At 36.3% G+C, this 112,609-nt stretch overlaps 3 protein-coding genes across 5 annotated transcripts; 2 read left to right on the forward strand and 1 right to left on the reverse strand.

The window, feature by feature from the left end:
• The first annotated feature begins 26,768 nt into the window (after positions 1-26,768).
• On the forward strand, positions 26,769-45,086 carry LOC150098603 (uncharacterized). Its single transcript, XM_090405549.1, has 3 exons — positions 26,769-26,860; positions 32,499-32,827; positions 43,894-45,086. Exons 2-3 carry the CDS (start codon positions 32,547-32,549, stop codon positions 44,993-44,995), a joined length of 1,383 nt encoding a protein of 460 aa, XP_090261675.1. The 5' UTR covers positions 26,769-26,860; positions 32,499-32,546; the 3' UTR covers positions 44,996-45,086.
• An 8,879-nt stretch (positions 45,087-53,965) lies between these two features.
• On the reverse strand, positions 53,966-73,870 carry LOC150098604 (BTB/POZ domain-containing protein 2-like). 3 transcript variants are annotated; one of them, XM_090405069.1, is made up of 6 exons: positions 73,833-73,870; positions 72,750-73,019; positions 67,545-67,775; positions 67,150-67,394; positions 56,575-56,819; positions 53,966-55,208 (listed from the first exon to the last, which is right to left on the reverse strand). In XM_090405069.1, exons 5-6 carry the CDS (start codon positions 56,811-56,813, stop codon positions 54,743-54,745), a joined length of 705 nt encoding a protein of 234 aa, XP_090261195.1. In that variant the 5' UTR covers positions 56,814-56,819; positions 67,150-67,394; positions 67,545-67,775; positions 72,750-73,019; positions 73,833-73,870; the 3' UTR covers positions 53,966-54,742. The 3 variants fall into 3 exon arrangements, with proteins under 3 accessions (XP_090261195.1, XP_090261196.1, XP_090261193.1); XM_090405070.1 differs by lacking the exons at positions 67,545-67,775; positions 72,750-73,019; positions 73,833-73,870 and having other exon boundaries at positions 67,150-67,524; XM_090405067.1 differs by lacking the exons at positions 67,150-67,394; positions 67,545-67,775; positions 72,750-73,019; positions 73,833-73,870 and adding an exon at positions 57,009-57,041.
• A 1,112-nt stretch (positions 73,871-74,982) lies between these two features.
• On the forward strand, positions 74,983-101,448 carry LOC150098605 (uncharacterized). Its single transcript, XM_090405592.1, has 3 exons — positions 74,983-75,116; positions 92,548-92,864; positions 100,299-101,448. Exons 2-3 carry the CDS (start codon positions 92,557-92,559, stop codon positions 101,371-101,373), a joined length of 1,383 nt encoding a protein of 460 aa, XP_090261718.1. The 5' UTR covers positions 74,983-75,116; positions 92,548-92,556; the 3' UTR covers positions 101,374-101,448.
• Positions 101,449-112,609: the final 11,161 nt, after the last annotated feature.

A 112,609-nucleotide genomic window follows, 5' to 3' on the forward strand; every position in this document is an offset into this window, starting at 1 on the left:
CGTGGTGAACAAACATGCTTTGAAACATTACTACTCTTCTCAAAACATAATTATTTCAAATAAACAACACCGACCAATTAACCTTTAATTGTAATACTAAAAACTTTTCATATTCTCCTGACTCTTCACGAATCTCCCATTCCTGTCATCGCTACCAAGTTTTTCACATCAGTTAATACCTTTCATACCTTTAATTGTCGATCTCAGTAGTAATGTAGCCACGCTGAACAAGATCAAGATCAAGATAAGATAAGGAATCGTGACGTGAATGGTTATGATTATGACGTCGTTGTGTGTGTGACATCATAGGTTTGGAATTTTTCTGGGGACCATCGGTGTGTGTGACGTCATGTTGTTTGCGTATGGAATTGTGGGCATGGTTGCCACTTCTGACAAGATCCAGATGAAGATAACATAAGGAATTGTGCAGTGATTGGTTGTTCAGATGATGACGTCATCATGTGTGTGACGTCATGAGTTTGGAATGTTTGCCATTTTTCTGTGGAACATCTGTGCGTGACGTTACGTTGTTTGTTTTGTTCGCGTATGTAATTATGGGTAATGGTTGGAGATAAGGATTCGTGTCGTGAATGGTGGAGCACTTTGAATAAGATCAAGATAAGATAAGGAATTGCGTCATGGATGTGTTATTAGATGAAGATAAGTGACGTATTCGTTAGTTGTAAATAAATGACGTAATTTGTTAGTTGTATATAAGTGACGTTATTGTTTTGAATGGAAAAGGAAGATATATTAGTGGATAAGGATTCTTGGGGGAAGTGACATCCGTCTCATAGGGGAATGTTGTTATGATTTGTAGATAAGTAAATGGTTTGCGTACGGCATTATGGGTAATGGTTAGTGATAAGATAGCGTTTGGAATGTTTGGAATTTTGCTCGGGGGGTACCCCCTTGTGTCAGCGACACGACGTGGTGACGTGATTCGCTTTTAGCATTGTAGGTGATGTTTTGAGATAAGGAGTTGTGATGTTATGTGTTTAGAAAAAGTGGAGAACATATGTCTCAGTGACTTCACGTGGTTTTTTGTTTTTGCCTATGGACTTGTAGGCAATGATTTAAGATATCTTGGAATTTCCAGGGTGACAAACATCCATCATTGTCGTCAAGTTTCGTGCTTGGTTGTCTATAGATGGCAGTAAGAATTTCCAACATAGTTTGAAGTATTTCATTCCTGTTAAAGGCTATGGGAATTCGTAGAGTAGAGTAGAGTTGAACTGGTGGCAGCGTTTTGAGCTTTTCAGAATAATTTAATTATGTGCTGGATTGTCCCCTCAAACACACACTTTTTTTTCTCTAACTCATGGGAATATTTTGATTTGTCTCAATTTAAGATCTTAAACTTCATTACTTTTCTAATTAACGTTATCATTTTTACAAAATGTTTGACTATTGGTATTTTTTACTTTACAGTCAAGAGAAAAGCTAAATGGCATTTAAAAGATAAATTTAAATAAATGGACAGTTAAATGGATTACAACACCTTTTGTATGTAGTCTAGAAATTCTAATAATTTAAATTACATAAAATCTTTCAAGAATGTCTCTTCTAAATGCAAATATTCCCAAAACTATATTCCAAAATATGTGAATTTTATATCCACAGCACAAGACACACTCACACATGATTTGAAAAAATATTTCTGTAAATAACCAGAAAATCTAGTTGACTGAATCCTTTAGATTTCTATCTGTTTGGTTCTGTTCATTAATTCCTTCGCACAGTTCTCATGCTCTGTTTTTCCCAAGCTATTTGTCCCCAATGATATCATAGTGTTGATCCTACTAGTGACTTCCGGAATTCTGGTAGATTTGTTATTGAGATTCATAATTTTTTTCTCTCTATTTTACTTTAAAAATCAGTTAACTACATTTTTCTAGCCAAAATAACTCAGCAATAAATAAATAAATAAATAACTGTGCATGAATTTTTTCCCTTGCAGTGCTTATATTTTCATTAGTCTTTCTTGAAAATGACCAGAAGTTAGTCATTAATTTCTGGTCTTAGTTTTCGGTCCTCTTTCAGTTCCTATGGTGACTAAGTGATTTTAGCATTTACGTGAGTTGAACAATGCTTTTTACAGTAGAGGCAACAATTTTCCATTAACTCAACATGTTTTTTCCTGACTAAGATCAGACAGTGACTGACAATTTCGCCTCTCTAGAAGAGTAAGGATGCAATTTTTTATATAATAAATAAAGAGAACTGTATTATGGTATAATGTTCTGAATTTATATATCAATTTTTAATCATAATAATCGAGTAAAGTTCATTGTGGAAAACACAACAACAGCACATTAAGTTCATTAAGTTACAAATGCATATTTTATAGTTTATATTAATCAAATATTAAATCACGAAATGTTAACAGTCGCACTTTAATCCCAAAGGACTGAACTTGCTTACTTATATAACTGAAATTTATATATTTTTCATTCTTTAGCATTATTAAGTTTAAGAAATGAAAATGAGACAAACAAGGTTTTTTTGCATTCCTAAATAAACAATAATTAAGACATTAAACGTAACGTGTCTGAAAGCAGGGTTATCATATTTCTTGAAAACAATATGCAACAATGTCAACCATCAAAAAAAAAAAAGAAAGTAAGAAATATTTACGATCATACTAAGCAAGAAATTCACCAGCTTTTCAAAGTTTCGAAAATTCATACCCATGTTGTCAAAATGAAAGTAAAGAAAGAAAGTTAGAAAGTAAAAAAAAATTGTAAAGAAAAATAAAAGGTTTACTTCAAATAACTATTTATGATTGCAGCAAGCAAGAAATTCATCAGCTTTTCAAAGTTTTGAAATTCCTACACATTCTTTTCATAATTTGGTATCATTTAAATGAAGAACGGATCTGGCTATTAAGTTCGTCAATGTTTTTTGATTTTTCTCTTCTTTAATATTTCCATGTTGATTCACTTGTTATCTGCATGCTACGATACCTTTTTTATTTTCTACAACAAGAGTTTAGTAACTTGATGAGTTAAAATATCAGTTGTCTCTCTGTAAATAACCAAATTCTACCAGTCATATTGTAAACATTTGGTACGGTTGCTTTTTTTCTAGTCTGGTGAAGGTATTTACAGATGTAGAAACAAAATTGTCACTTTTCAGTTCACATCTACTTTATTCACAAAAGTACAATTCTGTTATTTGCTTTGGTCTATGTTTTTGATTCCCCCAACACTAGAATGTATGGGTGGTAATTTTGCGAAATAAGTTTCGATCACACTCAAGTCAAATGATTTTATCTCCACACTATGATACCTTTTTTCTACAGCAATCTTTTAAAAGAGTTTTATTAACATGTTTGGTTAAAATATATATCTCTCTGTAAAATAATCAAAATTTAAGAGTCGTACTTTAAGTACGAATGATTTTTCTAGTTTGTTGGAGGTATCGACAGATATAATAACAAAACTGTCACAAATATTTAGTGGTGAAATATTTGCCACTAAAATTCGGGCTATTAATTTAATACCTGATTCCTTTTGCTTCTAAGAGCTGACATAGTTTCTTGAATTTGATGGCTTGCATGAACAAATAATGTTTTTAATACACAGAGTCGATTTTCAAAAAAAAAGTCTCTGGTTAGATTGTGGGATAAGGAAAAAAATGGTCTTACTTAAATTTGTATAACATATCAATGACATCCAAGAAATAGTGAGTAACGAACATTTTCTTTATTGAAATCTTTGGAAAATTATTAAGTGTAAACTAAATATTGTTAAATATTTTTAACTAATTACAAGTTTCAAATTTTTTCTTTGTAAATAATAATATTTCAGTAAAATAAAATGTGCATTTGTAAAACATAAATGAACAAAGATGTGTGTGTGTGCTGTTGTGTTTTTCACAGTGAAATTTTTACTCAGATATTCAGTTTAGAATTTGGTATTTAAATCCATAGCATTATAGCTTAATGCAATTGTTTAATTATTGTAAAACTAAATCGCTACTGCAAAATTAATGCAAAGAATGTGGGAGTAAGTGAGGAAACTTATAAGCTCTAATTAATTATTTTAGAAAATTGTCTAATGCTACCTGTTTGACATTGCTTTGAGTTATCTGTAAACATTTCGTTTACATACTTGAAAATCTGACCTGCTAGAATTTGGTGATTTTACAGAGAGACAGCAGATAATTTAACTCCAAAACATGACTTAATCTCTTAAAAAAGTTTGGTATAGAACAAGGTTTTTACTCTCCAGATAACACAAATACAAATTAACCTTTCCCCTCACAAAGTAAGATAAAAACACATCAAAAGTATATCGAGCAGCATGCGAAAACATGTCGTTCAGTCATCTTTATCAAAGGTTCATTTTTGAAGGAATGGATGGGATAAGGTAGGGTAATAGGTAAATAGTACTATAAGGAAAAACAAACGAGTCGAGTGACTTTGGACTTAAGGCAATTGTTCATGCACTGCAGCATGAACAATTGCCTTAAGTTTCTTTGTGAAAAGTTCTAATTGTTCAGAATTTTGTGACAGAGTTAACATAAAATATACGATCAGAGCTAATAATCAATGAAATAATAATAATAAACTATTTATTTGTGGTGCCAAATGAAGTAATTTAAGAAGAATGAAGGAAAACGAATATGAAAAATCTACAGTGGGTGAAAAATACGAATTTTCAGTTATCATTGGTATAATTGATGTTCAATTTCTTTGCAATAAGACTTGAAATTTATTTCCTAAAGAAATTTGTATATCTGATGAAATTATTGTAAGATATGCATTGACAAAATCATCTTGTATTTGGAATGAATTACCTGAAAGGATTAAAAAACAGAATTCTTGGTTAATAAAATATAACCATCAGCTGAAGTGGGAAATTTGTTCATTACCTCTGGACAAAGTAAGAAATTGGATACTAGAATCAACATGCAAATATCAAATATTGCTTGTCAAAGGAAGAGAAAAATCAAAAACATTAACGAGGTTAATAGGGAGGCCTGTTCTTGATTAAAATGAAATTGGATGCCCAAAACGTGAAAACATAACGTGTACTTTTAAATGCTTTTGGAAACATAGCGAACATTTCTGTGATGGAAAAATCTTGTCTAATAATGCTCAAAAATATATGTATTGGTTTCAAAAAAATAAAAATGTGAACCTTAACCTCCCTACCGGCTAGGACATCTATAGACGTCCAACTAAATCTGGATATGTTTCAGCCCACGTGTTTAAAGAACCTGGATAAGAAGTGCAATTTGACTGTTATGTCCATTAGAAGGTGTGATAAACCCTCATGCTGAAGAGAATGGTTAATCGGATTATATCCTGTTCGTAGCTGCCTCTCAGTTGCCTATAACAAGAAAAGGACTTTCTTGTTCCATGCTGGTTAACTGGATTTTGGTTATATATGATAGACTAAAAATAGAGAAATTATTTATATTTTTGTTTTCTCTTTTTATTGTACAATACAATTTTAATTTCTGGACAAAATAAAGATCTTGCATAATTTCTTCACTTAAATATTGCCTTACCTTGGAGAACGAATTTAATTTTTTATTTTTTTGCGCTAATTTTTTTCTAATCGCTTACTAGACAAGATTTTTCTTTGTTCTCGAAGAAATTAATTCACGATAATTATTTGAAATATTCATTTAAAAAAAGAAAAGAAAACCGGCTGCCGATGTTCCAGATTATATTATTTTTATTTTTGTACAAAACCATTGAAATCGAATAATACTTCACACATTTCCTTTAGGACACGCTTGACCAACTTTGCTTTATAGAGAATAACATGAAATTCTTTAATCATATTACTAAATTTTTTCTTCAAGTTTTATAGTAATCTGTACTTTCACTTTCTTGGTTTCCTTGTATAATTGGTCATTACAAAATGAAATAAACAGTTATGATTTAAATTTATATTTCCTGCATAATTCAGATATTTTTTCTACAATTTTTAAAGTAAGCGATACATTTGCTTATTTTATCATTCAAAATATGTATATCAAATGTGAAATTTCATTTCCATATTTTTACGATAGAATTGAATTTTATTTCGCCTCTGATAGTTTAACCCCCCCCCCCCCCGTTGCATTACTATCACACACCCGAAAACTGTTATGAAACATAGGTACAGTTTTTATTTAATTCGTTATTTTTCTCTAGTAATTGTTCACATAACTTTAATTTTTTGATACTGAAACTATGTGGTGATTATTATAAATTAGCAAATTATAAATCAGACAATATACATATTTCCTGATTATTATAAATCAGGAAATTATGTGATATTAGGATATAGGTGAAATTAATATTTAAAATCACTGTCATCCTTCAAATGCAATATCAGAATAAAGAAAGTGGAAAACCCGAAGTTTCGAAATACATTTCGAAAGCCTGCTCTCGAAATGTATTGGTCTACAGACTGGATTCTGAACACGCCAATGTTTCGTGATGTTATGACTGAAAAACAATTCAGTCTCATCATGAAGTATTTGCATTTTCAGAATAATGAGGAATACGATCAGGCAACACATTCTTGCCCAGTCCTCAACAAAATTTATGATTTTATGATGAAAATCCATCAGAAATGTAGATCACTCTACATTCCTGAGAGAGACTTGAGTATCGATGAAAGCCTTATGCCATTCAAAGGTAGACTGAAATGTAAGCAATATATTCCCCAAAAGAAAGCGAAGTATGGAGCGATATTATGTACATAATTTTTCCACATTTTTTATTCTGCCATAATTGCCTTCTACACTCGCCCGTAATGTCCTAAATTATATATATATATACCCCTTTTGAGTTATGTTAGCCAATGTATTAAATACAAGGGACACTCCTAAACAAAAACAGGCTAAAATAGCCGTTAATTATATTAATATTTATTATAATATATATAAATATTATAAATTATAATAATAATATTATTATTATTATAAGAGAGCCTGTGTAGCTCAGCAGAAGTGGCGTTTGCTGTCTACGCCGCTTGACCGCATGAAAGACTTGCGGTTCAAATCGATTCGCAGCCCAGAGGAAAATTTTTCTAATTCTTTTCACCACCAATTCCAGGGTTAGTCGATTTCTGGCACGGGAAAGCGGATTTTTCGTCTCGTAAACTCGAGAAAATTGGCCGTCAAAGCCCACACTATTCCTTGGACATTAAAAGTATTGTGTTATGGTTAGGTACCACGAGATGGCGGCACTTATTAGCCACCTTCTTCACTGTGTGACAATTAATTAGTGATAGCCTTGCCCTAGCTATCTCTGATTACCCCACTCAGTCTCCAAAAGTTATTATTATTATTATTATTATTATTATTATTATTATTATTCAGGCATCCATGAAGTCAAAATATTCATCGCTATTAGATGAGTAAGACACTATTCAACAGGGCAAAAATAATCTGTTCAAATGATCAAGCCCTAACCACTGAACTAAATCACATCTGTGACACTTTCTCAGCCAATGGCTACCCCCCCCCAAAGAATCCAAAAAATACTTAGCCCAGTTATCCACAACCCACCATCCCCTCCCCTTCACAAAAAAGATTACTCTAAATCCATCACCATTCCCTACATCCGAGGCACCTCGGAAAAAATCAACAAAATTTTAAAAAAACATGACTTGACCACCTGTTACAGACCACATAGAAAATTGGCATCCCTTATCCGCTCCACTAACGACCAACCACTTCCCCTAGACCTACCTGGTGTATACCAGGTCCCTTGCAGCTGTAAACTGTCCTACTTTGGCAGGACAGCAATTATCAGAATCTCAGAACACAAGGATTACATCCGATTTCACCAGTACAGCCACTCTGGGCTTGCAGACCACGCTCTGGATACTCGCCACAGAATAAGATGGAAGAAAGCCACAGTAATACACCGCAGCAAGTTCAAATATGAAAGACTATTCATGGAATCAGCCTCAGCCCTTAGGAACATGCCAAACCTCAACAAATTTGGATGCATGAGACTGCCCCAAATTTGGGAAATATTTATCAGAAGAACTTCAGCCCAAGGGCCAAGAACTACCAATATAGCCCGCCAGGGGGAACCATTAGGACTTTAGGAAAACGTTAGCTTCCTGGCTTCGGTTCTCATTTGCTGTTATGTAGTATTTGTGTGCACTTGTCTTTGTAATAAGTTCCCAAGAAGATGGCAACGTGGCGTTTGCCGAAATATCGGAAAGTATATATTAAAGTTTATTTAATTTATATTTCTAGTGTACGCTGTCAATTCCTTAATTATTAGTTATTACTAATAATTAAGTTAATTATCCCAAAGTGAACTTTTTTAATTCTAAAAAAGAGATCTATCATGGAATAATTGTAACATTAATAGTCATGTGTGTTGTACAAGAGAAGGGCGGCACTGCAGATTATTGCATGGGAAACAACTAGGAATTTTTTTCCTATAAAGTAGAATGATGTTTAGTTTCGTATCCCACAGATGGCACTTCTTTCATATAGGGTGTTTAGTTTTGTTTTCTTCCCCCTAGATGGCACCACTTCCTTGGGGTGAACAATAACAGTCATGTGTATATTGTACAAAACAACCGCGACAATGCAGATTATTGTGTGGGCTCTACCATGACTTTTTCCTATCAGGTAGAATGATGTTTAGTTTCTGCCCCCCCCCCCCCCCTCCCTAGATGGCACCTCTTGCTTATGGGGTGAAACAATAACAATCATGTGAAAACTAAGCATCATGATGATGTTTAGTTTTCTTTCCCCCCCCCCCCACTAGATTAGGTTCCCAAAGTGAACGGTACCACTCCATGGTGGGCGGTGGGTTTACCTAGGGGCGCTAAGAGGCCAGGGGGAAAGCAGGAGGCGCTGAATGTATGCTTGAAAATGTGTATGAAAATAGTGAGACTGCAGATTATTTTGTGGGAAACAACCACGGATTTTTTTTAACTATCAGGTAGAATGTTGTTTAGTTTTCTACCTCCTAGATGGCGCCTCTTCCTAATGGGGGTAAACAATAACAGTCGTGTGTATATTGTACAAGAGAAGGGCGAGAATGCAGATTACTGGCAGAGAAACAACCATGTAATTTTTTTAAACTATCAAGTAGAATGATGTTGAATTTTCTAGATGGCACCTCTTGCTTATGGGGTAAACAATAACAGTTATGTGTATATATTGTACGAGAGAAGGGGACACTGCAGATTATTGCGTGCGAAACAACTATGAATTTTTTCGCTATAAAGTAGAATGATGTTTAGTTTCGTATCCCACAGATGGTACTTCTTTCATATAGGGTGTTTAGTTTTGTTTTCTTCCCCCTAGATGGCAGCACTTCCTCGGGGTGAACAATAACAGTCATGTGTATATTGAACAAAACAACCGCGACAATGCAGATTATTGTGTAGGCTCTACCATGAATTTTTCCTATCAGGTAGAATGATGTTTAGTTTATGCCCCCCCCCCCTAGATGGCACCTCTTGCTTATGGGGTGAAACAATAACAATCATGTGTAGACAATAACAATCCTGTGAAATCTAAGCATGTTTAGTTCCCCCCCCCCTAGATTAGGTTCCCAAAGTGAACGGTACCACTCCATGGTGGGCGGTGGGTTTACCTAGGGGGCGCTAAGAAAGCAAGGAGCGCTGAATGTATGCTTGAAAATGTGCATAAAATAGTGAGACTGCAGATTATTTTGTGGGAAACAACCATGGATTTTTTTACCTATCAGGTAGAATGTTGTTTAGTTTTCTACCTCCTAGATGGCGCCTCTTCCTAATGGGGGTAAACAATAACAGTCGTGTGTATATTGTACAAGAGAAGGGCGAGAATGCAGATTACTGGCAGAGAAACAACCATGTAATTTTTTTAAACTATCAAGTAGAATGATGTTGAATTTTCAGCTTCTAGATGGCACCTCTTGCTTATGGGGTAAACAATAACAGTTATGTGTATATATTGTACGAGAGAAGGGGACACTGCAGATTATTGCATGCGAAACAACTATGAATTTTTTCGCTATAAAGTAGAATGATGTTTAGTTTCGTATCCAACAGATGGTACTTCTTTCATATAGGGTGTTTAGTTTTGTTTTCTTCCCCCTAGATGGCAGCACTTCCTCGGGGTGAACAATAACAGTCATGTGTATATTGAACAAAACAACCGCGACAATGCAGATTATTGTGTAGGCTCTACCATGAATTTTTCCTATCAGGTAGAATGATGTTTAGTTTATGCCCCCCCCCCCCCCGCTAGATGGCACCTCTTGCTTATGGGGTGAAACAATAACAATCATGTGTAGACAATAACAATCATGTGAAATCTAAGCATGTTTAGTTCCCCCCCCTAGATTAGGTTCCCAAAGTGAACGGTACCACTCCATGGTGGGCGGTGGGTTTACCTAGGGGGCGCTAAGAGGCCAGGGGGGAAAGCAAGGAGCGCTGAATGTATGCTTGAAAATGTGCATAAAATAGTGAGACTGCAGATTATTTTGTGGGAAACAACCATGGATTTTTTTACCTATCAGGTAGAATGTTGTTTAGTTTTCTACCTCCTAGATGGCGCCTCTTCCTAATGGGGGTAAACAATAACAGTTGTGTGTATATTGTACAAGAGAAGGGCTACACTGCAGATTATTGTTTGGGAAACATCCATGAATTTGTCTCCTATCAGGAAGAATGATGTTAAGTTTTCTTCCCCATATATGGCACTTCTTGCTTATGGGGATAATCAATAACAATCATGTGTATATTGTGCATGAGAAGGATGATAGACCTTCTCATGCACAATAAGAGTCATGTATATATTTGCAAGAGAAGGGCTACGCTGCAGATTATTGTGAAGGAAACAACCATGGATTTTTTTTATTTATCACGTTGGATGATGTTTAGTTTTCTCCCCCCCCCCTAGATTAGGCATTCCCAAAGTGAGCGGTACCACTCCATGGTGGACGGTGGGTTTACCTAGGGGCGCTAAGAGGCAGGGGGGAAGCAGGGGGCGCTGAATGTGTGCTTGAAAATGCTGAAATGTACAATAATTAATTGGTGCTGTTTGATTATTATTATTATGGTGTTCTGGCCATTTGAGCCATTCCAGCGCCTTTTGACTATGAACGTTTATCTCCCTGTAATCTCGAGCAGGAAGTATTGCCAAAGTGGTGGGTTTTAAAACGTTCAGGAGAAATACTCTTAAACATACCCCTGAAATTGTTATGGAAGCATACATGAGGAATTATTGTTTTTTCAGCCTTTAGAAGGGCCGCAAAATATATATCTTAAAGTCGATGCATTTTTTACCAATGAAGTTTTACAGTGGAAAACTTTCTTTGGACCAATGATGGGCAAGAATGTTGGCTTTGTAGCAAATGTTAAAGCTGCTGGCAATGAACATATCACTTTAATCACTGCATGACCATCGAGAGGCACATGTAGCCAAAGAAATATCACCAGTGTTAGATGTTGTGCTACGCGATGCTATCAGAATCATTAATTTCATCAAAACCCGTGCTCTTAAAGAATCGTATATTTTTCAAACCTTTGCGAAGACATGGACTCCGATTTCAAAAGCTTATTACTGCATGCAGAGGTAAAGTAGCTCTCAAGAGGGTGAAGTTTAAACACATTATTAAAATCGAAAGATGAAGTTGTTCTATTTTTGACTGAGCAGAACTCCGATTTTAATAATTTTTTTCATAATGACTTATGGCTTTCGAAACTATGGTATTTGTTGGATATTTTCGAAAACATCAATGATTTAAATATGTCGCTTTAAGGAAGAAAATGTAAAATATTTATGTTGAAAGATAAAATTGAAAGTTTTACTAAAATAGTTAACAAATGGAAGAACAGGATGAAGAATGGTTCTATAGAAATGTTAGCTACAGATGATTTTATAATTGAAAATAACCTTCCCAAAGATTTAATTGTAAGAGTTATAATTGATCATCTGAAGTGCCTGGAGACAGTTTCAGAAATACTTCCCTTCAAATTTGGATTCTAAAAAACCAAGTTGTGTTCATAAACCATAGACGTAGTGTAATAATGTGGTTTAATACACCGTTTTTGTTTCACAGTTTGTTCTGATATTTCTACCTGCTTTGGAAATATTTTAATCGCTGAACTTCTTTTGTATGCTTATGAGAAAGCCATTATGCTTAAAATGTTATTTACTATTTTTTTTTTGTTTCCAAACTATGTAACAAAAAAAGCTTTAGTGATTATATTTTAATTAACAACACCGCAAAGTCCATTCATTGGCCCTAAGAATAGTATTTTCCTAAAGTGTCCCTTGAAGTTATTATATTATTATTATTATTATTATTATTATTGAGATAGGCCTAGGGCTAAACTTATCTCGTACGGGTGTTGTTACATTTGTTACAAACAAAGAAACATTAATTAGTTAAGTGTAAAGAAATACACTAGTTAATACTCAGGATAGATATAATTAAGACTATTAATCAATGTGCTTCATTATTTGATCATATTACAAATTTGTTATTAGTTAAATATGATTAATAGGTTTGAATTACTACGATAAAGGGCCAAGAGGTTATTTTTTTCCGGCGGCGTAAATTAAGTTAAGGGGATAATAAATCCCTCATTATTTTAAGTACTGTTTTACTCTCCAGGTGTTGACTTACGCGTGGACTCGCCGATAGTTCTTCGGCATGAAACTCTTAGATTTCGATCTCCGAGTTTCGTATCCGGCTTTAAAATAATGAGGGATTTATTAACCCCTTAACTTAGGTTTGAATTACTTTTACAGTGATATAACTGCTTTAATAATTACGAAGTTATGATACCTATCAAATATTCAAGAAACGAAAAACATCATATCTTGGCTACATCATGAGAAACAGCAAATACCAACTTCTACAAACTATTTTGGTAGGAAGAATTGATGGCAAAGGAACTAGAGGAAGAAAAAGAATATCATGGTTTGACAACATCAAGACGTGGACAGGAAAGAGCAGTGCACAACTGCTCAGATTAGCACAAGAGCGCAGTTTGTTCGCCAAGATGGTCGCTGACCTTCGATAGAAGATAGCACAACAAGAAGAAGATGATACCTATCAGTGTTTTTTTTTTCTGAAAAAAAAGGTGCCGGTACTCCTCATGAAGATGTTACAGCAACTTCTACACTTTTAACATATCCTCCGATATACCCTCGTCGTCTCTAGATCGCTTCTTGCTTTTGGTATCAACTGCTGAATGACGACCTCTGAGCAGCCATGAGTCCACGTATTTGCTAGGGTTGAACTGAGTGAGAGGAGGTCCTACTATCCTGATAAACATTAGTGCAGAAGTTGTCCGTACCAGCAGAGATGACCTAGATGAAGTTACTATAAGATTTATCTGAGATAAACCCCTTTCACATTCACTGGAAGATATTGCAATCGTGCCCAATGTGTGCTTTAGAGGAAGTAGTATGTCCGGGACTTTATTTTGTTGAAGATATTCACGGAAACCATGAACTGCTTCTCTTTCATTTAAGCGAAAGTTGCGTGCTAACCTTTTAATATCAGATGCTTCCCAGGATTTTCTGGCCAATACTTGGAATCTAAAATCTTAGCACATTCAGGCAAATCAGCATCATCTTCTAGCAGAGCCTTTCCAACAGCTTCTTTCAGACTTTTATAGAACGCAGATAAACTTATTGAAGAACTGTGTCTCTCATTTTCGTGGAGCCCAATCCCTTTGAACTTCATGTTCTTCTGACTTTGAAGAGAAATACTGGAGTACGGAACAGGATTTTGAATTCTTTCTTCAAAAAGTTGAACTGTATTCTTTATCTTCCTGTCTGCTTTGTACAAGTCAATACTGGTAAATCTGGACTTAGTTCACTAAGTTCTTGGAGAGCAAGCATCACACACACACAAGACCCAAATTAAAAACAAACTCGCATGACGTTATTTTTCTTAAAAGGCCCTCATAAAGAAAGCGATCTGTTTCGCTTCTTCTGCTATCTTCTTTTGCCTGCAGAAAATGATTCAACTTCTCAAAATTGGCAGAATTTTGAGAAGTTGAAGTTCTAGAGTTACTGTACATTCGAGTAGTTCCCTAGCATTCTTAGGTGAAGCATGATAAGTCACATAAAGTTTGTCCGTGAAACTCTTAAACCGATTCACTCTTGCCACATTGTCACTAACAGACAATTCAAGCAATGCCAGAAAATAACACTACGAAGCTTCTCTTGCATTAGCCTCCTTACACCATTAAGCACACTAAACAACACGGCTGCACCATCACAAGTTACAGACAATAAATACTCATTTAAGTAATCTTCAGATAATCCTAAACACTCAAGATGACTAATTAAAGAGTTTAGAATTCCTCTAGCAGTTAAATGTGATAATTAGATCAAATCTAGGAAAAGGCTCACAGGAGCGAAAGTTCAGGAAGAACTACATGAACAATAACAATCAATGTTGTGTTACTCACAGTTGTCGAATCATCAATAAGTAACGATATTTTGTTCTTGGAGTTCATTATATTGTCTATTAATGTTTTTCTCATTTCATTTGCGATATGGCTCAATGTTTATGGCAATTTAACAATGTTTTCTTTTAACTATATTATCGTCTGTTTAGAACCTCGCAACCATATTGTAAAATTAGGAACAACGTGTAATGAAAATGCACATTCTGAAATGTTTATTCCATCTGCAGAATGAAGAATATATCCCATGTCTAGGCCATTAAGTTCTTGTAAATTTATTTCGTCTTCAAAGTTAAATGACTGATTTCTCCTCGCAACTTTGTAAGCGGTTCGAAACACTTTTCCTGTTACGTCTTCATTATGAGACAAAGTATTTAAGAAAACTTTCTCTAATATTTCGTTTTTTGCTTCAGATTTTACATTTAGCACGATTTCTGCTCTGCACTCTCCTTATGATCTAAATCTTTTTTCTTAATGGCATTAACTGTTGTTTGCGAGATTCTCCAAAATGACTGATTTAACCATTTGTCCACTCCGCTGAAATTTTCGTTCCCATGTGTTTATCAATGGCAAGACTTCCGACATCACGACACACTTTACAGCCCAACCTTTTATTCTTGACATACAGGCCACTCGTTTCTCTCGCAGAAGTAATTTTTCTGCAAAAGTATCCAACATTCGGGCCAATCATTATCAGAATCTGCTTCCTTTTGACCACGTGGATCTTCGGTCTTGGTTTCGTGATCCTCTTCACCAAGTGTAATTTCGTGCTAGTTTTCTGTAGATTCAACAATTTCTGCTTCTTCAGCCTTCCTTTTTTTACTCATTAGCATAAAGTAACTACTTATTTTACTCATTTTGAACAATGATTGCGCTGATTTAACTTAGATTAATTCAAAACTCACGTGAACACCTGCCTGTTGCAGAGTTTTTTTCCGGCACCTTTTTTTCTTAAGCTTTTAACAAATTACTATTTATTGAGAGCAAAATGTGTTATAAATATTCCGGTAGATGGTACTGTGTTCACGAATTGAATTTTCAGGTTTGATTACTCATAAGTTGGTATCCTGCTTTCCTGTTTCATAGGTTGATACGTAACCGGAGACAGGAAGTTGTATTCAATTCCGATTGCTTCCAATATCAGTGATAAACTGATATTAGAAGCAATCGGAAGTGAATACAACTTCTTGTTTGTGGTTGCCTACAAACCTATGAAACAAGAAAGCAGGATACCAACTTATGAGTTTGGTTCATTGGACTTGTAAAAAGGTAATACAGCAGATACACTAAAGAACCAACTGACATCTCTAAAGAACCAACTAGGAAGAAAATGAAAAAACTTCGTAAGTGTTGTACGATATGTAGGGCCATCGCCAGATTAGATCGCGCCCTGAGGCAAACAATTAAATATCGCCCTGGTGGTTATAAGATAAAAATATAAGAAAATCTCCAATTGTTTTTTTTTTTTTTTTACAAGAGAAACATTAACACAAAACGATTACATAATAATATTAATTAAATGCTTGTTCTAAGGGGATATCGCACAATAAAACTGTTTATAAGCTCAAATTATCAGTTATGTCCTTTTCTATCGATGTAGTTGCTAGACCAGCCAATCTTTCTTGGGTCATTGCTGTTCGCAAATAATTTTAAATCAGTTTAAGCTTAGAAAAAACTTCTTTCCGCACTTACTACGCTAACAGGAATTTTTAGCGTAGCGACGACGCCTAGTGCAATATGGCTGAACGAGCGCCCTTATTAAGCCGCGCTGTGAGGTTGGTTGCTTCTATGCTACTGTCGAAGATACCGGCGTTATAAATTACTTGAAATGTGGATTTTTCATGAATGGAAAATAAAGAGGATCATATTCCATTATGTGTCATTTGTGGTGAAACATTAAAAAATTAAAACATGAAACATGAAATTTAAATCACTATTTTGAATCCAAACATAATGAATACAACGACATACCTGTAGAAGTTTTTTAAATAAACTAAAAAATTGAAAAGAATCTCAAAAAATGATGTCGATCGTGTCATAAGGTGAAAATATAATGATTTTAGAAGCTTCATATCGTGTGTCGCTATTAATAGCAAAACGTGATGCAACGAAAACTGGTGGAAAACAACTGGTGGAACTTTGGTCAAGCCTGCTGCAAAAATAATAGCAAAAATTATGATCGGAGATAATGCAAAAAGGTCTTTTGATCGGATTTGCCTTACAAATAATACTGTTCATCGAAAAATCACTGAAACGGCTGAAAATATAAGACAAACATTGTTATCCGATATACGTAAGAGTCGTTATTATACGTTGCAGGTAGATGAATCCACTGACATTACACATTTCACAAATCGTCTAGTGTTCGTTAGGTTCGAAAAAAATCAAAACCTTCATGACGATCATTTATTTTGCCAACCTGTCGACACACTGCTGCATACACAGGGAGGCTTTGGTTACACATACGATGTCTACAGACCTAAGAAAAGTTCTGGATGAAGCTGCAAGAATCATGAATTATATTAAAGACCGTCCTCTAAATGCAAGGCTTTTCTCTCAATCTTGCAAAGAAATGGTAAGTAATCATACATAACTGCTTTTCCATACCAATGTTCGTTGACTTTTTCGAAGAAAAGTCCTTACTCGTTTATTTGAACTTCGAAATGCAAGTTTTTTCTACAAGAAAATTTTGAATTAAAAAAAAAACATTTGCATAATTGGAAATAGCTCAGTCAATTAGCATACCTGGTCAATTAGATATATTTACTGTATTAAATAGTCTTAATTTGTTTTTATAAGGGAAGGAAATTTCTATATTTCATGTCCAAGATCGTGAACGCCACATTGGCAAAGATGAAGTCATGGCAAAAGCAGGCTGGTGATGAAAAATTTGAAGCGTTTCCATCTCTTCATGAATTGCTCGCAAGTGCAAATAAACAAATTGATGAATTTGTGAAAATTCCTATCTTCAAGAATTTACAAAACTTACAAATGAATCTAGAAAAGTATTTCCCTGAATTGCACGTTAATATTGAGTGGATACGATACCCTTTCAATATCAACAAATCTATGCCAAAAGGTCTATCACCAATAGAAAAAGAACAACTTTTAAAACCAACTTCTGATGGTTTCCTAAAAAAATAATTACAACGAGAATATTATCATTATTTTGGCTGCAAATATAGAACGAATTTTCCTGAATTAACAGATAAAGCTCTAAGGTTCATTTTTCCATTTCCAAAGTTCATATCTGTGCGAAGTTGGATTTTCAGCCCTTGTAGATATTAAGACGAAGAAGAGGAATCGCATTATAGATGTTGAACCGCATCTGAGATTGAAATTAACAACTATAGAGCCAAATTTTGCTGAACTTTTATCCCAGCATAAGATACTTCACTCGTCTCATTGATGACGAATTATTTAAATTAAGTGAAAATTTATAGTATCTTTATAAAGTTTGTTCTGTTAAAAAAAAATCATATTTTTGTTTACATGTACATCTAAATTCAAATAAAATAGACATTTACAATGAAACATACTTTCTATTTTGTTTAATGTATTCATTAATATTTATTATTATTATTTTGATAATGGGGTACACTGGTAATAAAGAAAAATTAAGAAGGGGTACACGGATATCTGAAGTCTGAAGAAACATTATCGCTGGAACAAAGCAACGATTCAAGTCTGCGGCAAGATTCTAGTCATCTCTCTGCGAATTTTTAAAAGGCAAGAATAAAAACATTCTTCCCATCGTTGGATGAATTAAGACATGCAAGATGATTTTATGATTATCATTGAGTATACCCAGTTATTTTTGATGCGAACAGTGTTCATAGAAGTGGTAAACCTGATAATGGTTCTTCTTGCCCTAAATGAAATTCAAATCCATTTATCTAAACCGAGAATCGTCCACACCGACAGAGCTACACAGGCTCAATATTCACTTCTTTAAATTTTAATGCCCATTAATAAAATAAAGAATAGTATACGTGTATACAGACTTCATTATTTGCAAGCGAACAGATTTTAAATGATTTACATATTTGTAAATGAAAATTAAAATAGCGAAATCGAAAGCATAAAAACCAGATGTTAAATAAATTGATTTAGAACTTTGGCAAGGAGACTCTCTCTCTCTCTCTCTACACACACACACACACACACACACACACACACACACACACACACACACACACTAAACATGGTGTTTAGTGTGTGTGTGTGTGTGTGTGTGTGTGTGTGTGTTGGGCAATTGAAGATCACTCTGAGCCAAATAGGGGGAAAACAAAGCAATGGCAGGATTAGTGAAAAGCAGGTATGGGGTTTAAAGCAAGGGTGGCCACAAGGTGACTCGCGATGCCGCATGCGGTTCGCATCCAGATTATTTAATTCTTCAGCCAGATTATTTAATTTGCTAACATAAGATCCCGTTTCTAATTCCACTCCTGGTGAATTTGACAGTATTGTCTTCAGACAAATGAAGTGAATGACAGTTTTATTATCCAAGTCTCTCTCTCTCTCTCTCTCCTCTCTCTCTGTAAAAGTCACAGTTTGCTTTGTAAGTTCAGTATGATCTTACAAAGAGATCGGTTATTAGTTTTTCTTTCCCTTGAAGTGAAACGTTTATTATCTGTATGCTGGAAAACATCGGTAAAAATGTCATATCTAACAACCACTGAGTGTCTTTGACACGAGTGAAAGATTTCTCCTTCTCTCAAAGAAACTGTTTGATTGGATCGAACAACAAAAACAAAAAAAATTGTTTAATACATTGCTGAGAGCCACCTTACTAATGATACATCATTAGGACTCTCTTCACATTTCAACTCATGAAGAAAGCTTTTGAATTGTCGGTGTGTTTTAGCACTTGAACGAATAAAATTGACAATTGTTAGAACTACTTCCAATTACGTGTTCAAATTTAAAACACTTGGTAACTAGATGTTCCCTGTGAATAATGCAATGTAATGGTAGGAAATCAGGATATGATTCATCTTACTCAAGGGGTCCCATGAGTCCCTTAGGTTTACTCCACATAGCTGGAGCACCATCGGTTGCAACACTGATGTTTTTTTGTGAAGCTTTTGTAAGTGCAACATCGAGAGCTTCTTCGATGTCAGAACGACATGTGTATCTTTCAAGTCGTGAGATACAAAGCGGACAATGTAGCTACTTCTGGTTTGTCCTGAATATCTGTAGATTCATCCAAAGCCAGACTGAATGCAGCACAGTTTTTTAAGTTATGGTGTAAGTTATTTACAGTGTCTGTACTGGTAACGGAAATTCTCCTTTCATTTGTATGCCTGTAGACTGGCATCTGTTCAATCAGTTTTGAGTACTTTATTAACCGGTTCTAAAACTAAACTTATTTGTGCAATATTCTTCTTGACAAATTCTCCTTCCCTATATGGACGTTTTGCCTGTGCAATATTAAATGCTAAAATAAAACCAGTCTCGGTAATGACATCAGCCTCTTTAGTAAACATGGACGTCAATTTACTCTGACCATGCAGCTGTTCTTTCAAAGTTGAAAGATTAGTTCGCCTCAGATCAGCCAAGAGGAAATTCTTTACTAAAATTACTGTAATGCGTGTCGTAATGATGCTTGAGATTGCTGGCTTTGATTTGCACAAGTGTTATTTGGTATATGGCACACACAATGGTTTACTTTGTCTTTTCGCAAAAAAGAAACTCCTCTTCCCACTCTGGCCTAAAACGTCTGTGTTCCTCTTCATATTTGCGTTCTTATGCGACATTTCTAAGAGTACTTGAAAAAGAATTCAACGATAACATGCTCTGTCAATGGACTCAAGTAACAATATGTTGAAAGATACCAATAGGTGAGCGCTGGAAGTGTAACTAATGTGTTTAGGCAGGTAGAACTTCTGCATCCCCATCACCCACCACCTTCCACCTTGCCATACGCACACTCACTTACTCTCATACCATCGCATTGGTCAAAGGGTGCGACTCTTCTAAGTCTTACCGAAATAATTTTGTCTCCAAAGGGTCGCTTAGTTGACCACCCCTGGCTTAGAGACTTCATATCGTTATTATGAACGAAATAGCGACAGAGGAACGCAACGACGAATTAGTCAGGGTATACGCCGGCTTTTAGTAATGTCGGGGGACTGTGTGTGTAAGGAATCAGCTGTGTTGATTTCGGTACGGAATCAACTGCAGTACAGGTAATTACACGATAAAAGGATCGATAAAAAGCCATCACATTTCAGAAATGATTGACATTATATGCACGAACTGCTATGCAGTGCTCACAACGTAAAATCATGCTTAGCACCAAGTGATTCAGGAGTTCTTGAGGCAACCTATCCCACTCCTTCTTAGCAAGGATAAGAGATAAGACCTTCTTTGTTTTCTGAAGGGGAATTTCGAGCAGCAATGCGTCCCAAATGTGTTCTTATGGGGTTGATACCTAGGGAGCGTGCTGGTCACGCGATTCAATTAATATCCTTGGTCTCTAGAAGTATCCCCACTGCTCGTGTAGATGTTGTGTGGCATTGTCATCCATAAAAATGGATTCTTCGCCTAAAGCACCAAAGAAACAATCGAACATGACGCTGAAGAACTTCATTGCAATATCGTTCACCAGTCATAGTCCATTTTTTCAGCACTTGTAGCTCGGCGTCCATTAGGCCTAACGCCTCCCTACACCTTGATCCAAGCACCGATGTATCTATCCTTTAAAGAGCATTCTCGCGCTGAATAAGCAGTACCATTTTCAAGCCATATTAATACACATTCGGCCTACTTGTCGCAGACGTCTTCCCCAGTTTGTCCAGAAATCCGAGTTTCCATGCTTGAATGCCTGCCCTGCCACAGTGAGTCGATTAAGGTTTGGTTTTTATAACCAAAATTATGTCTCCCTGCTCTGTGGTAGAAGGAGGGAGGGAGGGCGACCTCATAGCAAACGTCAAGAACACATTCCATTGATTTGAAACTACCCAGAGTCCGGATACAAAGTTGTATGAGATTGCAAACCCTCTGGCAACATTAGTAATTGAGTAGCCTTCTTCAGACTTTCCAATAATTCTTCCCCAAGTGAAACATCTAGATGATGTCTTTGAGACATTACAAGATATCAACTTTTGCAACTTTATTCCTTCACGAAAAGATCTTTCTTCAAACACAATTTGCTTAGCACAACCTTCTGCCTTTATCCTGTAGCGTGCTACCACGTAACCCCTTTGCAAGCAATTCGAAAATTTTAATGTGTACCCGCTTTCTACTCGAAATCGCCAGTTATACAAATTACCAAAAGCTGATTCGTCAGAATTTACGGTTGTAATCTTCAGAAATGGTGTTCGTCCTTGGGTTTAGGACACCAATGTACTTTGTGTGTACATAAAGTATCATGTCTGCCTCTGACAGATATCAAAAATTGCTATACAGGGTGGTGAATCTGCAAGATTTAAGTTAACTAGTGGTGTACCACAAGGATCAGTCCTTGGTCCAGTGTTATTCAATCTGTTCATTAGTGATATTGGAAAGGATTTGACAGGCAATATACAGTTATTTGCTGATGACGCCAAGATAGGTGGGGTAATCAGGAATGCGGCTGATACGCAACATTTGCAGAAAATGATTTGAATAGGCTGGAATTGTGGGAAGAGAAATGGATATCAGTTTGATTAGATATCTAATGTTGTATTATATTGTTGAGATTATACTTGAATAAATTGATGAGGCTATTATCTTAGAATGTTAGTAGATAGGAAGTTGAAGTTCAGGGGCCATGTGGCAAAGATTGCAAATACAACTCAAAAGATAATTGACATGCTGAAACGAACGTTCACAAATAAAGATAAGTATGTCATTTTGCCTCTTACAAGGCCTTGATAAGACTCACTTAGACTGTTGTGCGCAGGTTTGGTTTCGCTTATGATTCTGATATATTGGAGAGAGAGAGAGAGAGAGAGTGCAAAGGAGAGTAAAATGATATCAGGATTGTGCAACACTAATTGTGAAGACAGATTGCGAATTTGTAGACTGCAGAAACTAGCAAACAGGAGAAAGAGGGGTGGATATCATGGAGACTAACGGACTTCTGAAAGGGCGATGATGGTTTCTCTTCTCTTTAAATTATCAACAGTATGCACTCTCTTCGCGAATATTCCACTTACGCATAAGAAAAAAATCTGCTCCTCACTTCCCTGGTAACCACACTATCCCCTCACTTTCTAAGAATATACGATTTCCATCCACTTCCATCGTGTTGCCCTTAGTAAATTACTTCACTAATAAAGTCCTTATTATATCTCCTCTTCCTCCTATTCAACGTTTCGTAACTTGTATTATCTTACTCATATGTCTGTGCGCTTTGTTTCAGTTTCTTCATCTTTGTGAATCTCCGGTGACTAGAACTAAAGTCACTTCAGGGTATTAGAACGAGACAGACAGGAACTTTCTTTTCCTATTTGACGTTACCTTGCCAGCTCAAATGACAGTATGTGGTAGTTGCTTCTACATCATGTCTCTCCTGAATACGATCTCCTTATCCAATATCACAACTCGCTTTGAATTTTCTTAATATTCGACTGGCATTTGTACTATCGCTTTATCTAAAATACAAGAGCTTACGCTTCGCCACATTAGCGTTTCATCCGCGTCCTCTTTGTTCATATTTCTAGTCTGTCCAAGTCATAATATATCAGAGTGTTTTTCCTCACAGTTTAGTCATCAGTAATGAACTCTGTATCCATTGGGATAAAATATGGTTGTCTCAAGAAGTCCGTAATTCATTCGTCATCTTCATTGTCTTCTTCTATTCTGTTTGATATCCGTGAAACTGCCTACCAACTACACCTGAATTCCACATTCAGGTGTAGTTGGTATTTCCCCCGAACACGGGAAATTTGTCTTCGCGATGATAATATTCCTCCCATTAGCAGAGCCGACTGTGTGGAAGCAGCCTAGATCGCAAGATGTTGGCTGAGCAATAAATGACGCCCAAAATTGGACATCAGCAGCTGCTCAGAATATTATTCTAAGGCTTTCATCAATATCCCTTACGATCTGATTTTCTCCTCACCATTAGTAGGATTATAGAATGAAATAAACGGCGTCCAAACTTAATCCGTATTTTCTGAAAATTTTGCTTTGAAAACATTCAGCCGCACATAAACGAAATAATCGATGTTCTCTGTCCACAGAACTTCGCCATCTGCTTCTTAACATTATCAGAGTTAAGAATATCTTCCTAAAGATATTCTAAAGAATAAGAAGAAGACTCGAGATATCATAAATCTTATTTTGTTGCATACTTCTGCAATATGTGGTTTCCAGTTTAAGTTGTTTGTTTTAAATCCTAGGCCGGTTATAATATTCAAATTTTCTATTTCCATACAGTTACAATTTTGGTTACTTTTACAGTTCCAGATATGTAGAAATATATGGATGGAAAAATTTATTTTATTATTAGGTGTATTTTCGAGTTTAAAAATTATAAATTTTGTTTTTCCAGCAATGAGAGTGAGTTTGTTCACATGAAACCAATTTGTCACTATTTGCAAGTCTGTTAACCTATTTTGCATTCCATTTGCAGAATTTGAAATGAGTACCAATGCGGTGTCATCTGCACGGATGTTTACTTAATAATGTACGTCACAGTAGTCGTCAATGTAAATTATAAGAGTACTGGCCCAAGCACAGAACCTTTCGGAACACCACATTTTACCTGAACGAAATTGCTCTGCACGTAACTTTTGTTGATTTTTACTACTTGTGGTCAAGACATTATATGACTTAAGCCAGTCATGTGCACTGTCTCTAGTTCCCATATTCTCTAGTTTGTTTGTTTTCTTAATAAAATATCATGGGGTACTGTGTCAAAAGTTTTCTGCAGGTCTAAAAAGACTGCTAAAGTTGTTTTGGTCTTGTCATGAATAAATCAAGTTTGTGAAGTTGAGCAGCGCATGCTCAATGTTTAGTTTCTGTCAAAGCCCATACTGGTTCTTAGAGAAGTGGTTATTTTCTAAAAAAGTTACTAATTTCTTTTTTACTAATTTTTCCAATATTTTGGAGAAAACCGGGACTAGGACGATTGGCCTGTAGTTTATAAGATAATTTTTGCATCCTTTTTTATATATTGATATTACCACAGCATCCTTAATTTCTCTTGGAAACACACCAGTCATCAGCGATAGATCGAAGATAGTCATCCAAGGAGCTATCAGATATTCCTGGCACTCCCATACAATTCTGACATTAATACTATCGTGGAGTCGTGGACCCGAACAGGAGTTTTTAAGTTTCTTTATAATATTTTTGATTTCATTCTCAGAAGTAGGAAAAAAAGTACATTGAACTCTCATTTCTTTCAAGTCCGCAATTGACGGATGGATTATTAGGACTATTTACAAGTTTTTCATTGGCTATTACGAAATAGATATTAAATCAGTGTGCTAACGTTCTTTCACTGTTTAAATCTATCTGATTGCTGTCCCCATTACTAAACCTTGGAAGTGTTTTTTCTCGGATATTTTTTTCCAGTATACGAATTTCCATTGTTTATTGGCATTATCTTCACATTTCAAAAATTCATTATGGTTGTTTTTTCTTTCTTTCAATTTTGGACTTACTAGATTACTACAATATCTGAAGCTATTCTCATAGTATTCATTGTAAGGGTATTTTTGTGTTTTTTATACCTCTTATCTCTGAGTTTTATACATTGTTTTATGCCTTGCGTCATCCCTGGCTTCGCTAATTTGCGCCACATTCCTTGGAGTATGGCAGTGGCGTGTTTCATTTCAGTATCTGATATGTTAATGAATTTATAGTAAGCATCTTCAACATTGGTTTCAGATTGTATTTGTTCCCAGAATAGGGTACTTTATGTTTTAGCACAGTGTAGTTTATTCTAGAATACTAGACGCTGATACTTTTGTGTCTGAAGATGGATTCCTACGGCTATCGAAAGTGATCTGTGATTGGCTATTTTAACACCGCTGTCTTGACTTTATTCGGACTTTGTATTCTTACAAACACACGATCCCCCGTCAGGATATTTACATGTTGCTCAAAGCCATACATGGCTAATAAATCTATGAAATCGAGAGAATAACGGCTGTCGCTTAGCAGATCAATATTTATGACACCAATTATGATAACATTATCACAATCGATGTCATGTAGTACGGTGTCCAGTTCTTGTGTAAAATCGTAAGGCGTAGAAGAGTGAGATCTATAAATAGCTATTATGTAGTAATTGCAGTTCTCTAAGTAAATGTTAACATTCTCAGCTGTTTCCGCGGAACTGTAAATTATAATTTTCCAGTTTTGTATTTTTAGTTTCAAGTGCTTTGATTTCTTCTGTTAGCCCAACTATTTTGTATAAAAACTCGTCTATTTTGGCAGATGTATATTCAGCAGAAGTTCACTTACCTCCTTCTTTGAGTCGCAGTTACACTCGTTAAATTGGCAATGGACATTGCTGCAGTGGTGTCAGGGCTGAGGGACTCATTTGCCTGCGAACCCTGGTCAGCACGGGAACGCATCAAGGACTTGACCGCTGTGAGCTTGGCTGCTCCCTAAATTAGCATGGAATGCATTTCCAGTTCTGCTTTCTGTCTTTTGATTATTTTTTGTACTGACTTTCACTCAGTCCTGAGTAGTAAAAATGATAGTTGCTTTACGGTTAGAGTTTACGTACTTTATAATAGTCTTATTATCAGCGGCAATTTCCTCGCATGCTTTGCAGCGTACTGCCATTTCTTAAGATAGCAATATGTTCATCCTTCAGCTTTTTGTGCTACTTAACTTGTACGTTGGTCAGAAGGTTATGGCGGCTGTTGGCTGTCCTCGGGTTTCGATATATTTTTTCATACACTGCTAGGACACTATTAGAGGCACAGAATTATCAGTTATATCACCTTACAGGGCAGCTCATACGGTACATGACACAACTAAAATTTACTTACTAATTTGAAATTAACCACCTTAAAAATGTTTAAATTGTGAGACTATTTCATACACGCTTATTGATACCAGGCAATCAGTGCTCCATATACAGCTTCAGGGTCATCCCTAGAAGCTGTATATGGAGTGCGTGAAGTGTTTTTGCATGGAAAGTGGTGAGTGATTGGAGTACATTGCCCGAGAGTGTGTGGTGAGCATAGAGACAATGAACACATTTAAGGCGCTTATAAGGTGTTGCTCCATGGAGGTTTAATAATAATAATAATAATAATAATAATAATAATAATAATAATAATAATAATAATAATAATAATAATAATAATAATAATAATAATAATCTAATCCGTTTACTGCACCTTCTCGTTTTCTCATTTATTAGTTCAACTACTGCACATGCGTCAAGAAAGTTTCCTCTTCGCATATGACGCCATCTATAAGCATCGCGTTGGCTCTTTATCGTGTAATTACATCTAGAATTCAGTAGGACAGAGTGTGTTTGAGCATATAAACGATAGTAGGTAAGTGTAACGTTCATTTGTAACTTTCCTGTTTGTGCTTCTTAATGTTTCGAAGCTAAACTTTGATAATTATCTATGAGAAAGCGTTAATTTTCTTATTACTGTTAAACGTAAATGCAAATCATAACAGTTTCCATTCGTCGCTGTCAATGGTACAACGTCATTTTTTTCGTACTGACATGTCTGTATCCTTAAGCTGAGATTACGATATTCCTTACTTGATCCTGACGGGAATCAGTTAGTGATGTTCGCCTGAAAAAAAGACTGTGCTGCATTTTATGTTGCATATTTTGTACGTAGCATAAAATGCCTCGTTGTTCATTCATGTACATAAAAATTAAACGACGACTATTAATGAATGAAGCGTAGACAGTAAATGGTAGGGTGGGGCTCAGCAGACGTTTTTGAGGATTTTGGTAAGGAGCAGTTGAGGCCTGAGTAAAGCGCTGCATATACGACCTCCAATGAGTGAAATTTTTTTTTTTTTTAAAAGCATGATAACCTATTGCTGAAGATTGTTTTCTAGTCTTTTTGGACAGTATGTTCCTTGGTCCTAAATTAACTCTAGTCAACTAGTAACTTAACTATTCCTATGAATATTGAACCAGCTATCAGTCAGAATTAATTTAAAGATGGACACTCATTCCTCTCATTCGTTTCTGTACCGCCTTTGTCATTGAGGTCAGACCTCTCTTCTCAGGTCCTGTCATAGGATGTCATCTTTAGGTCTCTGTTATCGTCTGTTGCTAATTCTTGAAGAACTATCAACGCATCATTTAACACATCAAGACATCATCTGACAAATGATAGATAGCAACACATATGAAATATCTGTAATTTCAGTTAACTTGGACACCTACAGTTACCAATGAATGTTGATGTCCAACCAGCATCCTCAGTCAGAATTGCATCCTAAGGACACTGATATTTTGAAGGAATCACATTTTTATATCGAGAAAGACGTGCAGGAGATCGTCATTATCCGCTGGTTGTGGTTTCAAATCCTGTAAAAGAGAGATTAAAGAGGAAGATGGTATCAACTATATGTCCAATCATTGCCGCCAATGCTGATTCAACAGTTTCACAAACTTTCAATTTAGATATAGTGTTCTCTAAAGAAAATGAATCTTTGGTTTCTGGTTCTAGGATTTAGAGTGTACGGTGAGATTAAGAGGCTTGATATACGATTGTAAAATGCTATGAGATCAGATTTGTGAGATAATCAGATGGATGAAAGAGGACGAGAGTCTGAAGGATAATCCAAGGTATGGACGTTTAGCTTATGTGCAAAGCTTGATAACGATGACAGTGATGAATAAAGCAGGGGAGGGTCACGAAAGAGTCGGGAGAATACGAAAAAGTTTTAGTATCACAATTAAAGATTCGTTGCTTGGTTGTTTATTTGAAATAATTATTTGTTTTGGGAAGACTGGTGGTATTTAAAGGCATTGGTTTGTTCACCACGACTTGTGTGGTTGTATACTGCGTTGTGTGTTTGATAGATTTTGGCAAAGAACAACGCTCGTATGGACATAGGTTCCCCGTACTTCCAAAATCTATCTCGATTAAGTTTTTATTTCTTCAGATGCCGTTCTGAAGCTTTAGATCGAACGGTATGTAATGGTGAAAGCAATATCAAAGAAAGATTCCACCAGCGGTATTTTCTTAACTTAAAGAAATTATGGAGGAGTATAAATTCACAAGAGGACTGCTTTCAAGTTTGAATTGTTTATTTATCAACAATAATGATATGTAACTAAATAAGTTTAAATATCTTCCTTACTGATTTTAGCTGTTTGAATTTGTGCTGCTTAATCCTCGATGGCCGACATTTAGAGAACTCGAAATATAAGTAAATAAATCTTGTACTATCTGAAGTTTTGTATCGTTATTACAATGGGGTATCATATCTGTCCTATAGTTCACCCACCATTTCTAGATCCCTTGTTGGCTTTGTGCCAAGAATAGTCGATTCATGCTGAAGGGGAGAAAGAAATGAAGGATGTACGAATTGGTCGCCAACATGCGAAATCACGTGCTTTCTTGTCTGTCGCTGTACTAGTACTAGTTTGATTTTTGTTGTTCTCTTTTTGCATTATTTTTTTATTATTAATTTGTATGATGGATCCAGTACAGTCAACAAGTTCTGTTGTTAAACGTTTCAGTAGCTCTTGCAAAGGAATATTGAATAATGTGCTGACATTCTGCGAAAAAGAATCGTCAGAAGGCCGTCTTCTTGTTCCCCTTTCTCAAGTCATAAAACGTGCAAGTGCAATTGCGGGCGTATCGGGATCGACTGTTAAAAGAATTCGTAGGGAATCAAAAGGTGAAGGTAAGCCAAAATTTAAATCTCCTAAAAAAAAAAAAAAAAAAAAAAAGCGCCAGAGAAAGAAAACCATCGAAACCGTAGCTTTGAATGATTTTGATGTAGACGTTATAAGAACTATTCACGAATTTTACGTATTCGAGAAAAGAGTGCCAACTGTTCCGAAATTGATTCCTGTGCTTAAGAAAAAATTAATTTTCCTTGGAAAAGAGAAACTTTAAGGAAAATACTTCATGAAATCGGATTTTGTTTTAAAAAGTCCCAGAATAAAAGGAAACTTATCATGGAGCGAAGTGACATTGTTTTATGTAGAACGCAGTATTTGCACGTATTAACACTCTACGTACATTTTTCCAACTGTTATACAAACAAAATAGTTACTTTAAAAACTACAATGTTCGTAAAAGAAAAACTAAATTTTCCGACCTGTAATAATAAACAAACTGAGTTTGTTTATTATTACATCCCAGAAGATAGACTGATTACCCTATTATCGGAATGGATTCTCCTTTTTCTGACATGCGCAGTAGTTTCGAGGGACCTCAAATCGGTGGGCGAACTATACCAATTCCACTTATGTGCTAGTTATTCCTTTGCTTAAGATTTATATTTTGCACTACATCTTATTTAGTTTGGCAGTCTATATTTCCCTAAATATCGCAGCTACTCGTAATGCTTGTACACGTCCAGGTCACCAATAAGGAAAACGATTTGAAACTACCGTATTTTCCTGCGTATAAGACGCACTTTTTTTTTTTTGAAAATAGGTCTGAAAAACAGGGTGCGTCTTATTTGCCGATACTCAGTTTTTTATTAATTTCATTTCCGTAAAAGTTTTCTGTTCCGAGTTACGCGATGTCTTTATTGCTTCTTTCCGGTGTGTGTGAGAGCATTCCAGTTATGTAGAGCAATGTTTCTCCAACTTCAGACATCCGCGTTCATATGATTGGTGCGGTATTAACAAAAGATCGTGCTACTAAATGACAAAGACAAAGCCGACAGTTGAGTTGAAATGCTCATTCTCTTCAACCGAATTCCTTATATAATATCTGAAACACATTCACTGTATATTTCTTCGTTTTAACACGTTCACTCAAACAAAACCATATGTTTGGCCGGCAGCATGCGGTTTTGCTTGAGTCTATACAGCAATTTCTGTTGGAGGGGAGATGTGATTGATTAGTTAGTGCCGTTGTTATCCCAGTTGTCTCTAATTGCACTGTTTGTTGAGAAACATATTGCACAGCCTGCAGACGTCTCTGTACCTTATTCAGAACGTTTGACGAACTCGAATTTCATGGATACATTGAATTTTATTGTATGCTTTAATGATGCATAGCCAAAAATTGCCATGCCCCCCCCCTGAAGACCTTTCACGTACTCCAGGGGGTATGCGTACCCCACTTTGAGAAACACTGACGTAGAGTTCAATGGATGCGCATGCGCTGTCATCGACGATCACAACTGTGTCCTGTTCTTTTAAACTTTCCAATTGTTGTTGCAGTTGTGAACGGTGATAAATTTCTGCCGTTAAATTTTCTCTAAATTTCTTGGCAAATTTTGGCTGAAAAACGTCGGCATTGTTATATTGCATACAAGCTACGGTTGATTGCGGATGCTAAGAACATAGAAACAGGGCTGCAGAGAGGATTTCGGACCACCTCAACTGAGAAAATGATAAGAATTTGTCGGAATCAGGAAGAGGATTTAAAAAAAGCAACTCACAGTAAACATAACCTGCGAAGTGCAACTGCAAAATGGCCAGAACTTCAGGCAGAACTGGATACTTGGATTTTAGACCACAGAAAAGCGGGACTTTCAGTGTCTACAAAAATGATTATTCAACAAGCAAAAGCGATAGCCACTAACAGAGGGATCGCCAACTTTACTGGACCAACATCATGGTGTTCAAGATTCATGAAGAGAAACAGCTATGTATGCGGACTAAAACAAAAATATTACAAAAGATGCCAGCTGAATATGAAGAAAAAATTATTGAATTTCATCGATTCGTTATTAACGCACGGAAACGAGAAAATTTTGAACTTGCGCAAATAGGAAACATGAACGAGGTTCCACTGTCTTTTGATGCGCCCTCAAAGAAAACTGTTGAATCCAAGGGCACTAAAAGTGTTACTGTTAAAACTTGGGGGCACGAAAATACTCATTACACGGTTGTTTTATCCTGCTGCGCTGATGGGACAAATTTGCTGCCACTTTTGATTTTTAAAAGGAAGACGCTACCCAAAGAAAAACTGCTTAAAGGAATGTTTTTACATGCTCACGCAAAATGCTGGATGAATGGAATGAATGATGTTATGGATAGATAAAATCTGGTCTATGCACCCTGGTGGACTGTTGAAGAAGCCTGCCATGCTAGTATCGGATCAGTTTCGTTCTCACACAACAGACGATGTTGCAAATAAACTCAAGGAATTGAAAACTCAGTTAGCTGTAATTCCAGGAGGTCTCACTAGTCAGCTTCAAACTTTAGATGTCTATATTAATAAACCATTTAAGGATTTTATTTACGACAGAGAAGTGGCACAGCTGGATGCAGTCTTCAGATTTTGAGATTATGCCATCAGGAAGAAGGAAGAGGCCTAGCATTTCACAAGTTTGTGAGTGAGTCAGATCTTCATGGGATGCTGTGAAAACTGAGACGCTAGTTGAATCATTTAAGAAGTGTGGAATTAGTAACGCACTGGACGGTACAGAGGACAATTTGTTGTATGAGGACTCAGATTCTGATTTAGAAGAGATTTCAAGTGTCTCTTCATTTAGCTCTGGAGATGTATTTCTGGGTTTTGACGAAGAAGATTAAAAGGAGCATACTCGTTCCTAGTTAGATTAGGTATTTGTTGAAAGTAGATCTACTTATTACTTTATATTTGAAATACTGTAAATTCTTTATAATACTGAGTGATAATGTTTTTTTCCTACAAAATGTGTACAAAAAAGGGGGACGCGTCCTATACGTCGGCGCGTCTTATACGCCGGCAAATACGGTATATAAGGAATAGTTCAAAATGGCTGAAAAATGAAATTGATGAATTTAGTAGACCATGATAACTCACCTGAATAGTTTTCTTCTTTATCGCTGTTTACATGGATGGCGTTTCAACCAACGTACATTCGAAATCCATCTCAGTGTGTTGTAAGATCGCTGTCATTTGTTTGTCTTCAGGAATTCAGCTGTCTTGCTTGCTTGGCAACGTCCTTTACTATATTTAGGTTGTTGTTTGAATTATTTTCATTGAATTCACTAATTGGTTGTATTTGAAACATCTATTAATACAGCTTGTTTTGCAGCCCCACCAGGTTTTAAATATCCACTCAAGTGTTTTTACCGAACCTGATATGCTTACGTCTCTTTCGGGTTCGATGGAAAACGCTGTAGATTACAGTAACAAGAAAATGAAGATAGAAGATACATTGGAAAGACATATGGAACGACTTATGGCAGACGAAAAAACCGCTGATGTTACCTTCTTGGTGGGTCCTGATAAGAAGCCAATCAAAGCCCACAAGTGTATATTAGCAAACAGAAGCTCAACCTTCTATCAAAAGCTGTGTGAGGAAAATCGTCGGACTATGGAAAATCCCAATCTGTCAGTGAGAGGATTCACAATCATGAAGAGGTAAGTGATTAAAGCATTCTGTTCATATTAACGTAATACATAATGCTGCGAAAAGGGATTAATCTTTTCTTTATAGTTCAGACTATGAAAATTCCTTATATTGCCTCAGCAACTTGATCAGTTTCTGGCAACATTTCCGTGCGTGTCGCATTTAAAAAAGGATGGACAAAGGTTTTTACAAACACCAAATTTTTTTGGGAAATTTCACCCCAAGAATCTCCGATTATCCTTACAGCATCTAAATCATTAAACAGTTTCCAAAACTCTTTAACAGACAGTTGCTCATTTTGCCTCATAGCTTCATTCAGACTTGCAAAAGAACGACGTGTGTAGTACGCTTTAAATGCTTTGATAACTCCTTGGTCCATCGGTTGAAGTAAGCTGGCTGTATTTGGAGGCAAGAAAACAACTTTTACAAGGGAATCAAAATCAATTAAAGTTGCAGGAGGGTGCCCAGGTGAATTATCAATAATGAGCATAACTTTAGACGGATTTTTTTAAACTGGCAATAACGTTCAACTTCTGGTATGAAGTGGTGACCAAACCAGTCTTTAAAAATAGAAGCTGTCACCCAAGCTTTAGAATTTGACTTCCAAATCACTGACAAGCCAGTTTTAGATTTATTTTTAGAGCTCTTGGATTTTCAGAGCGATAAATTAAGAGAGATTTTAACTTGCAATCACCAGCTACATTTCCACCAAGCATTACTGTCTTCAAAATCCTTAATAATGTTGAGTTTCGTTTCCAAAGTCAATGTTTTTCTTTTCTTGCTAACTGTAGAAGAATCGGACTTGCTTCTTTTGGACGACATTATTATTTTTTATGTGATAAAATTTTTATCAAGAACATAATAAACAATGGCAAAGTTTGTAGACTATAAACATCGCGTATGAATGGAGACCGCGCGAAACACGTCAGTAGAAGGGGTGGCACTTTGAACAAGATCAAGATAAGATAAGAAATCGTGACGTCATTGGTTGATAAGGAGATGACATCATTGTGTGTGACGTCATGTGTTTGGAATTTCCCTGGGGCATATGTATCAGTGACGTGAGTTCTTGTGTTTTGGTTCGCGTATGGAATTATGGGTGATGGTAAGATAAGGATTTGTGTTGTGATTGGTGGTGCACTTCTGACAATATCAAGACCAAGATAAGATAAGGAATCCTGACGTGGGTGTGTGTGTTGTTATGAGATGTAGATAAGTGACATCATTTGTTAGTTGTAAATAAGTGACGTCATTTGTTAGTTGTAAATAAGTGACATTGTTGTTTTGAATGGAAAAGGGAGATATATTAGTGTATAAGGAATCGTGTCGTGATTGGTGGGACACTTCTGACCAAATCAAGATCAAGATAAGATATGGAATCGTGACATCAATGTTTGTTATTATAGAATTTGGAATTTTGCTGGGGCCTCGTTTCTCAGGGACACCATGTGGTGTATTTGGTTCACTTAGAGCATTGTGGGTGATATTTTGAGATAAGTATCGTGACGTTATGTGTTTGGAAATGTCTGGGGAACATATGTCTCTGTGATATCACATGGTGTTTTGGTTTGGCTATGGACTTGTGGGCGGTGTTTTTGAGATAAAGCATTGTGGGTGATATTTAGAGATAAGAATCGTGACGCTATGTGTTTGGAAATTTCTGGGGAACATATGTCTTTCTGTGATATCACATGGTGTTTTGGTTTGGCTATGGAATTGTGGGCGATGTTTTTGAGATATCTTGGAATTTTCCCAGGGTGACACACATCCCTCATTGTCATCATGTTTTGTGCTTGTCATCATGTTTTGTCTATAGATGGCTGTACTAATTTTCCAATACATTTTGGGGTATTTCTTTCCTGTTAAAGGGTGGGAACTCCTAGTTTAATTATATGTTAATATCACTCAAACATACATTTTGTTTTCTTCTGTAGATGGCTGTACTAATTTTCCAATACATGTTGGGGTATTTCTTTCCTGTTAAAGGGGAAATTCTCAGAGTAGAGTAGAGTCTAGTGGCGACAGTGTATCGAGTTTGTCTGAATAATTTAATTACATGCTGGTGTCCCATAAACACACACTTTTTTCCATAGCTCATCCGTATTTTCTTCTATATTCATATTCTAATTCAAATTCATATTTTTTCATAATTCATCCAAATATTTTGATTTGTCTAATTAAGATCTTAAAGTTCAATAAATAAATAAATAAACAAATCGTGTGTAAATTCACGGTGATTTGAAAAGTGATCTTACTTAAACATACATAACACATCAACGACACTGATTGTCCTTTTAAGTTTACATATTTATTTCACAGATATTATTTACAATGCAATATGCAGAAATAGGAATTTACAGATATTACCAATGCATAAAAAACTATTCAGTATTAGAATTGCACTTACCAATACATATGAGCAGTGATTATTGAAATAAAATTATCAATTGATTTTTTTAAGTTAAAAATAATTAAGTTACATTTCTTTCCAGAATGGGGACATCTTGGTACTATCTAGCTTTTCTGAATATTCCAAAACTGTTAATTTTCATTAGACTTGTTTGTAGATAACTGGGTGGCTCATATCCGTTCAGTCATAGTTCTTTTCATAGCCATATCGCGGTTTCTTCAAAGGTAAACTTTTCCCCAGGGTTTTGTATTAGACATGTTTTCTGATGTGACTAAATGTTTACAATAGTGTTAGGTAGCAAAGGTTTGCAATTGACCTCATGTGATGATGTAACTAAGTCATTTGAATCACTTCTTTCATAGACGTTTTGCAGTTTCTTCAATGGTAAATTTTCCCAGGATTATGTACTATTCATGCTTTCTGTTGTGACTAATTGTTTTGATGTGATACAGGAATTGATTACACTAGTGTTGGGTAGCAAAGGTTTGAAATTCGACTTCGTGTGATCGATGAGAACTATGTTATTCAATGTCACATGTTATCGTTATTGGTTTTTCCATTGGTTCTGATTTTTTATAAATAGACTAACGGGCTCGCTGCTTCCATTTGTCTTTCTAGTACTTGTAATATTTGTATGCATTCAGAAGATTGTAGTTCCAAAATGAGTTTTTCTGGAGAAAAGGTAAGTTAATTTTATGTCATTTTTATAGCAATGTCATTTGAAAATTTAACATTAGTTGAATTTTTAGTAACTACATTAGCGACTTTTGTCTATAAAGTTATAAGGTGCTTTTTGCAATGGAAAATTAAAAACATGTTCATGAGTTTCAATCTGATTTGTGTTTAGCAAAATCCCATAATTCATTATATTATATATATATATATATATGTTAAGAATACCAAGCAATTTTTAAACCTGGTTTTACTCCATTTCCCAAGTAAGCAAACAGACTCAAAGTCAAGTTTGCGCCTGCAATTGATGCAAGTCTAACTGATCCCACAGGTAGTGCAGGACCAGGACAACTCGTGGCAAAGGTGGAACAAGCTCCGATCACTAATCTTAATATTTAACCTTAATGCCAAAACACATCTCTAAGAAGGAGATGTATGATGTTTTGTATTAAAGGCAAGAGGCCACTACCCAGACCGGTTTCGACCTTTATCGAGGTCTCAACAGTGGGAGCTAGGCTAGAAATACGAAGATTTAGTAATACAGAGCTCATAAGTATTTTACCAGAACAAGTTGCCATAAGGTGTTTTAACCTTATTAAATAAAAATCTCTGGAGGAGATATAAATGTAGAAAGTATTTTACCTTGGGTATAATAAATGTTAAGAATACCAAGCAATTTTTAAACCTGGTTTTTCTCCATTTCCCAAGTAAGCAAACAGACAAATATAAGTCAAGTTTGCGCCAGGATTAAAAATTACTTGGTATTCTTAACATTTATTATACCCAAGGTAAAATACTTTCTACACATATATATATATATATATATATATATATATGGGCTGTTCAATAAGTAATAAGACTAATTTTACTGTGGTGAAACCACTCATTAGAACATTAATTTCTGTGGAATAAAGAAATATTGCTGTATGTATTAACAAAAGAGGTTGATAGATGGCGTATACAGGCATTTAGTCACGTGACACTCTGATGTGCCAGAGTGTCAAGTGACTAAACGCAAGTTTGTTTCAGAACGCCTACGATATGCGACCAGTCTTCAAAATGGAATCGTCCTTGGAACAGCATTATGTGATTAAATTTTGTGTGTGTTTGCAAACATCAGCATCGGACACTTTTAACATGACACACAAAGCTTTCTATGATGAAGCAATGTCGAGGGCAAATGTTTTTCACTGGCATTAAACTTTTAAGAAAGGAAGGCAAAATGTGGAAGATCTTGAATGTGAGGGAAGACCTTCAACGTTGATCACAGACACAATGATCAACACAGCAGCAATTATCATCAAGCACATCAAAAGGAAGTGTCCATTGCTGAAGAATGGCTTCTTATTGCACCACGATAATGCAAGGCCACATATTGCTGGTTGTGTAGTGGACATTTTGCAGAAGAACAACACAGATATCGTACCTCACCCTCTATACAGTCCTTATCTCGCACCGTGTGATTTCTGGCTGTTTTTTCAGCTCAAGAAACCACTAAGCTGCCATTTCGAAAGCAACAAAGCATGTGCAAAAGCTGCGGAGGCAGTTTTGAAAGAACTCTCAAAAAACGGACTCTCACATGAGTTTAAGAAGTGGATGCAACGTTGGGACAAATGCATTGTGTCTCACGGTATTACTTCAAAAAACCCATGTAAATGATGATGATTAAAGGTAATCTGTTTTCTGTATAAATATAGTCTTATTACTTATTGAACAGTCTATGTATATATATATATATATTTTTCATTGGGAAAAGATATTGAGTGTAGTTATTTAGTAATATTGTGTTAGTGAAACCATCGGGTAGTGTCGAAATTGCAAAAAACATTATGATGAGTAACATTTCATGAAAATACTTCAAACTGTTTTGTGATTAGTGAAATGTCCATAAAGCAATTTTTTGGCATGTTAGGATTTTTGGGAAAAGTTTCGAGGGCTGATGTTTAGTAAAATAGTAAGTAAAAACATCATGATGTAGTGTCGAAATTGCAAAATCACATTATGATTTTTTATTTCTAGACAATATTTCTGAAATCTAGAAAGTAATTTTTTTAATAGCGATCATCTGTTATTCGTTTTGTTGATGGTGATGGGAATATTTTTAATCATCACCCCATTTTTGTAGAGGTGGATTTGGCTGGAGAAAATGAACAAAGCACAGGACGTGGTGATAATCCTTATATAACAATCGACGGTGTGGCTGAAGGAAGTCGCGATTCCCCCCAAAATTTATATAATTTACATTGAGTTTTGGATATGAAACTAAAATCTCTACTTCTACTATTGAACCCTCAGTCTACAAGGACATTTATACTGTTTTGGTGGCCCGATCACGTAATTCTATCAAGTTCCAAACTCGTCAATTGGAGTATCAAATTTGATTTCGTGCTCTTGAACGCTTTTCACCAGAGTGCTTTTTTGAAATATTTCAAGATATGCTTAATGAGATCATTCAGCGTTTATCTAGTTCAGGAACTTTTTCTTACGTTCGGTTGGGGGTTAGTACATCCAGTTTAGAAAGTAACATTAACTTACCATTCATGTTGCTTTCTGAACTAACTATCCAAAGGTTAGTTGATGCTTTTTATGCCGTCGCCCAATCGAAACGTGAGTTTCTTTTGGCAAATGATCTTGTTATTCATGTCATACTGATTAACATCTGTAACAATGGTGGTAGAAGAACCACCATTATGTAAAAAGAAGAACGCTGCTTAGTCTGGATGAATTTGTGAAAATAAAAACGCTATTGTGGAAATTACCAACAAAGACAATCTTTGCATGGACCGAGCACTTGTCCTGGGTGTTTCTGCAAACAGTGATGATGCCCAAACATACAGACTATTGCAGTTAGATTGTAAAAAATTACAAACAAAGAGGGCTTTTAATCTCCACAAAATTGCAGTGGTTCCGCTCATTTCTTGTGGTATTCCAGAAGCAGATCTCTTTCAAAAGCATTTGACTCTGGAATACCAAATCGTAATTTTTTCGGCAGATGCTGATTTTTCTGTGGTGTTTCAGTGGCCAAATGCAAGTAAACAGATCTGACTTTTATACAGCATGTCTCATTATGATTTTGTGCCTAGTGTGCCAGCTTTGTTTGGGAATAGCTATTATTGCCCCTGTTGCATGAAAACATAGCATTTCTATCAAATTGTAAATGCATAGCTGTAAAAATGTATGCATCCACTGTTACACAAACGCCAATCATAGTGTGTTGAACCTTCTTTTATGTGTCATGCAATAGATTTTTCTATGGCAATGAATGTCTGAATATTATCTCAATGAACAAATATTATTTTGCACATACAAATTAATATTTGTTCAAAATTCCATCATTGTGGACTGTGTTTGACTACTTTCTCTACAGATAAATGCCATGTCTGTCCACCTAAAAATTTTTGCAGCCACTGCAAATTAGTTCACCCAATACAGATGTGCTTTGTGCCCTGGCACTTCTTTAAAAATAGACTCGAAATCATTAACAACAGCGTCTGCTGATTTCTTCTTCAGGGTTGGAACCCACGCAAATCGGGAAAAACAAGCAATGCACACAAGAAGAAAACACACTCCTTCATTCTCTTTTGCATGAGATGACATATCTGCTAAACCATATTGAAAAGTGTGTAAAGGTGTCGGGACTTTGATTTGATTGCGTTTAAACTTTCTTCTAATGGCTTATGTCTCACATAAGTAGGTTGTGTTGATAACCAACTTTTCACGGTTTAATGTGGCAAATTTGTATGTTTGTGTAAAGCTTTGATACTTCCAAAACTAACTACTGTATAGGATTATAGTAATCTGCTAACTTTTTCCATTACTATTAATGATTTTTTTTTCTCCAAGTGAATATCAAGACCATCGCAAAAGTTACAGATATTTGCTTTTATAGCAGTACTGCTAATATTAATGTTCGCGGAAATTGCCATAATCATCTGGGAAGCAGTAGCAAAATCAGGCAATCAAACATGCCTCATCAAAGAAATATTACGACAAGAAAAACACCATTGGTGATATCTGTAAATTTCTATTTCTGCATATTGCATTGTAAATAATATCTGTGAAATAAAGATATAAACTTAAAAGAACAAACATGATGTGTTATATATGTTTAAGTAAGATCACTTTGGAAATCGCTGTGAATTCACACACGATTTATTTATTTATTTATTTATTTATTGAACTTTAAGATCTTAATTTTAATCAACTCAAAATATTCGGATGAATTATGAAAAAATATGAATTTGAATTAGAATATGAATATAGAAGAAAATGCAGATGAGCTATGGAAAAAAAGTGTGTGTTTATGGGACCCCAGTATATAATTAAATTATTCAGACAAGCTCGATACACTGTCGCCACTAGACTCTACTCTACTCTAAGAATTCTCCCTTTAACAGGAAAGAAATACCCCAAAATGTATTGGAAAATTAGTACAGACATCTATAGACAACCAAGCACAAAAGATGACGACAATGAGGGATGTGTGTCACCCTGGGAAAATTCCAAGATATCTTATCTCAAAAACATCGCCCACAATTCCATAGCCAAACCAAAAGACCATGTGATATCACAAAGAGACGTATGTTCCCCAGAAATTTCCCAACACATAATGTCACGATTCTTATCTCTAAATAGCTGCACAATTCTATAAGCGACCCAAACACACCACGTGATGTCCCTGACAGACGACGGCCCCAGCGAAATTCCAAACTCTATAACAACAAACATTGACGTCACGATTCCTTATCTTATCTTGATCTTGATCTGGTCAGTAGTGTCCCACCAATCACGACACGATTCCTTATTCACTAATATATCTCCCTTTTCCATTTGAAACAACAACGTCACTTATTTACAACTAACAAATGACGTCACTTATCTACATCTCATAACAACACACACCCACGTCAGGATTCCTTATCTTATCTTGATCTTGATCTCGTCAGAAGTGCACCAGCAATCACAACACGAATCCTTATCTCTACCGTCACCCATAATTCCATACGCGAACCAAAACACAAGAACTCACGTCACTTACACATATGCCCTAGGGAAATTCCAAACAGATGACGTCACATGCAATGACGCCATTTCCTTATGAACCGATGACATCACGATTCTTTATCTTATTTTGATTTTGATCTTGTTCAAATTGCGACCCCATCTACTCACGTCAGAGCCTGTCCACAGCATGTGCGACTCTGGCGAATGCGGCCGGCGTGGGAAAGATACGAGTAGTGGTGAGGCATGAAGATGGACGGGAGTACGTACATATAAGAAACCGCGTAACTCCACATTCACGTAAGTCAGGGTATTACTGTATATGTATATATACCAGCAGGCCTTTTCAGATAAGGTTTTTTTGAAGATAACCTGATTAGTGTTATATAGACATGGAAAGTTGGCATCCTGTCCTTAATGAATATTTTTCAATGTTCTCTCCAACTCTTCTTGAGATATATCCGAAACATCTGAGAATTCTTCTTTCCAGCGTCTTGCAGGGAATCATTTCAACATTCATTTGATCTTCGCTGCTGAGGTTGACTCTTTTCTCAGTTGAAAAACTCGAAGCATCCTTCGCAAGGCTTGCATATCAAAAAATGTGTTCTGCTTGTTAATTATGTTGTTCAGTATCCAAGCCATAAATAAACACAGAGAGAACCAATGATCTGATCCGTGTGATCTTCACGAGATTATCTCCCAGCCAACCTGAACCTTGTTGTTAGAATCTTACCCATCAGTTCCGTGTGACAGTCTCTGCTCGTAAAGTGTATTCATCTGACGAACTGAAGCATGTTACAGAAATACAGAAAATCCGAGAATTAGAAACGAAATGCTAAAGAAAACTAAATAAAACTCGCTGGTCCGAACACAAACAAACGAGCAACTCAAACACTAATTAAATTAAATCGAATTGAATAAAGAAGGAAGTTGTCAAAGCTATAATTGTTAAACAGAAATTAAGCTGGACGCCTCCAGAGAATGTCTTTCAAAGATTATCAAAATAGTCTTCGATGGAATCATTGGAGGAAGATGATCAAGCGAAGGACCAAAAAGAACTTCGCTACAGTCTTTGAATTAAAAGTCACAGTCATCGACCTTCAGGTAGATGAAAAATGGCCAGAGATAGAACTAGATGGGAACTCAACCCATCATCTGATGGATAAGAAAGAAGAAGAATTGATGAAAAGGAATCATTTCTTCATTGTTAAATGAAAAAAAGTTTCCTTTTATCACACACACACACGTACGCACACACACGCGCGCGCACGCGTGAGCGCGCATCCACCCACAATTTTAAATACAAAATACACTATCTACCAATGATTTTCCACACACTCCCTGTTATTTGAAGTTATGGAACTTTCCAGGTTTTTAATAACATACAAAATATAGACAATAAGTAACAGAGGGGATAATGTACATCCTTGTCTGACACCAGATTTCACATTAAACCATCTTCCTGTACTTCCTTCAATTCTAACTGCTGACTTACAACTCAAATAAAGACTAAGTATTGCTTGATATAATGCCCCATGCACACCATATAACTGCAGCGTATTGAATAGCTTCTCTCTTGGCACCTTGTCATATGTCTTTTCCAGATCTACAAAATTTAAATACAGATCTCTGTTATATTCATATTCTTTCTCAACTATTTGTTGTAAAGTGAAGATCTGATCCTGACAGCCTCTATTTGGCCTGAATCCAGCTTGTTCTTCACCAAGCTTTTCATCCACAATTCTTCTCAACCGTTTCTCAAGTATACTTGCATAGGTCTTGCCAGGAACACTCAGTAGGGAAATACCTCTGTAATTCTCACATTCAGTTTTATTTCCCTTTTTATATATGGGTACTATGAGAGCTCTACTCCAATCATCGGGAATTCGTCCCTCTGTCCAGGCTTTCTGAACTATGCAGTGCAGCCACTGTAAGACTTTTATACCACCATACTTCAGCATTTCTGGTCAAATATCATCTACTCCTGCTGCCTTTCCACATTTCAAGCCTTTGATGGCTTTTTCTACTTCAAGTATGAATATGTATTCCTCACTACATGCCTGGTCAGTGTTTTTTACCACTGTGCCGTCACCACTGCTTGTTTCATTTAGCAGTTTTTCAAAGTAATTACTCCACACATCAAAGATATCTTTTTATCCAGTTTTCATGTCACCTTTATCATCTCTAATTCCTTTTACAGCACTCTCTCCTCCATTTCTGAGCTTTTTCAACAGCTTTCAGAATATTTTGCCACCTTCTTGGTATTTATTTTCTATGTTCTTACCAAAGTCTTCTCATGACCTTTGTTTAGCTTGTTTTACACAGTGTTTAGCTTTCTTACATTTGTCTCTGTATTCATAATATTCTGGATAATCAGATGCTTCCTACACTGTGGAGTGTTTTTTGTACGAAACCTTGTTTCTATCAAGACGGTAATGCCCCAGGCCAGAAAGCTGCAGTTGTTATGGAATGGCGTGAAGCGATTCGTGTTAAACGACTGCCCTGGCATACTGACCTCAACCCGATCTAATACCTTGGATGAATTAGAGCCGAGAGTCCAGAGGAGCACATCCTCGTCTGACGTTGAACTCAGTGCTGCTTTGATGGAAGAATGAAGACAAATCCCACTTGATGTTTTGTGCAGATTGGTGGAAATCCTTAAAGGGTGCAGCATATGATTAAATCAAAGGTGGACATGCCGGATATTACGATTCGCCTGCTGGTATGAAAGGTGCTAAATTGCTATAAAGTGTCCGGATAATTATTGGTAGATACGAGTAGTGTATCTCGATTAGGAAATCGATCTGTATCTTGAAGTATAAATAATAGTTCAAGATGCAAGGTTTTGGTGTGGTGTGCTGTTGCTAACAGATTGTATCTGTCAAAAGGGTAATGTTTTGCTATATAATTGGGTTAACTGTTATTGTGTATTAAATATAGAAAAAAGTTAATGAAATAAAACCCTAATGATATTTTTAAAAACTATCTTTGCAGGTATCTCTACACCAACTTATTAGATGAAATGTCATTGGAAGAGACCGCAGACACTCTGCAGTGTGCTAAAAGATTTGATGTCGATGAGCTCATAAATACGTGCATAAGACGTTTTAATGATATTCCAATAAATGAGGGTAACATATGTCGTATGATTTATTACGCAAGTAAATTTGAACTATCAGATGATGTTCTTTATCAGTGTCATCTGTATGTGGATAGGAAAATAAATGAAATTATTACGAGTAAGGATTTCGAGGAAACTGATCAAAGTGTTGTTGAATTCATAGTAAAAAGAAATTCCCTGAATCTCTCTTCGGAATTTGCTCTTTTCAAGTCTGTTTACAAGTGGGCAGGACTGAAATATGATAGAAAGAGAAAGGGTGTTAAAAATGTTGAGCTTTTGAAAGCAATACTGCTTCCTGTAATGCGTCACATTCGTTTTCTAGTAATGTCTGAAGAGGAAAAACGTCTTGTGGATACTGATTATCTTCCGAAGCACGTGATGTCTTGCAAAGAATCTGACAAAAGACTGTATAAAGACATGGAAACTTTTGAACTAAAGGAAGTCGAAAGTGATGCAGAGCAGAAGACCAAAAAAAAAACAACTGATCGATTTATAGAAGCAGAAATCTGTGCAGACATTAAAGTAATCGAGGGATATTTGTTTATCACCGGATTTCAGTTCTCTTTTGATCATAGTGAATATTATGAGTTCATCAAAGAAAGGTTTAACTGCGGAACATATCTGGCGACATGCATCGTCAATGAAGGTAATAACCCTTTAATAAAAACTCTGCATAGAATAACAGAGGAACCGGAGAAAACAACTCAGAAATTGGAAGGAAAACAGATATTTTATATTAAGTTTATGTTAAGTAAACCTATTCGTTTGAAAACAAGCACTGAAGGCAGCTTTAATGTTAAATTAAAATTTAATGTAAAGAAAAAAAGCAATGGTCTGAAGTGGCATGAAATCAATGTGAACAAGACAAACCGACTTTCTGCCTGTGCCACCACTAAAGCTCAAATTTCGATCATCACTTGGATTGTTCCTAATTTAGGTTACAATTTCAACGTGCAATTGCTTTGGAAACCATAATCCTCAGGACTTAATAATTTAAAGACCGTCTATGTGAGCTGTCCCCACACTCATTTTGAAAACTTGTAGTCTATTAAATAAAGATTGCACCTATGAATGAATCTGGATTGTATATCTGTCAGAAATGTTGGTCTACTCGTCATACAGTCAAATACACGCAACTAAGAGACATCGTACACGGGCCTCCCAGTTCAGTTGTTTCTCCCATAATCTCAATAACCCAGACCGAAATTGAAAATCCGCAGATTCCTTTCCACACCAGCCATATATTAAAATCGTTCAAAGCACAATCCACTCTTCACAGTCGTATTCATAGCAACACAACTTCCACAGATGGCTTTCAAATTGCATTTTCAGTCAATCTATTGCTAGACTCAACTTCCTCTCTGTCATTCGCTATGTGCCATTCTGGATTTTTTATACGACTGCCACTCACGAAATATTACAAAACCTATTATAGTGCACTACTACATTCCATAAGGAAAGGATTTTGTCGTTTTTTTTAATCAAATTTACATATTTTGTGTATTTTTATTTATTTTCTTACTTAGTCCACAAATCCTGCTCTAGAGACGAAACATGGAACTTCACTTTCGAGGAAATCATCTACCACCCATAACAGAATGCAATCAGAGGATACCTCCCACTATCAGTTTTATTTTCCCAAAAATTACAAAGCAATTTATAATGGAAGAAAACACCAAAGCTGTTTGTTTATACTGCGCACTCTTCCTCCTACAGTAGACTAGAATGACCTTCTCCCAGCTACCTCATATCGTATTCATAGGTTTGCTGATCAGAGTACGCTCCGTTCTACTTCTTCATTTAAAGCCAACCTTCCGACGATTCAAGCCTTGAGATTCTTCTCTAACCAGTGATCTAAACACCTATCGATGGCATTCTCAAGAATAACCGTGATAACCTAGTAAATTTCAATACTATCTAAACACATTCTTGTCTTAGTTCTCTGAAGGATTATCGTGCTTGACCTGTCCCTCATTTATGAATATTACGATCGCCATCCCAGTTACGTTTTCGTTTTGTGTTCTTATGCTGACTTTCATATCTCGCTTATTCTGGTACCAAAAACATAGCGGTTTCAGTCTTCCAAAAGCTTGGTATTCTTTTTTCAATCTCAAGAGTTTCTTGGGCTTCTATTCAACTCCTATCACTTTATAAATGGCACATCTTTTCGACCTTAGAATTTGTTCTTGTGAGGTTCTCACATTCAGTATCATTAGAATGTTATCATTGTTCTCCTATACGTGATGCTCCCGAAACCTTCTATACACTGCCTGATTCTATTCAGGTTCTTATGCGGAATTCAAATGGTCGAAATTCCACCTAACTTTATCAAAAGTAGATTGAACATTATCAAAAGTAGGTTATCACTGACCAAAGGAGAATCATTGATGTCTTAACGAAGTGTTAAATAATTTAAATTAGTGACAATTTCTTCCTTTTTATTCCATCGTTATATAAAACGTTACCCTACAAACAGTAGTCTGTTTTTTTTTTATGATCAGGTTATAAATGTTTTCAGCAACTACAACTGGTTCTTTTTCACATATGTATGTTCACTACAATCTCTGTTTACATACGTATGAAATATTTACTGGTTTATTGCTTCCTTTCTTGCCAAATATGTTACCAGAGTTATTTAGTAAGTCAAAGAATCCTGAAGACCGATACAAGATTTATTCAGATATTTTTAGATAATAGCAAAGGAGATAGCTTAAAACCTTTGTCTTATGCCTGATGTACATTAAAATATCTTCTCTCATTTTTGTCAGCTCAGTTAAAAGTTATATCCAATGCAAGAAGACAATACGAACTCATGCTGCATTATGCAATACTCAGGTATAATATGTAATAATAATATCATCTCATCTGTGCAGTTCAAGTTTTCGTAGTTATGAGTTCAGAGAGCAAACGAGATATCAGCAATACTTTGAAACAACAACCTGAACATTTGAAAACTTTTAAAACAATAAAAGTCAAAGAATTATTATTTTAATGTTGATTGGAAAGAACGAATATTTCTAACCTAGGACATATTTTAATTAAATTGAAAAACAGTAAAGTTTAGAAAACAAATCGACTAGTTCTCCCAATGAACATTAAATAATAAACGTTCTTAATTAGGTGGGTACAAACAGCGCAGCAACTCTGCTCCGATCACTGGATGCTATTTTAAAATCGGAAAGAGCACATGCCAGAACTTGCCTCAGTGTAGCAGTATACGTTATTGACCTTGAGGGTGACATCACCCGCTTTTATTTGTAGTAGTAGGAGTAACTTTCTTAACCTTTCCTTGTTGCCACGAGCTCCCATGTGTAACCCACTTTTGGAGGAATGGGCTTATCAGATCTCGTCTGAAGTTTCGTTTCTGATTGTTGTGAAATCAGCAAATACGCCAAGGCTACACTTTGAAGACTCTGGTGGAACGGTTGAACGCAATAAGTTATTTTATTAAAAATAATAATAAAGTTGAACGATTTCAGTCAAAGAAAAATTCGCATATGCTTATATGCCAGCGCTGAGCAACTACGCGTCCTTTTGGAGCCGAAATACTTCCGGTAAGACTTAGAAGAGCCGCAACCTTTGACCGATGCGATAGTACGGGAGTAAGTTAGTGTATGCATGGCGAGGTGTGTGGTGGTGGGGGGATGCAAAAGCTATGCCACAACACATTGGCTACACTTCCAGCGCTCATCTATCGTATTCTTCGTCACATTGTTGGTGAGTCCATTGACAGTCAATGGACTTGTCAGTGTTGAATTGCCAATTTTATTCGTTGAAGACGATTCAAAAGCTTCCTCAATGAGTTGAATTGTGATGAGATTCCTGATGATGTTTCATGGATTTGTTAAGTAAGGTGGTTCTCAGTTATCAATTTATTAAACAAGTTGTTGGTTTGGTTGTTAAATCCAATCAAACAGGTTCTTAGAGTGAAGGAAAAAATTTCCTCATCTCAAAGACATACAGTGGTCGTTAGATGTGGGCATTTTTCACCGATGTTTTTCCAGCATCTACAGATATTAAACGTTTCACTTCAAGGGAAAGAAAAACTAATAATAATCGATCTCGCACAGACCCTGCTAACCTTCCAAAGCAAACTGCAACTTTTCCAGAGAGTCTTGGAAAATAAAAATTTCAATAACTTCGTTTGTCTGAAGAAAATACTGACAAATTCGTCAGAAATAGAATTAGAAACGGGATCTTATGTTAGCAAATTAAATGATCTGGCCGATGAACTCAACAATCGATTTTGCAACCTTCGAGAACTTATGCCAAAATTCACTTTTTCCACACTAACGTGCTTCAGTGTGGCTTTAGGAGCTTCAAGAAGATGAAGGACTGAAGCAAAGTGGATGTTCGGTAATTGTGTTTTGCAAACAAGTTCTGAACCAACGTTATCCAACACTTAAGCAATGCCAGAATACTGATCACCATTTTTGGGAACCGCGTACTCCTATGTACTCCTATATTCGACTCTCAAATTTATTAAATCTAAATACAGATTTGTTTTAAATGATGAACATTTGAACGAGCTTGTAGGAACTGCTTTGCCTAATTTTAAGCAGCTTACTGAGAAAATGGATGCAAGGAAGCCTCAACTAGTAAATATGTAAATAAAATGAATGTGTTCCGACTTAAAAATGATTCTAATCATTTAAAGTAAACTTCGTTTAATGTGTTTCGAAATTAATTTTTAATTAACTTCTTTTTATTGCAGTAATTTTTATTAACCCTTTATTATCTCTCTCTTCTCTTTTTTTAATTTTGTTTCTCTTTTTTGTTTTCTCCTCTTTTTGTTTATTTTTTTTTGGTATAGCGCGAAGTGACGTGTGGACGCGAGCCACATGCGGCTCGCAAGCTACGTTGTGGCCACTCCTGTTACATGCTACAAGCTTATAAGAATATATACTCGATGTATCTCAGGATATGACTCATAATTTAAAACAGAATGCCATAATGTCAGAATCCCAATCGCCTACAGACGCCAACTTTGCCAAAGCGAAAGCCCGAAAGATTAATATTGCATAACTTTCGTATTTAAGATGTAATAATTTTTTTGCTATACAGATATTAGTAGAAATCATACATGTATACAAATGTACTGGTTTTGATAAATAATTTTTTTAACGTTCATATAATGATATTATTTTTATAAATATCCACATGTGTAGGTGTACGTGTGCTTAAGTGAGTATGACAAAATATACTTAGAGACAATGTATAGGGACGTGTAAATTTTCTTTGCCTAGGGGCATCAGATACTCTTGGACCGGACCTGTTAACTTGTGATGCTGTTGGAGCTTAGCATGTTATTCCCTTTATATGTTACGTAGATGTCCGTGGCATTTTTTTTTTTTTTTTGGAGAGATATTCCTTGCAGTCAGTTTATGCATTTCCCGTATTTTATGTTCGATTTATAGAACATGGATAAGATTACGTAAAAAATCTTTCCCCGAGACCAAACATGATAACCAATGAGTACAGATGGATACAGCGGAGATGTTTCTAATGGCCACTGAATTAGAAACCTTTTACACAGATGTACGTAAACGTCACTTACGCAGCGTATGTTCAAAATACTTGATGGTCACCACGTGTTGTAGGCAACTATTTAAGAATGGTACTGGTCCGTAATCGCCAAGAGTGTTGATCACAATGGGAAAAACAAAGGATCTTTAGGTGCTGATAAAGGGCTTATTGTGGATGCTCGTCTGGCTGGAGCCACGATTCAGAAAGCAGCAGAGCTTACTGACTTCCCAAAAGACGAGATATCCCGGATGGTTATCCAATGAAAAATAACTTGCAAACTACAAACTCTTTCCTTGTCTAAGAGTCGTAACTGTGGTCCTAAGATAGTCTCTCAGGAACGAGATTGCCGTCGTCTAAGAAGGTTTCTATGGACAAACAGAACTTCCAGTGTGCAGCAGTTGATCGAAGTATTTAATGGAGGCTATTCACGAACGATATTTGACTGTATATTTCATCCTCGTGAAAGCAATTATCATTCAGAACTTAAGGGCACTAAGTAGGGAGAAGGAGCTACTGATAGATGGTCAATGAGCAGGAAGTATAGGAATCATCTTTCATCAGGAAATTTTCCTGATGAAAGATGATTTATTTCTGCTGCAAACCGGGTCTTTTCTCACGAATTGTTTCATCTGGTGTGGTTAAGAGATCGGAATAATGTTCCTTGGTTATTGTTTTATCCTTTTCAAGATAATTAATAAACAAAATGCCTTTAACATCCCAAAACACCGATGCCATGACCTTTCCTGCCGATGGAACCGACTTTGTCGTTGGCGCTGAACAACCCTCTTCTGTTCGCTGTTTTGACTGCTGTTTGGATTCTAGTGTGTAATGGTGAATCCGAGTCTCATCCATAGTAATAAATCGATGCACGAAATCAGTTTTATTCTTGTTGAAAAACTCCAAGCACTGTTCAGATATTTTCATGAGAGTGAGTTTTTGATCCCCTGTGAGCATGCACGACATCCATCTTGAGCAAAAAATTTTCATTTGCAATTGTTCATGCAAAATATATCCTACACGTTCGTTTGAAATGCGTATAGTCTCAGCAATTTTACACAATTTGACTCGCTGGTCATCTAATACCATATTGATGGTATTGGATGACCGGCGAGTCATCCAAAATACGATATCGATGGGCCGATGGCACTTGTTCAATGATTTCTGGTGTTGTTACACTTTTTGGACGTACTTCAAGTGGATCATCTTCAAGGCTCGTATGACCACGTTTTACATCTGCACCCCATTTCTTAATTGTCGAAAACGAAGGGAAAGAGTGCCCATCCACTTTTATGAACTTCTAATGAATTTCGTTTGGCGTTAAACCTTCTTTTACAAAGAATTTTTAAACCGCAATACTCACTTTTATCCATTTCAAGGGATACAGACAACACTTTTGCTTCAGACAGCTGTGTGAAACAACCTACTTGATAGAATGACTTGCAGTTTCACATGGATGCTTATGACAGATGTACCAACGTCGAAAAAAAAAACTTGCCGATAGTATTGCCAGCTATAGTTGAGGCCGAGAACTTTTCAGACCATCCTTGTATTTATAGATACAACTTACACATATAGAGTTCAAGAACATGGAAAGTATTGCATTTTGGGAACCCAACAACGTTTCAAAATTGATCATCCTTTCTTCGAAACACGAAACACTATACGGTTCATTCTTAGGTTGAATGTTTTGGATGTAGTTGCCTGCCTTTCTATCTGAAGAAGTCCATATCACGTTGGATAAAAGCTATTAACGTTAACGAATATTTTTTCTAGATGTGAAAGTCGTAAATTAAAAATGTTTAAGACACGTTTCTTTACAATATTTGAGTTTACTGAGAATCGTTAGCATTGGAAAACACCCTGGTGAGGTAGTCCCTTGGCCACGCTCGGAGCTCCAGTACATCCCACAGATGTTCGATGAGGTTTGATCAGAACTCTGTGGAGGTCAGTCAAGTGTGGCAGCGTTAATGTCCACCAATCACGCAATTACAGCAGCAGCCTTATGACACATGGTCAGTTCCGTATAAACGTCACAAAGTAGGAAGCATTGCAATGTCCAGAATGTTCAGATCCCTCTCGGAGTTCATTGTTCGTGGCACCACAAACCAAGGCCAAACCAGGTAAACCGGGACCATATACCATCACACCCTAATACCTCTGAATTTCTTAGTTGGGTTTGCGCACTCTGGTAAGAGACGTTTACCAGGTTTCCACCACACCTACGCCCTCTGTTGTGTAGAGCGTGCAGCGTGATTCGACGCACCGTAACACAGCTTTTAACATCCCACTGTACACGCTCTTTGCACCAATGAAGACGACCCCTTCATCTTGGTTCGGTTCGGGGCTTGCACATTGCGGTCCTGCTATGGAAACCCATGTTGTGAGCCTCGCTTGTGAATGTTTTTGTGCAGATCCGTATTCTAGTGGATGCCCGGAACTTCGCATTCAACGCTCTACAAATGGCGATATTTGCATATTATCACCCTATGTTTACGTTCAATAAGTGTGGTGAGTCGTCCATTGCGGGTAGCAGTTACAGTGGACTCCATGCACTTCCGTGTCAGTATGATATTACTGATTATTGATGAGAGATCCAATTTGTCAAACAATTTGCTGAACAGATAGAGCTGCAACATATAAACAACATAAGAACTAATAAAATATAAACATGCGTTTTATATCCTCTTTAAGAAACTTCACGCACAGGGTTTTGAATTTTTCATTAAGGAAAACACATTGCTTACTTTTTCCTAAATGTATTCTTTTTTTTTCTAAAACCGACAATTTATTTTATTTTCTTTGCTTTTTATACTTTAAAATGAGCAATTTCATGCATTCTTTCATTTAGGATGAAAAAATGCATATACATGAGTATGAGTAGATATATTATAATAGAAGTAGAAATACTACAATATATTACAAATAATGTAGGGATTTATTAATGTAGTAATTTTAATATTTATGGCATAAATCATCCTTCTCTTAGAGTACTCGGTTCGACGGCATTTCATAGACAAAGTAACTTTCACCTTAGATAGCCTACGTAACGCAATGATAGAGTTGTTAATTCTACTTCGGTCCTTCTGTTATACGTCTGTGAAAGGTAGAAATCTTCACTATCTTAAACAAAAAGTAAATTATAAACCAAAAGGAAAGATAAGATCAGGTAGAACAAATAAAAGTACTAGCGCTAATTAGCTGAAACCAAATGTGAATAAATAAACATCGGAACGTTTTTGAAACATGAAACAGAATGTGCAAAGGCATATCATGAAGAACATGCAATATGACGCCACTCAGTTTATTTGCATATGCATACAGGGATGCAAGATTCATGTATAGGGATGTAAAAGCCACTAGGAGGTATTACCATTGACTTCGGAACGGATCTCCCGGTCAGGAGCTACCCTGTCCCACAAGATTACCCGACATCGTATTTTGCTTCATGTTTTATTAAAATTTAGACATTGATACTTGCCTTCAGCAGTACAGAGCATTGAACAGTTTTATATATTTGCTAAAATATGCTGAATGATAATAGCTTATTGTTATTACTAAAATACCATTATTATTCTACCAATCCAGTACCCTCCACATTCGGGCCGGTTTATTTACTTTTAAAGGTTCCTCTTTGAACATGCACCAGTATCAAAATATGAGACAAGCATTCATCTTACGAGAGCAGAGTTTCCCCATATTAAGACAATAATTTCGTTATCGTTACAAATAGCTTCAAAGAGCTCCAATTCTATGAATATTTACAGAATCTTTTTGTAACGGACTTTGTAATGTTTGTTCCACAATCCTCGTCCTGAGAATTTCTCAGATTTGGGATTACGCCTGAATATTTATACTTATCTTCTTAGTTACCTGTCTTCTGTTTTCATCTAAATTCTATAACCTGCTGGATTATATAATAAGAGAACAGTAAATCACCGGATTCGTTCAAATTATGGCAGATGCAACTAAAACACAATGAAGTCAATGTATTATGTCTGTGTGTCCTGGTTGGTTTGCTTGTTTTCGCGATGCAAGTAACAGTAAGGCTTTTACAGTCTAACCTTGTTTTTGATGGTATTATCTAACATTGTGAGAATCTGGATTCTGATACTGTTAGCGAATCCAGTGTAGAGTTGAAGGATAGATCATTAATCACCTTAATGGCTCTCCTATATACTATGTTGGAAAGTTTCGCGATATCCGAAACAGTCGGAATTTCTTATCTAGAGGCATTCAATTACGTAAAGAATAAAGTTGAGTATAAATTTCTCTCCCAATTCAAGACTAATATGAGAGCTGCTATCAACAAAGGAAACTATTGCATATTTAGGATATTGTATATTTTGTAACTGTAATTTTAAACCAAACAGATCACGAGTGCAAAATGTAAATCAAAGATTTCCACACGTATTGAGACAATACAATCTTTATTGTATGGATGATCTACATTGTTTCAATACATTTTGTTTTACTTTAACATATTTTGGTATTACATCGTCGAAGGTAATTACACAAGGCGGAATATTTTACTTTAATCTTGATGTTGCTCATTGCAAGAATGCTCTGGCGTTATCCATAGTCTAAGGTGTCCACATCAATCCCATTTCAATATCTCGATGAGTAACTGACTTCAGCACAGTTAATTCTGAAGCGGTAGGCGAACATCTGATTGGTATCATCTGAAATCCTTGAATTTTGCGCCATCTTCTTCTAATGACTCTATTTGGGAAGGAGAAGGTGAAAGTGATGTGTACTTCTAGGTCTCCACGTTTTCTCAACAGAAGAGGTCTTTGCAGCTCGAATGTCACCACATTGTTATCTGGTGGTGGTAAATTGAAGTCTGATTCCACGTTATGTTCATACTGTCGTGGCCGAGAAAATCCTCGGTGTACTATGTGAGGTATGCCGATACCTATCGCGACATGACAACTCACATTAAAGCGTTTGTTCAAAACCAAGTCGTTAAACGAATTCGAATCTTTGAAAGACATTTTAAGTCCAATGATGTAAAGACATCCTTCTGTTACTTTCACAGATATGCAAATGACTCTTTTTTGGTCTTTACAAAACTTTCCTTTCTTGGGTAACAACAAACATTGGTGATGTTCATATATTCTGTTGAATACGCTGAAGGAGATTCGCCTTTTGAAGTTCAGATTAGAATTCGCACTCTCCCAATCGATAATCAATCCGAATTCATTTGCCTTCAAACCTTCCTCCTCGGACATTACGTGGAAACGGATGTGCGGCAAAATATTCCCCAATACGTCTTGCAAGGTTAAATTTCCTTCTGACACGCTCTTGTTCACCCCATCGGCAAACAGCTTCAAACAGCTCGAACTCCGATGGAATATTTAATGAATCCCGTTTCACTATGAACTCCACAGTACTTGCGTCAGCATCTAGAAAATCTCTTGATTCAACAATATCTTCAGTGTTCCGGTCAATCTCTCTATAACACTTGCAAAGAACCTCAATCAGATTGAAGGTCTTAGCACGCTGGAGCGTGGTGCACACCCTATCGGCTGGGATCGAATTTCTTTTAATAAATTCAATACACTTTACATCCAGCTTTTTCAAAGAATACTTCCTTGCACAACAGAGTGTGTCAACGGCTTCTTCCACAGACTTTAAGTACAAAGCCCACTTTGTACTTAGATACCTGTAAAAAAACATTATATATTTATATATATATATATATTTTTTAAAAGATACCAAGCAATTTTATAAGCTAGGTTTTAACCCTTTTTTCCAAGTAAGCAAACAGACAAATATGTCAAGTTTGCGCCTGAACGTACTGCTAGACTGAAGCAACTCTTGCAAGTAGTGCCACACCGAGGCAACTAGTGGAAAAGGTGGAGTAAGTTCCGATCACTTTCCTTAGTATTTTTTCCCTAATGCAAAGCACATCCCCTTGTGGAGATGTATGATGCTATGTAGTAAGGGCAGGGGCCACTACCCAGATCGGTTTCGATCTTTATTGATGCATAGCATCATACATCTCCGCAAGGGAATGTGTTTTGCATTAGGGGAAAAATACTAAGGAAAGTCATCGGAGCTTACTCCACCTTTACCACGAGTTGCCTCGGTGTGGCACTACTTGCAAGAGTTGCTTCAGTCTAGCAGTACGTTCAGGCGCAAACTTGACATATTTGTCTGTTTGCTTACTTGGAAAAAAGGGTTAAAATTTAGTTTATAAAATTGCTTGGTATTTTTAAAATACTATATACCAAGGTAAAAAACTTTCTACATATATATATACCGTATATAGGGTGATTCAAAATTCCACGCACAAACTTTGAGCGGAGGTAGAGAACAGCAAAATCAACCATATTCACATAGGAAAGCATGATCGGAAACGCCACCCGAAAGTGATAGGTGGCGCTTTTCGCCAGCGCTCCAGATGAGCAATTGGGACTTCCTCATTCAAGCTTTCGACGTCGTACGAAGAACATGCGTCGTTTTACGAACGCTGAGATGGCAGACATGCACCTCGGTTACCATATCATGTATCGAACTACTATTGAACTGTTCAGTTACGCCTAGTAAAGTTTTTTTACACCACTTACTGCCTTGTGTTATTTCTGTATCTTTTGTGTCCCTGTTAGCACTTTCCGGTGGCGTTTCCGGTCATGCTTTCCTATGTGAATATGTTGATTTTTATGTATGTTCTCTATCTTCCCCTCAAAGTTTTTACGTGGAATTTTGAACCACCCTGTATAAATAATATATTATTTATAATGATATTTTCGTTTAAACAACAAACATGTGTTGCCCTCAATACCCTTGCAGATTATATTCTTTTGCAAACTAAGCGATTCTAAAAAATACAATTCTCTTAATTATTTCATATTCTCTCCCCAATCGGTATTCCAATAGAAATAATTTCTTTTATTTCCATAAATTAGAAATAATTTACTGAAAATTACCTTAATAAAAGAAATTTTTTCTATTTTGTCTTTCAGCGAAACTTAATTGCTTAAATTGATTTTTAATTAACAAAATCGAGTACATTTAACAAATACTACCTCAACATAATTTTGAATCCCCGCTCGGTGAGATCATCCACTTCAATTTCATGCTGAGGTTCCTGCACATACATCAAATTACGAAGGGTGAGACTGCCTTCGGCTACTAACGACCTGCGAGCTGGAATTCGAGTCCTGTTGGGTCCGACTAAGAAAACAACATCAGACGAACGGGGATCTGACATATGGCGCCGTCTGCCTCTGACCAACATTTCTTGGGTGTCATCCCCTTCTACCATTACGTCCTTCAAATATAGGAAAGCAATAGAAATGTTATGAATAAAAAAAAACAAAAACCAATTTAAAAAATAACTTAGCATTGATAGAAATAGAAATTAGAAGAAAAAATAGAAAATAGCATTAATGTATCCTTGAGAAGATGAATAACATAATTGCTAACATAAATGTCCTTCAATTGTATTCCACTATCTTACCTGCGGTACTGGCATTGGGAAACTAGAGCAATAAGTCCTCCAATTGTCAGAGAATTATATATAATGAACGAAATGCGGTATGACTAATGCACACCAAGTATAAACAACACCGGGAATTTACCTGTTAGATAAAGAGAACGCAGAACTGATAACAGGGGAGGCTCGTGCATAGGTACTAAGGAACTGCAGCCCCCCCCCCCACACACACACTCAATTCTTCTCGATATATAAACATATTTATTAATTTATTTATATTTGCTTGTAATATTTAATTTTATCATCAACAATCCTATACAATTCTCTTATTTTGTATAAAAATAATAAAAATCCATCTTGTAGCACTTAGGAGGGCGAAGGACGCTAGCAGCACTGTGTTTACCACAGTGTCATATTGCTACGCGCGCAAGCATATGGACGTCATAGTGCGATGCGAGCTATTAGCGTAATGCGGCACTGTCTGTCGTGCAGTTCCACTGTTGTTTATATGCAGTTTGCGCCAGTGGTAGAGTGTTCGTAGTGCTTAAAGACATAACATTTGTTATAGTTTTTTATTTTAGAACAATATTCGGGTTATGATAGTGGATTTTATTTTTAAGTAATTTTGAATTATACTAAACTGTATAATTTTATCGATAATAAACAATATTTTTCATGTTTAATTTTTTTTTTAATTTTTACCATAATTTTGATATTTTATCCAAAAACGTATACACTGTACTTACGGTGTATGTATATTTCGAAAGTTACAGAACCTCCACGATTTCCAGCCACCAGCCGCCACTGAATGACTTTAACAACGTTAAAGTTCTCTTAACCCTTGTGCTGTACTCCTGAAAATTAAAACTTTTCAAATGCAAGTAAACAACAACATGCTAAATAATTATGGCTTCCGTAGCTGGTACACAATTCACACTTGGCTTCACCTGAGAACTGTTAGGCTCTTGTCTTTTAAATGTATTCCTTTTCCAGATTTTACTTAAAAGAACCATCGAATACCAAATAATGTATTTGCTTTTCATTTCTAGTATTGCTTCATTTAGATTTAAAATAAATAAATGTCACTAAAATTGTCAGTAAAATTGTATCTTATCAATATCCAGGAACACGGCAGATATCACTAGAGTAGTTTCAGTTAAGTAAACATAATGTTCAGGATGTGGACAAAAGAATGAGTAATCTACGATGAGGAACCATTTTTAATGTATTAGTCCCCGTGTTCCCACTATATCCCTTAGTTGATGGATTTATAAGAATGTTTTGTAAACGACAAGTTTTGTAAACTCAAAAGACTAAACATGTTCCTCTACATCATGCTATTAAAAGCGCATCAGTGTTCTAAAGTCGAATATTAATGACAATAACTACTGAATTCAACATTCAAACATTTATTAGTTAATTTTATCTACGATTCTCTCTCTCTCTATCCTTCTCTTGTACAAGAATCCAAAAGACCAAAATCCAAGAATCCAAAATAGGTAACCCTAGTATAACGCGGTACTTATACAACTAGTTTTCGATAAAAACACTGTCTACAAATTGTAGAAAATTTTTATCTTTTCATATGTTTTTCAACGCGCGACTTAAAAATCAAATTTTATCTTCGTTAAATTTGTGTCTGCCCGTATCGCGCTTGTAGTGATAACTAGCGAATTTATTTTAGGGGAAATACCCTTTAGCACGCATCCACGTCAATTGTTTACCGTGTAAAGTGTTTATTGTTCAAAATTGTCTTCGTTTTTTTCCAGGAGAGCGCTTTAAAACCATCAGCTTGTTGATCTCAAGCTGAGCACTTTATTTTCTGGTGAGTTACATAAATATGTAAAACTTTTTTTATGTAAAAAATTATTTTTATGGTAATGGCCATTTAGAACGCTTTTTCGATGTGCTTAAAAACGAAATTAGTGAATTAATTTATGGGGAAATAGATTTACATTAGAAGAAACTGGTACAATTAATAGATGATGTCGAACCAAATGGAGGGGCAAGTTCTGCCGAAGATTCTGATTGTAATGAATCCATTAAAGAATTCAATTTAAAGAAATTAGCAAGAAAGTTAGGAAGCTATTTTACGGATAATGATCCCTCAACGGAGCGCTCCGGAAAATTCACGAGACAATTGGATATTTGTTTAGATCCATATTATGAACTTAATAAAAAATTGCAGCATAGTGGTAAGCAAGGTCTTATTGCTGACCTCTTCATAACTAAACCAGCCGAAGTATGCAATGAGAATTACACAAATGATGTGCAAGAGATTTCAAGTGATGAAGACGTCCGCCCACTCGTAAATGAAGAACATCTACGAAATGTTCGTTTTGAAGACAGTGATGACGATTAAAATATGCCCTTTATGTTCAATGAAGTTTACGTACAATTTGTAATTTTATAAGTTTATACAATATGTGTGTTTCATAGCTTATATGTTTTCTTAACTAACATGAGTTACAAGAATTAAATAAAAAATATATTTCGTTGGGTATGTCATTGTTGTTTACATAATTTAAAAAACAAACAAAAAAAACGATAGCCCTACTTTTTTTTTCTATGTAATCTGAGTGTGGCATGAAGCGATTTATATAACGCGGCTTTTCTATGGAACCTAACATCCGCGTTATACGAGGGTTACCTGTGTGTGTGTGTGTGTGTGTGTGTGTGTGTGTGTGTGTGTGTGTGTGTGTGTGTGTGTGTGTGTGTGTGTGTGTGTGTGTGTGTGTGTGGGTGGGTGGGTGGGTGGGTGGGTGTGTATATATATATATATTATAATATATATATATATTCAATATATATATATATTGAAAGATATATTGAACAAAACACTCTGGAACATGAGTTTTTATTTACAGACGATAAAACATAGTAAAAATTTCTGTCACCAGGGGACATTTTGCACTATAAGCACGTGGTTTGGGATTAATTAAATACAGTAATGGCTAGAAGAGACTCAAGAAAACAATTTTTGTGTTAGTACCCCCTCTGTCCAAAAAGAAACCGAGCTTTTCGAAAATAGAAGAAACTAGTGGCGCCACCTGTTGTATCTTTTTGTTGTCGAAAGCGGAATTCTTTATTAGTCTTGTTTCAACTGTTTATGACATTTGTTTCCTTAGAAGCCGAGTTATAGTGCCAAGAGTGACAGTTTGTTTTGACGAACAGTCGAAAAATGAGTTTCAAACGGAGAGCTGCGATTGACTTTTGTGTTCACCTTTACCGAAACGCATCAAATGCTTCAAAAAGCATACGGTGATGAATGCTTGTCCCGTACTCAAGTTTACGGATTTAAGCGATTTCAAAGTTGTCGTGAGACGCTTGTGGACAACAAAAAGCCGGGCCGTTCAAAAACTGGACTGAGCGAAGTTAACATTCAAAAAAGTGCGTGATGTCATCAAAGAAAACCAGAAACCGTCCGTGAGATTGATTGAGATGAATTGGGGATTCCAAAATCAACTGTGCACAACATTTTGAACGAGAGTTTGGGCCTTCGTAAATTGAATTAGCGATTTTTTCCACACAAGTTGACCGACGACCAAAAGTTGTATCGAATTGAACACTGCAAGGACCTCATTAAAACCGCTCGTAAGGACTCAAACTTCCTTGAAATGATCGTTACTGGTGTTTTGAGTATCAGCCCGAAACAAAACGACAGAGTGCTGAGTGGAGACCACCAGAAGAGGGGCATCCGAAAAAGAGTGGCTTAGAGAAGTCAAAAGTAAAGACAATGCTGATTTGTTTCTACGATTCCAAGGGAATTATCCACAAAGAATTCGTTCCGCCTGGCCAAACGGTCAATGGTGAGTTTTACGTCGAAGTTTTGAAGCGATTGATAGCGAGAATTCGTCACGTACGGCATGAATATGGTGACGACCGACGTTCGACAAATCGCACTGTCACTCTTGGCACTATAACTCGGCTTCGAATCAAACAGATGCCATAAATAGTTGAAACAACAGTAATGAAGGTTTTCGCTTTCGATAACAAAACGATACAACAGGTGGCGCCACTAGTTTCTTCTATTTTCTAAAAGTTGGGTTTCTTTTTGGACAGAGGGTGTGTAACTTACAGATATGATTCAATATGCCCTCCTTTCAGATTTCCACACAATCAAAAGTCACAGCGGTTTAGATCAAGCGGACACATAGTGGCCATGCTGTGGGCAATGCACTGTTAAGCACTTTGTGTTCTGTGAAGTATTTTCGTAACATTCGCTGTACATGCAATCCAATGTGAGGTGGTTCTCTATCTGGCACGAATATGGTAGAGCCAACGTATCTTCGCTGCTACGGTTGCGGAACAACAAAGTTGCACAGCATCTCTCGATACCAAACCGCAGAGGTGGTACAAGTCACTTGTCCCGTCGGGCGAAGTTCTTCGGAAAAGTACGGAGCAATAATAAACGATGCAGTGAAACCACACCACACTGTGACTTTCAGTCAGTGTAAAGGAATCTGAGAGAACATTATTCGCAGATGAGAATTATTCGCACCCCAAGTGCGGCAATTGTGTCAGTTAACACTTCACCATTCAGATAAAAATGTGCCTCCTCACTCCGCAAGATCGTACACGGCCATGCATCATCCACCTCCATTCGAGCTAAGAACGGCACTACAAACTGCAGTGGAGTTTGCAGTTTCCAAGTGGTGATACATACAAGTGGTGTAGTATGTTATCCACCATCCACACATTTCGCCATGTGCGGTCCATTAATAGTACTTTTGCCTGTTAACTGTCTATGTGATGGATGAAGAGACCAAGTTAGCATATTAAAGATAATATTTACTTGGATTTATTTAATTTTAAGCGGTGTATTATATTTTTGTTAAAACGGATGTAAGCTAGTAGAACAAAGAAAGACGCGTCATGAAGAAAGCGAACTTTGACAACTGTTTCCATCGTAGTTCAGCAAAAAAAGATTATGATTGTCATTAGTTGGATGTGAATGATTCTAGCATTCGATTACGAATGCAAAAGGTCTTCTTCTCTTCACAAATGTTACTAAGTTTGGCATCGAACACACCCGTTGAAATTCGTGGAATAATTTCGGTACGTGTTATCCATTTGTTTCGGTTTAGAATTTAACATTATCAGGTCTCTCTCTCTCTCTCTCTCTCTCTCTCTCTCTCTCTCTCTCTCTCTCTCTCTCTCTATCTATCTATCTATCTATCTATCTAATAAAATTGATAAAAGATTGGTATACCAAAATCTGGTATTATGAATGCATAAATGCATGTAAATATAATCCAGAGTGACACGCGCTCATTTTCCAAATAAATAATGTCAACAGATTACAAACGACAACTGCTGAGATTCAAACAAATCACATTATTCATCAAATCATGTTTTCCAAAATAAAAGGTACCTAATCCTGTTTAACAAACCAGTATTTATAAAAACATTTTCCTGTTTGTGATTTCCTTATAGATTAGCTTTAAAATAAATAAATACTAATAAAAAACCATTTCTTATTTCAATAAAATTCAGTCATGTTACCATAAAATTTAACCAATTAAACTAAACAGATCTTTTTCGTAATAAAAATTGAAAATCATTCAATCAATATGCACGTGACTTACAACACTTTGCTTTTTAAATTATTATCTCAGCCATATGGAAGGAACCTGAATCTTAGTACGTTCCCCCAGGTTCGTATAAGTGAGATTTTTAACCGCAGTCATCATATCCACCTATTTAACCCTTTTGTTATAAATATTACACCTATTTCATGAACTCCCTCTATTCTTTCTTTCCTGTCTGTTTCAGCGATGTATTTAGGAACTTAAAATCACTTGCATTCTTCTGCCAGATTGTGTTTCGCAGTTCCATCCTTTTCTACAAATACTGTATGTAGCAAGGAGAGTAGAAAGTGATTAAAATCTTTACATAGTCTGATTATAATCGGAAAAGACCAGCTACTTCTTCCCTTCTCTTTATTACTAATACTTGCACAAATTAGTAAACGTTTTTTCATTGAAATCAGTATCTTTTTTTCTCTACCAACAGTATTTCCCAAACATCTTATAGTGTTGTGAATGTGTGAATAAATTTAGACAGCAAGTGATTTTCATTGCCTTGTTTATTTATTCATTTATTTTCCTATAAAACAAAGGATTTGTAATATCCCTTATTTAGCATTCCCTAAAATGTTTTAAGACAATTCGGTGGACGGACACATTTAGGTCGAGAAAATACATAGTCAGGAGTTCCAAAAAATCTGAGAAAAATACTGTTAATTTTCAATTTAAAAAATAAAATAAATTCATGAATATATTTTAAATTAAAATTAAAACCTACAAAATTTAATAAAACGACCGGGAGAAATAGTGAAATAAATTAAATAAATATTTGTAAATTGTCTTCCCTGAAATCACATGGTGCATATGATCAATATAATACTATTAGCTATTCGGAATATGTGTCGGAAACCGTTAGTATTAAAAACGTCTTCAGTACTAATTATAGGTTAGGAAAGCTTAATAGAATCATAATGAAATCAGTGCATGGGTAGAGTACTGTCGACACTGTGTCTATAATACTGTACTTTTAAATGTATAACACGTCATAAATATAACCAATTTTATAATAATTAATATGATGATCAAGCTATTTTCACCACTGATTGCTTTGTTAATAGAAACAATATTCACTTAAGTTGATGAGACGGACTATGAGTATTAAGCCTATTTTGGTTTCCAATAAATTCATTGTTATCATCAATAATATCACTGACTTTTTTGTAGATGGCTTCTTTACAACATATATGACATAGAAAAGAAACATGATGCAATAAAATATTTCAAACGTATGAGAAAAGAACGATGTATGTAATTATACGCTGTAGGATGACACATTCTGCTACTTAAGGTTTCAACAGCAAACTCATTTCATACTCAGGAGAAGAAACTAAATTGAAGATGGTAAATGTGGTTACAGTTGTTGGCATTCTCACTAAGTCTTCCCAAAGACCTTTAAGTTGTATCCACTTCTTTCTTCTCTTGAAATCACGGATTGTGAACGTAAACATAACCTCCCTAATTTGTGCTTCTGCATGCACAAGAAAAGGTGTGGCTAGTTCATAAGCAATACCTGTGTCGTCTTTAAACTACTAAATGTACTTGGATTGGAACGTTGTCACCTACGGTGAGGTGACATTTTATAGAAAAGTCGCTTTTTGAAGATATTTTTCTGTTTAAATGCTTAGAGGTCAGTTTAAGTCCTGCAATGAACAGATAACCCTTGTGGACTGTCACATCATCGAAATCACTCTTGTCTTATTCGACTGATTTTTATCCTTTTCTTCGTCTCTTTGGTTGTCGTCTAGTCGTGTCTCCTTTTGATCACAGCTGAAACTATTTTTATTCAAGCGGGTTGCCACATCTTCAAGGTTTTTGCTTTTTCTGTTGTTGGTAACGGAATGTTTGGTGGAATCTTAGCGCTTGAGATCAACTCCTCAAATACACCGGTTTGTATTGCTTTCAACATTTCCTCTTCAACATTGCCTAATAATTACCTGAGACAACATTCGAATTTTCCCCACCGGAGAATACTCTGAAAGAGATCAAATTCCGATGAAATATTTAGCGAGTCCCTCTTCACGATGAATTCCATTATGTTTCTGTGAACTTGTAGGAAGCCCCAACTTTCAATAATGCGATATGTATTTCTATCAATCTCTCTATGACACTCGTACAACAGATCATCCCGATTAAACACCCTAGCATATTGAAGCATGGCGCACCCGTATTGCTAAATTCACTCAACATTGAACAGAGAATACGTTTGTATTCTCTAATCAATCTACGTCCAATGGCTCTTCTACAGATTTGAGCTCCAGTGAATTTATATAGTTATATCCAGAAGAAGACAATAAAAGACACATTAGCTATATGATATTGCGTAGTAATTTTATAAAGTAATTTGAAAGTATGCAAATATTCAATAAAATGAAAAACAACTTCATTACTGCTGCTTGAGGCTTGTGAACAAATAATTACCAAGAAATTAGGAGAATATTACAAAGACAAGTGCTCGCCTAGCAAGGATGGTAGACATGCACAGAAAGATATTGATTCGTATCTAATATTCAAAAAATATTTACAAGTAACTTTCAAATGGAGATTTTTCCGATCGTTGCAGTTTACGTTGTATGCTGTTGATATACAGTTATTTGTAGATGATGCAAAGTTTGGAAGAACTGTGAGGAGTAAAGCAGATGTAACTTTTCCAGAGAGCTTAAATAGACTGCGTGAATAGGAATTAGATTTGGTTACCATTTGGAGGAGATATCTTGAAAGAAACGGAGAAGATGAGTTATCTGAGAGTGGACAAAGACCTAAACTTTCTGGGACACATTGCTGAAATTGTGAGGACAGCACAGCACAGCGGATTATGGGAATGATGGGGGGAGGACACTGACGTGTAGAAGTAAAGTGGTGTATCGAGCTTTGTTCTGGCCGCATATATTAGAAAGTGTAAAGAATGAAGGGTCCAGAGACGACTGACCAAGGCGGTTTCTAGTCTCAGGAATGTTGAGTATGAAAGCAGAGAAAATGCAGCTCTCAGTCATATACCTTACCCCCATCCACTCCTGGAAGGTAGAGTGTATGATTGAGACATACGAGTTACTAGGTGGCTATAAAAGGATTATCGTGGAAGAGGTTTTAGAGATGGGAGACAGAGGAAGAGCGGTTTTTTGCATGGAGAGTAGTGGGTGATTAGAATGCATTGCCCGAGAGGGTGGTGAGGGCGGAGACGGTGAACATAGAGTGGTATGTAAGGCGCGGTGTGGGACATCACGAGCGGTCCCACACAAACTATATGTGTGGGACCTCTCGTGATGAGTCTTTTGACTATGCGTTGGTTTGGAGATAATAATAATAATAATAATAATAATAATAATAATAATAATAATAATAATAATAATAATAATAATAATAATAATTTATTGGGGAGATAGCCCGAGTTCCATTCCTTCAGCTCTAGATTATTCCTTTTAAAAACAGATAAACTGATCTGATAGCCCACAAAATAAAAGACAGAAAATTGTTGAGTTAGAATTAACTGCTCTGCTCAATATAAGCTGTCTATGAAGAACTAAATTACTTAATCATCACGAGATATTGTTCCCTAATACATAAAACAGGTGAAATATGGTTATAAAGATAGCATAATAGAAATTGGTCCATGAAAGAGTACAGGAATTTATTGATTCTAATTCCGTATAAAATTTCATATAGTAAATCTCTTAGGCTACCAATTAAATAACCGCTCCCCACAGGCTCCATTTCAATCGCTCCTAAGCGGAATTGCTCTCAAGTGATCTCTATGGATTCTATTCGGGACATTTCAACAATTCCCAACCTACTTAACTGATAATTTTGTATGACTGCTTTGTGAACGATTTCTTCAGCGGCGCCACCTTTTAGACAATAACTTTCCTGCTGACAGTATGAAAGTTAGAGATGCAAACGTCATATGGTAGTAGACATTTTTATAGGACCCACATATTTCTTGAAATCCAGATTGGTTTTCCTCTTTGATAAATGACAGTGTCCAGAAAGGTTGTTCCGTAGCAGCATTCAACCGAAATGGCAGTTCATACTTCTCCTTGCCTCCGAATCTACGAGAACAAGTGCATTTTAGGTTCAAGTTGTAAATCTATCAATCTTGATTCTTCTTTATTCCATCTTCTCTAATTCAAGTCTTTGGATATTTTGTTCGCCATTCCTAATATTTGCCCAGAAACAAGAGGTAAACAATATTTTGGAAAGTTTCGTTAATTCGAGTAATGTAAATGGAATAAATAAAAACTTGAGCATTGAAGCAATATGAAATCCATAATTAATATTACAAATCTATAATCAGCAGTATAATTTGTATACTGCTGATTCTATTTATTCGTTTTCTAATGGGAAAATCTATTAAATCAATCACTATAGCTTGCTTTCAACTCTCATGTTTTGAACATCTTTGAAACATTGTCAAAACTATTTCATTCATACAAAAAAACTTAAGATTATATTTAATCATAGCTCTCATCAACCTACCTAAACAAATCACCAAAACGCATTTCAATCATTAAGATGTTGGAAGAAATAAAATTTCTTCCGACATTTTAATGATAATACAGAAAACGTATCACCAAATAAGTTACCTCAGCATCATCCTGAATCCTCTTTCAGTGAGATCATTGACCACAATCGCATTCTGTGGGTTTTCTCCGTACAGTAAATTTCGGAACACAGAACTACCCATTGCCAATATGCATCTGTTGGCTGAATCCTCAATCTTATCCGGTCCTACTTGAAACAGCACATCGCTCAAGGCCCGATCGTTCATTAGGTATATCATTTTTCCTTGAAGCATTCTTCCGTAGGAATTGTCCTCTGCTTTTGGGTCCTATAAAAATAAGAAAAGTATTATGATTGGTATCTAGTGGAGAATGTCTTTAACTTATCCACATTGTTGATCTACTAATACTAGGTTTACAAATACATATAATGTAATTATTCAATCCCATATGAGCATCTTTCTGCGATTAAACCTTACCTTTAGTCTGGACGTTGGTGGAAAAATTCTGAACTGTTCTGCAGTGATTAAGAGAATTTGCAAAGTGAACTGTTGGTTAGAATTTACTTAAAATGGTAAATTAAAAGTGAAACTATTTTCTTATCATTGCCGGCAGGGTGCGCGTAACTAGAAACCGAATATAGTCATCAATTTTAATGTTAGAAATGATGTTAATTGCCTGCGAAGAATGCTTTGATAATGTGAGATAATCTGAAAAAAAAAAAACAGATACTTTATTATTTAGAATTCTTTTTTTTTCTTGGCATATAAAATTGAAAAAAATAACAGAAATGTTGTGCAACTTGCTATAAATATCTGACGTTTTTATTGTTCTTTTTTTTTTTACTTTTATTAATATTCAAACACAAATACATATCACAATATAGTCAATAGATTGAGACAGATGTCGAATTAATAGGTATCAGGGACAATACATGAGGATGTTTAACAATTACGAAGACAAGAAGACCGTCCTAAGAAATATCGCTCAGCTAATTTTGTTATAAGCAGTTTAATGATTTGGCTTCAAAGGCTTAATTGTTTCGGCCATATGGATCCAAACAGTCATACGTCACTTTACTCTGAAATGCTTTACTCGGAAATTCAGAAGTTATTCAGTTTAAAATATAAAGATTATTCGATGTGTTTATTTGGAAAGAGAATTAAATTTTTTCACCAGAAATGTGCTTGTGATTCTTACTGTTGATGGCGCTGTTGTAGTGTGTTACAATGACGTCACCTAGGACGAAATGGTTCTGTGTAATTCAGTATGCATACATTCATCCATTGTTTCACGTTAGTTATAGATATGCATGAAATAAGCATCACAACAGATATCGATTTGTGTGAAGGAACAGTTCAGCGTGTCAGAATGGAATTTTACATGCCTTGCATCTTAATTTAAATAGCTTGTTGATTTATTATTAGCATTTGCAATTAACTTCGTATTTATGACATTTTAAAGGTGAATAACATTTCTGAATAAGATTACTTACTCTACCAATCGTGTTGTTTAATCCTAGTGGGTTGATTACGAAACAACGCAAACTACAAACCATCATTTCTCCCCAAGTCATACATTGTTCATTTACTATGAAGAATTTCATTTTGATTGTAACACAAACTTCAGGTTGTCTATCAGCAGCATACGTTCTACCTAGATAAAGCAACTTGACGTTTGTTAGATTCGAATGAGGAAGAAAGCAGTCACTAAAATACCTTCATCTGATTAGCTGGGTAGATAGAATGCAAGAATTACGACCTGGTTAATGACTATGAAGATGCAAGATGACATCACCCAGGAAGTGGAGTTCAAATTGGATTGGCTTTTTTGTTTTGTTTTATGAATGCTTATCTGAAATCGCAAAAGGGGTTACCAAATATAAATGTAGCTAATCCTCGGACCATGGAGCTGTGAAAGTTTTCTTTGACAACTCCATGGTCCTAGGTTCTTTATTATTGTTGTTGTTGTTGTTGTTGTTGTAGATGTACCTACATGCGGTTGCAAAACCTAAAGTACAACAGCACTTTGTGTGCAGGAAAGAACGAAGAAAGAAAGAAATAAACTGCTGATGGATTTCTGAAACAGCTGAAGACTGTAATCTTTGGACTAGACGTAGGTTTAAATCTCGTTTAGAACACGAAGAACTTTTATCAGTGCTTTTCTACCGAAGGTGAGTTAGTTGTCTCACAGGACGTGGTAGGTCTTCCTCCAAAAAACTTGGGTTTTTCGTCCCGCAGCTACAAAAACCGGTCACAAGAAGACGCGCAATACTTTTAGGCGTAGGGCTAATCGCCTCATCCTGGAGGTATTGTGACAAAATCCAAGTAGACTTGGAAGATGATGTGTGTTTAAGTACGTGGTAGAACCACTGATGATGATGATGATGACGATGAGGATTATGTGTAATTATATATAGAGAGAGAGAGCAGAAGACTAGGAGATACCCAGGTAACGTCTTGACAATATTTGCTGGAATGAGGAGCTTGTCGAGAAAGAAATAAATGGTGCTGTAAGTTGGATGAGCACAAACGAAGACTTGAAGGTAGGCACGGCAGAGAGCATTCCGGGAGGAGAACTAGAATCATGGCCGGACTAAGACAATTTTGCGCTCCGGCCAAACTCCTTCTTTGGCGCCCGCCCCAATTTTTTTTAATATTAATACTTCCCGATTGTAAGTAGGTATAGGTTTCCTCAAATGATTAACAATTTCATAACTTCAAGATTTGTACTTATCATTTCACGAACAAAAAAAAAATAAAATAGTACATACAAAAAAATTACTAACTTATTGGTTATTAAAAATATTATGGGTTTTACACTTTTGATTTTATCAATTGTAATTTACATATATTTTTTTCTTGATATTAAATCTGCGAAAGTTTTTATTCTTTCACTATTGTATATTTTCTGAAAAACTGCATTTTCAGTAGATAGTAGAATTTGATCTTTCACTCCCCATTGTTGATCGCAAATATGTTTTGATAAATTTCAATTTGCTGAAATTTCTCTCAGCTGTTGCTACTGTAATAGGAATCGTCAGCAGAATTCTCAATGCAACCACGTATTTGGAATTATAGTCTGCAAATTATTTGCTTTTAAAAATTGTAAAGTTTCCAATGGCGAATTGATGTTTTCCTGAAGTAAACTGTTTAGCGATTTAATTTCTTCAAAGAGCTCGTTCCGGTCAATGTCACTATTATTTTCATGACGAAGAATTGAATGCAAATCCATACATTGTTTTTTTTTTAATTCGTTTATCACCTATTTTAATTATATTAAAAAGAAAACCCCAATTTCGCTCGTACGTTTTTATTTGTTCATTTCAACAGATGTTAATTTCTTGTCTAAAATAATGTTGAATATTGTTATTCTAAACTTTATTCTCTCATCAACAGTAACAAGAGTGTCTTCAGATTCATAACTAAATAATTTCTTCCTACGAATTATTCTTTTTTCAGTAAATATTGGCTCCGTTCCCAAAGGCTTTACTAATTCCTCAGCTTGAGTCAAAGCATTTTCAAATTCTAGCGTACGATATTATCTAATGAATTCCGTACATCTCATCTTCCTGTCCCTCTTTTAGGTTGCGGTCTCGAGGGTGTATTAAAACACTCGACACCGCAACGTTCATTAATCATCGGATCTCAAGCCGTTCACAGCCACTAGGCTAAGCATCCTACGTCAGTAGTGTTGTGTTCTCAAGGCTTGCGGGATGAATAACCCCAGATAAACTGGGGAGAAAAATCCTGCTGTCCACGACCCGAAGACCGGCTAAAGTGGTTATGACCAAGAAAGATGTTTCAGCTCCTCACGCCACCGACGGGAATCGAACCCAGGACAATCCTTCCCCAGCCATATGGTTGCGAAGCGCACAGCCACTAGGCTAAGCACGCGAGCGAATTCCGTACATGATTTTAATAAATTTATAACCGTTTTTAAATCCATACTTTTTGATTGCATTGATTTGCTAACTATGCATATAGTTAGCAAATCATAATCCGACGAGGTATGTTATACCACGCCACTAACATGACTAAAAAGGAATAATCGCAAAGTTTTTCTGCTAACTAGTGTTAAAGATTCAGATTTGGTGGCTGCATCGGTTGAATTTTCACTAAGTATTATCAATTCATCATGAATTTCGACAATCTGATACCTAACTGACTTTATGCATTCAATACGACTCTCCCAACGAGTTTCACATATTTCTTTATAACAGTGAAATTTGGTACATTATCAGTTAAAATTTTCCATCTAGCAGAGAATGCCGAAAATAATGTATAAAGACGTTGAATAACATCAAAAAAATGAAACAGATTCTGGGCAAGACATTGCTGCTCCTTCCTATAACTAAATTTAAAGAATGGCAGCCACAAGGTATGTAAAATGCTCGGGGATTTACTTGCCGTAAACGAGCTTGAACACCTTTATTTTCCCCTCGCATATTGGACCCATTGTCATAGCCCTGTCCTCTAATATCATTAATATTTAATTTAAATCTAAAAAAAAAAAAAATCCTCGACACCGTAAAAGGTAGCAGAGGAGGATTAAGAAAGAAAGAAAAGTAGACTTTGTATTCTTGATCTCCACATAGAAACTTAGAAAGACAACCTTTCTAATTTATTTTTCTCCAGTATTTCCATTATATTTCGCTGTGGGTCGAATTTGTAGCTTTTCAACACAGATTCGGCACCAGAGTTTGGACGTTTGCAGAGGGTTTAGAGTAGCTGCTCTGTAACCAGCACTCTAATTATTTGAATCCTGCCTTAGGCATGAATGTTTGTGATTGTCTTTAGGTGGAAGATGACTTTCATAGCTCGATGTGAGACCACCGTCCTGCTTAATGGAGGAGTGAAGTGGCTTGAAAAAGTTCCATGTTTGGTTTCTACAGCGAGGTTTCCGAACTATATAAAAAATAAATAAAAATATAAATATATATAATTCATAAAAATAAAAATAAAAATGCTTAACCTATTCATGGGACGAATGCACTATAGGTTTATAAAAAAAACATTCGTGGGTGAGATCGACATATAAAAAGTAACCGGGATCGGCTAAGCAATAGTACACCTAAATACAGAAGCTTCGAAGAAAGCTTCTGGGTTAAGGTGGTGTGATTGTTCTTATTGTTATTTCCGATTATGCTGAGAACATCAGAGGACACAAGCTGAATGCGTCATGTTTGCCATTTGTGTGGTCTTTGTCCGACTTTCGCTAGCAAAACAGAAACTAATGAGTTTCATGAGGAAACATCCATCCTGCAATTTCTGGACCAACTTGCTTTTATATTGCTTTGACGGTGTCATAGATTATAGGGAACAAGAAGCACATAGTGAAGTCCTGTTGATAATTTTTCATAACTTTAACCAATCCGGTTCAAACTGGATACCTCAACTGTGGAAAAAATGGTTATTTCGTCTTGAAAAATACTTGTAATTTTATGGCTCCGTTTTTATAAGGACTTTTAGTGTAATGACTTCATTTAGCTCCTTCCATTAACTGATGATTTAATTATCTATTTCTTTTTTTTTTGTTTCTCTACTTCAGACAAAAAGTTTACATGTAATAATTTTCACCTTACAAGAAAAGAAGCAGTTCTTAGCAACATAAATAATGCACGTCAGAAGGAGATTAATTTAAATTAAAGCAAAATGTCTTCGTAAACTGAAAAAAAAACTTACTTGAGCATAATCGTGAATCCGATCTCTGTCACATCTTCAGCAGGCATGTTATTGTTCTTCTCCAGTAACCGTCGAAATACTGCCCATGGGGACCAGTATTTCGAAGTACCACTTCGAAATACTGGTACCACTCCCCATGGCCAGTATTCACCCGTGTGCTTGAATTCGTGTTTTGCGTGGCCCTACATGGAAGGTAACGTCGGAAAATCTGTGTTCTTCCAAGAGACGAATCATTTTGTCTTCGACAGTCTCTTCTTCCATATTGGTGTCCTTAAAAACAATAACAAATATTCAACCACAACTGCACACTTAATCATTACATTTTCAACAACAACGATATAAGCTTACTTCTGTAATGAACAATTTGGGATTTATGAAATTTATAGACATAAACAAGAAAATCGATCGACCGTAGAACTCACACGATGACAGATAATAATGTGAGTGTCAGAAATCAGAGACAGATTGCTGGATCTGTCTGTATTACTTTCGTTTCTCCTTAGAAACTTTAATTTAATTACAAAAAAAGTTAATTAGAGCTAAGTGTGTGTGTGTGTGTTTTCATTTCCACATAATGCCACATCACAGACTAAGTAGTGCAGACACATTTTCCTATACGATATATACATGCAGCTATATACAGTTCCTTAAAACCCCTACGCCAACTTGGATTATACCGTATTTTCCCGAAAGTTTGGCTGACGATCTTACGTGGGGCTTATTTCGGGGGTAGGATATATATTACGAGCATCCTGAAAAATCATGCTAGGGCTTATTTTCCGGTTAGGGCTTATGTTCGGGAAAATACGGTAGATATAATTTTTGATATCAGCCTAACCCCATTCGATAGATTTCTGTTCTTAATCGAGTTTGATTATTGTGATAAGAATGGAAGTATTTGTTCTGATGTTCATTCCCTATAAGCCATATTTCGTTGTACAGAATTTACAATTAATATTTATACTCATATACTTCGACAAATAATCCCAGCATATTCAATTAGTTCTTCAATTAATTTCTGTTCCTACTTGAACTTCATAATTTTCTTCATTACAGAAGACAACAAAAATCAGTAGTCCTTACCTTCATTTGGTAATGGCTGAAAACAATTTCTCTCCCAGTTTCCTTTGTTGGAATATCCTGCAAACGAAACTATTGATGTGATTTCGTCACATGACAAACAGAGAAATATAAAGTTACCAGTAACTATGCCGTGATAGTACGCATGCGCTTAACACTCAGTGGGCGTATATCATTGCAGATAATAATACAATAGCTTTATCAGTCAAAAGAATTAGGGTTGGACTAGATAATAAAATTGAAACGCACTTTGAAAGTTTTTAATTATTCTTTTAACCCTTTTAATTTACCATTGAACTTACAAAATCATGAATAAAGTTATGAATATCTTACAAAACAGAAATAAATAGAGAAATAATAAAATAAGCATAAAGACCTTCTCTTTTACACAGTAATGTCCTCAATTTCATAAAAATTTGAACCATTTTTTTCCTGTAAAATATTATTCAATTTGCTGTTGCTATTGCAAGCTTCTAGTAATGTCTATTCCAAATTATATTTTTATGCTGCCTTCGAATGTTACTGAGTTCCTGGTCAAATCAGAAAAAGAAAACTGTTACTAAGTCAACGAAAATTCACGAATGTGTGGCATTATTATCAGCATATTCAATGATTTATTAGCATTAAACAGTAATTTACTTTTTGTGATTACAGAAGTTATTTTTTGGATTGCTTCTAAAATAGACCCAGAGAAAAGCGCGATTGGATACAGTTCGTTAAGTACGGAGGACCAAACTTGGGGGGAAAAAAAAACAGAATATCAGACGCCTACAACACACGTATTGGAGAAATTGGATTTAGGAGCGGAGATGAAGAAATGCAATTGATATTCTGCACTCTACAATTATCTGAACGAATACCGAAAAAAAAATCGTTGCCTTATAGACTTTAAACAAACATTTTATTCAATAAATAAAAAATAATTATTTCAATGTTTAAACGAAAAATATAAGAGGTTAAAATATTCTCCTTTATACGGATTACTATAAAAACACTACACAACAATAAAATTTAAAGTAAATACTTAATATCTCACTTTACTTGCTGATATAATTTATCAGCAGGTGAAGTGAGATGTGAATTATTGCATTGTGTAAGCACTTTAAGCAATTTAGGAGAATCGTCTTCAGTTTACAGATAAAAATATAAAATGTGCATTTCATTTATCATATGACGACAATGCAGTTTTAGTTTTGCTTTGTGTTTCGTTGTTATTCCTGTGACATTTACGAGTTGGCTAAGCACAAGAGAGGTCTTAGGAGTTTTCGTTCTCTAACACTATCACAGGTAACATGAATAGTGTGAAATTTATATAAGTTACAAGAGTTAAATAACTATACTTTTTTTCACATATTTTAACGCAGAAAAGGAATTGAATTTTCACACACATGAGAGGAGATTCGATAACTGGATTGCTGGTGGGCGTCTTTTGGATTAATGGGGCCGCAAAACGGTCCATATGTTATTATGGACTTAGTGGAATGTTCTTAGTGGGTGTTCTGTGAGAGAGGAGACTTGCACGTGATTGTGATCTGAGTTGCAGAGAAGACACGTGATCTTTATTTTGTATTTAGAAGAACCGATTATAAAGAGATCTCGAGTATTAACTAGTGTACCACGATTTTAGTTCAGAAATGAATGGACGATGTTTTCTTGTAGAAGTCAGAATTTGATATCAGAGAACTGTAACTAATATATATATATATATATATATATATATATATATATATATATATATATATATATATATATATATATATATATATATATATATATATGTGTGTGTATGTATATATATATATATATATGTATGTATGTATATATATATATATATATATATATATATATATATATATATATATATATATATATATATATATATATATATATATATATATATATATATATATATATATATATATATATATATTGACTGCAATTCATCAGCACCTAACTTCAATTACAATTTTAAATTTCAATATTGAGTATGGTTTATGAACACAACTTAGTTTTTAAGAATCAAAATTTGAAGGGAAGTATTTCTGAAACTGTGTCTCCAGGCACTTCAGATGATCAATTATAACTCTTACTATTAAATCTTTGCGAAGGAGGTAATTTTTAATTATAGAATCATCTGTGGCTTTAAACATTTCTATAGAACCATTCTTCATCCTGTTTTTCCATATGTTAACTATTTTAGTAAAACTTTCAATTTTATCTTTTAACATAAATATCTTACATTTTGTTCCTTTAAGCGACATTTTTAAATCATTGATGTTTTCGAAAATATCCGACAAATATCACAGTTTTGAAAGTCATTTTGGAAAAAAATTAAAAAATCGGATTTCTGCTGAGTCAAAAATAGAACAACTTCATCTTTCAATTTTATTAATTTGTTTAAACTTCGCCCTCTTGAGAGCCACCTTACCTCTGCATGCAGTAATAAGCTTTTTTAATCGGAGTCCATGTCTTTGCAAAGGATTGAAAATAGACGACTCTTTAAGGGTACGGGTTTTAATGAAATTAATGATTTTGATGGTATCGCGAAGGACAACGTCTAACTCTGGTGATATATTTTTGGCTATGAGCAGTAGCGCACTCAGGATTTAATCTTGTGGGGGAGGGGGCCGAGTTAAGTATACGATTTGAGAATACACAAAACACACTGCATACGACCTAAGACTGAGCATCTGCAGTGATCGCAAATACATGATACCCATGGTCTCCTTTGGCCCTGCTCGGGCAAACGCAGTAGACTCAGCATGACAAAGGAAAACTTCGTTCGCCTAGCGTTCAGCAGTGGTCGTGATTCCCGAGAGCTATAGGATATTCCCACCTTATGTGACCGCTAATTCATAAGTAGTATAAAAATACAAGACACGACACAATATAAATAAAAAATAATTTTAATTAGGAAAAGATTTTTGGAAAATTGTCTAGTGTTTTTTCTTTTTCTTTTGGGGAGCCAGAGCCCCTTGGTCTCCCTGGGTGCGCCACTGGCCAGGAGTGGCTTCCATGGTCATGCAGTGAGTAAAAGTGATATGTTCCTTGCCACAAGCTTTACCTTTCGCTACAAATCCAACATTCTCACCCATCATTATGCCCGCACTGTCTGTACAGACTCCAACGCAATTTTCCACTGTAAAACTTGATTTGTGATTAATTCATCGACTTTGAGATATATAACTTCCCGCCCTTCTAAAGACTGATAAAACAATAATTCTTCATGTATGCTTCCATGAAAATTGTAGGGGTATGCTTAAGAGTATTTCTCCTGAACTTTCTAAAACTCACCACTTTGGCCATACTTCCTGCTAGAGGTTCAATTGGGGGCAAACGTTCATAGTCGAAAGGCTTTGGCATGTCTCAAATGGCTAGAACAACAGAACAACTTATCTATACAACATGCACGTTATAAGTAAGGTGGGGGCCTCATTGGACCATATTTTGTGGATGGGAAATGTGGACACTTTTTATATGTATTCTACGCTTGTTTCCACGAAGGTTGTCAAAAATGCTACAGACCAAACTACTTTTCAAACATATGGAAATACAAATATGATCACCGTCTTTGAGGAAACAAAGAATCACGAATGCTATTTTCGTACTAAAAGATTCGACATCATCTCAATTTGGGAATTTCAGCTAAATTCTGAAATTTCTGAAAACATAGCCATGAGAAACTTTATTGTTGCTCTTAGAATTCCAGATCCCATTTTGTCCCATAGTGCCTTCTAGTAGAACTGGCTGCTGTAAAATGTATGGCAAAACTCAATCCAACAGGGAAGTTATTCGATATCTGGACTTCAATAGCATTAACCATGGATAATGAAATACCAAGTATTTCCTATGGAACATCATAAATTTTTTCTTGATAATTTTTGACTGTAGTCCTGGGGTATACTTTGATATTTGACATGCCAAAGTGGAAGTAGTTGATGAACTCTTTTTATCAGTTTTGCCCATCACTGTGAATGAAAAATTAATATTCCCCTTTCATAGTGCCTATGGTTCGGAATTGGCACCCCATTGTTCTCATGCAGACCATTTGTTTACAAGTGTTTGCTGCACTCCAGAACTTGGCCTAGCCCGTGCTTGTGGTTATAAAAAATTTTAGAAATTTATGAGGTGGGTATTCAATTTTTCTAAAAAAATTGAAGGTGAAGAAAACACCTTTGCTCATTATATTAATACATTTCTGAAGCTAAACCAGGAATCATCTGGATGTCATGAGGGTAAAAACCAACGAGCTTATCTGGATGAGTTTTTGCTAAGGGAAGCTATTATACTAGATATTGAACACAATAATAATAACCCCAGAAAGCGTTCACTTGCTAAGTTTGTTTGAATCCTCTATGAGGAAGGCTTGGAATGAGAACCTTGAGAAATCAAACCTAAGTGGTTTCCTGTTATGAAGACTTCATAGAACTATTCCAAGATAACAGTAAATTTATACAACATGCACGGTTAATTTCAGATTGGCAGGTGAAGGTTGCCTACTCTCCTATTCAAGGCAACGATCCTGAAAATAGGAAAGGGAATGCTGTTATTCTCTTCATTTGTAGCTTTTTACAGTGGGATAAAGTTATATGGGGTCATGGAACCTTTGCAGCGGCGGCTTTTGTATACTACTATTGATTGTTATTTTCACTGAAAAACCGGGTGATTTTTCACTCTCCGCTGGTCACTGCATTGGAGAGCTAGGTGACGAACTGAACAGTGATGTCACGGTAAAGTTTGTCACAACGGCTCCCAAATCCTATTCCTAAAAAATGTCACGGGGGGTAGAGTAAGATTGTGATCAAGTGGATGGGTATTCCTCTAAATTATCGCATGGTCACAGATATTAATCTGGAATCTATAACAGCAGTTGTAAAGGGTCAGTCAGAAAACATTCATATTCCTTTGCCAGTTTCTGTTCAAAGGGAAAAATGGAGCTATCAATTCAAAACAACCTCCATAACAAAAAGAATTGGATACACTTTTGCGAAGCGCATTGTTTCAACTGACACGTGCAGTTTTCCCTATTGGTGTTTAAAGGATAATTCCTTACACTCATACACCCAATAAGCAAGAGGTGCCCATCTAGGGGCAGAAAATTAAATATCATTCTACCTGATAGGAAAAAAATCCATGGTTGTGTCCCACACAATAATCTGCAGTATCGCCCTTCTTTTGTACGATATACACGACTGTTATTGTTTACCCCGTAAGCAAGAGGTGCCATCTAGGGCAGTGGTTCCCAAACGTTTTTGTTCCACCGCCCCCTCAACTCGATAAACTCATCGTCAGTGCCCAATCCTTACTTACCCCCCACCCTACATACAGAAAAGCCATTCACAGAACCGACAAGGAACGGTAATAACATTTTTAAAACAAATTATTAATTTACAATTTACATTTATTTTCAATCAAATAAACACTTAACTTTGATATCAACTTTACATTAAAATCTAATAAAACATTGTATCAAATGACATTCAATAGTAGCTATTGACTTGAATGTTCAGAAAATCCTTAATGGTGGATGGGCTTCGTGGAGCGATAGCAGTTCTCTTATGTCTGGTTTAATATCACTTAGCAGGCGTCTTAAATATCTACGCCGAGTATTCTGGAGTCTATTTCTTTAGTTTCGAAAGAAGTTGCATGCCACACTAAAACCACGTTCCACCAAATATGATGTTGGAAATGCAACGAGGAGTATCTTAACAACTCCCCACAGTGAAAGATAGCGAGCAGAGATTTCTTTCTGCAACCAAAATTCTTGATAAGATTTCTTAAATTTTGGCTTCAGCTCAAAGTCATTTTGTAGTTCTTAATTAGATTCTTTACTAATTAGCTCTCAATTAGTTCTTCCTTCATCTCTCCCACTGCCTCAGTATCAGAAAATGGATTTATTTTCGAATATGGAACTTCCAACGAAAGCATATTCTTATATCGCCGATTCATATCTTACCTGATCCCCCCCCCCCTGCATACAGAAAAGCATTCAGCGTATTCAAAGAGTCACAGTAAACTTGCAGATAATCTGTTTGCACCCTGTGCTCTCTCCATCTAACTCGGACTGGTTCGGAAATTGGTAGAGCTCATGACGGCATAGGATTCGCTTCAACAGACTTAACTTAAAAATACATGTTGAGATAGAAGTTCTGGCCTTGATTAGATTGATATTATTGCCTTCCAGCTGCCAATTAATTCCATTAAATTTTGCAAATATATCTAATAAATAACCAACGTCATGGCTGATAGCTTTGAGATCATTACGAGCAAAGCCTTTTCGTCTTCAAACAAACTCTACAATGGTATCAAAAAGATCATGAAACCGTCTCAAACAGTTACCTCTTGACAGCCAACGAACTTCAATATGGAGCAGCAAAGGTTCAAAATATTCATTTTCATCACAGAGCTCTCGAAAAAGCTATCACTGAGAGCATGGGCTTTAATGTTATTCACTGCAGGTAAGTTGAGCAAGCGATCTCTGAGGTTTTTTTGGAAACTGATGTTGGCGATGAATGACACAGTGAATGGTAAATATATTTGGTACTGCGTTTTTCAAGTAGGAGACAAACCCACTGTAGCGACCTGTCATTGATGATGCTCCATCACTTGAACAAGAAAGTATGTTAGCAAGTGGGATTTCCTTATCTTTGAAGAACTGCTCAACAACATGAAATACTGCCTCCTCTTTAGTGTATGTATCTAGTAGCTTTGCCAATAACATTTGAACCAAACTTTCTTCCTATACAAAGCGCACATAAGATAAAAGCAAAGATTCATTGCCAAGTAAAGTTGATTCGTCCAGTTGTAATGCAAAGTCTGTTGTCGTTAATATGCAGCCTAATATTTCTTCAGTGTTAGCAGCCATTACATCTCCTCGCCTTTGCACAGAATTCTTGCTGAGAGGAATCGTCTTAATTATGTCGTATGGTGACTTATGTAAAACAGTACTCAGAACCGCACTAACAGCTGGCACGATGAGTTCCTCACCAATCGTACGTGGTTTTCCAGACTTTGCGATCAACGATGAAATGTTGCACGATGCACGCAAACCATCGGTGTTTTGTTGTGAAGCATTGCAAAACATGATTGTAATTGTTGGTCGCTATTGAAATTTGTGTCCCATAGATTGAACGAAAGTGAAATTCTTATTTGCTTTGTCAGGATGTACCTTCTTCATATGTTCGATTATTCTGGAAGGCTTCGTGGCCTCATTAGAGAAGACCCTTTCACATAATAGATACATTGGAAGCTGCTGGTTTATTGTACGCTGGTATGCATCCATATTTTAGGTATTCAATGCTAAACTGTCTTCATTACTTCTTTGACGTATCTGCATCTGCCATTTCTATTCTGGAACATGCAGAAATAAGCGTACATACATATTTGAAAACAATTTCTGTAAATAATAATCTATATTTTTATATCCTCACAATATAGCGTAACCTATAATTTGACAAGCTGTGACACAACATTTACATAGTAAAAAGCTTCATATTTTTGTTTACTAAACAAGAATATGGGAAAATACATTATAATACACTCAATACTATTAATGTACAAAAGGACAACTACTGAAATTACCAACAAAAAAGTCGAAAAATGTTTTGGAAAAAACAGTACATGTCTTGGAAAACAACAATATGGAAAACAACGAAAATGTCTTGGAAACAACAACAACAATAATCAAACAGCAGCAGTTAATTAATGTACATTTCAGTGTTTTACAGCACAAATTCAACGACTTATCTTGAACAATATACGCATGACTGTTATTATTTACCCCATAAGCAAGTGGTGCCATCTAGGGGACAGAAAACTAAACATCATTCACACCTGATAGGTAAAAAAAATCCACGGTTGTTTACCATAAACTAATTTGCAGTGTCTCCTTTATTTCGTATAATATACACTTGACTATCACTGTTTACTACATAAGCAAGAAAAATAAACATAATTCCACCTGATAGGTAAAAAAAATCCGTGGTTGTTTCCCACAAAATTATCTTTCCCACAAATAAAATATAAAAATATTATATTTGCCAATATAATTATCAGAAGGCTCACGTACAAAAATGGTGTAGATAGTTCAGATTGAAATTATGAAAATTAAGTGGATTTCTGTTGAAAGCCCCTTAAATCCATTTCTAGCGACAATTCAATAATTAATCCAGATGGTATTTCACGTTGATACAAGTTGTCTCGTGTGGTATCTGACATGCTTTCGGGAATCGAAAAATAAGACACTTGAACTCGAATGACGAGATACACCATGTTTGACTTGTCTAATAGAGACAGGTGAACCTTGGTATTTAGGGTCTATCTGCTCACTGAGGAGACCTCAAAAAACGTTGAAACCGGTCTGGGTAGTGACCCCACTCACAATGCATTGCAATATACGTCTTTTACTGAGATGTGCTTTATATTATGGTAAAATACTAAGAATAGTGATCAGAACTTTACCCACCTTTACAATGAGTTGCCCTGGTGTTGTGCCATCTTTAGACTTGAACTTTGTTTCAGGCGCAAACTTAATTGTTTGCATACTTTGGATTAGGAGTTAAAATAACCAAGCTTATAAAATTACTTGATATATATATATATATATATATATAGATAGATATTTTTTTTTTTTTTTTTTTTTTTTTTATTGTAAACATAACAATCTTATATACAGGATTAACCGGTTTTTGGTTCTCTGCAGTCAGACAGAGAGGTTACATACTCTTGTTGAGGTATGTTACATCGAAGTCACTTATAAGGCTAATTACATTTTTTTTTTTTTTAAATAAATTAAAGCCATTAAGAGTTATTTTAACATGATAACATAAGATCTTGTTTTAACATAAGAACATAAATGTGGAAGAACATAGAAGTTACTATTGCACAATATTATCTATTAACATGAGAGTGCCAGCTGATTAACTTTCGCACTGTTAAGCACAACAATCCTTCTTTCTTCCCCCTTTCTTTTTTTTTTGGGGGGGGGTAAAGGTGTCACTTCTATGCTGGAAATTGGATTATAATGCAGTCGCCCTGCTCAGCCAGGAGTTGATTCCGTGGATTCCATTCTTGGTGGAAAAGATCTAAGGTGTTGTTTTGCCTATGGTAGTGATGTTCGTGTAGGATCCGACATCTCACCTTTTGTTGGAAGGCTGCAGTGAGTTGGTCAGTTGCCTCTCTCTGTGAAGTTGCTGTGCTGTCTGGTCTTGTATGTCTGAGGTAGAAGTTGTATATTACCGCTTTTGCGGTGATGAAAAGGTAATTGCAGAATGAATGGTTATTTGGCTCCACATGGACGAGATTGAAATATTCCTCTTCTGTATGAAGATTACCACAGGTAAGAGCTGCCGTTTCCCGAGTCAAACTGATTAATTTAGTGTTGACTGGGCATTCCAAGTAGACATGCCGGACCGTTCCTAATTGGTAGCAGAAGAGGCAGTTATCTGAGACGTTTGAGTTAAATTTTCGTAATATAGTAGGAGTAGGTAATATATTATGCCACATTCTCCACTGAATATCTGCGTCAGGTTTGATGGCTCTTGTGCGATATGGTAGATCCCATTGAAATAGTGTTTGATCAGATGATGCAGGATTTTCCATCAAAGTGCTTTGGTTTGACTGTTGTGTTAGGGTGCTGTAGATCTTGTTGGTGTTGCTGGGTGTAAGTTTCTCCCATGAGTTATTGGTTTTTATCAGAAAGATAGGCGCCAAAACTTCTGAGTTTGGAGGAATAAGCCCCACTTCTGTTATGCTATCAGGCATAGCGGCTTGAAAAGCGGCCTTTACGGTGTCTATCTGCTCAGACTCATTCCCATATTCCAGGTTTTCCCCCCCCCCCCACCCCCCCCCCCCCCCACCCCCCCCCCCCCCCACCCCCCCCCCCCCCCACCCCCCCCCCCCCCCACCCCCCCCCCCCCCCACCCCCCCCCCCCCCCACCCCCCCCCCCCCCCACCCCCCCCCCCCCCCACCCCCCCCCCCCCCCACCCCCCCCCCCCCCCACCCCCCCCCCCCCCCACCCCCCCCCCCCCCCACCCCCCCCCCCCCCCACCCCCCCCCCCCCCCACCCCCCCCCCCCCCCACCCCCCCCCCCCCCCACCCCCCCCCCCCCCCACCCCCCCCCCCCCCCACCCCCCCCCCCCCCCACCCCCCCCCCCCCCCACCCCCCCCCCCCCCCACCCCCCCCCCCCCCCACCCCCCCCCCCCCCCACCCCCCCCCCCCCCCACCCCCCCCCCCCCCCACCCCCCCCCCCCCCCACCCCCCCCCCCCCCCACCCCCCCCCCCCCCCACCCCCCCCCCCCCCCACCCCCCCCCCCCCCCACCCCCCCAGTACCTGAAACTTCACTGAATAGACACAGATGCGTTTGTCTGAGCTGAAATTTGTAGAGCTTAGGAGTGGGCAAGATGTTATGCCATAGTCTCCACTGTATGTCGGAATCTATTTTGGCACACCTCGATTTATATGGAAGATCCCAATGAAAACTGAGGGGGCATGTGCAGCCTTGTAGATGAGAGGGTTACGGATGAATATACGAAGGGCGAAGCTGGAGATACTCACATGAAGAAGTGGTATATTTTCTTGTAGTTGAAGGGAAGAATTGGAAGTGAGACTTCAAGATGAAATTTCGGCTTCAAACTGTTTCTAGAAGGAATACGGATTCCCGGAGGTGTAGCGATATCTGGGTAGGCTTTTATAATAGCAGCTTGCATCAGTTGATATTGCTTTTCACATTTTTGGGTTGTTCATTGGTAGGCTTGTGAATGTTTTACACTTTAGGGTCTAGGTCCTAAAGTCCTAGAATCCAGACCCTATGATTCTTATTCCCTCAGTTCCATGAAGGGAAAAGAAAGGGCTGGCCAGTTGCGAGACTTGTTATGATTCTGTTCGAAAATAGTGGTTATGTAAGTACAGCTGACTCTGTTCATCCCGTCACTGTGTGATGAAGTTCTGTATTTTTCCACCGCTGTAGAGCATCTTTGTAAAAATGAGGTAATTTAGGAGGTGGTGGTACAGAACTGGCCATTCGGAGGATTGTGGAAAGTGCAAGTCCTCTGGTGAATGTGATTTCGTGATGTAATCGAAGGTTGTTACATAAGTATGATTGCACTGAAGTGTCTTTAGGAGGAAGATTATCCTCATGGATCTAATCTTGTTTTCAAGGGAAATCAAACCTTAACCTCCCTTATTGAGTGGCTTGTAGATTTCAGTGTATGTTGTCTAGTTAGTATTGTTCCAGATGAAACGTTTGATTCCCTTTTGAGTGGGATGGAGAAATTCTTCAGGGGTGTGCGTACTTTGAGGTATGCCATAACACACTGGCATCCACCTGGTTAACTATTAGTTCTCTTCTTCTAAGTGAAGACATGGAACGAATGCTATTCCATTTACCTAACACCTGTTCTAAATCGGTTGTGCAGCTGTGACCAGTTCAGTGTGTTATATATTTTGGTGTTGCCAAGGTGCACGCCTAAGTATATTTGTCCTTCACTTGACCCAGGTACATTCGATTGGAGAATCATTTCTAGCCTTCCATCTGCCTGACCACAAGCCAGTGATTTTTGCAGAATTTAATTTGGCCCCTGAAGCTTGTGCATATAATCTGTGTGCTTCCTCGGTTACTGTCATTTCTTCTTCATTTCGGATTATTACAGTGACGTCATCGGCAATATGCTAATAGGATTATTTTTTGATGTGGATCTGTTATGCTGGTACGTTTGGAGATGATGGTGTCGTGTACTCTTTTTAAGAAGGGTTCTATGCCAGTGTGTATAATTGTCCAGAGAGAAGACATCCTTTCCTGATCCCTCGAGAGTATGACAAAGTGCTAGTGAACCTGATGTTAATTTTTAAACAGGAGAGTGCATCCCTGTACAGCCGTTGCTCTGTTTCAATGATAAGAGGACCATAGCCAAATGCCTTTAGGACTTCATAAAGGTACTCGTGCTTACATTACAACGAAATTGAAATTAGAAAACTCACCGATCAGTAAATATATTACTTTCTTAAATATAAAGAGAGAATAGGCTTCATTTCGGCGACTCGCAAAATGCGACTCGGATTTTCACAACTCGTATAGCAGAGTATATCAGTCCTTTTCGCTATACCCTTTGGTATCTATTTGGTCTAGCTACTCACTGATGAAGCCTCAAAAAAGGCTGAAACCGGTCTGGGTAGTGACCTTCCTCCATAATGTATAACATCGTACATCTATTAGGAGATGTGTTTTACATTATGGGAAATACTAAGAATAACGATCAGAACTTTTACCACCTTTGCTGGGAGTTGCCCGAGATTGTACTACGTACTAGGACTACTTGCATTAGCTCACGCTAGTAGTCGCCGATACTTTTATAGTTTACTATATTCGTCATGAAACTCTCTGATTCCATTCTTTGAGTTTCTTATTCGGTTTTAAAGCAATGTGGTATTTAATATCCCCTTAATTTAAACGTATTACTTTCATTGTATAAGAATAAAAATATTATGAAAATCTAATTAAAATCTAAGTAAATAATTCATAAATACACAAAAAAGTATATTTTGTGAAATTTATCTTGCATTGCATTTACTTTTCATAGATTGGTATCAAAGCAATATCATTTCAATTTTCTAGCGAATAACATTTTCAGCGAATTTTGTCGCGATGAATAGTTCCCTGAGACATTACTGTTTTTGTGTTTTACCTTACTTATCACGCCTATTAGGGCATTACAACACTTGCTGATATTACAAATGCTTCTTTTGGGGATTGCCACTGAATTTATCGTAAGAGTATATGAGTGGTAAGAGGACAGGACATGCATACATAATTAATCTTCAGAGAGAGAGGCTCATTGGGAAGTAACCAGACATTTGGAACTCGGTAACCTAAAATACGAGTGCAGCAGAGAATTACTATTAGCTTATTTCGTGAGGATATTAGTTGTTTCACAATTTCTTATCATTCATAGCTTATGTTGACCAACTAGCGTTGATCAACAACAGTGCAGTGAAGGATTCACATGTGTTACGCAAGAGAAAGAGGAAGATGTTCTGGAAATCTTTTAGTAATTCTAACTCTGGTGCATGGGCATCCGCAGAGGGACGCAAACGGGGCACTTGCTCCCCTTGGGATCGAGTAAAAAATTCCACAAATTTTAATCGTGAAAGTGATTGAGATATGTAACCTTACACCCTCGACCAATGGACACTTTTTCTGTCATGAAATTTTATTTCGGGTTCAATGGTGTGTCGTCAAGTTTTGTTCCCCCCCATGGAAAAGTTTCTGCTGACGTCCATGCTCTGGTGTCACCGGTGATCAGTTGTTAGCTAATATCACAGAGTGGGGCTCAGTAGAAGTATTTGAGGATTTTAATAAGGAGCAGTTTGAGATCTAAGTAAAGCGATGCATAGGCCGACTTCCAATGAGTGAAAATATTTTTTGTGCATCTTTGGTTTCTGGCCAATCTTTATCTAGGATTTATTGCTTAGGAAAACACATGGAATAGTTGAGTAAAGAGATGGATTGTATGAAGTCTCATTTGATTTGAGTGCACCAAGAGATTAAGCGGCTTGATATAAGACTATCCAATCCTATATCAAAAAAAGAAGAAACTTCTGAAGGAGATAAACAGTAGGGGAGCGACTCTGAACAAGATCATTTTAAGGAATCTATGTGATTGGTAGTTCCGAAGATGACGTCATTGTGTCTGTGACGAAATGGGTTTCGAACGTTTGGAATTTTTCTGGGGACCATCTGTGTGTGTGACGTCATGTTGTTTGTTTTGTTTGCATATGGAATTGTGGGTATGGTAGCTACTTCTGACAAGATCAAGATAAGATAAGGAATCGTGCCGTGACAGGTTGTTCATATGATGACGTCATTGTGTGAGTGACATCATGAGTTTGGAATGTTTGGCATTTTTCTGGGGAACATCTGTGTGTGTGACGTCACGTTGTTTGATTTGTTCGTGTATTTAATTATGGGTGAATGGTTGGATATAAGGATTCGCGTCGTGATTGGTGGGACACTTTGAACAAGATCAATATAAGATAAGGAATCGTGTTGTGGATGTGTCTTGTTATCACATGAAGATAAGGGATGTATTAGTTAGTTGTAAATAAGTCACATTACTGTTTTGAATGGAAAAGGAAGATATATTAGTGGATAAGGATCCGTGGTGTGATTGGTGGGACACTATGAACAAAATAGGGGTGGGGTGAATGGGGGAAGTGACATCCATGTCGTAGATGCGTGTTGTTATGATTTGTAGATACCTAAATGGTTGCGTATGGCATTATGGGTGACGGTTAATGATAAGATAGTTTGGAATTTCGCTGGGGGCCCCTTCTGTGAGGGATATCACGTGGTGTGTTTTATTCGCATATAGCATCGTGGGTGATGTTTAGGGATAAGGAATCGTGACGTTATGTGTTTGGAAATTTCTGGGGAACATATGTCTCTGTGACATCACGTGGTGTTTTGGTTTACCTATGGATTTATGGGCGATGTTTTGATAAAATATATGTTGGAAATTCCCAGCGTGACAAACATCCATCATTGTCATCAAGTTTCGTGTCTCGTTGTCTATAGATGGCAGTACCAATTTTCCAATATAGTTTGGGCTATTTCTTTCCTGATAAAGGCTATGGGAATTCTTAGAGTAGAGTAGAGTAGAGTCAAACTGGGGGAAGCGTTTCGATCTTTTCAGAATAATTTAGTTATATGCTGGAGATGTTTAGAGAATAGCCAAACACACACTTTGTTTTCACATATACATAACTCATCCGAATATTTTGATTTGTCTACATTTAAGAACTTAAAGTTCATTACTTTTCTAATTAACGTTATCTTTTTTACAAAATGTTTGACTATTGGTATTTTTTACTTTATAGTCTAGGGAAAACTTAACGGCATTTAAAAAATAAATTTAAATAAATGGACAGTTAAGTGGATTACAAAACCTTTTGTATGTAGTCTAGAAATTCTAATAATAATTTAAATTATATACAATCATTCAAAAATGGCTCTTCTAGATGCAAATATTCCAAAAACTATATTCCAAAATATTTGAATTTTATATCCACAGCACAAGACACACTCATACATGAGTTGAAGGAACAATATTTCTGTAAATAACCAGAAAATCTAGTTGACTAAATCCTTTAGATTTCTATCTGTTTGGTTCTGTTCGTTAATTCCTTCGCACGGTTCTCGTGCTCTGTTTTCTGTTTTTCCCAAGCTATCTGTCCCCAATGACATCATAGTGTTGACCTTACTAGCAACTTCCTGTTTTTGGAATTCCGTTAGATTTGTTATTAAGACTTGTAGTTATTTTTTCTCTATTTTACTTTAAAAATCAGTTATCTGTATTTCGGTCCTCTTTCAGTTCCCACTGTGACTAGGTGATTTTAACATTCACGTGAATTGAACTATGCTTTTTACAGTAGAGGCAACAATTTTCCATTAACTCAACATGTCTTTTCCTGACTACGATCCTACAATTTCGCATCTCTAGAAGCGTAGATATGCGATTAATTTACAATAATTAATAGAATTGCATTAAGGTATAATGCTATGAATTTATATATCAATTTGTAATCAGAATAACTGAATAAAGTTTCACTGTGGAAATGCAACAACAGCACACATCTTTGTTCATTAAGTTACAAATGCATGTTTTATATTTTATATTGCTCAAATATTAAATCACCAAATGCTAACAGTCGCACTTTAATTTTAAAGCTCTGAACTTACTTATGTAACTGAAATTTATTTATTTTTCTTTCTTTAGCATTAGAAGTTTAAGTATCGAAAATGAGACAAAAAGGTTTTTTCGCATTCTAACTAAACAAAAATTAAATGTTTTAAAAATTAAAAAAATAAAGTGCAACACCAAGGCACCTCGAATCAAAGGCGGAGCAAGCTCCCTCGTTATCCTTGATATTTTCTCATCATGTAAAAGCACAGCCTCTAGGGGGTGTAATACTGTAATTACATTATGAGGAGAGGTCACTCCCCAGACCCGTTTCAACCTTTTTTGAGGTCTCATCAGTGAGTAGGTAGACCTGGAAGATAACAAAGTTTAAGTGAAAAGAACTTACATACCTTCACTATACGAATGCCATAAAGGTGTGCTTGTATATTATAACATAGATTGAAAGCCAAACGGCTATTTTTCTGGCAACCTTAATTTCTGCCTTTGATTCGAGTTGCCTTGGTGTTGCACTACCAACTGGTGACTTACACTTAGATTTGCCGATAGTTTTTTCGGTATGAAACTCATAGATCTTAGTCCGCTTAGAGTTTAACTTACTGGCAGTTAAACATCAAAAGATTCATATCTCCTTCATTAATTATCCATATTGTTTTCATCATTTTGTATCATTTAAATGAAGAACGGATCTGGCTATTAAGTACGTTAATGTTTCTTGATTTTTCTCTTTCAATGGCGAGAATTATTTGATATTTGCATGTTGATTCACTTGTTATCTGCATTCTACGATAACTTTTTATTTTCTACAACAAACTTTTTAAGAGTTTAGTAACTTGATGAGGTTAAAATATCAGTTGTCTCTCTGTAAATAACCAAATTCTACCACTCATATTGTAAGCATTGGTACGACTGTTTTTTTTAGTCTGGTGAAGGTATCTACAGATGTAGAAAAAAAATTGTCACTTTTCAGTTCACTTGTACTTTATTCACAAAACTACAATTCACTTATTTGCTTTGGTCTCTGTTTTTAATTCCCCCAACACTAGAATGTATCGGTGGTAATGCGAAATAAGTTTCGACTCATACTCAAGTCACTTGATTTTATCTATACACTAAGATACCTTTTTTCTACAGCAATCTTTTTAAGAGTTTTATTAACGTGTTTGGTTAAAATATATGTCTCTCTGTAAAATAACCAAATTTTAACAGTCGTACTTTAAGTACAACTAATTTTTCTAGTCTGTTGGAGGTATCTACAGATATAATAACAAAATTGTCACTTTTCAGGTGAAATATTCGCCACTAAAATTCTGGCTATTAATTTAATACCTGATTCCGTTTGCTTCTAAGAGCTGACACAGTTTCTTGAAATATTTGATAGCTTGCATGAACAAATAATTCTTTTAATACACAGAGTGGATTTTCAAAAAAAAGTCTCTGGTTAGTTTGTGGCATGAGGAAAAAAAATTGTGTAATGTCACTTATCTTCATCTGATAACAACACACATCCATGACGCAATTCCTTATCTTATCTTGATCTTGTTCAAAGTGCTCCACCATTCACGACACGAATCCTTATCTCCAACCATTACCCATAATTACGTACGCGAACAAAACAAACAACGTGACGTCACACACACACACACACACGCAGATGTTCCCAAGAAAATGCCAAGCATTCCAAACTAATGACGTAACACAATTTTTTTTTGTGTTACGAACAATGTGACGTCACACACACAGATGGTCCCCAGAAATATTCCAAACCCATGACGTCACACACACAATTACGTCATGATCAGAACAACTATTCACGTCACGATTCCTTATCTTATCTTATCTTGATCTTGTTCAGAGTGGCTACCCTACTACTGAGATCGACAATTAAAGGTACGAAAGTTTAACTAATGTGCAAAACTTGGTAACGATCACAGTGACGGGAGATTCGTGAAAAGCGTCAGGAGAATATGAAAAGTTTTTCGTCTGACAATTAAAGGTTAATTGGTCGGTTGTTTATTTGAAAAATAATATTTGTTTTGAGAAGAGTGGTAATATTTAAAAGCATGTTTGTTCACCACGACTTGTTTCGTTGTATACTGCATTGTGTGTTTGATAGATTTCGGCTAGGAACAACGTTCTTATGGACATACGTTCCCCGTATTTCCATAATCTATCTCCTTTAAGTTTTTATTTCTTCATATACCGTTCTGAAGCTTTAGACCGAACGGTATGTAATGGTGAAAGCAATATCAAAGAAACATTCCATCAGCGGTATTTTCTTAAGTTTAAGATATTATGGAGAAGTATAAATTCACAAGAGGGCCGCTTTCAACTTTGTTTATTTATCAACAATATGATATATAACTAAATTACGCCATTTATCTATTTAGAAAACTGTTGAGCTCATATAAGTTTAAATATCCTCCTTAAAGATTTTAGCTGTTTGAATTTGTGCTGGTAAATCTTCAGCGCCAGGCATTTAGAGGACCAGAAATATAAGTAAATAAATCTTGTACTATCTGAAGTTTTGTATCGTCATTAGAGTGGGGTATCATATCTGTCCTACCAGTTCCACTTTTGTGCTAGTTGTTCCTTTGCTTAAGATTTCTATTTTGCACACTACATCGTATTTAGTTTGGCAGTCTATATTTTCCTAAATACCCCAACTAAAGCTTGTGCACGTTCATGTCACCAATAAGGAAAGGAATTTGGAATTATATAAGCAATAGTTCAAAATGGCCGAAAAATGAAATTGATGAATTTAGTAGACCATGATAACTCGCCTAAATAGTTTTTCTTCTTTATCGCTGTTGACATGGATAACGTTTGAACCAGCGTACATTCGTAACCTATCTAAGTGTATTGTAAGATCGCTATCATTTGTTTGTCTTCAGGAATTCAGCTACCTTGCTTGACAACCTTCTTCACTATATTTAGGTTGTTATTATTGTGAATTATTTTCATTGAATTCACTAATTTGCTGTGTTTAAAACATCTATTTATATAGCTTCTTTTTTTTGCAGCACAAAAATATGCACTCAGATGTTTTCACCCAAGCTGATATGGTTTTGGATTTGATGGAATACACTTTAGATTTCAGTAACGAGAAAATGAATATAGTAGATACATTGGAGAGTCATATGGAACGACTTATGGCAAACGACAAAACCGCTGATGTTACCTTCTTGGTAGGCCCTGATAAGAAACGAATCAAAGCTCACAAGTGTATATTAGCAAACAGAAGTTCAACCTTAGATCAAAAGCTGTGTGAGGAAAATAGTCAGAATATGGAAATTCCCGCGTACGATCTATCAGTGAGTGGATTCACGATCATGAAGAGGTAAGTGATTAAAAAATTCTGTTCATACTATCTTTTGGAATAAAAAACAAAAAAAAATTACCCAAATGGCTTTTATTCCAAGATAAATAGGGAAGTTCTTTCATCCCTGACATAATAAAACTTAGTCTAGTTAGTCTCTATAGTCAATCTCTTACTATTGCATTCCAAATGCCGATCGCTTTGTATTCGAAAGTCACAGAGAATTTTTGCTGTTTCGTTTTCCAACACTGTCTCTATTTTATGCTGCCACCAGTTATCAGAAGTAGGAAAGCCATATTTTTTGCATACATGCCAATGAATTATTTTGGCCAGTTGATCATGGCGGTATTTATAGTCAGTTTGAGCTATTTTGCTGCAGGCACTGATTAAATGTTCTCCACTCTCATCTTTCTGATCGCAAAATCTGCATTTTCTGTTATTATTGATGTTGAAAATTTTTGCTTTGATTGCATTAGTTTGTAAATACCTGTTCTTGAGCTGCTAGAATAAATCCTTCTGTTTCTTTTTTAATGTATCCGTATTGTTGCCGTTGCCACGTTTTGTTCACACAATTTTATTCTCAGTATCTCGAAGAAATTGGCCATGCAAGGGTTATTATTATTATTACTATTATTAATATATATATTTATATATATACTAGAGGGTTCTGCCCCCCCCCCTAGCGCCTACGGCGCCCAACCCCTGAGTTCTGGGCTTGTAAGCCGTTAAGCTGGCAAACAATGAAGAGACAAAAAATGTGACATAAAAAGGTTTTAAATTTCGGCTTATCTTTTTATATAGAGAGAGTAAATTATTATTATTATTATTATCTGAGAACTCCAGGGAGCAAAGACTCATCGAGGAAGGCTGTAATTTACCCAACCCAGCTATCATACCTTCTCTTAAATTCATTTACATGAAATGCACTCACTACCTGTAAGGGCAAATTATTCCACTCACTCACTGCTCTCTGAAAGAAAAACCTAGCTCTTATCCCTTTCTTGACTGAAAGCAACCTTAACTTCCATGGATGCCCACATGTTTCCTCCCCGCCTTCCATATAACGAAAAATTTCATCAGCTGAAATCCTATAACACCCATTGAAAACCAGAGTCTGCAGTCCACATACTCGCAATATGTACTCATTTTGTAACTCTTCTTTGCACCTTTTCCACAGCTTTTTTATCCCCTTGGAACCCGGGAGACCAAATCTGCGCACAGAAATCCAGGTGTGGTCTTATCAAAGTCTTATAAACAGGCAAAATTACTTCTTTATTCTTACATGTCAAGGTTTCCTTCAACATAGAAATTATCCTCTTATTTGCAACTTTTTCTATGGTACCTTTGAACTTTAAATTCTTATCTACCAATACACCAAGATCCCTTGCCTTTTCAGTTTCTTGTAGCATAATCCCGCTAATATAATATGCCGCTGGAACTCTAATCACTCCATAACTTTACACTTAAACATAGCGTAAAGTTCTGCACTTTGTTGGGCCTATTTGCAAGGTGTATTTGTTTTTATAAACCAATAGACCCTGCTTGAAGTCATTAATGTATAGATTGAAAAATAATGGCCCAAGGACTGAACCCTGAGGTACACCACTGGTTACCTTAAATCTGACAAATTCACACCCACTGTATATCACTTTTTGATATCTGTCTGTTAACCATCCCCTGATCCAAGTCAATAGATTATGTTCCAATCCAATATTCTCCAGTTTATGCAACAGTCTATCGTGTGGGATCCTATCAAATACCTTAGAAAAATCCAACATTATCATAGTGTATTCATTCCCTTTATACAACTCGGCCGTAACATTGTTATAAAATATGAGCAGTATGCTAAAACATGACCTTCCTTTAGTAAATCCGTGCTGCTCTGCATGGATTTACTAAATCAATCATTAACTGAACATTCTCCTTAGCTTCTGATACCTATGTTCCATCTGCATTCAATAAAGTTATTCTTCCACATTCATTCTTTCTTTTGCTTGCGGCATAACGATAAACTTTTTTTGAATTGCCCTTAGCTTGCATGGCCAATTTCTTTACATACTCCGTTTAACTTGTGTCGTTCAGTATCAAATGATCCAAGCCATAAAGAAGCACAGAGAGAACCAATGATCTGATCAGGATAATCTTCAGGATATTATTTTCCAGCTAATCCGAACCTTGTTGTTTGAATCTTACCCATCAATTCTGTATGAGAGTCTTTACTTGTAAAGTGCATTCATCTGACGAACTGAAGCATGTTACAGAAATGCAGAAAATCTGTTGTTGAAAATTCCGGGTTTGTTAATAATCTTAAAAACCAGTTTACAGATAATTGGAAGCAGTATTTTATTAAATACAGGTGGTATGGCAACACGACGTGAACTCAGTGACTTCTAGAGAGGTGTCATCGTAGATTGTCACATTGATGGCATGTTCATATGTGCTACTGCCACCCAACTGAAGCATCGAAAATCAACGGTTAGCGATGTGATCAACAAATGGAGACGTTCTGGCATCACTAGTGCGGGAAACACGAGGTGGGACCAATGGCCGTTGATCGTGGTTCCATGAAGACAACTCAGTAACATAATCGTTATCATCATCATATCCTATACAACCCTTGAGGGTTGTAAAGGATATGACAGTATTGCATGAAAAACTTACACCATTATTAAATTGCTATCTACAAGTTTCCTTCAAATCAATCAGTTACTTGTCAAGACTCCAAAATTATGAGATCTTATATTTCTATCTTAGAAAGTCATAGATCCAGTAAAAAACGTTCCCTTTTATTCCAATATGACAAAGTTTGGAAAAGAGTTTCTGCCTCCACACCTTGTCAAAGGCATTGCTGAAATCTATAAAGCTGCAATGGTGGATTTATTAGGTTTGGTCTGGAAGTTATCTTGAATTGTCTGGGTCAAGTAGAAAAGTTGATCAATTGTTAAGTAATTTCTTCTAAAGACAGCCAGAAAATGTGGTAGTATACTATTTTTGTTTAGATTGTAATTCAAACGTTAGAGTGTCGTTTTTTTTCCATTAATTTGCCTGGAATTGACGTCAGTGAATTGGTTTATAACTTTCTGGTTGGTCTTTGGTATGAGTGTTGCTGTCTTCCAGTCTTTCGGAACTTTTCCTTGTTTTAGGCTATTGTTGTATAGGCGAAGTAGCCAATCTAGGGCTACGGAAGGAAGATATTTGATCATAATTGCTTGTATGTTGACTTTCTAAGAATTAGAACAATTCTAATTAGAATAAATAAAACCTTCACCAAGAAAGTTAAAATAAGACAGGGACTCCCTCAAGGTAGAATTTTGAGTCCACTCCTCTTTCCCATCTACTTAAATGACTTAGATAAAATATAAAGAATGAAACAAAGAGAGCTATGTTTGCTGATGATTTGGTCCTATTCTCAACTCACAACAACGTAGAAACAGCAGAAGGTCACTTAAACAAAGCCAAAGGTTTAGCCACATACTATGAAAACCAAAAAATCAAAATTAACCCAACTAAATCAGAAATCTCTGTTTTACTATTAATACCACCTCAGAAAGTGGAGATCAAATATTAAGCTAAACAGTCAAATAATTACGTTTAATGAAAACTCCAAATACCTTGGAGTTACTCTGGATCCATCGCTAAGCTTCAATAAACATATCAACAATGTTGCAGTCAGAGCAAAAAGATGACTAAATAACATGAAAAGTATCTCAGGTAAAGGTGGGGAGTCAATGCTAAAACCTTAAAAGTCACATACCTCTATTATCCGTCCCATAATGGAACATGCTTCGCCTATCTGGATGCAAACATCGTAAACCAGTTTAGAGAAGCTTATCAAAATTCAGGAAAATGCAGCTAAAATCATATGTGGACTAAGGAATACAACTCCTGGGGAAAATAGCAGAATTCGAATCCAACCTTGTTCCTTTAAAAATTAGTTGGCAAGAAAATCTTACCAAATTTGTAGAAAAAGGAGCCAACCTTGCGCATCATAGAACAAGTGAACGTTTTAAAAACTGGAAACCAACAAATAGAATACAGAAAAACTCAACAATGCATGAAATCATAGAAAATAAAATTCCCTTGGATTGTCGAAAGAAAATAGCCGACTACCCAGCATTTCCTCGCAATCAAGACAGGAAAAATATAGTTATCAACTCTAAAATAGGGAAACATGAGAAACCATACTAGAAAACTCTGAAATCTTGAGATCATTAGCCCTTTCAAAAATAATGGAATATGGACCTGACTCGATAAAGATCTACACGGATGGCTCCAATAATCCAAATGGCAATTCTGGGAGTGGAGTACTCATCTATGGCTCTCATAATATAGAAGTAAAAACAACTAACAGTATTCGATGCAACTCATACCATGCAGAATTAATAGCCATTAACACAGTACTGCAATATTTGGACAAACAAAACCTTAAGGAGTTTATATTTTTTCACAGATTCCTTAGCAGCTCTTCAAGCTATTAAGAACTGCTACACTAGCCATCAAAAAATACTTAGAGACATAGCAAAAACATAAACAAACTACATAAGGATTCCGAAATAATCTTCCAATGGATCCCATCCCATGTGGGATTAAAGGGAAATGAAACTGCAGATGAAGCAGTAAAAATGTCCACAACATCAAGTGATACCACAAATTTCGATCTTCTTTAAACCAAAAAGAAAACAAAAAAAAATATTCAGGATATGATTCACCACTAGTACTCAGCAGAACATCCAGGAACTACCGTCAACTCCGAGTTTAATCGCAGTGCCACTACCATTATCTCTCGCCTCAAGACCGACCACACAAGATCAATCAAGTTTAGCAATGCCTTAAAAGTCTTCCCCACCTGCAAAATCTGTAACATCTAGGAAGCAACACCAATGCATTTGCTAAGCTGTATGAATATTACCAAAAGTGAACTCTATAACAACTCAGAAAGAGTGCTGTATAAAATATATGTATATATAAAACAAATATATATATAAAATATATAAAACATAACATGACCTCTATGATCTGGTGTTAAAATATCATGGGATAATAAAAAAAAATTCTATCTTCTAAGGCACTTTTCACCGTATCTATCCACCTATATCTTAGTCTTTCTCTGGGCCTTTTTCCTGCCAAGCTGGCAAAAATCACTTGTTCTGCTAAACTTTCATTTCCCATTCTGTGTAAGTAACCCTACCACTTGAGATTAGCTCTGCTAAAACATTCCTGAATGCTAACAATATTAAGTTCTTTCCTAATATCATCATTTTTAGTATGATATTGCCATTGATGCCATCTTTTCACCCCCTAATTTTTCCGAGGACTCTCATTTCTGTGGTCTCTAGACTTTGGTCAAGTGTTTTATTACCAACCCAGATCTGATCCATAAGTTAAAATTGGTTTGACACTGCCTTGTATGCAGCTAATTTAGTGTTTTGACTAATTTCTCTCTTATTCCATATCAATTCATTGAGGTGACTTCCTACCATACCGGCTTTGTTGATTCTGTTGTCTATTTCTATATTTAATTTACCATCTTCACTAAAATTTGTGCCTAAGTACCTGAAATGTTTTACTTCTTCTATAGGTTCGCCATTCACATTGCAGTTGACATTTTCAATGCTTCTACCTATTTTCATTGTCTTTGTCTTTGCTGACCTTCATACGAAATCTATTACAAGAGTTATTCAATTTAGTCAGGGAATTTTGCAGACTTGTAGTAGATTTCTTTAGAAGTATAACATCATCTGCATAGAGTAAAGAGCTGAGGTTAACATCACTGATTTTGATATCAGGTTTAATACCCCTTTCCTTCATAATGTGAACCATATAGATAATGAATAACAGAGGGGATAATGTGCATCCTTGTCGCACACCAGATTGAACATAAAACATCTCCCTGAACTTCCTTGAATTCTAACTGCTGACTTGCAACTCAAATAAATACTAAGTATTGCTTGATATAATGCCCAACTGACACAATATAACTGTAGCGTATTAAATGGCTTCTCTCTTGGCACCTTATCATATGCCTTTTCCAGATCGACAAAACTTAAATACAGATCTTTGTTATATTCCCATGCTTTCTCATCTATTTGATGTAAAGTGAAGTTCTGATCCTGACAGCCTCTATTTGGCCTGAATCCATCTTGTTCTTCACCAAGCTTTTCTTCCACAAATCTTCTCAACCGTTTCTCAAGTATACTGACATAAATCTTGCCAGGACCACTCAGTAGGTAAATACCTCTGTAATTCTCACATTCAGTTTTATTTCCTTTTTATATATGGTACTATGAAAACTCTACTCCAATCATCGGGAAATCGTCCCGATATCCAGGCCTTCAGAACTATGAGGAGCAGCCAGTCTAAGATATTTATACCTACATACTTGAGCATTTCTGGTCTAATATCATCTACTCCCGCTGCCTGCCTTTCTAGATTTCAGGCTTTTGATGGCTTTTTCTACTTCAAATATGAATATGTATTCCTCATTGCATGCCTGGTCAGCGTTTTTTTACCACTTTGATGTCATCACTGATTGTTTTATTTAGCAGATTTTCAAAATATTTACTCCATACTTCAAGGATATCTTTTTCACCAGTTTTCATAAATTATAGATGACAAAGGTGACTTTGTCATCTATAATTCCTTTTACAGTACTGTCTCCTCCATTTCCGAGCTTTTTCAACAACTTTCAGAATATTTTGCCAACTTCTGGATATTTATTTTCTATGTTCTTACCAAAGTCTTCTCATGACCTTTGTTTAGCTTGTTTTACACAGTGTTTAGCTTTCTTACATTTGTCTCTGTATTCATAATATTCTGGATAATCAGTTGCTTCCTACACTTTGCAGTTTTTATTGAAAGTACTCATGTTACTACCAAGACGACAATGCCCCAGGCCACAAAGCTGCAGCTGTTATGGAATGGCGTGAAGAGATTCGTGTTAAAAGACTGCCCTGGCATTCTGACTTTAACCCCATCGAATACCGGTTGGATGAATTAGAGTCTCCAGGCCAGATCAGCACATCCTCGATCTGACGTTCAGCTCAGTGCTGCTTTGATGGAAGAATGGAGACGAATCCCACCTGATGTCTTGCGAAGATTGGTGAAAATCCTCAAAGGGTGCAGCAGATTATTTAATCAAAGGTGGACATTCCCGACATTAGGGTTCGCCTGCTGGTATGAATGGTAAATTGCTAAAGTGCCCGGACAATTATTGGTAGATACGAGTAGTGTATATCTAGCTTAGGCAATCGATCTGTATCTTGAACTATAAATAATACTTCAAGACGCAAGGTTTTGGTGTGGTATTCTGTTGCTGATAGATTCTATTTGGCAAAGGGATTTCTGTAATGTTTTTGCCATATAATTGGGTTAACACTGTTATTATGTATTAAATGTAGAAAAAAAAAGGTTAATGAAATAAAATGTTACTGATGTTTTTAAAAACTCTCTTTGCAGGTATCTCTACACCAACTTGTTAGATGAAATGTCATTGGAAGAGATAGCAGCCACTCTGCAGTGTGCTAGAAGATTTGATGTCGATGAGCTCATAAACCACTGCCAAAGACGTTTTAATGAGATTCCAATAAATGAGGGTAACATATGTCGTATGATTTATTACGCAAGTAAATTTGAACTATCAGATGATGTTCTTTATAAGTGTCATCTGTACGTCGATAGGAAAATAGATGAAATTATTACCAGTACATATTTCGAGGAAGCTGATCAAAGTGTTGTTGAATTCATAATAAAAAGAAATTCCCTGAATCTTTCTTCGGAATTTGCCCTTTTTAAGAATGTTCGAAAGTGGGCAGTACTGGAATGTGATAGAAGAAAGTGTGTTGGAAATAGCGAGCCTTTGGAAGCAATACTGCTTCCTGTAATGCGTCACATTCGTTTTCTAGTAATGTCTGAAGAGGAAAAACGTCTTGTGGATACTCAGTATCATCTGAAGTACATGATGTCTTGCAAAGAATCTGAAAAAAGACTGTATAAAGACATGGAAACTTATGAACTAAAGGAAGTCCTAAGTTATGCAGTACTGAAGGCCGAAGAGAATTATTATCCTGACTTTATAAAAAAAGCAGTAATTTGGACAGATATTAAAGTAATAGAGGGATATCTGTTTTTCATTGGATTTCAGTTCTCTTTTGTTAAGGGTAAATGTCCTCATTATGGATTGATTAAAAACTATCTTGAATTGGGAGAATATCAGGTGACATGCACGGTCGAATATGATAATAAACCTTTAAGAAATTTTCTGGAGAAGAATACAGACGATATGGATTATATTAAGTTTATGTTAAGCAAACCTATTCTTTTGAAATCTAGCACTCAAGGCAGAGTTAATATTTATTTAAATTTTCGTGTAAAGAAAATAAGCATGGATCTGATGTGGCGTGAAATCAATGTGAACAAGACGTACCCACTTTCTGCCAGTGCCACCACTAAAGCTGAAATTTCGATTTTCAAATGGATTGTTCCTAAATCAGAGAAGAATAAATTCAACGTACAGTTGCTTTGGAAACCATAAACCTCAACACGTAAAAATGATTTGAAAGATCGTCTATATGAGCTGTCCTCACACTCCCATTTTGAAAACTTGTATTCTATTAAATAAAGATTCCACATATGAATGAATCTGGTTTAGCTCTTTTTCCCATAATCTAAACAACCAAACCCGAAATTTAGAATCCACAGACTCGGTTCAATACCATCAACACTTTCAGAATATTGATTAAAATCATTCACAATACAATCCACTCTTCACATTCATATTCATTTCAACACTTAACTTCCACAGTTAAGTGTTGAAATGCTGTGTTCATTCTGCATTTTCAGTCAATGTATTGCTTTTCTCAACTTCCTCTCTGGTCATTCGCTGTGTGCATTGATGGATTTTTTTATATGACTACCACTTACGAAATGCGGTAAACCTATTATAGTGCACCAGTAACTTTGATGAGGAAATGATTTTGTCGGTTTGTTAATCAATTTAAGTACAAAAAATATTTTTTGAATTTTTATTTATTTTTTACTAGTCCACAAATCTTGCTCTAGAGACTAAACATGGAACTTCACTTTCGATGAAATCATCTAATACCCCTAACAGAATGTAATCAGAGGATACCTTCCACTAACAGTTTTATTTTTCCCAAAATTACAAAGCAATTTATGATGGCAGAAAACACCAACAAGAAGCTGTTTGTTTATACTGCACACTCTTTCCCCTAGAGTAGACTAGAATGACCTTCCCCCAGCTGCCTCATATCGTATTCATAGGTTTGCTGATCAGAGTACGCTCCGTTCCACTTGTTCATTTAGAGCCAACCCTCCAATGATTCAAGCCTCGAGATCCTTCTGTAACCAGTGATCTAAACACCTATCGACTTGGCATTCTCGAGAATAACCGTGATAACCTAGTAAATTTCAATACTATCTAAACACACTTTTGTCCTACTTCTCTGAAGGATTATCGTGCTTGACCTGTCCCTCATTTATGAATATTACGATCGCCAATCCAGTTACGTTTTAGTTTTGTGTTCTTATGCTGACTTTCATATCTCGCTTATTCTGCTACCAAAAACATAGCGGTTTCAGTCTTCCTAAAGCTTAGTATTCTTTTTTCAATCTCAAGAGTTTATTGGACTTCTATTCAACTCCTATCACTTTATAAATGGCACATCTTTTCGACCTTAGAATTCGTTCTTGCGTGGTTCTCATATTGAATATCATTAGAATGTCGTCTTTTTTCTCCTATATGTGAAGCTCCCCAAACCTTTTAAACACTGCCTGAATCTATGGAGGTTCTTACGCGGAATTCAAATGATCGAAATTCCACCTAACTTGACGATCTGAACATTATCGAAAGTAGATTATCACTGACCAAAGGAGAATCATTGATGTCTTAACGAATTGTTAAATAATTTAAATTAGTGACAATTTCTTCCTTTTTATTCCATCGTTATATAAAACGTTGCCCTACAAGCAGTAATCTGTTTTTTTTTATGATTAGGCTATAAATGTTTTCAGCAACTACAACTAGTGGTATTTCACATATGTATGTTAACTACAATCCCTGTTTACATACGTATGAAAGGTTTTCTGATTTATGTTAGCATATCTAAATAGCTTTATTTCAAATTATTTTTCACAGTCTTTTAATGGTACTTGCTGGTTACATGTCTATCATAATCTCTTTTGTTGCTTGCATCTATCCATCCATTAACTAACTGATTTTTCAGATCAATATCACTGCAAATGCGCATAACTTAAAAAGTTGAACTGCTGTACACCAAGAGGAGTTGTTGCATGCGAAGAACTAACTACTATATCTGTGGGAGGTGGGGGGGTGTCTTCACGTAGAGGATGGTATCAGCCCAGTTATCGAAAATACGTCCTCCTCCGTGAAATCTGTGTCAGTTAAATGACTGTCTACTGAACTCCTACTTTGTTGTATACGTAGACGTCCAACACGTTGTGAAATCTGAGAGAAAACGAATATGAAGAAGGAGAGAGCAAACGGAAGGCCAACACGGTATTAAATAAAAGTTTCTAATTGAGCGCCAGGTATGTGCACCTTCAAATCACAGTTCTTTTCGGACACTGTTGACCATTTTTATCTATCTCTCTCTTCAATAGGTTCTCCATTCTGGATGCAGAGGATGTTTTCCCACGTGTCAGGTTACTTTCGTACTTTTTTTGTCTGTTTATTGCTTCAATTCTTGCCAAATGTGTTTCCAGAGTTATTTAGTAAGTCAAAGAATCCTGAAGAACGATACAAGATTTATTCAGATATTTTTAGATAATAGCAATGTAGACAGCTTAAAACCTTTGTCTTATGCCTGATGTACATTAAAATATCTTCTCTCCTTTTTATCAGCTCAGTTTAAAGTTACATCCAATGCAAGAAGAGAATACGAACTCATGCTGCATTATGCAATACTCAGGTATAAAATGTAATAATAATATCATCTCATCTGTGCGAACGTGCAATTCAAGTTCGAAGTTAAGAGTTCAGAGAGCAAACGAGATATCAGCAATACTTTGAAACAACAACCTGAACATTTGAAAATTTTTAAAACAATAAAAGTCAAAGAATTATTATTTTAATGTTGATTGGAAAGAACGAATATTTCTAACCTAGTACAGATTTTAATTAAATTGAAAAACAATAAAGTTTAGAAAACAAAGCGACTATTTCTCCCAATGAACATTAAATAATAAACGTTATTAATTAGGTGGGTAAAAACAGTGCAGCAACTCTGCTATGATCACTGGATGCTATTTTTAAATCGGAAAGAGCACATGCCAGAACTTGCCTCAGTGTAGCAGTATACGTTATTGACCTTGAGGATGACATCACCCGCTTTTATATGTAGTAGTAGGAGTAACTTTCTCAACCTTTCCTTGTTGCCACGAGCTCCCATGTGTAACCCACTTTTGGAGGAATGGGCTTATCAGATCTCGTCTGAAGTTTCCTTTCTGATTGTTGTGAAATCAGCAAATACGTCGAGGCTACACTTTGATGACTCTGATGGAACGGTTGAGTGCAATAAGTTATTTTATTAAAAATAATAATAAAGTCGAACGATTTGAGCCAAAGAAAAATTCGCATATGCTTATATGCCAGAGCTGGCCAACTACGCTTGCTTTCGGAGCCGAAATACTTCCGGTAAGACTTAGAAGAGCCGCAACCTTTGACCGATGCGATAGTAAGGGAGTAAGTGAGTGTATGCATGGCGAGGCGGGTGGTGGTGGGGATGCAAAAGCTATGCCACAACACATTGGCTACACTTCCGGAGCTCATCTATCGTATTCTTCGTCATATTGTTGGTGAATCCATTCACAGTCAATGGACTTGTCAATGTTGAATTGTCAATTTTATTCGTTCAAGACGATTCAAAAGCTTCCTCGATGAGTTGAATTGTGATAAGATTCCTAATGATATTTCACGGATTTGCTTAGTAAGGTGGTTCTCAGTTAGCAATTTATTAAACAAATGTTTGGTTTGGTTGTTGTAAGTCCCAATCAAACAGTTCCTTAGAGTGAAGGAAAAAATTTTCCCTCGTCTCAAAGACAATCAGTGGTTGTTAGATGTGGCATTTTTCACCGATATTTTCCAGCATCTACAGATATTAAACGTTTCACTTCAAGGGAAAGAAAAACTAATAATAATCGATCTCGGACAGACCCTGCTAACCTTCCAAAGCAAACTGCAACTTTTCCAGAGATTCTTGGAAAATAAAACTTTCAATCACTTCGTTTGTCTGAAGAAAATACTGATAAAGTCGTCAGAAGTAGAATTAGAAATGGGATCTTATGTTAGCAAATTAAATGATCTTGCCGAAAAACTCAACAATAGATTTTCCGACCTTCGAGAACTTATGCCAAAATTCGCTTTTCCACACTAGCGTGCTTCAGCGCGGTTGTCCTATTTCAAAACGAATTGTGATGGATGTCGCTGCTGCAGAACTGGAGCTTTCGGAACTTCGAGAAGATGAAGGACTGAAGCAAAGTGGATGTTCGGTAATTGAGTTTTGCAAGCAAGTTCTGAACCAACGTTATTCAACACTTAAGCAATGCCAGAAAACGGATCTCCATGTTTTTTTTTTGGTTTTTTTTGGAACCACATACTTCTATGTACTCCTATATTCGACTCTGAAATTTATTACATCTAAATACAGATTTGTTTTAAATGATGAACATTTGAACGAGCTTGTAAGAACTGCTTTACCAAATTTTAAGCAGCTTACTGAGAAAATGGATGCAAGGAAGCCTCAGCTAGTAAATATGTAAATAAAACGAATGTGTTACGACTTAAAAATTATTCTAATCATTTAAAGTAAACTTCGTTTAATGTGTTTTGAAATTAACTTTTTTATTGCAGTAATTTTTATTAACCCTTTATTATCTCTCTCTTCTCTTTTTCTTTGTCTCCTCTTCTTGTTTATTTTATTTATTTATTATTTTTTTTGATATAACGTGAAGTGACGTGTGGACGCGAGCCACATGCGGCTCGCAAGCTACGTTGTGGCCACTCCTGTTATATGCTACAAGCATATACGTATACATGCTCGGTGTACCTCAGGATATGACTCATAATTTAAAACAGATTCCAGAATCCCAATCGTCTAGGGGCGCCAACAAAGCAAAAGTCCGAAAGATTAAGATGTAATAATTTTCTTGCTATACAAATATTAGTAGAAATCATATATGTATACAAATGTACTGGTTTTCATTAATAATTTTTTTAATGTTCATAATGATATTATTTTTATAAATATCCACATGAGTAGGTGTACGTGTGCTTGTGTGAGTATGACAAAATATACATACAGAGACAATGTATAGGGACCCCTAAATTTTGTTTGCCTAGGGATATCAGATACTCTCGGATCGGACCACCTGTTTAATTGTGATGCTGTTGGAGCTTAGCATGTTATTCCGTTTATATGTTACGTAGATGTCCGTGGCATTTTTTTTTTTTTGAGAGAGATATTCCTTGCAGTCAGTGTATGCGTTTCGCATATTTTATGTTCGATTTATAGAACATGGATAAGATTATTAAAAATCTTTCTCCGAGACCAAAAATGATAACCAACGAGTACAGATGGATCCAGTAGAGATGTTTCTAATGGCCACTGAATTAGAAACCTTTTACGCAGATGTACGTAAACATCACTTACGCAGCGTATGTTCAAAATACTTTTGGTCACCACGTGTTGTAGGCAACTATTTAAGAATGGTACTGGTCCGTAATCGAGGAGAGTGTTGATCACAATGGGAAAAACAAAGAATCTTTAGGTGCTGATAAAGGGCTTATTGTGGATGCCCGTCTAGCTGCAGTCACGATTTAGAAAGCAGCAGAGCTTACTGACTTCCCAAAAGACGAGATATCCCGGATGGTTATCCAATGAAAAATAACCTACAAACTACAAACTCTTTCCTTGTCTAAGAGTCGTAACTGTGGTCCTAAGATAGTCTCTCAGGAACGAGATTGCTTTCGTCTAAGAAGGTTTCTAAGACAAACAGAACTTCCAGTGTGCAGCAGTTGATCGACGTATTTAATGAAGGCTGTTCACGAACGATATCTCACTGTATATTTCATCCTCGTCAAAGCAATTAGCATTCAGACCTTAAGGGCACTAAGTAGGGAGAAGGAGCTACTGATAGATGGTGAATGAGCAGACAGTATATATGAAGAATTGAGTAAACTCGATACCAATAAGAATGTAAGACTTGTTTGTATATTACCACGTGCCTTGAGGGAATGTTCCAAGATTTTAACACCTTTAGTGTTCCTCTTTAACATGAGATTTAGATTTTCCCAAGTTCCAAAGGCGTGGAAACAGGACAAAATTGTTCAACTTGATAAAGGAGTAATAAGACTAAGCCAGCGAATTATAGTCTAATGTGTTTGTTTAGAATTGTGGTAAAGTTGTTACAGATGATAATATTGCCAGTAGATTAGTGCACTGGATTGGATATTAGCTGTTTCATAGATATTAAGCAAGTGTGTGCGTGGGGCACGTTATCCCAGAAGTGGAATGTCACTAGTGGTTTCCTCATACGTCTGTTTATGGCTTACTGCAGTTTAATTTGCATGTGAATAATATTGTGAAGGGCTTGAATAGTGATCTATAGTTCTTGCAAATAATGTAAAGTCTTGCAAATTGACTTGAATTTCACTGTTGGAAGAGATGAATTAATTTTCCTTCCATTTCAGCTTAGCACCGTATAAGGTTTTAAGTTTGGGAAACACATAGATTGGATACGTAGTATAAGATTATTGGGCAGATATCTTATAGGCGGTGGAGGAGATGAGGAATTTGGGATGTTGGTGGATAAGGACCTGAAATTTCAGAGACATTTTGCTAAAATTTTGAGGAGAGCACAGCACGTTGTGGCAATGATGCAGAGAACACTGATGTAGGAGTGAGGATGTTGCGATTCTATTGTATTAGGCTTTGATCAGACCACGTGATCACTAAACAGATTTGATCACCTACTTTTGAAGATGCCAGGATGTGGGAAACGATTCAAAAATGATTGACTAAAGTGCGATATGATGACAGGGAAACGGGACATGATCAAGACATATAAGTTGGTAAGGTGTAATTACGGTTAATGCGAATCAGATTTTTCATAGAATTGGTAGGTGCAGGAGCTGAGAATAAGAGGTTATCCCCTAACTGTATAAAAAGGGTGTGACCAAAAGGATGAGAAGTTGAATTTTTTGCGTGGAGAGTTCTGGCTTGTTGGAATGTATTCCCTAGAAGTGTGGGGGATGTGGAGACAGTGAATGTATCTCCGCCCATGAGTCGTTAACTCCAGCTAACGAAATAAGGTACTAGTCTGCGTCTGTTATCAAAAGAAAAATTTAGAACAATTTTCACAAACGTAAACGTTATTCTGAAGAGCCTGGCTTAAGGAACTAAACAACGAGTTTCTATTTTCCATCTCATCATTAAGATGGTCATATTTACAGATGTATATTGAGTGTAAATGTAGGTGAGTGGATATCTCTTTTCCGTTAGAACAGGCAAGATTTTGTTAGGTGACATTGAACATAAGAAATTTCTCTTCGACTCATTGATGTATAGTATGTAGATCAATGTATAAAGCAGTACTAGTAGACGATTTTGTGGCTTAGGATATCAGACTACTGCATAGTCTGTCGAAGGAGTAGGATGAGTGGAGAGTAATATCGTCTGCAACTGTGGAAAGGATTAGTGGTTATTGCGAGTAAGACATTTATGAAGAAGAGCAAGAGTAGGTGATAGTACACAGCCTTGAGGCACTCCATCATTATTAGTGGAGCTTGAGGGGAGGGAACCAGCTATCCTGACTCGCAGAGAACAACCAGAGAGAAAGCTGGCTACCCAATTACGGAGAATGGCAGAACCAAACGATGACAATTTCTTAAATAGACCTCGATTCCACATATGGTCGAAAGCTTTGGAAATGTCAAGGGCGACAGCACAAGTTTCTCCAAACCTTTCCATGGTAAGTGTCCAGTGGTGGGTGATATAAACTACTAAGTCAGCTGGTGATCTTTCATTGTGGATTCGTGCGGACGGTCGCTGATTAGTTCGTGGAGCCTCTCAGCAATGGAGGCGTTGGCTATTGATTTTCTCTGTAATTTTGGAGAGGAGAGAGAGAAAATGGCAACTGGTCAAAAATCAGACGATAGACTTTTATCACTTTTTTTTTTGGAATAGGATGGATATGAGATTACGCTGACTACCGAGGAAGAGTTTTAGTTTTAGGAAGAGAGAGAAGTCAGAGGGAGCCAAATCCGTGGAATAGGGTGGATGTTCCAACAATTCATTGTGCAGACCCTTAATTTTCCCATTCCCTAAACACCTTTGGGGGAGGGTGCGTTGTCCTGATGAAAGATGATTTATTTCTGCTGCAAAGCAGGTCTTTTCTCACGAATTGTTTCGTCTAGTCTGGTTAAAAATCGGAATAATATTCCCCGGTTATTGTTGTACGCTTTTCAAGATAATTAATAAACAAAATGCCTTTAGCATCCCAAAACACCGATGCCATGACCTTTCCTGCTGATGGAACCGACTTTTTCTTCGTTGGCGCTGAACAACCCTCTTCTGTTCACTGTTTTAGCTGCTGTTTGGATTCTAGTGTGCAATGATGAATCCGAATCTCATCCATAGTAATAAATCGATGCACGAAATCAGTTTTATTCTTGTTGAAAAACTCCAAGCACTGTTCAGATATTTTAATGAGTGAGTTTTTGATCCCCTGTGAGCATGCACGACACCCATCTTGAGCAAAACTTTTTCATTTACAATTCTTCATGCAAAATATATCCTACACGTTCTTTTGAAATGCGTATAGTCTCAGCAAGTTCACAGACTTTGACTCGCCGGTCATCCAATACCATATTGATGGTATTAGATGACCGGCGAGTCATCCAAAATACCATATCGATGGGCCGATGGCACTTGTTCAATGATTTCTCGTGTTGTTACACTTTTTGGACGTACTTCAAGTGGATCATCTTCAAGCTTCGTATGACCACGTTTTAACTCTGCAACCTATTTCGTAATTGTCGAAAACGAAGGAGAAGAGTGCCCATAAACGTTTATTAACTTTCAATGAATTTCGTTTGGCGTTAAACCTTCTTTTACAAAGAATTTTTAAACCGCAATACTCACTTTTATCCATTTCAAGGGATACAGACAACACTTTTGCTTCAGACAGCTGTGTAAAACAACCTACTTGATAGAATGACTTGCAATTTCACATGGATGCTTATGACATATGTATCAACTTCGAAAAAAAAACACTTGCCGATAGTGTTGCCAGCAATAGTTGAGGCCGAGACCTTTTCAGACCATCCTTGTTTTTATGGATACAACTTACACATATAGAGTCCAAGAACATGGAAAGTATTGCATTTTGGGAATCCAGAACGTTTTAAATTTGATCATCCTTTCTTCGAAACACGAAGCACTATACGATTCATTCTTAAGTTTAATGTTTTGGATGCAGTTGCCTGCCTTTCTATCTGAAGACGTACTTGTCACATTGGATAAAAGCTATTAACGTTAACGAATATGTTGTTTAAGTTAAGCGATATATATCCCATATCTCTTAACTTGAACAAGTTATATATCGCCGAATTGAAGCCTTTGGCTCTTCATATGACTAATAGTTAACGAATATTTTTTCTAGATGTGTAAGTCGTAAATTAAATATGTTTAAGACACGTTTCTTTACAATAGTTGAGTTTACTAAGAATTGTTATCTTTGGAAAATGCCCTGGCGAGGTAGTCCCTTGGCCACGTCCGGAGCTCCAGTTCATCCCACAGATGTTCAATGAGGTTGCAATCAGAACTCTGTGGAGGTCAGTCAAGTGTGGCAGCGTTCATGTCCACCAATCACGCAATTACAGCATCAGCCTTATGACAAGGTACATTGTCTCACTGAAAGAGGCAATGGTCAGTTCCGTATAAACGTCACAAAGTAGGAAGCATTGCAATGTCCAGCATGTTTAGATCCCTCTCGGAGTTCATTGTTCGTGGCACCCCAAACCAAAGCCAAACCAGGTCAAACGGGACCATATACCATCACACCCTAATACCTCTGAATTTCTTAGTTGGGTTTGCGCACTCTGGTAAGAGACGTTTACCGGGTTTGCGCTACACCTACGCCCTCTGTTGTGTAAAGCGTGCAGCGTGATTCGGCGCATCGTACCATAACTTTTACCATCCTACTGTACACGCTATTTTGCACCAATGAAGTTGACCCTTCATTTTGGTTCGGTTCGGGCTTGCATATTGCGGTTCTACTATGGCAACCCATGTTGTGAGCCTTGATTGCGAATGTTTTTGTGCAGATTCGTGTTCCAGTGGATGCCCGGAGCTTCGCATTCAACGTGTCGCTCTACAAATGGCGATATTTACATATTATCATCCTACGTTTACGTTCAATAAATGTGGTGAGTCGTCCATTGCGGGTAGCACTTACAGTGAACTCCATGCGCTTCCATGTCAGTATGATATTACTGATTATTGATCAGAGGTGACCCAATTTGTCAAACAAGTTACTGAACAGATCGAGGTGCAACATGGCATCCTGTCAATGCGTCTCTTTAAACTGCGTCAATTCTCTTCTCGCAGCAATTTCACAAGGACACAGTTGCACTGACTTAGGAGAATCGTATTCCTCTAAATTATCATCCTACGTTTACGTTCAATAAATGTGGTGAGTCGTCCATTGCGGGTAGCACTTACAGTGAACTCCATGCGCTTCCATGTCAGTATGATATTACTGATTATTGATCAGAGGTGACCCAATTTGTCAAACAAGTTACTGAACAGATCGAGGTGCAACATGGCATCCTGTCAATGCGTCTCTTTAAACTGCGTCAATTCTCTTCTCGCAGCAATTTCACAAGGACACAGTTGCACTGACTTAGGAGAATCGTATTCCTCTAACTTATACTGGCTACAAACACATACTTGTTACATGGGACGATTACCCTGCACATAAAAGTATCCGTTGAGTTACACCCCCCCCACACACACATATATATATATTGTCCGACCACAGATCCGAGATGTAAGAATTCGTGACCAGCACGCGATATCGCGTGATTTGTACGTAAAATTTTCCAACTGTTGTACAAGCAAAATAAGAGAAAGTTACCACTTCAGAAACTAGAATTTTCATGAAAGAAAAGCTAATTTTTCCAGGTATAATAAACAATCATCAATGATTATCCTATTATGGGAATGGATTTGGATTTTACGCCATCGCAAAGTTATGGATTCCTGAGAAAGACGAACCAATACTGCCGCAACTACAAGAACAGTGTAAAAAATTAAAGAATCTTTTTATAACGGACTTTGTAATGTTTGTTCCACAATCCTCGTCCTGAGAATTTCTCAGATTTGAGACTATGACTGAATATTTATACTTATCGTCTTAGTTACCTGTCTTCTGTTTTCATCTAAATTCTATAACCTGCTGGATTATATAATAAGAGAAGAGTAAGTCACCGGATTCGTTCGAATTATGGCAGATGCAACTAAATCACAATGAAGCGAATGTATTATGTCTGTGTGTGTCCTGGTTGGTATGCCTGTTTTCGCGATGCAAGTAACAGTAAGGCTTTTAAAGTCTAACCTTGTTTTTGATGGTATTATCTAACATTGTGAGAATCTGGATTCTGATACTGTTAGAGAATCCAGTGTAGAGTTGAAGGATAGATCATTAATCAACTTGATGGCTCCCCTGTA

This window comes from Typopeltis vanoorti, chromosome 15 (genome assembly GCF_054136105.1).
Source record: "Typopeltis vanoorti isolate ZY-2024b chromosome 15, IOZ_Tvanoo_1.0, whole genome shotgun sequence".
NCBI classification, from domain to species: Eukaryota; Metazoa; Arthropoda; class Arachnida; order Uropygi; family Thelyphonidae; genus Typopeltis; species Typopeltis vanoorti.

Bases quoted from the DNA above. Each gene is read 5' to 3' on its own strand.
- LOC150098603 (XM_090405549.1), top strand. From the start codon at position 32,547: ATGCTTACGTCTCTTTCGGGTTCGATGGAAAACGCTGTAGATTACAGT. The intron at 32,828-43,893 runs GTAAGTGATTAA...CTATCTTTGCAG, and splicing joins GGATTCACAATCATGAAGAG to GTATCTCTACACCAACTTAT.
- LOC150098604 (XM_090405067.1), bottom strand. The intron at 55,209-56,574 runs GTAGTATTTGTT...GTTTTTTTACAG, and splicing joins GGATTCAAAATTATGTTGAG to GTATCTAAGTACAAAGTGGG.
- LOC150098605 (XM_090405592.1), top strand. From the start codon at position 92,557: ATGCACTCAGATGTTTTCACCCAAGCTGATATGGTTTTGGATTTGATG. The intron at 92,865-100,298 runs GTAAGTGATTAA...CTCTCTTTGCAG, and splicing joins GGATTCACGATCATGAAGAG to GTATCTCTACACCAACTTGT.